General features: G+C 52.1%; 6 protein-coding genes and 1 long non-coding RNA gene across 15 annotated transcripts; 1 reads left to right on the forward strand and 6 right to left on the reverse strand.

The window, feature by feature from the left end:
• Positions 1 to 4,486: 4,486 nt before the first annotated feature.
• On the reverse strand, positions 4,487 to 11,440 carry LOC138121477 (uncharacterized). Its single transcript, XR_011156188.1, has 3 exons — positions 11,359 to 11,440; positions 10,431 to 10,536; positions 4,487 to 9,461 (listed from the first exon to the last, which is right to left on the reverse strand). It is a non-coding gene; the product is annotated as an uncharacterized lncRNA (long non-coding RNA).
• Positions 11,441 to 29,606: 18,166 nt separating this feature from the next.
• LOC138121466 (guanylin-like) lies at positions 29,607 to 34,927 on the reverse strand. The gene is made up of 3 exons (XM_069035011.1): positions 34,705 to 34,927; positions 31,376 to 31,565; positions 29,607 to 30,511 (listed from the first exon to the last, which is right to left on the reverse strand). Exons 1-3 carry the CDS (start codon positions 34,777 to 34,779, stop codon positions 30,447 to 30,449), a joined length of 330 nt encoding a protein of 109 aa, XP_068891112.1. The 5' UTR covers positions 34,780 to 34,927; the 3' UTR covers positions 29,607 to 30,446.
• Positions 34,928 to 39,127: 4,200 nt separating this feature from the next.
• Positions 39,128 to 44,520, reverse strand: LOC138121563 (coiled-coil domain-containing protein 81-like). The gene is made up of 14 exons (XM_069035210.1): positions 44,497 to 44,520; positions 44,300 to 44,406; positions 43,813 to 43,951; positions 43,575 to 43,636; positions 42,936 to 43,092; positions 42,280 to 42,536; positions 41,841 to 41,926; positions 41,208 to 41,311; positions 40,846 to 40,963; positions 40,503 to 40,611; positions 39,998 to 40,173; positions 39,596 to 39,714; positions 39,429 to 39,461; positions 39,128 to 39,264 (listed from the first exon to the last, which is right to left on the reverse strand). Exons 3-14 carry the CDS (start codon positions 43,922 to 43,924, stop codon positions 39,128 to 39,130), a joined length of 1,470 nt encoding a protein of 489 aa, XP_068891311.1. The 5' UTR covers positions 43,925 to 43,951; positions 44,300 to 44,406; positions 44,497 to 44,520.
• A 1,481-nt stretch (positions 44,521 to 46,001) lies between these two features.
• CCDC30 (coiled-coil domain containing 30) lies at positions 46,002 to 84,822 on the reverse strand. 3 transcript variants are annotated; one of them, XM_069034646.1, is made up of 24 exons: positions 84,807 to 84,822; positions 82,684 to 82,869; positions 81,736 to 81,856; positions 76,068 to 76,243; positions 72,475 to 72,628; positions 69,102 to 69,217; positions 67,153 to 67,245; positions 66,350 to 66,456; positions 65,377 to 65,569; positions 61,667 to 61,765; positions 60,879 to 61,019; positions 59,367 to 59,504; positions 58,411 to 58,568; positions 56,849 to 57,089; positions 55,279 to 55,452; positions 54,458 to 54,667; positions 53,749 to 53,906; positions 53,148 to 53,295; positions 52,524 to 52,645; positions 50,917 to 51,058; positions 49,949 to 50,085; positions 49,570 to 49,681; positions 48,752 to 48,819; positions 46,002 to 48,156 (listed from the first exon to the last, which is right to left on the reverse strand). In XM_069034646.1, exons 2-24 carry the CDS (start codon positions 82,690 to 82,692, stop codon positions 47,934 to 47,936), a joined length of 3,240 nt encoding a protein of 1,079 aa, XP_068890747.1. In that variant the 5' UTR covers positions 82,693 to 82,869; positions 84,807 to 84,822; the 3' UTR covers positions 46,002 to 47,933. The 3 variants fall into 3 exon arrangements, with proteins under 3 accessions (XP_068890747.1, XP_068890745.1, XP_068890746.1); XM_069034644.1 differs by lacking the exon at positions 84,807 to 84,822 and adding an exon at positions 83,077 to 83,119; XM_069034645.1 differs by lacking the exons at positions 72,475 to 72,628; positions 76,068 to 76,243; positions 81,736 to 81,856; positions 82,684 to 82,869; positions 84,807 to 84,822 and adding an exon at positions 69,482 to 69,840 and having other exon boundaries at positions 69,102 to 69,442.
• Positions 84,823 to 86,510: 1,688 nt separating this feature from the next.
• On the reverse strand, positions 86,511 to 89,837 carry PPCS (phosphopantothenoylcysteine synthetase). 5 transcript variants are annotated; one of them, XM_069034649.1, is made up of 3 exons: positions 89,275 to 89,837; positions 88,523 to 88,626; positions 86,511 to 87,021 (listed from the first exon to the last, which is right to left on the reverse strand). In XM_069034649.1, the coding sequence occupies exons 1-3, from the start codon at positions 89,795 to 89,797 to the stop codon at positions 86,698 to 86,700; spliced, it is 951 nt and encodes a 316-aa protein (XP_068890750.1). In that variant the 5' UTR covers positions 89,798 to 89,837; the 3' UTR covers positions 86,511 to 86,697. The 5 variants fall into 5 exon arrangements, with proteins under 5 accessions (XP_068890750.1, XP_068890751.1, XP_068890752.1 ...); XM_069034650.1 differs by having other exon boundaries at positions 88,523 to 88,599; positions 89,275 to 89,829; XM_069034651.1 differs by having other exon boundaries at positions 89,714 to 89,787.
• Positions 89,838 to 89,940: 103 nt separating this feature from the next.
• Positions 89,941 to 104,293, forward strand: ZMYND12 (zinc finger MYND-type containing 12). 2 transcript variants are annotated; one of them, XM_069034648.1, is made up of 8 exons: positions 89,941 to 90,056; positions 91,265 to 91,406; positions 96,392 to 96,563; positions 97,911 to 98,080; positions 100,038 to 100,160; positions 100,933 to 101,053; positions 102,542 to 102,687; positions 104,009 to 104,293. In XM_069034648.1, exons 1-8 carry the CDS (start codon positions 89,974 to 89,976, stop codon positions 104,126 to 104,128), a joined length of 1,077 nt encoding a protein of 358 aa, XP_068890749.1. In that variant the 5' UTR covers positions 89,941 to 89,973; the 3' UTR covers positions 104,129 to 104,293. The 2 variants fall into 2 exon arrangements, with proteins under 2 accessions (XP_068890749.1, XP_068890748.1); XM_069034647.1 differs by lacking the exon at positions 104,009 to 104,293 and adding an exon at positions 103,330 to 103,620 and having other exon boundaries at positions 89,959 to 90,056.
• A 2,091-nt stretch (positions 104,294 to 106,384) lies between these two features.
• SLC2A1 (solute carrier family 2 member 1) lies at positions 106,385 to 119,516 on the reverse strand. Of its 2 annotated transcripts, XM_069034724.1 has the most exons (11): positions 119,478 to 119,516; positions 114,555 to 114,647; positions 111,104 to 111,264; positions 110,719 to 110,959; positions 110,213 to 110,375; positions 109,946 to 110,133; positions 109,750 to 109,854; positions 109,549 to 109,650; positions 109,114 to 109,317; positions 107,912 to 108,103; positions 106,385 to 107,216 (listed from the first exon to the last, which is right to left on the reverse strand). In XM_069034724.1, exons 1-11 carry the CDS (start codon positions 119,493 to 119,495, stop codon positions 107,214 to 107,216), a joined length of 1,470 nt encoding a protein of 489 aa, XP_068890825.1. In that variant the 5' UTR covers positions 119,496 to 119,516; the 3' UTR covers positions 106,385 to 107,213. The 2 variants fall into 2 exon arrangements, with proteins under 2 accessions (XP_068890825.1, XP_068890824.1); XM_069034723.1 differs by having other exon boundaries at positions 106,385 to 108,103.
• Positions 119,517 to 123,475: the final 3,959 nt, after the last annotated feature.

Genomic DNA, 123,475 nt, shown 5'->3' on the forward strand with positions numbered 1-123,475 from the left:
TTCCCAAATAAAAGCCCCAAACCCCCTAAATCTCCTCAGGACCCCTGCAAAGCCACCCCTTAGCCCCGCCCCTTTCCCCTTTAGCCCCGCCCCCTCCCGGCCCTGCCGACCCAAATTCCCCCCCAAAAACCCCCCAAAACCCCCAAAATTCCAAAAAAAACCCCCCAGAGACCCCCAAAAATCCCCTTAAAGACCCAAAATTCCCAAATAAAAGCCCCAAACCCCCTAAATCTCCTCAGGACCCCTGCAAAGCCACCCCTTAGCCCCGCCCCTTTCCCCTTTAGCCCCGCCCCCTCCCGGCCCTGCCGACCCAAATTCCCCCCCAAAAACCCCCCAAAACCCCCAAAATTCCAAAAAAAACCCCCCAGAGACCCCCAAAAATCCCCTTAAAGACCCAAAATTCCCAAATAAAAGCCCCAAACCCCCTAAATCTCCTCAGGACCCCTGCAAAGCCACCCCTTAGCCCCGCCCATTTCCCCTCTAGCCCAGACCCCTCCCAGCCCTGCCGACCCAAATTCCCCCCCAAAAACCCCCCAAAACCCCCAAAATTCCAAAAAAACCCCCCCCAGAGACCCCCAAAAATCCCCTTAAAGACCCAAAATTCCCAAATAAAAGCCCCAAACCCCCTAAATCTCCTCAGGACCCCTGCAAAGCCACCCCTTAGCCCTGCCCATTTCCCCTTTAGCCCCGCCCCCTCCCGGCCCTGCCGACCCAAATTCCCCCCCAAAAACCCCCCCAAACCCCCAAAATTCAAAAAAAAAACCCCCCAGAGACCCCCAAAAATCCCCTTAAAGACCCAAAATTCCCAAATAAAAGCCCCAAACCCCCTAAATCTCCTCAGGACCCCTGCAAAGCCACCCCTTACCCCACCCACTCCCCCTCTAGCCCCACCCATTTCCCCTTTAGCCCCGCCCCCTCCCGGCCCTGCCGACCCAAATTCCCCCCCAAAACCCCCCCAAAACCCCCAAAATTCCAAAAAAAAACCCCCCAGAGACCCCCAAAAATCCCCTTAAAGACCCAAAATTCCCAAATAAAAGCCCCAAACCCCCTAAATCTCCTCAGGACCCCTGCAAAGCCACCCCTTAGCCCCGCCCATTTCCCCTTTAGCCCCGCCCCCTCCCGGCCCTGCCGACCCAAATTCCCCCCCAAAAACCCCCCAAAACCCCCAAAATTCCAAAAAAACCCCCCCCAGAGACCCCCAAAAATCCCCTTAAAGACCCAAAATTCCCAAATAAAAGCCCCAAACCCCCTAAATCTCCTCAGGACCCCTGCAAAGCCACCCCTTAGCCCTGCCCATTTCCCCTTTAGCCCCGCCCCCTCCCGGCCCTGCCGACCCAAATTCCCCCCCAAAAACCCCCCAAAACCCCCAAAATTCCAAAAAAAAACCCCCCAGAGACCCCCAAAAATCCCCTTAAAGACCCAAAATTCCCAAATAAAAGCCCCAAACCCCCTAAATCTCCTCAGGACCCCTGCAAAGCCACCTCTTAGCCCCGCCCACTCCCCCTCTAGCCCCGCCCATTTCCCCTTTAGCCCCGCCCCCTCCCGGCCCTGCCGACCCAAATTCCCCCCCAAAAACCCCCTAAAACCCCCAAAATTCCAAAAAAAACCCTCCCAGAGACCCCCAAAAATCCCCTTAAAGACCCAAAATTCCCAAATAAAAGCCCCAAACCCCCTAAATCTCCTCAGGACCCCTGCAAAGCCACCCCTTAGCCCCGCCCATTTCCCCTTTAGCCCCGCCCCCTCCCGGCCCTGCCGACCCAAATTCCCCCCCAAAAACCCCCCAAAACCCCCAAAATTCCAAAAAAAAACCCCCCAGAGACCCCCAAAAATCCCCTTAAAGACCCAAAATTCCCAAATAAAAGCCCCAAACCCCCTAAATCTCCTCAGGACCCCTGCAAAGCCACCCCTTAGCCCCGCCCACTCCCCCTCTAGCCCCGCCCACTCCCCCTCTAGCCCCGCCCCCTCCCGGCCCTGCCGACCCAAATTCCCCCCCAAAAACCTCCCAAAACCCCCAAAATTCCAAAAAAAACCCCCCCAGAGACCCCCAAAAATCCCCTTGAAGACCCAAAATTCCCAAATAAAAGCCCCAAACCCCCTAAATCTCCTCAGGACCCCGGCAACGCCACCCCTTAGCCCCACCCACTCCCCCTCTAGCCCCGCCCATTTCTCCTTTAGCCCCGCCCCCTCCCGGCCCTGCCGACCCAAATTCCCCCCCAAAAACCCCCCAAACCCCCCAAAATTCCAAAAAAAACCATCCCAGAGACCCCCAAAAATCCCCTTAAAGACCCAAAATTCCCAAATAAAAGCCCCAAACCCCCTAAATCTCCTCAGGACCCCTGCAAAGCCACCCCTTAGCCCCGCCCACTCCCCCTTTAGCCCTGCCCATTTCCCCTTTAGCCCCACGCCCTCCCGGCCCTGCCGACCCAAATTCCCCCCCAAAAACCCCCAAAACCCCCAAAATTCCAAAAAAAAACCCCCCAGAGACCCCCAAAAATCCCCTTAAAGACCCAAAATTCCCAAATAAAAGCCCCAAACCCCCTAAATCTCCTCAGGACCCCGGCAAAGCCACCCCTTAGCCCCGCCTATTTCCCCTTTAGCCCCGCCCCCTCCCGGCCCTGCCGACCCAAATTCCCCCCCAAAAACCCCCCAAAACCCCCAAAATTCCAAAAAAAACCCTCCCAGAGACCCCCAAAAATCCCCTTAAAGACCCAACATTCCCAAATAAAAGCCCCAAACCCCCTAAATCTCCTCAGGACCCCTGCAAAGCCACCCCTTAGCCCCGCCCACTCCCCCTCTAGCCCCGCCCATTTCCCCTTTAGCCCCGCCTCCTCCCGGCCCTGCCGACCCAAATTCCCCCCCAAAAACCCCCCAAAACCCCAAAATTCCAAAAAAAACCACCCCAGAGACCCCCAAAAATCCCCTTAAAGAAAAAAAATTCCCAAATAAAAGCCCCAAACCCCCTAAATCTCCTCAGGACCCCTGCAAAGCCACCCCTTAGCCCCGCCCACTCCCCCTCTAGCCCCGCCCATTTCCCCTTTAGCCCCGCCCCCTCCTGGCCCTGCCGACCCAAATTCCCCCCCAAAAACCCCCAAAACCCCCAAAATTCCAAAAAAAAAACCATCCCAGAGACCCCCAAAAATCCCCTTAAAGACCCAAAATTCCCAAATAAAAGCCCCAAACCCCCTAAATCTCCTCAGGACCCCTGCAAAGCCACCCCTTAGCCCCGCCCACTCCCCCTCTAGCCCCGCCCATTTCCCCTTTAGCCCCGCCCCATCCCGGCCCTGCCGACCCAAATTCCCCCCCAAAAACCCCCCAAAACCCCCAAAATTCCAAAAAAAAACCCCCCAGAGACCCCCAAAAATCCCCTTAAAGACCCAAAATTCCCAAATAAAAGCCCCAAACCCCCTAAACCTCTTTAGGACCCCTGCAAAGCCACCCCTTAGCCCCGCCCACTCCCCCTCTAGCCCCGCCCATTTCCCCTTTAGCCCCGCCTCCTCCCGGCCCTGCCGACCCAAATTCCCCCCCAAAAACCCCCCAAAACCCCAAAATTCCAAAAAAAACCACCCCAGAGACCCCCAAAAATCCCCTTAAAGAAAAAAAATTCCCAAATAAAAGCCCCAAACCCCCTAAATCTCCTCAGGACCCCTGCAAAGCCACCCCTTAGCCCCGCCCACTCCCCCTCTAGCCCCGCCCATTTCCCCTTTAGCCCCGCCCCCTCCTGGCCCTGCCGACCCAAATTCCCCCCCAAAAACCCCCAAAACCCCCAAAATTCCAAAAAAAAAACCATCCCAGAGACCCCCAAAAATCCCCTTAAAGACCCAAAATTCCCAAATAAAAGCCCCAAACCCCCTAAATCTCCTCAGGACCCCTGCAAAGCCACCCCTTAGCCCCGCCCACTCCCCCTCTAGCCCCGCCCATTTCCCCTTTAGCCCCGCCCCATCCCGGCCCTGCCGACCCAAATTCCCCCCCAAAAACCCCCCAAAACCCCCAAAATTCCAAAAAAAAACCCCCCAGAGACCCCCAAAAATCCCCTTAAAGACCCAAAATTCCCAAATAAAAGCCCCAAACCCCCTAAACCTCTTTAGGACCCCTGCAAAGCCACCCCTTAGCCCCGCCCACTCCCCCTCTAGCCCCGCCCATTTCCCCTTTAGCCCCGCCCCCTCCCGGCCCTGCCGACCCAAATTCCCCCCCAAAAACCCCCAAAACCCCCAAAATTCCAAAAAAAAAACCCCCAGAGACCCCCAAAAATTCCCTTAAAGACCCAAAATTCCCAAATAAAAGCCCCAAACCCCCTAAATCTCCTCAGGACCCGTGCAAAGCCACCCCTTAGCCCCACCCACTCCCCCTTTAGCCCCGCCCATTTCCCCTTTAGCCCCGCCCCCTCCCGGCCCTGCCAACCCAAATTCCCCCCCAAAAACCCCCAAAACCCCCAAAATTCCAAAAAAAAAACCCCCCCACAGTGTCGGGAAAGGCGCGGGAGACGAGCTCATGATTTCATGATCGGCAAGCCTCGATTTTATTGTCTTTTCATCTCTTATTTATACAACACTTAAACAGCTCATACATATTGCAAAACCTGAGCTCACGATTGGTCATCTTCTCTCGTGGGAACAACACACCCCGCGGTGATGGTTTCCTCATTCCAGTCTGCTCTGGCTTGTGTCCTGTTGGACACCTTGATGATAAGAAACCCCTTTTCCCACGACAGGCTAACTCCTACATCCTGCAAGGCTCTATCTTATCATGTCCTCTGCTGCGCAGCCATTCCTCAGATAAGCTCTCTACACTTCCCCCGTTTTCTTTATGTGCTATCATGCTCAGAGTTGTTGTTTTTAGCAGTACCCTCTTGATACAAGTTAGAGCGCAGCTGAACAGGATTAATCCTACCAAAACCATGATCAATAAGAGAAACAATGTTTTTACCATGCTTTTTACCCAACCACCCAATCCCAGTTCACTGACCAGCCCATCTAGGCCAAAGAAACCTGTATCTTCCTTAATTTTTTGAGAGTGATTTATAAGCTGTTGAATCTCTGCATGAATAGAGCGAGAATGATCATTTAGATCCATGCAGCATAGTCCCTCAAATTCTTCACACCCGTGTCCATGAGCTAACAACAGAAAATCAATAGCAGCTCTATTTTGTAATACAGCATGTTGGACTGTGCTTAAATGATCTGCAAGCGCGGACAGTACTCTACTTGTTCCATTTGCTTGCTTCACTACCCAGCAGCTTAATCTCTCTATATTGCGATGAGCTCAAGCTGCTTTCCTTGTCCTTTTTCCGGCGTCTGTGAATGCAGTAATGGCATTGTGGATAGGCTTATCTTCTCGCAAGGGTTTTGAAATCCAGTTCCATGCTCCTATCCAGTGTAATGCCTTGGGAAACAGGGGACCGGTCCGAATTTTAGCTCCTGAGGACAACAGGGCTTCCGTGAGTAATGAAGAATTTAGCAAGTACCAGTCGAAGGCAGGTTTTTCCATCGGGAGATTGATGCACTCAGGTTCTTGTCCTCCAATTTCCAAAATGCGCAAACGTCTTTTCTTAATTAAATTAGCCAAATTTTCAAGTTTTGTGGTAATAGTTTTTCGTTGCTGCAGCTGTGGTGATATCCATTCTAAAACCGCCAGCTCCCCCGTTTTCTTTAGCTGCGTAATTGCGCCGAGGAGGTGAGTTTCAGAATTCCAAATAGTAAGAGAGAGGGGGATGTCTGGATTAAGACGCGAAACAAAACCGTCTGTGATACAGGTGGTGATTTGTTGTAGAGCTTCTCGCTGCTGCGGCGTCAGGTGTACTGGTGTGCATGGATCTGATCCTTTTAGTAAGGGACGGAGCTGGTCTAAAAGAACATTAGGAATTCCTACTATTGGCTTTAACCACTGCAGATCACCTAACAGTTTTTGAGCGTCATTTAAAGTGGTGATTGAGGCTTGGATATGCAGTTTTTGAGGCTTCACTCTTTGATTGGTGATGACCCATCCTAAATACTTCCACGGGGAGGATATTTGAATTTTGTTAGCAGCTATTCCATTCTTGAAGAGAGGAGGTAATAAGCTGAATTTCTGTTTGGTCAAAAGGCTTCTTCTGCGCAAACAAAATATCATCCATATAATGATAAATGATGGTCTGAGGTAACTTTTGTCGCAGTGGCTGCAATGCTGCATCGACATACAATTGACATATGGTGGGAGAGTTGCGCATTCCCTGCGGCAATACGGTCCACTCAAAACGTTTGTCTGGTGCACCACGATTAAGAGCAGGCAATGAAAAGGCAAATCGCTTTGTATCATCTGGATGTAGTGGAATTGTGAAAAAGCAATCTTTTAAGTCAATAATAAGAAGAGGCCAATCTTGTGGCAACATTGCTGGATTAGGGAGTCCTGGCTGCAGCGCTCCCATAGGCTCCATACGAGCATTGACAGCTCGAAGGTCTTGTAGCAGACGAAACGTGCCATTTTTCTTTTGGATGACAAAAATTGGGGTGTTCCATGGGCTTGTCGACGGCTTGAGATGTCCTTGTTGAAGCTGCTCATTGACTAGAGCGTATGCTTGAAGCAGATTTTCCCGTTTTAAAGGCCATTGCTTAACCACTACAGGGTTATTGTCAGTCCATCTTAGTGGAAGCGGGAAATTCCAAGCAACGGCCCTTAGCAGAAATGGTGATCATCGGTAAGCACAAAACTCATTTGGGCCAATACATCTCTTCCAATGAGGCAGTCAACTGTGGGGGGTAGAGGGGCGATAGAAAAAGTTGCGGTAGTTTTCTTGCCCTCAATTTCTACAGTTATCAGCGGAGATTTGTGTGCTAGTTTCATTCCTCCGACACCAGTGATGGCTGTCATTGCTGGCAGAAGAGGCCAATGTGAGGGCCATGTGTTCACATCGACAATGCTGGAGTCTGCCCCTGTGTCTAGGAGGCTCTGTAACGTGATTGTTTCTCCTTTATAGGTTAGGGCACACGGCTTCCGTGGACGGCTATTAAGATCGATGGTGAGCAAGGTTAGTTCCCCAGTTGAGCCGTAGCCTGTATGAGCATTTGGTTGAGCCTGCAAGGGTTGCATGCCTTGTGTGGCTTGAGGCAAAGGTACAAATTGAGCTAGTCTTTGGCCTTTAGGAATCCTTACAGGTGGATGAACAGTATAAGCCAGTATGAAGATATCACCTTGTGAGTCAGCGTCCACCACGCCTGGTTGAACGAACAGTCCTAGGGCAGTGGCAGATGATCGGCCAAGAATCAAGCCTCCTACTGGTGTACCATTGAGGCAGATGGGTCCTGTTAGTCCTGTAGGGATGTTATGGATTTCAGACGTCAGGAGATCACAGTCTACTGAGGCTGCCAAGTCCAGGCTGATGCTGCCACTTGTTGCTGGCTGGAGGCAGGGCAAGGGTTTGCAGCTGCTACTTGTGTCCCTGCGCGGCTGCTGGACGCGCTGCTCCGGGAGTTTCCCCGCTTCTTGTTACGGCAGGCATTTGAGTTATGCGTGTTGGATTGGCATTTGTTGCACCAAACTCCGGATGCTGGGCACTCCCGACGAATGTGGCCCAACTGGCCACATCGATAGCATCTCATTCTGTTTCTCTCTGGAGGCAACCGGGGGCGCGTGGCTGCTGCTTGGAGGGGAGCAAGGGCGGCCATTACCTGCGTCTGAGCACTAGCTGCTTGTTCCTTCAATCCCTCCCCCAGCTTTTCTAACGCGTGGACTAAAAAGGCTTGAGCACCTGAGGGCAAGGTCGCAGCTTTATCTAGTAATGCCTGAGTGGTCCAATCACCAGGTATAGAGGTAATCAGAGATCTAGTGGCAGGATTGCTATTTTGCAAAATGCACTGTCTTAAAATAGCATCTTGCATATGGTCGGGTGTCCCTGCCCTAGAGATAGCATCCATAACCTTATCAACAAAGGAGCTTAACGATTCATCACGACCCTGCTTGATGCTCATATATAGGGGGGTCCCTCCCGATGTCCTGACTTTATCCATTGCCCTCTTAGCTACTGCCATGGCCTCCCTAAGTTTATGTGGCCCTAGTCCAGCTTGAGCTTCAACTCTGAGATACGGGCCCTGTCCCATAAGCTCGTCTACAGTAAGGCCTGTTAAGGGGTCCCCTTGGGGTCTGGGGAGATTAGCGCTACTTGCCGCTTCCTCTCTCCACCTTGCCTCAAAAAGCAATCTCTGAGAGGGGGTGTAAATGAGTTTCGTGATAGCCAGGATATCGGCAGGCAGAAGAATGTGGGCATTAAAAAGATAATCTAACATCTGCTTAGCTGGTTCACTAGACACCCCAAAGTTACTGACTGTTGCTCTCAGCTGGGACAGGAGTTTCCAGTCGAGATGCGCAAACTGCGCATTCTGGCCCCCTTGCGCATTAGTAGTGAAAACAACAGGGAAAGCCATCGCTTCTTGTGCCGCTGCTAGGAGCTCGGAATCTCCCCTTTCCATGCCGTCTCGGGCAAGCGCCTGCCACAACTCTCTCCTCCTTGCTGCCATAGCCTCCGCCGGGTCAGATTCTGCCCCAGGGACAGGCTTCGTGGCATTAGAGGGGTCGGGCGGCAGCGGCGGGCATGAGGGGGTTAATGCAGAAACGGCGATTGAAGCGGAAGGCGGGGGAGCAGGCAGGGGGGTAGGCAGCGCGGGGGATTGACTGTCAGCGGGGGGTGGCTCTGGAGGAATCTCAATAGTGGCAAAGGCGGGGGGGTTGGGGGCCGTAGGGAAAACCGAGGAGTCATTATCTTGGTTACGGGAATGCGCTGTCTTAAAACCTATGACTGCTCGCTTCTCTGCCTGCACTAACAGTAGCTCATTATGAACTGCTTTCCAAAGTTTGCTTATTTTCTTGGCTGACTTATCATCGTCTAAAACAAGGCTAAAGAGTTCATCCCCGTACCTCCGCCATTCTGCTAATTCGTGAATGCTGTGAGGGTCGTTAAAGAAACCATAGGAACGCGAGTGAGTTAGTAGGGAAGGGAGGTCTTTTTCTAAGTTAAAGGCTTTAAAGTAAAGCATAAGAAGAAAGACTTTAAATAAATCCTGTGCTGCTTGCCTATCCATACTTACGGTACCGTTGCTAGCCCTCCAGGCTTCGGCAGCACGTATCAGCGAACCCACCGGTGTGGTCGTTCGGGCACGGAGACGGAAACACGGTTGTTCTCCGCTCTTATTGCCGTCCCTCTAGCTGCAGGACCTGAACCCAACGCACCTTTCCTTGTGGAAGTGGGGGTAGGGGGGGGTACATGACGTGCCTTCTGTTCGGGCGTCAGATGTCGGGAAAGGCACGGGAGACGAGCTCATGATTTCATGATCGGCAAGCCTCGATTTTATTGTCTTTTCATCTCTTATTTATACAACACTTAAACAGCTCATACATATTGCAAAACCTGAACTCACGATTGGTCATCTTCTCTCGTGGGAACAACACACCCCGCGGTGATGGTTTCTTCATTCCAGTCTGCTCTGGCTTGTGTCCTGTTGGACACCTTGTTGATAAGAAACCCCTTTTCCTACGACAGGCTGACTCCTACATCCTGCAAGGCTCTATCTTATCATGTCCTCTGCTGCGCAGCCATTCCTCAGATAAGCTCTCTACAGTTTTCCACCACTGAATTCCTCCGTCCTGATTCCAAGGATTTCTTGAATACCACGGGGCTTTTCTCAAGATTTACCCCCACAACCTTCCCTACGTGCCCACTGCTCACCACCTCATTTTTCCCTCAATGTCTTCGTTCTCCACCCCAGAGAGTTTGTCAAGTGTTGCCTCCAAAATGTTCCCCCTCTGTCCACTACTGAGTTCCCCATTTTGCCTTCAAAATATTCATTCTGTCCCCTCCAGATTGCATCCACTTTTACCCCCAACATTTTACTTCCTCTACAATATTGATTAAACCTTTTCCACCCCAAAAATGTGCATTCTCTCCCCTAAACAGCACCTCAGCTTTTCCCTCAAAAATGCCCCAGAGAGAAACTCCGATTCAGCCCCCAAACTCCCATTTTCCTACACAAACAGTTCTTGTGGCCCCTCTCAATTCCCCCAGGCTTTCAGCTAAAGGAATAACTGGAAGCCTATTCCCTCATCTCTGCCCTCCTTTTGCTTTCCCGGAAAACCTTGCCATCCCACACTTTCTCCAAGAGATCTGCTGCCAGTACTGCAAGGTCTGCTCTGTCAGAGTGCCAGGGGGGTTTACAGCACTTGCTCCTCTGCATCTTCACCCTTTCATCAGCTTTCCCCTGGAACGGTGTTGTGGGAGAAGCTTGGAATTACCAGAAATGGATCAGGTTCACATTTTTTCCCCACCAGTTTTTATCTGGTTTGAAATTCCTGGAATTACCCTCAAATGTGCCCTAGAACAGTGCTGTGAAAGGATCAATCAGAAGAACAGCCTGAAAGCAGAAAACCACCTCCAGCAGCAGCCGGAATGATCCCATTTCTGTTCTTACCTGGTCCTGCCAGAGCTCCCAACGGCCCTTCCCATTCCAAAACAACAGCTATGCAAGACATTCCTGCTGTCCGTGAGGGTGAGGTGCCAGTTCTGGATGTTCTTTGCTGCGGAATCGGACAACAAACAGAGCGTAAATGATCTTGGTGCCTCTTCCAAGCCAAACCACCCCGTGATTCCATGCGTGGATCAGCACCTGTCCCAACTCCATTCCAGAAACCTCCTCCCACTAACCCAGAACTTTCCTTTTTCCGCTCAACATCAGGGATTTGCTGCCGAGTGCCCCGGGCAGGGGACGCCTCAGCATTCCCCGGGACGCCTCAGCCTTCCCTGGGACACCTCAGCATTCCCTGGGCTGCTGTTCCACGCCGATCCCGTGTCCAGCGCCGTTCCGGGCTGCAGTGCCGGGCTCTCCCCACAAGGCGGCAGCACCGGGAGCGAGCAGCCCCGGCCGGTCCCGTTGTCCCGGGGCAGCTGCGCCTTTAACCCGCACGGAGCCGGCGGGGCCGTGAACACAGCGGGCAAAAACCCCACCGATCCCCTTTATTTCACCTCCAGAGGCACAGGATCGCAGCATTCCCTGGGCTGGAAGGGACCCGCAGGGAGCATCGAGTCCACATCCTCGTCCTGCACCCCAAGAATCCCACCCTGTGCCCGAGAGCCTTGTCCAGACCCAAACTCTGCCCCCAGGATCCTGAAAACACAGCGGGGCTGGGAGAAGGGTAACAAGGGAGGATTTTTTACATAGTTCTCCTTGTACGGTCGTTATATAATCTTATTAGATAGTCCAGCAACCCACCCCTGTCCCGGGACACCCACCCCTGTCCCGGGACACCCATCCCTGTCCCGGGACACCCATCCCTGGGCCGGAATACCGATCCCCCGCGGCCCCCACCGTCCGCTCGGGACTGTCCCCGTTCCCCGCTCACCTCCGAGCCCGCAGCACCCGCCCCGGTGCCCCCGGCCCGGCCGCGCTGCTCCCCGGACTCCCCGCCATTGCCGCGTCGGGCGAAGAAGGGCGGAAATTACCGGTACCACACCAATGTGGCGATGCGACCTTCTCAAGATGGCGGCGGTGGAGGACCCCCCCCCCCCCCCTCCGGCTATTCGGCTGCCTGAATGCTCCCGCCTACCCCAGGCGCCGCTGACCCCACAGTCGGTGTCTGCATAGCGGGAAACGCCTCAGAAAATTGCGTGCAAGCGCTGGGCTGGCGTCGGTGTCGGCGTCGCGTTCAGGCAGCCGAATAGACGCAGCTAGAGGGGGCCTTCTCTGCCACCATCTTGAGAAGGTCAGAAAACAGCGTAAACGACCGCCATTTTTGGTGTGGCGATGATCTAACTTCCGGTTTTTGCCGCCATCTTGGGTGCTGGCAGAAGCCACTTCCGGTCGAGCTGCCATCTTTAGTGTGGTACGCACAAGGCCCCCGCCCCTCACAAGGGCTTCTGTCTATTCAGCTGCCTGAATCCGGCCAGGACTCCGACGGCGGCCCCGCGCTTTCCGCGCGATTTTCCGCGGTGGTCCCCGGTGCGAGGACACGGGTGGTGGGGTCACCGGCGCCGGAGGCGGGCGACGGCCCCGCGACCGTCGGCAGGCATCGGTGGGGACACCTCTCCCAGGGGCCTAGTGCGTCCACCATCTTGAGTGTGGCGGAAGTGTCACCCACCCTCTGCAAGGTCCTGGCAGGTTCGAATAAAAACGCCACTTACGCCGTCCCGAAAGCGCCGAACTGCGCCTTCCTTTCCGAGCCGCCCCCTTGAGAGCGGCACGCGGGCGGCTCTATTCCGACCGTGCTCGCCCGGTGCTCCCCGCCCCGGCTCGCGCTGCGACCGCGCCTCTGCTGCCCGGCAAAACCGGCCCCGCCGGGCCGCTCCCCGCGCTGTCATTCGTCGCGGTCACCGCCCCGCACGGCGCCCGCTCCTTTGCAGCGCTCTGGCCCCGCTCATGCACGCCCGTGTCCCTTGGCGCTCCGAACCGTCCTTCGCCCCTCCCCTCCGCTGCCAGACGCGGCCCCGCTCGCTCCTTGCCCTTGCCACGCCCGGCAGCCACCGAGGCCGCCGCCCTCTCGGCTCCCCCGGCCCCGGGCGGCAGCAGCGCCGGGGCGCCGTGCCGGGGCCGGCAGTGCCGCGCTCTCGCCACCAGGCGGCAGCAGCGCCGCCCAGCTCAGCCCGGGGCCGGGCCGCGCTGCGGGGCACGGACAGAGCAGAGGCAAAAGCCGGCTCAGGGCGCTCTGCAGCTCCTGCAGCCCGAGCCTCTCGGCTCCTGGCGCCAGGCACTCGCTTCTTCCCTTCCTACAGAAAAACGCCGCCTCGTTATTCTCAAAACTTGCTCATCTCTATTCCCAGCTTCTTATATTCCTATATGCAACAGAGTAGAGAGACAGGGCTGGCTTATTTCAAAATGAATCTACATTTAAATCAGTAGCATTTGTCTATAGATGTAAAAACAAAGAACTTGACAGGTTTGGGGATTCCACACTGTCATACACACATCCCTCCCGGTGGATTTTCTGGCAGTTTTGGGCCCCTCTGGGGGAGGGCACCCAGCAATGGCCCCCCTCATTCCCCACTCACCTGCTCCTCCACTGCATCGTGGCTCTCCCAGGGACATTGGGGTGCCCCAAGTGACATTCAGAGCCCCCGAGTCTCCACCCCCGCCCCCAGCCTTTTTTCCTCACCCCCAAAGAAGGCACAAAACTGGACAAACTTTCATAAAAAAGCAGAACGGCACTTTAATAAAGCCATTTCCATGCATACATCCCCCAAAAAGGGGCTTGGCTGGAAACACGGGGAAGGCGCAGCAGAGGGATGGGGAAAGAGAGGGATGGGCAGCAGGACAGGGGGCTCTCAAGAGAAGGGCACCATGAGGGAGAGGGACCGAGCAGCTGATGCAGACAGGGACAGGCAAAAGGACAGTGAGAGGGACAAAGAAATACAGTCACACTGCAGCACAAAGGAAAAAGGAGAGCAAGAACAAAGGAAAGAGAAAGATGCGGGCGGCGAGGGAGACAGAGACAGAACAGGGAGAGGGATTGAGCAGAATTTATTCAATAAAGGTCAGTATGGATTTCTTAAAAGAACACCAGGACATCCCTATCACGGAACTCTGCTGTCTGCTTCAACTTCACAGCTGTAAGGGAACATTTCTCCCCCCTCTCCTCTCTGCGGTGTTTATTAAATAAAGAGTGAGTATTTATTTCTTAAAAGAAAAACAAGAGAGAGGAGGCAGTGAAAGGCAATGGCATGGGGAGCACACAGGACAAGAAAGCAACACAAAAGACACACTGGACAGAGAGAAGAAAAGAGCTGGAAAGTTGGATGCAAGAGTGAAAGAAAATCAGGAACAAACGCCAGGACTTTCATTAGAGAGTGTGGCTGATGAACGTGCCAGTAAAGCACCGGCTCGAACAGAACCTGCTGCTGGCACGGCTCGGCCTGGCACTCACTAATTAACATCTGTCTCTCGGCAGGGCCATGAATCCCCTGCTGGAACAGGAGGGGAAAGCCGAGGGGATGATGCGCACCGGGGTTGGTGCCGCTCAGCCCTAATCCCAGCCCGTGGCGCCAGTGAACGCACCCCGATCTCCGAACCTTCTCTCAGGGAAATCTCATCTTTACCCCTTCTCTTCCCCTCCCGGTATCTCCGTGTGCCCGGAACAAACACGAGGAGAGGTTTCTCTGTTGCAGGTTCTTTGGAAATCCTACACTGACTTTGAGAATGAGCAAGAAGAGCAGAAGACAACCAGGAAACTTTGCTGCCAACCAACATCAAACCCCTCGCACCGGAGAAGAACGAACAGCTCGTTTTTACGCGTCCAAATCCCTTCAATTTTCAGCATTGTCTGTTTCCCGGCCGGCACTGTGGGAACTGCTGCGCACGGCACCACGAGTAAAACGCTCTCGTGTTCAGAAGGCACAATTGCAGAGAACAGACAGCAAAGCCGTCTCAAGGCAATTTGGGCACACAAAACCCCCCTTTTTGCACCCTGAGCTTTCTGTTAAGCCACACCTGAAATTCCAAGTTTCTCCGTACTCTGCCCCAGTGCTTCTCTCTTCCGTCAGCGCCATAGGCAGGACTGATTCCATACTCACAAACCCCCCTTGCCACGATCGGCGCTCTCTGCCCACCAAGGACACGGCACCAGGCAGGGACATTTCTCCCACTCCCCAGCAGAGACCTCCTCCCGCCACATCCAGGGAACTGCAGCCGCTCAGGGAACACCAACTTTCTCCTGAGCTGGGAAGAGGAACCTGCAGCAATTAAGGCTGCACAGTCCGCAGCAGCGAGAGCTCAGCACATGTCCAGAGAGCCAATTCCAGCACCTAAATTAAAAAAGAAGAAAAAGTTGATGACTTTTTTTTAAAGTTACTCTAAGTTCTTAAAACCAAACCAGCCTTTGCTCTTGATTTTGGCTCACTGATGCACACACACACACAAGAGGCCAACGGTCACACAGGGCCTGCTTGCAGAATTCCTGATCCAAACCCTCGCCTTTCCTGCCCAGCACTGAGGGAAATCTGACAGAGGATTCATAAAGAGCCCTCGCTGAGAGCAGTCATCGCCCCAGGCCTTCAGGCTTGGCAAGATTCTGTAGGGAACGGACCCAAATTCAATTCCCAAATCTCAATCTCTGACAAGTCCTGTTGGAAAGACAGCGGACAGTCCATCAGAACACGGAATTAAAAGGCTGCACAAGGAATAACAGAAGCTTTCCCAGGAATAGCCCAAGTTCCTTTTCTCCCTCACCGGTCCGGGGCCGTGAGACCGAACCTTGGGCCCCAGGAGACAGGAGAGGTGTTATCAACACTCGAACCTCCCAAGCGTTGTTATTGCTCAGAGAGCTGCGCCGGCACTGAGCTACTCCCATGCGCCTGCAGGGCTTTGGGGAGGGGCAAGACCACGTCCCACTCCTGCCTGGAGAAATTTCAACGCCCTAAAAAGTCATTTCCCTTCTCTCTCTCTGACCCAGGGCCAAAGCAGCTGTGCAGAACAACCCGGGGGATTTATGGGAGGGTGATTCTCTCAGGAAAGACCCCAGACCCTGAGGAAACAAAACCATCCCCAATTTCCAGCTGAAAACACGCTGCTTCCTGAACGGCAGCGCACAAAGCTCTCTATAGCCAGACAGGAGAGGACAGACTGGAAAAAGCCAAAAGATGTGCTCTGCCTGCATGCACTCTCTGACTGGTAATTCCAAAGGAAATTCCCCACAGATCGTAAGCAGTCACCTACAATTTGTCCTCTGCATTCATGACTGCCTTGGCTTTCTGTAGAAGTGTGTCAAACATCCATGCAGGCGTCAGGGCCTGGGCTGGCTCGTTTATGGCTCTTCCTGACAGGCCCAGGCCAAACCCAAGCACCCCCCTCACTGCTCCAGCCCCACTTTCAGGGAAATACTGACACGGCTTAGAAATACTCTCCTTCCCTGCAACTCACTCCCTCCCCGCGCATCCCCGGAGAGGATTTACTCCGTCCTTTGTTCCCGACAGCACCTCTCCAGCGCAAATCCCACTTCACACAGACACTGACTAAGCAGACCTAAGGCAGTGGTTCCAATCCCCAGCTGCAAGCCCCAACTCCCTGTCTCCTGCACAGCTCGTCCAAGCACTCCCAGCAATCTCACCTCAGCCCAGAGACTCTCTGTCCGCAGAGGGAAACACAACCCGATGGCACGCAGCTCTGGCACCACATTCCCTCTTCCCTTCTCCCTTTTTCCAGCACACCAGGCTGCTGGAAACGGCATTCCCTAGGCAGTTCATCCCAACACAGAGAAAAGGAGCCTGTGACTTACCCACACCATGGGCAGGACAAGGGGGGCCCTAGCTGGCTTTGGCTGCTCCAACACCAAAGCTCTTGGTCCCAAAGATGGGACGAGTTCAGTCCTGAAAGAGAGCAGAAAAGGGAAGTTAATCCCACTGTGGAATCCGAGACTCCTGCATTTCACATTTCCACTCTGGTTGCTCACCATGGAGTTGTAGCCGTGAAAAAAAAGGGACAATGACACCAAATCAAATAAAAAGTGCCTTTTTTCCACCATTTTTATACCAGGCATTAAAAGGATGCTCATTTCTCTTCCAGCATTGTTTCCCTCATTTTAGCAGAATCGTTTTCATCCCAGACCCCCCTCATCAGCTGTTCAATCCTCTGGCACTGGATTTGGACAAAGGAAGGGACGCACCTGGACTGCGGGAAATCACGGAGAGAAACCCCTCCAAAACCTGACAGAGAAAAACAACAGGAGATGCAGGAAGACACATCCCTCATTTGCACGTCTGGAATGCTTTTGTAAAGACTTCTCTGCATCTGGATGCACTTTGCACTTGGCTTTCTTTACAGGAATGCATTTGCTGCTAAACACATCTCAGGCCCTTGTTTGATCAGGATAAGGCGGGATGGAGATGAAGACTCACACAGGGAATAGCCAGGGAGATTCCCAGATCTCTGAGCTCCTTCACAAGGCAGGAGATCCATTTGGCCCAGGAACCGAGCCCTCCCGAGGAATTGTCTGATGCCATCTCCACATTTCACAGCTGATCCTTGTGCTCAAAGGATCCCCCTTTCTTCCCTCCAGCCAATTCCAAGCCTCGCTGCCCCCAGCCGGGAACAGTCCCCAGGCCGATCCCTGCAGTCTTCCCTGCCAGGATCCTGCTCAGGAATCCATGGGAATGTAAGAATTAATTCTTCCCACCCCTGCCCAGTTCTAATTCCAAAGGATTTGGTGGCTGCCTTACCCGGCTGGAGCCTGCTTCCAACTCTGCTCTTGCTGCTTCTGCTGCTTTCCATTTCCCAGGAATTCCACCAACGGAGCGACAGCGTTTTCCACCTCCTCCTCCAGGATTCCCTCTGTTGCGTTCGGGTGCTGGAAGGATATCAAAACCTGGGCCTCACTATCAGGAATTATATCCCCGGATTTGTTCCTTTCCAAATGTCACCTCTTCCCAACAAAGCACTGGCCATCCAAGGAATTCTAGAGAGCGATGTGCTGACCGCTGCTTACTCCTCTGGAATGTCAGAGCTTGGAAAAAAAGGGCAGTTGAGGCTTTTCCTGGTGCTGCCCATGAAGTGTATTTTACCTAAGTGCCCCTGCCCATGCCTTTGCCTGTATCCACCAAAAATCCACCCGTTCATTCCCCAGCTGCTGCCTCCCTCTTTTCCTGGATCCAATAGAATTTTAACAGGTGAATATTCCCCTCTGGAAGAGCACCTTTCATTCCAAACCTAAGAACAAACAAATGAATCACTTTCCTTCGACCTTCCTTATTAGGATTCCACTGAGAGCAGTGGATGGAAAATGATCCTCTCCTGGTCCCTGCTGGATTCCAGGAGCAGGGATCCTTTCCCTCTTTCCCCCCACCCCCCGCGGTGCCCTCCTCCCCCTCCCGCCCCACCCCGCACCCTTTTCAGCCTTTGTTCCACAGCTTTTGCCTCCGGACCTCAGATCCTTTTGGTCTCCAGGAGCTCCCAGCAGCTCCACAGCCTTTCCTCTCCCATCCTGATCCTTTCTCCAGGAATGGAGCTCTGCATTGCAATTCCCTTCTCTTTTCTCCGACAATTCCCACCAACCCAGACCTAAAGCTGACACAAGGAACGCTCGGTGCCCACAAATCCAAATCCAGACCCGGCCATCCCTAAACCAGCAACTCCCAGACAATTTGCGTTCATTCCAACCTAACACTGAGGAGTCACCCAATCCTTCAAAATTCCCAAGAAATATCCCGTTGCCTTCAGCTCCCCGGGGATTCTGCTTCGTGCTCACACGGATTTGGGACTTCCCTGAAAAACCCGTGCAGGGCACACTGGAATCCCCGATCCCATGAATCCGGGGAGTGTGCAAAGCTCGGTCCAGCCTGGGCCCCCAGAAATTTTTGCCAAATATCCCCCAAGTCCTCAGGATAACAGAACTCTCTGGTACTGCATTTTTGGCATTGTAAAGCCTGGAATTACTTTATTCCTAGTGCTGGGCTCTGGATGTGGCCGAGAAAATCCCGGCCTCCACACAGACCCAGATTCCAAACTTTTTGATACATTTGAGCAAACCGAGAAATTCCCCTTCCCTGCTTCTTCTTAAGGGCATCCTTCTCTTCCCTTACCCGGCCTGCTCTCTCCCACTGGGCTGGGTTTTTCCCTTCCCATGCTAATTAGTCCCCACTTCTAGGAGGTTTAGGTACCTTTCTTCCCCGGCAGGGATTTCTTAACACAGCTACCGAGGCTTTGGGAGTCTTCTTTATCTTCTACTTTCTGGAAACACACCCTCTGATCCATAAATGCCACAATCCAGATGCCCAACTTCAACAAGACATCCTTTTCACCTAAAAACACTCACTCTCAACTCTTAGATCTTTTAAAGTTTTACCCCCGCAAAATTCCCCTGGTTTTCCACCGCTGAATTCCTCAGTCCTGCTTCCAAGGATTTCTTGAATACCACGGGGCTTTTCTCAAGATTTACCCCCACAACCTTCCCTACGTGCCCACTGCTCGCCACCTCATTTTTCCCTCAATGTCTTCGTTCTCCACCCCAGAGAGTTTGTCAAGTGTTGCCTCCAAAATGTTCCCCCTCTGTCCACTACTGAGTTCCCCATTTTGCCTTCAAAATATTCATTCTGTCCCCTCCAGATTGCATCCACTTTTACCCCCAACATTTTACTTCCTCTACAATATTGATTAAACCTTTTCCACCCCAAAAATGTGCATTCCCTCCCTTAAACAGCACCTCAGCTTTTCCCTCAAAAATGCCCCAGAGAGAAACTCCGATTCAGCCCCCAAACTCCCATTTTCCTACACAAACAGTTCTTGTGGCCCCTCTCAATTCCCCCAGGCTTTCAGCTAAAGGAATAACTGGAAGCCTATTCCCTCATCTCTGCCCTTGTTTTGCTTTCCTGGAAAACCTTAGCCCCATAGAACCTTCTAGAACCCCACAGAAGCTTCAAAACCCCATAGGACTCCATAGAACCTTCTAGAGCCCCACAGCACCCCATAGAACCTTCTAGAGCCCCATAGAACCCAATGGGACCCCACAGAACCTTCTGGAGCCCCACAGCATCCCATAGAGCCCCACAGAACCCAATGGAACCCCACAGAACCTTGTAGAGCCCCATAGAACCCAATGGAACTCCACAGAACTTTCTGGAACCCCACAGAGCTCCACAGAACCCCATAGAACCTTCTGGAGCCCCATAGATCCCCATAGAGCCCATAGAGCCCCATAGAATCTTCCCGAGCTTCACAGAACTCAGTGGGACCCCATCGAACCATCTGGAGCCCCACAGCGCCCCACAGAACCCAATGGAACCCCATAAAACCTTCTGGAGCCCAACAGTGCCCCATAGATCCCCACAGAGCCCTACGGAATCTTCTGGAGCCCCATAGACCCCAATGGGACCTCACAGAACCTTATAGAGCCTCACAGCACCCCACAGAGTCCCATAGAAGCCCGCAGAACCTTCTAGAGCCCCACACAGCCTAATGGGACCCCACAGAACCCACAGACCCCCATAGAACCTTCTAGAACCCCACAAAACCTCCTGGCGCCCCATAGGACTCCATAGAGCTCCACAGAACATTCTAGATCCCCATAGAATCCCATAGAACCTTCTAGAGCCCCACAGCACCCCATAGAACTGCATAGAACCCAATGGGACCCCACAGAACCTTCTGGAGCCCCATAGAACCCCATAGAGCCCCCCAGAACCTTCTAGAGCACTACAGGACCCCACAGAGCCCCATAGACCCCTGTAGAACGCCAGAGAACCTTCTGGAGCCCTACAGCACCCCATAGAACCTTCTAGAACCCCATATGACCCAATGGGACCCCATAGACTCCCATAGAACCTTCTAGAGCTTCATAGGGCCGCACAGAACCCAATGGGACTCCACAGAACTTTCTAGAACCCCACAGAGCTCCATAGAACCCCATAGAACTTTCCAGAGCCTCACAGCGCCCCATAGATCCCCATAGATCCCCATAGAACCCCATAGAGCCCCATAGAATCTTCCAGAGCTCCATAGAACCCAATGGAGCCCCATAGAACCCAATGAGACCCCACAGAACCTTCTGGTGCCCTGCAGCCCCCCCATAGACCCCCACAGGACCCCACAGAACCTTCTAGAACCCCATAGAACCCAATGGGACCCCATAGACTCCCACAGAGCCCCACAGAACCTTCTAGAGCCCCATAGAGCCCCATAGAATCCAATGGGACCCCACAGAATCTTATAGAGCCCTGTAGAGCCCCACAGAACTTTCTGGAGCCCCATAGAACCTTCTAGCACACCATGGGACCCCACAGCACCCCATAGACCCTCACAGAACCCCATAGAACCTTCTGGAGCCCTACAGCGCCCCATAGAACCTTCTAGAACCCCACAGAACCCAATGGGACCCCACAGAGCTCCAGAGAATCCAATGGGACCCCATAGAACATTCTGGAGCCCCACAGAACCCAATGGGACCCCACAGAACGCCACAGAACCCCATAGAGCCCCACAGAGTCTTCTAGGACCCCATAGAGCCCCATAGAACTCCATAGAACCTCACAGAACCTTACAGAACCCCACAGAGCCCCCCAGAACCTTCTGGAGCCCCACAGCACCCCATAGAGCCCCATAGAATCTTCCAGAGCTCCATAGAACCCACTGGGAACCCACAGAACACCACAGACCCCCACAGAACCTTCCGGAGCCCCATAGAACCCAATGGGACCCCACAGAACTTTCTAGAACCCCACAGAGCCCCATAGAAGCCATAGAACCTTCTGGAGCCCCACAGCACCCCATAGAGCCCCACAGCACCCCATAGATCCTTCACTTTGCCTCAGGTGCTTCTGTCACCAGCCCAGGGATTTTCTCTCTCCCAAGGCTCCTTTCCTAGCTGGAGGCTTTTCTGATCCTCCCCTGACTTGTGACCCAGGTGTGGGACATCCCCTCCCAGAGCGGGGTTCCCAGAGGATCCCCAGCGGGAGGGATGGGGTCCATGGGGTGCTGACTGCTGTGACCCACCTGGGGACAGTGGGCACAGCCTCTGCAGGCACCCTCTGGAAGGCCCGGAGTTGATGTCACAGCCCTGTGCAGAGCTTTATCAGGCAATAAACATTAACATTCCTCAGCCCCAACTGCCAGAGCGTTGCTGGAATGGATTTGTTATTTTTACGAAGGAGAAGATCAAAGACTGGCGGGAGAGAAGGCCCCAATAACCTGGATGCCACCTGACTGAACACCTCCATCCTCCCAAAACACAGGAGTGTTTTATACCCAGCCCTTTGTTGGTTTTGAGTGATCCAGCCTCAGGAACCAGGATCTGCAATTGCCCCTATTTCACACAGAACAAACATTATTCCTGCCATAAACCCTTCGAGGCAGGGCTTGTGTTTTATTTGCATTCATTTGTCCAGCCTCTTTTCCAAGCCAGCTGTCTCCTGACATCATGTACTCACAAACCCCACAAGTGCCTCTCAGAGATGCCAGCCCCTGACTGATTTAACTGATGGCTCTTTTGATGCTGCTCCTCGTGGGGAGGTGCAGGATCTGGGACCCCAGCAGAGGCAAGGCTGCCACAGGCCCACCAGGCTCAGCAACGCTGTGTATCTCCAGTAGCTGCACATCAGCCCAGTAGCTGCTCCTGGATCTTCCCTGTTGGCCCCTCCAGACTCCAAGATCTTTCCATCAATTGGCCAGGCCCCTCTGAGCCTCTGGCAGTCAAATCCTCTGGTTTTCACGTCCTTGTGCACATGCAGACTCCTGGCTCCCAAGGCTCTTACCTGGCTGGATACTCCCTGGAAGTGCATTCCCACACTCCTACACAGCTCTGGCCCCTGGCACGCGAGCTGTATTGCCTACAGTTCCACTCTGGGGGGGGCTCTCAGACTTCCCTTCAGAGGGAATACAGTCCCTGACCCAGGAGAAGATTTAGGAGTGGAGGTTAATGAGAAGCCAGGTCACAGTGTGCTGATCAGGATCACGCTACCCAGTGAGCTCTTTACACAGCACTGGCTCTTGTCCCCTGGGCCTTATTTTTGTCCGGTGTTTCTTCCTCTCCAGATTCCATCAACCCCTCCATTTCCCCACCTTTGGTTCTTCCCCTAAGCTTCCTATAGTAAGTGTAATGGGATCCTGAACTTCCCTTCCCCTGCACTTCAGAATGTTTCCTATATACCCATGCAGGGAGAAAGGGAGAAGAGAGGTTGGTTGGAGGGACCTTAAAGGTCATCCAGTCCCACCCCTTTGCCATGGGCAGGGACACCTTCCACTATCCCAGGTTGCTCCATACCCCGTCCAACCTGGCCTTGGACACTTCCGAGGATGGGGCAGCCACAGCTTCTCTGGGCACCCTGTGCCAGGGCCTCACCACCCTCACAGCCAGTAATTCCTTCCCAGTATCCCATCTATCCCTGCCCTCTGGCACTGGGAAGCCATTCCCTGTGTCCTGTCCCTCCATGCCTTGTCCCCAGTCCCTCTCCAGCTCTCCTGGAGCCCCTTCAGGCCCTGCAAGGGGCTCTGAGCTCTCCCTGGAGCCTTCTCTTCTTCAGGTGAACACCCCCACCTCTCCCAGCCTGGCTCCAGAGGGGCTCCAGCCCTTGAAGCATCTCCATGTCCCTCAGAGGCCTTTGTTGACTGGCAATGACAAACTTTAGGTCGCATCTTCAATGTGCATGAGATGTCCAGAGTTACCTCGGGCTGCTCCCTAGACACAAGCTATTTTGCTCCTGGAATGCAATGGGAAGAGAATTCTTTGTGTGATGTTCTGTGAATTCCCCTCTCTCTGGTGATGAGTTATCTCAGCTGTTGACTTACCAGGGTTCAGACCTTCCTCCCTTCCCAAAAACAATCTGTTCAACAGTTGGATTTCCAGAGTGCATAACCCTTTGTTATTCCTGCAAGTCCCTGTTGTTCTCTGTGCCTTTGTGTGCTCACTCACCCACATCTACTGAGTTCATTCAGAGCCATCACAAGAGCTCTACTGAAGGCCCTGAAGTCTGAGTCAACAAGAGATCAAAGATAAGAAGCAGCTTTAGAGCACAAAAAGCCAAATGATATCGGACAAGGGGAATTTAGTGAAATGATCAGGCAGTGGGTTCAGAATAATCATTTCTTTTTCACCAACAAATATGCACCACACTCGGTACAAGCTTCCAAAGTAATAAAAAAACTCTTCCAGAGCTATTAAAACCCAATGTGGCTCATGAGCAAACTGAGACATGGATCCTTGGAAGTGCCATGGAAGTATCACTGGATGTGCCTTTCTGAAGGATCTGGAAATAAGAGACCCTCCCGTGATTAACCTGTTTATCACAATTTCCCCCTTCACTTTTTTCCTCTCCTCTTTCCCAGATTAAAGAAGTTCATCTCCCCCCACCTGATGCGCCACAGACCTTTCACCACCTCCGTCACCCTGCATTGGATTTTCCAGTTTTTTTCACAGCTATCTCCCAGGAGAGGGGTTGGACATCTACCAGAAGATATCAAAAAGTCAAAGTTGTCTGGGCTAAGTCACCTGACTGACACCAAAGTGTAGGGTATTTGCTATTTAAAGCAGATGAATGCTAACAGGGATATTGGGATTCACTGTGTCACCTTATCCACTGAAACGGCAAAGCAGACATTTAGTGATCTGGTCAAAAAGTGTCTCACCACGACAGGAATGAAAACAGCAAAAAAATACTTTTATCAGCAATTCTGATAAATATCAGTGCCTGATAGTGCAAATATCCCAGGCAGAGGAGAACATGGGATTTGTCTTTCAGATTCCTGGGAAAAAAGCCAAGTTAAGATCCTGGAAAGATGTAAAGATCAAAGAGTGTTTCTATTTTGCCCCTGATATTTTTTATCAGAACATGCAAAATATTTAATGCAAATTCTCCTTGGGTGTGCCACTGCTTTTATGGACTTTTTACTGCTTATAAACCAAATCACGTCATCGCTGGTACTTTCTCTGACCCTTTAGTTAAAATGTTACCCCAAGGACAATCATATCTTTGTGTGCTCAGTGTTTGCTGAGTACTTCAGGATCCTTGGATTTGCATGGGGTAGGAGCAGAGGCCCACCCAGGGATAAGACCAACCCCATCAACACTGCCTGCAATCGTTCTGCATTTTTTCCAGGAAAAGCTTCATTTGAAATTAGCAAAAACTTCTTCTATTTCCTAGGTGGGGGCAGGTCAGAAATTCACTGATATTAAACAAAAAGACAAAAAGAAGGGTGACTGAGCACTGGAATGGGCTGCTCAGAGAGGCTGTGGAGTCTCCATCCTTGGAGACATCCAAAAGTCATCTGGAAATGGTCCTGGGCACTCAGGCCCCAGGGAGGTGGGACTGGATGACCCCCAGCATCCCTTCCAACCTCAGCCACTCCAGGATTCTGTGAAGAAATGGGTTTCAGCCTTCATATTTTTGTACCTTTGAAAGGAAGAAAATTTTTTTGCTGCTAAAACAACTTCTTTTCCTGCTTGCCTCAAATGCTGTCTGGATTTATCCCTTTATGGAAAACTAAAAAAAAAAAGGGGGGGGGGGAGGAAAAAAACAAGTGTTAACAAACATTCTGAACTACAGGAAGAGTATGGGCAAACCAGGACAACCTCTGGGAAGACAGAGGTCAATGGGAATAGAAGCAGATAAACACAGCATTTCTGGATAGAAGGGGTACAGGAGTGGGACTAGAGGGTAATGTGGGTGGGAATTGGAAAGAAATGATGGGATTTGTATTTTAATAGGATCTAAAGCTGGTTGGTTGAGAACACTGGTGGCTAGAACTAGAGAAGAGATTAAAACTATGGGAAATATGTAGAAATTATATGTTTTAAACTAAGAAAAAATGATCAGTCCAGGGAATTCTGAGCTTCAGTGGAATACAGGGAGAAATGGGCAGGGAAATCCCATAAGGACCAAGGGAGTCATGGGGCAGGAATGAAAGGGGAGGAATAATGAAAGCTGGGGAAAGAGCCACATTGTAGAATCAAGGAGAAAAAAAACCAACCCAAACTCCAAAACTTAGAGATAAGAGACAGGGGATGGTGCCAGTAGGAAGGAGCAGAACTGGCAGCCAGTAGGTAGAATAAATGGATGTATCAGGCAAGGCTTGGATAATGTGGAAATGTGGAAGAGCCAGGCAAAGTGAGGAGAAGGGTAAGAGAAATTTGGGCAGAAATGGGAGGCAAATTTAAGGGAGAACAGGCACAAAAGTCTGTGCATCCAATAATAGTGAGAAAAGGGGAAATCCCACCTTCCTGATGACTGTGGACATCATAACACGGAATTACACAGCGATAAAGGGACGAGGGGAATCAGGGCAGTGCTGGACACAGGGAAGAGCTGCCAGTGTCTGGATTATCCAGTGCTTCAAGGAGCTCTCGGAATTACAGAATTGATGGAATTTGTCATCTCAGTGCTCAACAGCTGCAAAAAAACTCCCGTGTTGGGAGTTGGCAATAAAGGAGCTGTTAATATTGCTGAGGTTCAGGCCTGGGGGTGTCAGGGCAGTACAGACCACACTGCCCCTCCTATGGATGGAAAGGAAGAGGGAATGACTCAGAAAGAAGAATTCATTGATTCTAAAGCCTAAAAGACCCCTTTGCAGATGCCCAGTGTGAACTGGGATTTAACATGTGCTAGAGAAAGGTGTGCACGTGTTAGGGAGGAATTCTTGTGTGGTTAAAGGATGTGGATGTAAAGTCTGTGGTTAAGAAAGATAATACAGGCAATATTTAATTAGCAGATGCTCAATCTCCCTTGCAAGCTGCTCATTATTTAATCACACACCCTGAAAGGAAATGGTGTCTAAAACCATTTTGTTACACCCCTGACATAAAATCCCCCTTTTTATCAATCAGCTTTCCCTGTGTGCAAACCTCCCCCTGTGTCAGGGAGTTCTCTTGTCCTGGATAAAGTAACTTATGTAATACCCACTGCTGTACACGTTCCACAGGCAGGATCACCCGGCTTTGGGAAGAGCTGCCAGCTGTGGCTGCTGTCCTTGTGGACAGCCTTTTGTCCCTACCTCTGTTCAGTGCTTCTACTCCAGAATTTCTTCTGAAGATCTGATCTAAATCTCCCCTCCAAGGCCATTCTCCCTTACCCTATCACTGCCTGCTCTCGTAAAAAGTTCAAGCTCTTCATCAGAAGAGCAGAGGACTTTGTTCCAAAAAGGAGTGTTTGCCACCATGATCACTAAAGGCTTTGAAATCTTTATCCCATATTTTTCTTTGGAACTCAGCCCTAAACCTCCTTTCAACTTCCCCCCTCACCGTGCTGCAGAAATGGGGCAGTTTTAGTAGCCAGCAGCAGGAGAGTAGAAAGTTCCTTTTTCTCCCTTCCCAGCTGTACAATCTCCCTCCTGCAGCCCTGTGTTATCATCTCATATCAACAGAATTGGCTTGCACGTGTTCTCATGAGCAAAGAATACAGATAAATTTGTGCTGCTTAATAGGGGCACTGTTATGCTATGAGAAGTACCCTATAAACTGGAGCAAATTCTCCCAAGTAATTAAAAAAGACATCATAGAAAATTATCCATTTGTGTCCCTTGTGTTTTTTTCCCTTTTAAAACAATGTTAGTCCTTTAAAGGAGTGAAAATGTGCAGAATAGCGGATTTGGGCATAAACATGGGCAAGTCCTAAATTCCAAAATTGGACTAAAACTGTCTCAGATCAGCCCATAAAAGCCTGTATTCGCTTAAAACCTGATTATAGAACTGAGTATCTGGGCATTCCAGTATACTGGATGAGAACTCAGAACCAAGGCCAAGGACAGCTGCTGAGAAAACCCCGTTATATTGGGACACTTCCAAAAAACTGGGTGTACTCAAAGTTTTTTCCAGTGGCATGTTCCCTTACCCAGCTCCCAGAGACAAACTTCACTACCAGAGATGTGTCCATGTCTATCCCATCCATCATTTGCAGTTGAACTTGGAGACACAACTGCAGCCTTGCTGAGACATGAGAAACTCCCGATGTACAAAAACTGCTCAGTATTCCCTGGGATTAGGCTTCCAGGGGAATGTGCTGAAGATGATTGAGGAAACCCGGACATTTCTGTGCTATACCTTCCAGAGCAGTGCTGGTGGTGTCTGTCACTTGCCTGACCTCCCTATGGCATCACTGAGCCGTGAGAATGAATACTGAAGGAAGCGGATGTGTGCGACGAGGAATAAAGGACAAGGGATGCCTGTGATCAGCTCCAAGGGTTGAAATATGATTGCACCAATATTCAGGTTGTGTTACTCTCCTCAAAAAGCCCAGTCTGCACAAGACCAGGCATTTCTGCTGGTGAATATATTTACCTTTGAATTCCATTTCCCTCCTGAGAGGTGTTTCTTGGACACACTGCTCTGATTTAATGCTCTTGGTTTAGTGCTGTGCACAATAGGTGGGATTTAGAAGGAAATTTTGTGTCCTCCTGATTCACTTCCATCACAATGCTGATTAAACTCTGCCAACACTTCCCAAGTAGTTCTGGCAGACAGGGAGACATGCTGGATTTAGAGTTTAGCACTGTGGGAAGAGCCCCAGTGACCCAGCCTGGACTTTGGTTAGAGGTAGACTAGAATTACGGTATCGATCCTTTGCAGGATCTGTTCACCCACTCCTACAACTTTCCTTGCCTTATTCTGCCCTTTGCCCCCTTGTCACCAGTTTTGCATATTCCTTATGAACAGCAATACAGAAATATGATACAGAATTTTCTAACCAGAGCCAAGAGTTGATTGTAAATCTCATATGAGGAAAAGATAAAGACATCAGCACCAGGCTGACGTCTGTCCTCTCCTTAGTGATTAAACGTTAATAGCAAATCAGAGAATCGTATCAGAGAATCGTATCAGAGAATCCCAGGCTGGTCTGGGTTGGGAGGGACCTTGAAGCCCATCCCATCCCATCCCATCCCATCCCATCCCATCCCATCCCATCCCATCCCATCCCATCCCATCCCATCCCATCCCATCCCACCCCTGCCATGGGCAGGGACACTTTCCACTCTACCAGGTTGCTCCAAGCCCCGTCCAACCTGATCTTGGCTCCCCATCCCCACAAAGCACTGGGATTCAGAAGTCACTTATAGATCACAAGTGGAGAAAAGGAATATAATAAGCGGAACTGGGGAAATAATGGATTTGGAGGTAAGAAGGGTGCATGAGGTAACACAAGCCTGATGGTTTGGTGAAAAATAAGGGAATCAACATCATCTTTTCTCATAATACAAGTTACCCAGTTGAATTGCCAGTGAGACAATTCATTGTAGCTCACTCATTTTTCAGGGACTGAGATGTTGAGGAATCCTAGAATCACAAAATTGTTTGGTTTGAAAGGGACCCCAAAGATCATTTAGTTCCAGCCCCTGTCCTGGGCAGAGACACCTCCTACTCTCTACCTACTACGTCCTACCTCTTACTGGACCCCTCAGGAAGGGCTTTGCATTGTGACCTGATGCCCAGAGGTCAGGTCTGCCCAAAATCAGTTCTTTCTGATGTGGGATTTCGGTCAACTCAGCATTTGGGCTATAAACACAAACCTCATGAGATGCTGTCAGAGCACTGAGATCCATCTGCTCCCTGTGGGTTGGGGGCTGCATATATAAAAATGGAGATAATAGTTCAACAGTCAGGAGGGAAACATTTAAAATGTCTGATATGGACTTGCATTATGAGGATGAACCTGGGGGTACTCAGCCTAGAGAAAAGGAGGCTCAGGCAGGACCTCCTGGCTCTCCACAACTCCCTGACAGGAGAGGGCAGCCAGGGGGGTCAGGCTCTGCTCCCAGGGAACAAGGGACAATACAAGAGGGAACAGCCTCAAGTTCTGCCAGGGGAAGGTTGGGTTGGACATCAGGAGGAATTTCTTCGTGGAAAGGGTGGTCAGAAATAGGAAGGGGCTGCCCAGGGCAGTGGTGGAGTCCCCATCCTGGAGGTGCCCAAGGAAGGACTGGGTGTGGCACTCAGTGCTCTGGGCTGGGTGACAAGGTGGGGATGGGGCACAGGCTGCACTCAATGATCCTGGAGGGCTTTTTCAACCCAAATAGTTCTGTGATTCGGTGACTACAAATTGGTTTCAGTTCAGGACATTATTAAAAGCTACATTTTATTCAGGGAAGCCCCAGACATGAAGCCCCTTATATGGGGAAATAGCAAGTAGGCAAGAAGAGTATCCTAAAACAAAACCCACCCCCAAACCCAGCAATAACAAACAAAACAAAAGAAAATCCAAATTAATGCTAGTTTTTATTGCTTATACAGCATATAAACATGGGCAGATCGTTTCTTCACGATCTTGCCACCAATAAATAAAACAACAGGCAATGTTTTCATTTCAGTGTGATTCTAGCACTACACTTTGGAATTTCTTTCTCCCAAAGAGAGTTTAAAGAACCTTGATATCCAACCAGGGAAGAAGTGTTCCTGTGCTCCTCTACACCCATTCCCTAAATCAACAACAATCAGTACAAGGAACAGTCTGATTTCTGGCTGTCAAAGTGTTCCTAAACACCAGGAATTTGTCCCAAGTTATTTGTTGGCGTTCTGCTACAAAATCAAAGGTGTCACCTGCAGACAGGTGGAAGGGAAAGGGATCCAACACACTGGGAAGGAGGGACTGGGAAAGGGAATAACCCAGTGATGTTGTGTGTAGGGGAGGCCAAATCACAGGCAGATATTAATGATTAGATACTACTTATTGGACATTAAATATTAGCTATTAAAAAGGTCGCAGGGGATGCTGAGTTTCACCCAGCTTGTTCAAATCCAAAGGCAGAATAGTGGGAAATGGAACCCAGGGCTTTTCCATTCCAGTGTCACCCAACTCCTGCAGCACTTGCACCTCTCGGAGGAGTCACAGCCTCCTTGTTGGCAAAACTCCTCTGCTGGTGGCACCTGATTCAGGTGCTGCAAGACTGCAGGGATGTCCCCACGAGCTGGCAGCTCCAGTTTGGCTGGAGTGGGAGATGAAGCCCAGGAATATTGATTGGTGAAAGTACATGATCTCGCCACAGGAATGCACAAACTTCCCAGCTGGACACATCTTCTGTGGGGTTTTCCATCTTCACTCAGAAGCAGCCGGCGCAGGCAGCGTTGGCACAGATCTCACACAGGTCGTCCTCAGCAGCCAGGCCTGTCCGGGAGAAAGGAGGGATTCAGGCAGATGCCAGGAGGGCAGAGCCACTGTCAAAGCACTTGGAGACGCCTTTGCATTCCTGTTTTATCATTTTTAAGATCCTTGTAAGTAATACTGCTCTAAGTAAAATTGTCTCATGCTAAAGTATGGCTTAATGAATGAAATCATACCTAAATTCCTTGGGAAGCAATGGGAACATGTGGAAGCAAGAGGACAACGGGGCATGGCAGAATTTCATCCTAAAGTGTCCCTTGTACTGGGCAGTAGATAAATGAAATATAGTAACATAAAAAAGCAAACACTGCAGCAGCAGCAGCCCATGGCGGAGGGACTTTGGACAAGGGGGAATGGATTAAGCTGAAGAAGGGTAGATTTAGATGAGATACTGGGAGGAAATTCCTCCCTGTGAGGGTGGTGAGGCCCTGGCACAGGGTGCCCAGAGAAGCTGTGGCTGCCCCATCTCTGGAAGTGTCCCAGGCCAGGTTGGACGGGGTATGGAGCAACCTGGGATAGTGGAAGGTGTCCCTGCCCATGGTAAAGGGGTGGGATTGGATGAGCTTTAAGGTCCTTCCAACCCAACCATTCAGTGATTCCGTTATTCTACTTGGATGAACTTTTCCATGGTCACAGCAGTGGGATGTGCCCGGGGAACAGCTCAGCTCAGCACTGCAGGAATTTTCCTTAGGGGGTTCGTGGAGCCCAACCCTTGCAGGAGAAAGGGCAGCACAAAGGCAGCACAAACCCTCCCAGCTGCCCTAGAAGTGACACAGCAGTAATTCCATGGCTTTGCCTCCTGCTATTGGAATGTTAAAGGTTGAAGAGTGTGGTAAAAATGAAAACTACGAAATACAAACTACATACTCAGCCTCCTAAAAATCATGGGTGCATCCTCCCTCTTGCACACAGGCTGGAATTCCTCTGGGAGGTGTTTTTCTTGGCATGGGGAATAGCTGGCTATGGGAACCATCATGCGAGGGTTGATGTGTCTGTTCCCATCCATGAGCTCCTTCAGCTTCTTCACGGACTCCAGGGAGAATTTCAAGTCACCATCCTGTGCAGAAGAAAGAGGTGTCAGGAAGTCAGGCCTTTGGCAAATCCATTCCATGTCAACCAGGAGCTCTCCCAAAAAATATAACAGAGGGAAAAGACGGTGTTGAAAGAAAGCCCAGATAAAACCTGTGCTGAATGAGGGCAGTGGACAGAGGGAGAATTCGGGCCTGGCTCATCCCCATGAGAAGACCCATAAAATCTGGGATAGGAAGATCCAGGCTGGGAATCTTCAGCCTAGAAAAGAGATGGATTGTGTTGGAAGGGACCTTAAAGCTCTCCTCATTCCACCCCCTGTCACAGGCAGGGACACCTTCCACTAGACCAGGTTGCTCCAAGTGCCGTCCAGCACTTCCAGGGATATGTGGTAGAGATCTACAAAATCATGAGCTCAATGGGAGTAAATGGGAATTTATTTGGTTCACTCTTTCTCCTGACACAGCAGTGGAAGTGGCAAGTGTTGGCTGTGACCTGGCAGGGCGTGACCACACAAAAGGAGCTCTTCTTTCACACCACACATTGTTAAGGGCTTAAACCCTTCCCCCTGACACCTTGTGGAAAGTTTCCATTAATTTAGAATCACAGAATCTCTTGAGTTGGAAGGGACCCACAGGGATCTTTGACTCCAGCTCCTGGCCCTGCACAGAAAGCCCAACAATCCCCCCCTGTGCCAATTTAAAACTTGCCCACACAATTCATGAAAAACGAGGTTTTGGAAGCATAAATATTACACTTCTGACTCAAAGCTCACACTAGAAACCACCTAAGGAAGCTGGGACAGGACTCTGAGAAATATTACTCTATGTTTTCGTTGCTTGTCCCTGTGCATCAGTTAAGGGTCATTCCCTCAGTTTCAAGAGAATTCCCCTTTTTGAGGTCATAAATTTATGACCTCATGTTATATATTATGTTGCAGTTATTGCAGCTGTTTAGCCAAGTGCACAAAGTCTTTGCCCGTCTGCAGGTAATCAGAGTTTGGCCTAGAAGACAGAAGAAGCGTTTTCAAACTGATTTTTATCTGCTGTTTTAACGTGGTTTCATGGCCAACATGAAGTCAGTAAGGTGACGTGGAAGGTTCCAACCCCATGGCAGGGTTTGGAACGAGATGAACTTTAATATCCCTTCCAACCCAAACCATCCTGGGATTCTGGGATCAAGTAACAGCTCCTCATCCAAAGAAATAAAATTCAGTGACTCTGATACAGCACAAGACCAAATATTAGCATTTGTTTCACATCTCAGGAGTCCAGTGGGGAATGGTGTGATATAAGTGGGGAGGGGATTTGATTCTGACTGGGGTTTTGGGGGATTTTTTACAGAATCACATTAAGTTGGTGCTAAAGGTTTAAAAAACCCAATCGGATAGACTTTGGATGTGCCTTAACTAAGTAAAATTCCTTTCTCTTGCAATCAGTTTATGATCTTACTCAGGTTAATTTATCAGTTGAACTCAATGATCTTAGAGATCCTTTTGAACCTTCATGATCCTATAAAGGTTGATCAGGCACTAGCACCGGCTGCCCATGGCAGTGGTGGAGTCACCATCCCTGGAAGTGTTCGAAAAACATGTGGATATGGCACCCAGGGACATGGTGGATCTCTTGGTGCTGGAGGAACAGTTGGATTTAGTGATCTTAAAGGGCCTTTCCAACCTAAACAACTTTCTGATTCTGTGATCAGCCCTGGCTGCCTATGAAAAATTCACTTTTCCTGTATAAAGGCAGCTCTAGATTCAGCTGTTGGCCACACACCTGAGAAGCAAAACCCACAGAACTAAAAAAGAGTGGATTTCCACAGGCACAGCCTCAGAGAAAGCAGGACTTGGGAACAAACCCTGAGATCTGCAGGTCCAAGGGACAAAAAAGAACAAAGGAACAGCAAAATAGAAACAAACCCCTGCCACCTCAAGTAAGAAAGATGTATTAGAGAGAGCTAAATCTGATGTATTATGGGCCAGGGAAGGGAAATCTAGGAAACTATTTCAGGGAAGAAGAGTGGAAGCCGACTTTGTGTAGTGAAGAGTCAAAGAATCAGTCAGACCTAAAAGAACTGAGGTGAAAGGAGTACAACACACTCAGAGTTCACTGCAAGTACAGTGGAGAAAACACAGATTTAATGATTAATGAGAGAAGAATTCCGGCTCAAACTCCAGAGCTGCACTTCCTACTCTTTTACACAACCTAGAAGCAGCCATTCTCATCTATTAATTTTTTTTATGGCTACAAGTAGAAAACTGGGATGTTTTTCACTGGGTAGGAAGCTGTTTGCTCCTCTGGAGACCGTAAATGTTGAAGAATGGTTTGAGAGAAAGCAATAGCTTAAACCTGCTACCTCTGGATACCTCTGCCATCCAAAGGACAAAAAGAGGATAGTCCAGGACACAAACATACCTTGTCCCTGGAAACCTGCTGCAGACACACAGAGTCAATACCTGTTTAACAGGTATTAGTTTTCCTGGCTCCCCGAGGAAGTCGTTCATATTGCAATCAGACTGAAATCTCCCACACTGTTTCTCACGAGTGCAGAGAGATCCAAAGCTCTCCCAAGGACAGACCAGGGCCCTGAAGTACCTTCTTAACCCCTTCCACATTGCATGGAATATCGGCCGTAGGTGCTGTGTACTTGGAAAATTTTATTGAGTCTTCTCTAATCACTTTTCTGCCTATTAATATTTAATTGGATCCAACTAAGCTCTTCTTTGCCCTTTTTTAACAGGCTCCATCCCCTAAACTCACAGATCATTTCCATAAAGAACTTCCTGCCTAGAACCAGGTAACACAAGACAATTTCTCCTTTGTCACCCCTTGTTTGCATCACTCTCTAAAGTCAGCACTTTCACTGCACGTGGCTTTAGGTCCAGGAGAAAACTCCAGGTATGAAACGCCTCAGTCCCTGAGGGATTTCAGAGCAGAGATATGGCTGGAGAAGGTAAAAAACCAGCAGCAGCATTTAGTGATGCCTGAAGTGTTTCACAGAAGGAAAACCCAGAGCACAGGGAGCTGCAGGTGGAAATCAAGGCAGAGCAAAGCAAAAATTCAGGTCTATTAATTTAGTTCAAAATTCCTGTTTCAGCCAGAAGTTTAAAAAATATCAGCACTTTGTTGAACTCTTAATATCAACAAATGAAAGAGGAAAAGACTCACCTGAACGTAGACTGCCTGGGAGACGTGCACCAGGACAAGGACTGCCAGGACTGTCCAGGAAAGAAAGATTTTCATAGTGCCTGCAAAGCCAAGCCTCTCCTCACCTGGATAGATTTTATTTCCTCTGCCTTTGGCGTTTCTCCACCTTTTTTGTGTCTCTCTGACTTTCCCTCTTCTCCTGAGCTCTCAGAGTGCCCAGCAGTCTGAGCTTTATAAAGACTTCACACAGCATTAGGTTGGTAATCCATTAATCCAAACTTTTTATTGACATATCATAAAGCCTGAGGGGACTCTCCGTTATCTGCTCAGTAGCACAGCAGGTCAGTCACACCCAGGGCAGATCCTGGGATTTATGAGTTGCTCGCACTTTGAGACACTGGCCATGACGTGGGTGGGCAAAACATTCCAAACTGCCACAAATAAGTGGTGGAGATAGAGCTCAGGCAACACCTGGAAGTCCCCATAATTCTGGCCACTTTCTGCAGAGCTGGGAGTAAAAAAAGAAGTTTGGAAAACCACAGAAAAAAACCACAGAAAAAATCCAGTCAGTTGCCTGTTCTGGGAGTTCCAGGAACTAAGAGTGTAATCACAGAATCATGGAATTGCTAAAGTTGGAGAAGCCCTCTAAGATCATTGAGTCCAACCATCAACCCAGGACCTGGTGGTAGGTTGTTCACCATTAACCATGTCCCCAAATGCCACATCCACGTGTTTTTTGAACATTTCCAGGGATGGTGACTCCACCGCTGGCCTGGGCAGCCCCTTCCAGTGCCTGACCACCCTTTCCACAAAGAGAATTCCCGAACATCCAACCTAAAGCTCCCCTGGCACAACTTGAGGCCATTTCCCCAGGTCCTGTCCCTTGTCACCCCACTCCTGTTAGGGCTTTGGAGAGAGCCAAGTACCAAGGCAGAGAAGCCCAGGCTGTGCCTGCACATGCCCAGCTACAAAATGTCATCTTTGCTCTTTTCTGCCCCCAGTTAAGATGCATGTGTTAAAAGGCACGGGAGGTGTCATTAAGGACAAAGGCTGCCAGGAATCAAATCCATTTCTCTGTGACCTCCATGCTTATATAGAAACATGGGAGAGTCACACGGATGGAGAACACCAACGTGCCTCAGCTCGGTTCTGACATCAAGCTCAGATCCTTTAATCTGTAAATGATTTCTGGAATTTTGTGGGTTTGGATTAACACAGACACCCGGAGAACGATGTTCCTGATCCCAGCAGAACAGGAGAGGGCAACAGTCACCCACTGAGCACCTTCCTCAAATCTCAGCAGTGCTTTATGCCCCAAAGGCTCCAGTTCTTGCTGTAACCCAAATTATTTTTCAAGTTACAGTGAAAATCATCTTCCTGCTTGGAGTAAAATTCCAGAATCCAAAGCAGCCAAGTCCCCAGGAAGGGGGCTTGAAGGGAGGGAATGGGACTTTTCGGATTCATTATAACCCAAAAATTACTTGAAGAGTTGAAGCAGAGCTGACAATGCAGAGTGTGGGCTAACAGACTTTGCTTCTCTCCTCTCCTCCAGCCTCATCCATGAAATTTAAACCCCTGAAAGGATCTGTATTCCAACAAAACAAGCCCGTTTCCTCTGCTGTAATGATTTCTCTGTTTTCTGCTGCCCTGGCCAGCAGCCAACAGCATTTGCAACCCCACAGCAGCTCAGGCCTCTGCCCTTAATTACTTTAATGTGGGTTAAGGGTGGAACAGCATAGGGCAGAGTAAAAATCTCTGAGAACATTTCCACTGGTAATTTTTACAACCATTTTCTTCTCCAAAACCTGGTTTATCCTCAACCCTTTAAGCCCTGAGTACAGCTTGGTGGAAACTAAACAACAGATTAAAGAGGCATTGAGGGAACCAGAGAATTGTTAAGGTTGGAAAAAAACAACAAGATTATCAAGTCCAGCCTTGGAGAGAACCCAAGGAGAGGGACAGGCAATTTTGGAGAGCTGTCACAAGAGACAACACTGAACCAACAGATGCAGACAGAGCTGTAGTCAATGGTTCTATGTCCAGTGAGGGGTGGTGTACCTCAGGGTCCTGCCTTGGACCAGTGCTCTTTGATACCTTACCAAGGACACGGTGAGGTCGAGCACACCCTTAGCCTGTTGGCACGTGACAGGAAGCTGAGCAGGACAAGTGATGCACCCAAAGGATGGGGCCATCCTGGAGGACCTGGACAAGCTCAAGAAGTGGGTCCATGGGAATCTCATGAGGTCCTGCACATGAGTTGGGAAAACTCCCAGTCTCAATCCATGCTGGGAATGAAGGGCTTGATAGCAGGACTTGGAGTGGAAGAAGGACAAGTGAGGGACAAGCTCATTTCTGGACTGATACTGAAGTTGCCCCAACCCATGTTCAGGACCTTGTATTTGGCTGCCTTGATCCTCCTGAGGTTCCCATGGGCCCACTTCTGGAACTTGTCCCGGCCCCCTGAATTGCATCCTGTCTCCCAGGTGTGTCACCTGCACTGCTCAGCTCGGGGTCATCTGCCAGCGTGCTGAGGGTGCCCTTGGCCCCGCTGTCTTTGTCATTGATGGAGACATTAAAAAGCACTGGTCCCACTATGGACCCTGAGGGACACCCCTTTGTCACTGAGCTCCATCTGAGCCCTTCACCACTATCCTGTATGTAGTACATCCAACCAACTCCTTATCCCCTGAGCAGTCCATCCATGAAATTTGAATTATTCCAATTTAAAGAGAAGGATGTTTTGGCTTTGTTGTGCCCCTTTGCTCCTCAGGGTCACAGTGCAGGTCCGTGCAGGGCCATGACCCCACACCACACCCATGTCCCAGTTCCACTTCTCTCTGGGGTTGTGGAGCTCCAGCTGCTTCACCAAGCTTGGGGGGGACCAGGAACTGGTCAGTTGGATGTAAAGGGATGAGGGCAGAAACCTTCTGCTCACCAGGTCTGCTCCTGGAGATTCTGTGGCCTCTGAGACACCCCTGCCCTGCAGGTCCAGCCCTGCCAGCTCAAGACTTGGGAGAGGCCAGGCCCAACACCAGAGGAACACACCCGTGTTCCACCTGCCCCGTCCTGCTTGTGGCCATCCTGGGGCTGGAAGGTGGGTCTGGTTGTCCCAATCCCAGGCTCATTCCCTGCTGGGCAGAGCCAGTTCCCACCCCGAGGTGAGAGACCTCTGTATCTTTATTCCAGTTTGTGCACAGCAGGACCTGAGTGGTTCCCACAGACTTTGGCTCCCCCGTTCATTGGAGCTTTACGTTATTTTTACATTTTAGCAAACAAAGGCCTCAACATTCACTGGCTACATGTTACAGAGTTCTCTAATTAATATTCTATCTTCTATTGGTTAAATGATTGTCTCCCTTCTCACACTAATTAGTCCACAGGCTCAGTCTTGTCCATCTTTGGAGTCGGTGGGATTCTGGAGCTGGTGGCCGTCAGTCAGTTGTCATGTTCCCCCCCTGCCAAAATCACCTTTCATAGACTGAACAGCTTGGACTGGCCCTGTTTGTTCCTCCTTAGGCCCAGCCTCAAGGGCCCTGAGAGCTGTGCAGCCCTCAGAGGGACCTGAACAGGTTGGGGAGATGGGCAGGGAAGAATCTTCTGAAGTTCAACAAGGGAAATGCAGGTCCTGCACCTGTGGAGGAACAACCCCAGGCACCAGCACAGGCTGGGGGTGACCTGTGGGAGCAGCTCTGCAGGGAAGGACCTGGGGGTCCTGGAGACAATGAGCTGTCCCCGTGCCAGCAGAGGGTGTCAGGAAGAGCACTGCCAGAAGATGAGGGAGTGCTCCTACTCCTCTGGTCAGGGAGGAGGGGCAGGAAGCACATCTGGAGTGCACATCTGCAGTGCTGTGTCCACTTCTGGACTCCTCAGCACAGTAGGGACAGGGAGCTCCTGGAGCGGGGCCAGTGGAGGCTGAGGAGATGAGGAAGGGCCTGGAGCATCTCCCTGCCCAGGAAAGGCTGAGGGAGCTGGGGCTCAGGAGGAGACACAGCTGAGAAGGGCCCTCATCCCTGTCTGCCCCTGTCTGCAGGGAGGGCTTAGAGCAGGGACCAGGCTCTGCTCCAGGAGTCCTGGCAATGGGACAAGAGGAACAGGCAGGAACTGATGACCAGGAAATTCCAGCTGAACATAAGGCAGAACTTCTTTGCTGTACAGTGACCGAGCCCTGAACAGGTGGTCCAGAGAGGGTAATATCCTCGGTGGGGATATTTCAGACCCATCCAGACACAATCCTGTACCATGTGCTCTGGGATGGCCCTGCTAGAGCAGGGAGGTAGGACCAGACGAGCCACTGGGGTCCCTTCCAATCTCACCCATCCTGGGATTCTGTGACTGGAGGTGTCCAGGTCCACCAGTCCCATCTGGATCACCAGACACTGTTGTCCCGACCAGGGGCTCAGTCCCTGGTGTGGAGCAACAATTCACACACCGAGGTGATGGATTTCTAGGTCTTTATTTCTTTTTCCGTGGTGTCATGTGGTATTCCTTGTTCCGTGGTGTCATGTGGCTGCCCCCATGTCTCAGTTCCACTGTCCTCTGTTTGTGGAGCTCCAGCTGCTTCACCAAGCTCAGAATCAGGAGCTGTTCAGGATTCAGGGAGGAGGGCAGAGAACTTCTGCTCACCAGGTCTGCTCCTGGAGGTTCTGTAGTCTCCCAGACACCCCAGCCCTGCAGACCCAGCCCTGCCAGCCCAAGACCTGGGAGAGGCCAGGCTGGACAACAGAGGAACCCACCCACATCCCTACCTGCCCCATCCTGCCTGAGGCTGTCACCCGGGACTGGAAGGCACGTCTGGTTCAGCGACAGCTCCAGGACCCCCAGCAGCACAGACAGTGCTTCTCGGGGACTGCTGCCAGGCAAGGGAGGAATGTGCTGCCACAGGAAAACGCATCCAGTGCTTGGAAATACTTACCAAGGAAATTGTCATAGGACCATTTCCGTAACAAGTTGATCTGCAAGGCCTTCTTGCACTGCTCCCGGGCAACTTTGTATGGCTTCAGATTTAGCAGGACCTGTTTTGCTCGTGGGGTCCTGCAAAGCAGGGACAGATTCCGCTCTCACTCCCTGGCTAGAATCCTGCCTGGCCCAGTTCCCGCTGCTCCTGTGTCCACATTCCCTTTGGCCCCACCACCCCCTTCAGCATGGCTACATGGGACACCAGGATCAGGGGCTATCCCAGGGCATGCCCATGGCGGGGGATGTCCAAGGGACAATATCCAGCCCAGGGTTCAGGGCTCCACTTCCTCGATCCCAAAGGGGTCCCTCCCACCTGTCCAACCCTCCCTGGCCCTGCTAGGTGCTGCCACACTCTTACCTTGGCTGTGGTCTCCCCCCACGAGGGGATGGTGTCTTCTCCTCCTTTCTCTCTGGGGACAGAGCAGCAGCCACTCCTGCTACAGCAGCCACTCTCTCCTTCCTTAGCCTTTCAAATCCTCCAGGATAGGAGGCAGCAGCCTTCCTCAGACTCCTGTGCTCTGCCAGGGGTGGAAGCTGTTCCATGAATTAAAGGGAAGGCAGCTCAGACATTTTGGCAACAACAAGGGTCCCATCCCGCAGCCCATGACCCAAGGGACAGTTTGGATTCCTGCTCTCTCCCCCAGAGTTCTTGGCAGTGACCCTCTGCTTCCTGAAGAAGCCTGGACACCGTAGAGGTTCAGTTCAGAGAAAGATTCCTTGCAACACGGTACAGAATGATGAAATTGTTCCCACGACTGAATGGAGGACCCAAAAGACATCCCAGAACAAACACATCCAAAGGGATCCTTTCAACAGCCTCCCTGCAGTGATGCAGGACGCAATCCTACATCCATGTCACACACCTGGACACGTCTGCCCTGCCTGGTGGGAGCTGCCAGCCCAGCTTTGGGTGCTTCCATCCCCTCGGTGGCTCTGCCCTTCTTCCCAGAGTTCTCAATTGGAGGCAGCAAACTGCGAAGACACCACACAAGCATTTTGTCTGAGAAGAGTGGGAGCATCTTCTCCAGTGTGTTTTCCAGGCCTCTGCAAAACTCTGCTGCCTGCTTCCCATGCCACAGGAACCAAGGCCTTGGGCACGTGCCCATATCTGCTCTCCATAAGTACAAGCAGCATGGCCAAAGGTGACAGCTCCTCACACCTGTCCAGAAGCACAGGATTACCCAAAGCCAGCTCCCAAACTCTCACCTTCCTCTCTGCACTCCACCATCAGCCTTTTTCTTTTCTCTTCCCTTCACTTTCACGTCACATATCCGACTTGGAGAAAGACGCGGACGAAGGAGGAGGTGTTGGCTGGGAGGGTTCCCTGAAGAAGAAAAAGAGAAAGCTCCTCTCAGCTGCATCTCCAGAACATTTTGGACATGAGGGATCTCCCAGCCTTCCTGTCCCAGCCCAGTCCCCTTCCCTGAGGGCCGTGTTGCTCCATGGTCCTGTCCCACTGCCTCCTTGGGTCCCCATTCAGAAAAAGAGGGACCTGCTGGGACACTTTTCTGGCAGGAGACAGAATTCCCTTTGGCACAGAGGACGTCAGTTCCTAGGAGGGAACACACCTGGAGTTGTTCGGCGCTTGGTGTTGGTTTTGCTTGTGGTTCCAGTGCCTAGTAGGGAAGCGCTTACAGGATGTGGCTGGGACTTCCCATCTGCCTGCACAAAGCTGCAAAGAAGGTGGTGACACCAGTTTGAGTAAGGGCAGCAGAGTCCATGGCAGCCTCTGGGAAGAAGTTGTTCCCAGGCATCCAGTTTTCCAAAGGAGACATAACACTGGAGCACAGGCAGGAGAGCCTCCCTGCACAGCGCTCCTCTCAGCCAGGTCTGGGATCCCCCTTGTCAGAGACGCTTTCCAGGGAAAACAAACCCGCAGTGACTGAGGACATCTCAGGCTCTGGGGCATGTTGGTTCTCACTCTTTCTCAAGGGAAAAGGAAGGAGCTGGTGGAGCTTCCATGCCCCCCAAGTGTGCCTCCAGGGTCATTCCCACAGAGGTGGGAAGATAAAGAAGGCCCTCTTCCCAGGGAATCCACCTGAAACACTCCCCAAAGAAGCCAGAATGGCCACGGACCTTACACAATTTCAATTCCACCTCCAAAATTAAATACATCCAAGGATTCCTCCCACACGGGAGAAGCCTGGACAAAAAGGTGTCGCTGGTTATCACCTCCCATGTACAGAAACAATTGCACTCACTGCGGCAACACAAAGACACCTCCAGGAGGAATCTGGGAAATGTCCTCTTCTGTGTGGTCTATGAATAACGGCTTCAGATTTGGGGACTGCAACAGGGACAGAGACATAACAGGATCCACAGGGAATTTACCTGCTGTTCACAAGGCACAAAACCCCTCTGCCACTGCCAGCCCCAGCTGCCCCTCCTCAACCCCCAGCCCCAGCTGTTTCTCTGCCACCCCGTGCCCCTACATCATCCCAAATCCATGAGCATCTCCAGCGCCTTGGCTTTCTGGCATAACAAGGCCACACCAGCAGCATCTCCACAGGAGCCAAAGCCCAGGGCTAATTCCCTGGGAGCAGGAGGGCAGGCTCAGCTACCAGGACCATGGAAAGCTACCCAAGGCCACAGCTGTGTCCCCAGGAGTTTGAGGGCACACGAAATACATGCAAGACTCACCTGGAGCAAACCCTCGGCCAGGTGCTCCGACTGAGCCACCTCTCGGATCAAGCCTTCAAAGAACCTCATGGCCACGTGGCTTCCCCGGCAGACCAGGACGCCAATGTCCTTGAACACAAAGTCGAAGTTCTGGCCGCTGGCCAAGGCCCACGCACAGATCTTTAAGGTGGCCTCAATGCACATCACGATGGTGGCCTTGGGCTTGTGCAGGCGCAAGGACACCTCGGCGCAGACCAACTCATTGGCTTTGGAGAGCCCTGTGGAGAAACCACCCAACACAAAGTCACTCACTCAGCCCTTCTGTGTGGCCCCTCAAGAGTTCACCAACCCCCTCCCACCACAGTGACTCTTCACCCAGCAGCAAATGTCCTGCTTTTGTGCCATGAGCCCCTGTCCCTGCACCGCCAGCTCAACCACCATGCTCCAGCCCCACAGAACCTCCCAGGTGGCTGCAGGAGCCAGCAGGAATTCTGGTTCCTGCCTTCCCAAGGTCGTGGGGATCATCAGCCTCACTGGTGCCAGGAGATTCTCAGGAACACCTCCAGGAGCTCTCCGGCAGCAGCCAGCACACCCCGGCACCCAGAGAGCCCTGGAGAGGCTGCTGAAGGGACCCGTTAATGTCCAGGGGGAGCACGGGGCTGAAGGGCTCATCTTACCAGGCACGGGGCTGTTCCCACAGAGGAGCTTCTTCCCCACCAGCAACGGCTTGTTCAGATCAAACTCCAGACTGTCCACCATGAAGCCTTGCCTTTCTCCATGCCAGATGGGTCTTTTCATAGTGTGTATGGTACCCAGGCCCATCAGCCCAACTCTCTGGAAACAAAAGCAGGCAGTCACAGGGCAGACAGGAGGGAAAGCTAAGGGTGATCTGTGGCCTTTCCAGCCCTGCAGCTCCAAGGCCTGAGATGGAGGCTGGTTCTCAGGAGAGCCAGGAAGGCTTTGGAGAAGAGCCTTTCACTCCAGATGGTTCCTCACTCCCTCATCTCCAGGACCTGCAGGGTGCAAGACATGTGGGAGAAACTCCTGGAGCCTGGGAAAGCAAAGGAGTGCAGGAGCACTGCCTGGGCATCCCTCCTTTCCAGCCATCCTGGGGAAGACTCCAAAGAGGAAACCCAATGTTCTCCGACTCAAGCGCCACTTGACTTCTTGCCTGTGCTCACAGTGGGTCTCTGACCAAAATTCAGGGTCTGCCTGGGACACTTCTGCCCTCTAGGCTGGGTGAGGGCCAGGCAGGATGGGGAAGGATTGGGAAACCCCCATGGTCTGAGGGAGGACCACGAGGAAACCAGCCCCACCTTCTTCAGCAGCAGGTCTTGGCGATAGCATTCAGACACACAATCCCAAACTTTAGTGATTTCTGTCGGAAGACAAGAAAGGGCCACGTTGAAGTTATGAAGTTCATCATCCCCCCCTCACATTCCTAATGGCAGATCCCCTTCTCCAAAGGGACCTTCTCCCTGGGCAAAGCCACTAACACATTCCCACCCCAGGGAAAGGAGGATGCTGGGACCTCAGAGGATCTCAAGGCCTTACCATCTTTGTGGAAGTACACAAGGTCCGGAGACAGCGCGAGGAGGAAGCTAGGGTAAACCTCTGTCGTGGCTGCGGCTCCTCCTGCCCGACTTCTTCCTCTCCTCCTGTCCATCCCACCACGGCCCCAGGACGGGGGGACCTGTTGGTACAGCGGGGCACCACAGCTGGACTGGTCTCTGGCTCTCAGGGAAGTGGGTGTTACGGTTCCATGGAAGCAGAACGCCCCATTGTGACCTCACATGCGTCACCGAGGGGCTGCAGAGCCACACACAGACACGCCCCTGCCCCCAGGCTTCACCCTACAGTGCTAGGAGGCTGTACTTATCATTTTGAGGGGCTGGCCCACCCAGCCACTGCCTTTCCCCACGAGTCTCCCACAACCACTGGTGAAGCACACGGGAAAATCGGATGGAAATCAATTCAGAATGATTTACACGGACACTGGGAATTGCTGTGTTACAAGTTAGAAATTTGGCAGAAAACAAACCTAGTGTCCCAGCTGGTCCTGAGGGATCAGAGGGGCTGCAGGCAGCAGGGCTGAATTCCTGATAGGAGCCAGTTCCACCTGGCAGGTCTGGTCACATCCAGTGGGAACTTTCACAAACACAGATTCACCAACAGTGCAGTTTACTGGAGCAGCGGGTTACAGACTCTTGTTAGACTGAGAGTGATAAATGCACTGACCTGCAAAAGCTGCACAAGACAAATGTTCCCAGGAATTCCTTGATGCAGCTGGAGACACAAATCTTTGATAAGGGGTGTCCCCGCTTTGGGGAGGAAGGAGGAGCAGCCAATTTATCTGTAAATGAGGGATATCAAGAGTGATAACGAGAGAGATTACAAAGGCTCTGGGTCTTGGCAAGGGCAGAACAGAACGTGACACCTGAGCATCACTCCCTCTTCCACCTGGCAGATTCCAAGGATAGGCCTCTGCCTGATAACCCATCACCCCCTCAGCAGGCGATCACACCCAGGTACTCCCATCACCACATATCCCATGGAAATCCCTTAGGTTGTGGCCCTCATTCCTACACAGGCACGGAGCTGCAGCACAGGAGACCTCCAAGGCACTGGTGTTTGCAGGGTCAGGAGATGACTGGCTTCAGTCATCAGTAAGTTTCCATCATGGCCAGAATCCAAGTTACCTGAAACATCTGGAAATTGTTTTCAAAACTCCAGCACCAATGGTGCCGTTCCACTCAGGCTCTGACTCATGTAGGGACTGTTCCAAGGCTGTCAGGGAATGCCTGATTATCCTTTGTTCCCCACCTTGGACAGGCAGCTGCTGTTCCTGTTGCACTCAGGAGTTCCTGGTAGGGTCAGGGGATACTTCACCTTATCAGGTGCTTATCAGGAGCTCCCATAGAGCAGGGGGAGGAGGATGTACCACAATAGGTTATTGCAAAAACAGCCACAGGGCTGATGTTGGATGCACAAGTAGTCCATGAAGTGTAGTTCTGGTGGGGTTCACCCAGAGCAGGGTTCACTGAATGTGACACACAGGGTAACTGATCCCAGTTAACTGGATAAGTGATTACCAGTTATGGGGATCCCAGTTACCCTGTACCAGATCTATTCCTATGCTGGGCATAAAGAAAACAAACCTGCAGCACAGTCCCAGAGAGCTCCAACAATGCCATCACAATCACAGATTCATTTCCTGTGTCAAAACACTTGACGTGGCTTTACCCAGGAATTTACCCAGGGGCATTCCTTCTGGAAAGGGGACTACCCAAGGACATCCCTTCTGGGCAGGATGAAGGGGACAACCCCATCAAATTGTCCCTCCAAATTCCAGGTTGAACTCTCATCCCCTAGGTAGGTACAAAATTGGGGTACATTTCATACCTTATTAACCACGACCGTGCTAAGTGCTGTGGGTGGGATCGTGGTCAAACCTCCTGTTCTCTGTGGTCCCAGAGTATGGAATATTCCTTGGTAGGGGTTGTTGGGTATCAAGCAGAAAAACGAGACCATGCCCTGCTCCACGTTTCTCTCACTGCCACAGCAACACAAAGCGCAGGGCTTCACTCGCGTTCTGTATCTGCACCACGGGCCCTGTCACAGTCGGAGCTTTGCATTTTCTTCCCTGTTTTATGCTTCCAGCACTGGGGAGGCCCTACCTCGAGTACTGTGGTTGTTTTGGGCCCCTCGCTACAAGACAAACCTCGAGGCAATGGAAGGTTGTGGAAAATTGCCCATCCTGTTGTGTGGGCACGGAGCTGCTGTGAGGTGGGGGAGAACTGATGGAGCTGTTCCGAGCCATCTCTGAGGTGGGATAACCCAGGTTCTTGGGGCACCCTTGGAATGGATGAGAGTGAAAGGACGTTGAATGATTGGTGTTTATATACATACATGCATACATATTTATACATATGTCACATTTATTTTAACACTTGGGTTGCAATGGAACTCACCTATGTGGCCATTTTGGTTATTTCCTTTAGAGATATACCAATATAAAAGTATAAAAATAACACTTTAGAAAATACATAAGGAAAAGAAAGAAAAAAAAGAAAGGATAAAAGTAGAGAGTGGAGAGGAAAGGTCTCACCACCCATGAGTGCAGTGACAAGACTTGGTTGTTGCAATTTCGGTGTCCATGGTCAAAGTGATGGTCACAGTCTGGATCCATCAGGGGTGGGGGAAGCTCCAAAAACACAAAGTTCAGTAGGTTAATACAGGCTCAGGCTCGGTGGGAATACCCAGGTACCTTCCCTGGGGTCAGGAGTTTTACACTGTCTCATGTAACACTGGGGTCACACCCTGTCCTCTGGCGGAAGGCCCAGAAATGAGTCTGTGGGCCCTTCAGGGTCTCTGATGGTTTGTGCCCCTTCTAAGACCTGACTCTGCCTCTCCCTGAGTGTGGCTGAGCCAGTTCTGCCCCATCAGAAGGGATGAAACCCTTCAGCCCTCCAGGGGAGTGTTCCTGATACCTACCCCGGGGTCTGGGGTAGTCCAGGGCACAGCCAGAGGGCTGAGGATGCACTACAGCCCACCCTGTAAAGGCCAGGCAGAGCTCACGCACTCCGGGGTGTGCAGAGGAGCCCAAAGGCACACCCAGGGCTCTGTGACACAGAAAATCCCATGGAGAGGCTCTGTGCACCCCAAAAGGCTCCTTGAGGGCTGTGGGGAGCCCAAACAGGCACAGCCAGGGGCCACAGGCACCCAAAGGCAGCGCTGGGGCCTGGGCATGGCACAAAAAAACCAAGAGGTGGGGTTACCCCAAAATGGACACCAGGGCTTGGGATACCCTCTAAGGGACAGCCAGGGTGCAGAGGGAGCACACCGAGGGGTCCAGGGCTCCCCAAAACACACAGGGAGAGCCCAGGAAGCACAGAAAGGCCCAGAGAGGTGCGCAGCCACACTCTGTTCCCACCTGACCTGCAGTTCTGATCCCACTGCTTCCCTCTTGGCATCCTCAGAGCCCCTCCACTCCCTGCTTTGCATGGCCTGATCCTTCCCACTCCCACTCAAGCATCCTCAGAGATCATCTGTTCCAGATGCATTTCCTTTCCTTTCCTGGATGCTCAGATCCCTCCTCTCTTCTGCCCCTATTCCATTTCCCTTTGCCCTTCCATCTCCCTTTACCTCATTTCTGATCCCTCTGCCCATCACATCCTGCCCCCAGAGCTTCTCTTCCCCATCCCATGTTCCTTCCCTACACATTCCCATCCTCTCCCCAGTGCTCAGCTGTCCCGTTCACCTCTGCACAAAGCAAAGGGAATGCTGAGAGCACGGACAAAGGGGAATGACACTGTGTGGGCATGGATTGTGGGCACAGGGTGAAAGGGAACTTCTCCAAGTTATATTTATAAAAGGTATAGATTTGGACTGGACTGGACAGGGAATTAGGGTTGAGGGAAGATACTCTTCACCCCACCCCTCTTCCATTGTACTGAGTTTATCTGCAAATTCCAGCCTCCAGTGGATCTGGGATCACACACACACTTACAGGTGGGCAAGTGAAAAAAAACAACCTGTGGAATCATTTAGTTGGAATATATCCCAGAAATCATGGGGTCAGTCCATTTGGCAATTCTCTTTGCAGGCTCTGTCATCCCGTTGCCCCAGGAGCCCAAATCCTGCAGTCCAGGTAAGGCTGCACCAACATTCCCAGCTCAGAAGTTCTCGGAGCCGAGGCTCTGGCTCTCGTCCTGCAGCGGTGAGGCTGTGGGGGCTGGGGTATCCCCAGGAGAGGCCACATTCAGGTACCCGATCTCCGAAGGCTGTGAGGGGGACAGGCAGAAGGAGGAGTCCTGGCTTTCAGCCTCTCCCTCAGGCTTTGTGTTCTGCGGGGCCTTCAGGGCGCCAAGGAGCTCTGGGAGATCTCGGGGTGGGAAGCTGGAAATAAATTTCCATTTCCTGTCATTCCATGGAGTCTGGGAGACCCTTACCCAACACCTCTGAGCAGCACATGGCGATGTTGATGCTTTTCTCTTGGATCAAGACTCCACATTCCTCCTCCAGCCAAGGAAGGGACACCCTCAGCCAGCCCAGAACCTGCTCGGGCCATCCTTCACCCCAACGGCCGCTGGGGCTGTTACCAAACCCCCTGAGCTGCAGGGTCCCTCTGCCTTCCCTTCACATCTGGTTTGGCATGGATTGGAATGGAGGAGCACATCCCAGTGTGATGTGGCACACAGCTCTGGCAGCACTAGGGCTCCAAGTCTCACCACCTCTTGTATAGACTCTTCCAAAGCCCCTGAGCACCAAGACTCCTAAATCCCACAGTGTTCCCCAAAATATTCTGAAAATTTGACTTCTCCATCCCATCAATTGACTGGTTTTAATACCATTTTAATGCCATTTTAATACCATTTTCCCTAAAATTTGACCAAAAACAAACAAAAAAGGCTTCTGGGAGGTGAATGCACAGTGTGGAGCAGCCAAAATGCCCAAGTGGCCACTCCCTGGCTCCTCCTCCCCCCCACGGTACCTGGCACGAGGAGGTGGCAACACCTTACTCTGTGGTTGGCGTTCAGAGCCAGGAATGATCTTCGAGCCCTGGAAGGAGGAACAGAGACTTTGAAAGGAGGAGGTGCAGGTCAGACCCTGAATTCCAAAAGTTCCTGGTCTTCCAAGCTCTCCCCCAGCTTCACTGAGAGTCCTGTCCACCAACTGCAGCCCCACAGGGGTGCTAATCAGGGATTTGTCCTTTGGGTGTGAATTTAAACTAAAAAATCCAAACCAAGCCCCACCAAGGCCAGGTGAGCCCCAAACAGCCCTTTCCCCCTTAACAGCTCATTTCCAACCTACCTGGGTTCTATCCAAATTAAAAGTCCCAATAAACTCCTAAATCTACCTGGTTGATTTGAAAACTCTTTGATTTCCTGGATTGTCTCCACCTCTCCTGCCAAAGTTCTTCATTAACATGGCCAATACCTTCACTTGGCTCAGGAATTATCACTCAGCTTGGCCTGAGGGAGGAACATTCCTCCTGGCAAGAGGAACATTCCCAACCTTGCACTTGGGGTTGGTTCTCCTTTCCTAGAGCCAACTTTACAACTGAGGCCTTTGAAAAGCTCTAAATGTGCCAAGTGAGATTCCTGTCCCTGTGGAAGGGGATCCCATGGGCAGCAGCTCAGGGATGAGCAGGGGCTGAGTGTAGGGAGCCTTCAGCTTCTCACAAAGCCCATCCTCACCATAGCTGTTGGTGAGCCCTTTCCATCCCAAGGGTTGGATCCAGCTCTTCCCAAGCCCCTCAGACATCAGGTTCTGTGATTCCTGCTGATCCCAGCCCTCCCAGGGTCTCACCTCTGTGTTGGGAGCAGGGCTGCTCCTGGGAAGGTGCTGGGAGGTGGCCACATGGCTGGAGAGCTGGAGCTTGTCATGCAGCCGAACATTCTCCTCCTCCAGGATCTTCCCTCTGGGCATGGCACAAGGCACAAGTTACTTTCCTTCCAGCCATGCTCCGTTTTCAAACAGGAATTTTCTTGTCCAGCCTCAGAGCTGTTGCTCTCCACAGCCTCCAGCTCAATGGCGAGGTCTTGGATGGGAAAACGGGCTAATTACAGCCATGAAAGCCACTGCACCAATGGCTGGGGCACAACCCAAACATTCCTCTGGAACTCTTAAGAGGCACAAAACCAGGCAAAGGGAGAATCCTAGGGGATGGAAATCAGCAGGGGCCTACCTGCTCTGCAGGGAAGGAATCCCAGACCGGAGGCTCAAAGGGGACTCCTCCTGGTCTGATATTCTTTGTAGGAGCCGTCGCCTCTCCTGGAGTAATTTCTCATTCTCAGCAGTGATCTGGGCAATCAGCACCTTCCCCTGAGGGTGGTGGAGAAGGAAAGAACAACCACCAGTTACTCTTGACTCTTCTCTGTCCTCTGCAAACCTCGGGGCTTTCCCAAGGGATCACCATCAAGGACGCCAGCTCCTAAAAGCTCGGAGTCACCACCCCTGCAAGTGCTCAAGAACTGTGTGGACGTGGCCCTTGGGGACATGCTGTAGTGCTGGTGGATGGATGGTTGGACTTGATGAAGATCCACATCTTAAAGGTCTTCTCCAGCCTCAACGACTCTGCAATTCCATAGTCTGTTCGATGTAAAATACCCCAAAAAGAGGCTCTGGGGTCACTTCCCAGCAGGAATTGCTGAGGCAAAGGAACATGGAGTTCAGCCAGTGTCAGACTGGGATTTGAGGATGTGGCTTCCCCCAAGGTCAATCCTGAGCCAGGAATTTCCTTTTGGCTTTTTGTTACTATAGATTGGTGCCCCTGGTCCCTTCCTGCAAGGAGGGACTTTAGACAAGAGCCTGGAATGCAGGACAAGGGGGAATGGCTCCCACTGCCAGAGGGCAGGGTTAGGTGGGATATTGGGAAGGAATTGTTCCCTGGGAGGGTGGGCAGGCCCTGGCACAGGGTGCCCAGAGCAGCTGTGGCTGCCCCTGGATCCCTGGTAGTGCCCAAGGCCAGGCTGGATGGTGCTTGGAGCAGCCTGGGACAGTGGAAGGTGTCCCTGCCCATGGCAGGGGCTGGGATGAGATGAGCTTTAATGTCCCTTCCAACCCACACCATTCCCTGAATCCATGATTATTTTGGAAGCAGCGGTGCCCCTGCAGCCTCCCTTTGCAGGAGAAGCCCTCGATGTGTCCTCTCACCTTTTCCACTTGGAGCTTCGACTCACTGAGCTCATTTTCCAGCTGTTTGATCCTGCTGTCCCTCTGTTTCACCTCGTGGATGAAGGTCTCCTTGGCCCTGCGGATCTTGTCCTTGTGCCGGAGCTGCATCTCGTTGTATTTCCTGGGAAAGCAGGGACAACCATCAGGCTGTGAAAGGCTCTTTTGCTCAGGGTCACCACCCAGGCAGGAGTGTCCTGGGTTATTCAGGCTCCTCAAAGTCCAAACTCAGAGTCTCAGCCATTCCCCAGCTCCTCCTGCCTGCCCAGAATGAGCACATGGACTGTCTGGACTCTTTCAGTGATCAGTTTGGGGGTGTTTTTGTTGGAAATTTTAATTTTTAAGTGTCAATCAAATGGAAATTGGTAAGGACCCAAAGCATTTCCAAAAGTGACTCCCAGCTTTACAAACCCTTGTGCTCACCCCTCCCAGCTCTTTATAACAAATACGGTTATAAGGGCACCAAAACTGGAAGTTCCAGGGAAAGGGTAAGTTGGTTTTGTTGGTGGGGATGTGGATGGTTAAGGAAATGACTTTTGAATAGGAAGAAAATTTAGGAAAACCCTCTAAGATCATCAAGTCCAACCATTCTCCAGTACTGCCAGGGCCACGCCCTAACCATGTCCCCACGTGCCACATCCACACATTGGCTGGAAAACTAAGAATTCTAAACAGCAATGGACAGGCCAAGAGGAGCAAGAAGAGCCACTTCAGTGGGAGCTTCTTTGAGCTGGGACACTGGGGACAAATACTTTTCCCTCCTGACACTTCTGATTTTTGCTCTTCCCCTCTAGTCCATTTGGGCAAAGTTCTTGTTTATTTTTATCCGGTTGGGATAGAAGGGAAAATAACACCAAAAAAGAAGAGAAATTTCTACCATATAAGGGACATTTGCCCATGTTTGCTCAAAATTCATGATAAAAAAACTGCTTCAAATTAACCAAAAGGGCTCTGAGGAGAAAGGAGCAGCTCCAGGGAGTGTCTTTGCTGACACCAGACCCCAACCAACACCCTCCTGTGCTGCCTTCAGCTGCCAAGGAGAGCAGGACGGCTGGGAGAACTGGGGGTGCTCACCTGGAGAAGAGAAGGCTCCAGGGAGACCTCAGAGCTCCTTCCAGGGCCTAAAGGGGCTCCAGGAGAGCTGGAGAGGGACTTTGGACAAGGGATGGAGTACCAGAACAAGGGGAAATGGCTTCCCACTGCCAGAGGGAAGGGATAGATGGGATACTGGGAGGACCTACTGGCTGTGAGGGTGGTGAGGCCCTGGCACAGGAGGCCCAGAGAAGCTGTGGCTGCCCCACCCCTGGAAATGTTCCAGGCACGGTTGGACAGGGCTTGGAGCAACCTGGGATAGTGGAAGGTGTCCCTGTCCCTGGCAGGTGAGTGGAACAGCATGGGCTTTAAGGTCCCTTCCCCCCCAAACCAGTCTGGAGTTCCCTGACAGCAGACAAGGAGGGTGAGCTCACTGCACACAGGACTAGTGGATTTATTGCTAAAAGCCTGAACACTGGACAGGAAAATCCACACCACAGCCAAATCCAGCAGCAGGCCCAGAAGGGGCCATTCTTCGGCAGGTTTTTGGGCATTACCTGACATAGAGATCCTTCTGGTTCAGGAGCCGGACACCTTCCTCATACAGGGCTTTGTTCTCCTCCTTCAGGAGTGCCAGCTGCTCCAAGAGCTTCTGGTTCTCCTTCTGGCACTGCACATGCTGGAAAAGGGTTATTTTTAACTCGTGTGTGTGGCCCCAACTGGAGGGGCCCCTCTGCCTCCCATCTGCCTGGTCTCCAAAGCTTCTCTCTCATCAATCCCAGTGGTTCCCACTACAGCCAATATCCAGCCAGCCAGCCAGCCCCCCAGACCACTCCCTCCTCCCCCTAACAAGGAGCAGTGGGATTTTGTTGCAGAGAGAGGCAATGAACCCTCCCAGACAACAGACTCTGCTGAAATTTCCAAGCAAAAACTCTAAGCTCTGCAAGAAAAAGGGAAGGAAGAAACCACCCAGCCTTCCTGTGCCCTCAGAGCGGCATCCTGAGAAACCAACTGGCAATGGGATGCTGCTTTTCCTCCAGCTCCTATTGAAATCAGTGGGATCTGCAAGGGCTCAGCCCCGATCAGATGCTCCCAATTCCAGCAGCTCCCAGGAGCAGATTCCAGCTCGTGATGGTCCTGTTCCCCCTTGCATGACGAAGAACCCCATCACTGTCACTCACCTCATCAGCATCCAGCTTCTTCTCATCCTCCAGGACGTGCAGGGTCTTGGCCTGGAGCTCCACGTGCATCTTGGCCAGCGATGCCTCCGTCTCCCGGGAATGCCGGAGCTGCTGCCGCAGCTCCTCCACCTGCTGCTCCAGCAGCCTCCTGCAAACACAACGGGCTGACAGTGAGAGCTGGAGGGGGATGTGCAACCTGCCCCCAAGGCGTCTGTCTGTCACCCAAACACGCCCTGCTCTCCTCCTGCCCCAGCTGCCATGGAGGGGACAAAGGAACCAGCACATCCCAGTTGTCCCCATGTCCCAGTGACACAGAAAGGGGGGATGATATACTGGGATCATTCCCAGCTGCACAGGGAAGGAGGCTGTTGGCATCACTGGGCTGACAGTGACACCACGGCCCTTCCAAGGCAGATGAAGCCTCCAAAAATCTTTTATATCTCAGGCGGGGGGAATCCCTGGAGAACTCCAGGGACAAGGCAGGCCCAAAGGGAAGACAGGAGGTCAAAGCAGTGGTTTGTGTATCCCTGAACCCTCCCAGGGCAGCCAGGAGCTGCCAGAGGCTCCCGGGGCTGGCACAGCCCCTGTACAGCACAGAGACCTTTTCAGCTGCTCCTCGTGAAGTTCCTGCTGCACTCGAGCTTCATTTTCCCGAGCTTCCTTCAGCTCCTCCTCCAGAAGCTTCTTATCAGAAACACGGGCCTCTGCCAGCAGCAGCTGGTGCTGGGAATCCTTCAGCTTTTGCTGGAGTTTTGCGATCTTGGATTAAAATGGACATGGATTAAACTTTCTGAATGTACAGGCCAGCATCTGAATCAGACCCCTCTGATCCCCCAGTGTCTGACGCATGGGAAGGAAAGATTTCCTTGTTTTGACTCAGTCCATTAAAAGCAAAACCTCTGGAGATTTTGGACCAAATACTATGTCAAATTCTCAGCAATCCTTTTTTGACCCAATTTGATCCTGCACATTTCAAAAGATAATCCAATGATTTCTGAGGAGCATGGCAGAATCAGTGCCATGGAAAACACAAGGTTTTGGAATTTTCCAGCCAGTAAACAGTATGAAATCTCCTCAGTAAAAACAGAATCGGGGTTCCCTGTGCCTGCCAGCCCCACTATCAGTATTTCAGAGACATTGGGTTATCAGATATGGCTTCCATTGCCTTGATTGTGCTCCCACTAATTACAGGCTTTTTTCCTAGAATATTAAGCCAAGGGATCACAAAAAGGAATTTGGGGAAGCAAGCCTGCTTGTTTTCTGCACTAGAGCTGCACAGAACTGTCAAACACACGCCAGCTTACACTCACCTTCTTTTGTGCTTCTCCTGCTCTGGATTTCTCCTGGGCCAGCCTCTCCTGGAGGCTGCTCTGGAGCTTGTCAGCCTGGGAGCACTTGGAGAGCTCCAGTTCCAGCTCCTTGACCTTCTGCTGGCTCCTCTCCCACTGTGCTGAGAGGGAGGAACATGTTTCTGTGGTGTCTGAGAGTTTGGCCCGGGCCTGCTTCAGCTCGGCTTTGACCTGAGATCCCAGAGAAAAAATCGGGTTTATACTTCAGCATAAATCAGCTGGAATGGCTTGGCTAGGAAAGGGGGACAGGATTCCAGAATGAGCAGAAGAGGAACCATAGAGGAAGTAAAGCATGTTTTATTTGGAGGCAGTGAAATTCATCACAGAATCCCAGAGCGGTTTGGGTAGGAAGGATCAGCTGGTTCCACCCCCTGCCATGGGCAGGGACACCTTCCACTATCCCAGGTTGCTCCAAGCCCTGTCCACCTGGAACATTTCCAGGGATGGAGCAGCCACAGCTTCTCTGGGGATCCTGTGCCAGGGCCTCAGCACCCTCACAGCCAAGAATTCCTTCCCAATATCCCATCTATCCCTGCCCTCTGGCAGTGGGAAGCCATTTCCCCTTGTTTTGGTACTCCATCCCTTGTCCAAAGTCCCTCTCCAGCTCTCCTGGAGCCCCTTCAGGCCCCTGAAGGGGCTCTGAGGTCTCCCTGGAGCCTTCTCTTCTCCAGGTGAACACCCCCAGCTCTCCCAGTCTGGCTCCAGAGGGGCTCCAGCCCTCGTGGCCATAATTCCCATGGAGCTGAGGCAGAGCACACTGGGCAGCCTGGCTCTGTCCCTACCTTGGTGCATTCCTGCTGGAGCAGCAGATTTTGCCTCTGGAGGTCAGCATTCTTCTCCCTCTCATACCTGAGCTCCCTCTCGGCGGAGCTGCACAAGTTCTGCACCCGCCGCAGATCTTGGCGCAGCTGCTGCAGCTTCTCCTCCTGCTGCTGGAACCTCTCCTCGCACAGACCCTGCGAGAACGGCAGAAGCGACATTAAGGCAGGATAAAGGTGATTAATGATAGCAGAAGCCAGTGGGATTTAAGGGCATTTGGGCAGGGAGATGGGTAAAGCCCGGTGTTTCTCTGTCCCTACACCATGTCCTGCTCCCTTCCCTGTTCCTGCAGGGTTTTAAGAGCCATGTGGATGTGGCACTTGGGGACACGGTTTATGGTGAATATGCAGTGCTGGGTTAATAGTTGATCTTAGAAGCCTTTTCCAAGTTCAGTGATTCAATGATTCTCTCCATCCCCTCAGAGAAGCCAATACAACTCCTGAGGCCAAAGGTGAAGAGGTGATAGCCTGGATGAGGAAAAGTTTAAAAAAAAAATCCCCTATTAGAACAAACCTGTCCAATCAAAGCAAAACTACTAGGCCACTTTGGACTCTTGCACCAGAGTCTCACTCAGGCATCCAAGCAGGAGTGATGCAGCCAGGCCAGCTCGCAGAGGGATCAGGAACAGGAGAAAGGTGAGTCCTGGCAGCAGGACAGGAACACAGCAGGACAGAGCCTGGACACTGGGAGGTGTCACCGATGGTCTGCAATGGCTCTTGGGAGATAATTGAGCTCCTTGGTTCACCCACCTTCCTGACACACATGCCAAAATCTCTGCTTGGGTTATACCAAAGCCTTTCTTTCCAGCATCACTGTCAGCCACCTCCGGATCTGCATTCCCACTTTGCGCCTTCACCCTCTGCTCTTGGGACCGGATGGAATTCCCTGAAGACCAAATCTGCCTTCTCACGTAATCCCCAGACAACTTCCCAAGCTGGGAAAAGTCTTGATCCAGCACTGTGGGATCTGGCAGTGTAAGTTATCCTGGAGGTCCATTGGCTCCATTGGTTTTGGGGGGTTTTCCACATTTGTTTCTATCAGGATCCCTTCCCACATCCACTGCACTCCTTGTGTCTTGCTCTGCTCCACCTGGATGGATTTGCTGCTTCTTGTACACAACTGGACTCCTATCCTCTACTTCCCACTCCCACCCTGGCCTTACGGACCGCCCTGACCTCTCTTCTCCCCCAAATCCTTGCACAGAAGCTGAGCTCCTCCTCAGTCTCCCCATCCTGAGTTCTTCCATAATTTCCTTCCCGTTAGGCAGGGACACCTGCACCTCCCTTTCTCTTTCAGCTCACAAGGTGAGAAAGATGAACAAATTCCATTTAAATCACTTATTTCTGCCATCTGCAATCAGTTCAGTTTATCCAAGTTCCCACCACATCCAAAAGCACAACACAAGGAAATTAACACATCCCTAATTTCCAACCATCGCTCACACCACAGGACTGGCTTCCAGCCCACTTTAATTAAGTTTTGCCACTCAATTAGTGACAAAAAGCAGGATGCAGATGACAAAGCTGCCCATACCTGTTTAAGGCTCCCCTCTAAACTGCCTGCCGAGTTCTGCCATGGGAGAAACCTGCTTTCCCTCTGCTCCAAGCCTGGGATCATCCTCCTCATGTCTCCGCTGGGGCCCTGCTCCTGGGCACTCCGGATGTCACATTTGAGCTGGGCAATTTCTTCCAGCAACATCCGTTTCTCTTCATTGCTCTCCTTGAGCTGCTTTTCCAGTTCCTCCTTCTTCTTGTTGCTCTCTAGTAATTCAGAGCTTGAAGGAAAAATAGTAAAGGAGAGAGATAACTACACACATCCAGGGAAAACACCGTTAAAGGGGAAAAACTTGGGAGATGAGAGTCCAGTGAAACACTCAGGCGCCTCGGGAGGCTCCAAAGGGGATTCAATCCTGGTGCAGCAATTCTGGGCAAGGGTCAGTCTCCCTGGGACACTTCCCACAAAACCACGTGCATCCAAAGGCTCAGCTCTCCCTGGGAGGAGGTAACGGGCTGGCTAAGGAACCCTCACAAAGGCATGGGAGCTGCTCTGGACTCAAAGCCACAGGAAAGCACTGGAATAGGGGCTTGGGTGTCCCAGTCCCACTGCCTGACTTAATCTTCACCCAAACTCCATCTCCATTTTCTCCATCCAAGCCCAAAGCTGTGGCTGCCCCATCCCTGGAAGTGTCCAAGGCCCAGTCGGATGGGCTTGGAGCAACCAGGGATAGAGAAAGGTGACTCTGCCCATGGCAGGGGATGGAACAGGATGAGCTTTAAGATCCCCTCCTCCCCAGAACAGTCTGGGATTCTGTGATTCTATGTGCTGGATGTCCAGGCACTGGCACAGGCTGTCCAGGCTGGAATCACCGTCTGTGGAAGCGTTCAAAAAACCTGTGGCTGTGGCACTTGGGGACATGGGTTAGGGGTGAACATGGCAGTGTTGGGAAATGGCTGGACTCGATGATCTTGGAGGGCTTTTCCAGCCTGAATTCCATGATTCCTTAGCAGCTCCCTACCTGCCTTCTGCTGGTTGTACTTTATCCCAGTACCAGTAACCCAGGTCACTGTAACCATACTGGACTTAATCCAAGCTTTTATTTACTAAGGAGAGCCTGAGTCCAGATGCTCCAGCTCCAAATTTGTCCTGATCTACTCAAAAAGGGGAGTCAGACAAACACCTGCTGACACCTCCCCTCCAAGGATACCCAGATTCCAAGGACTCCCCAAATCTCCAGTGGGACTAGGACCACCAACTTCTGCCAGCAGTGAGCCCTGAGGAGCCTGAACCCACAACAGGAGAGTTTTGGGACCCCGTTAGTCCAACTTCAAGGGAAGAATCTTCCTCCCTAAGGACAGCTCCCATTTAGGCTGCTCACAATCTGGAAGAGCTGCAGAAAAAAACCTTTAATTCTGGCCGATCCTGATGGCACTGAGGGAATTCACCAAAATCAGAGATGCTGACCCGAGGACAACACAAAGATGCCAGGCCCATTTTTGCCAGGAACAGCCCCATGGGGATTTGAAAAAAAAAAGACTCAAAAATTTAGTCAGCAAAGACAAGGAGCAGAAAATACCACAGGCTTTGTTAAGGTTTACCAGAGCAGTTCTTGTTCTTCCCTCAGGTTTTTGATCTGTTCTTCCAAAAACACTACTTTAGCCATCTGTTCCTCATAGGTCTTTGCATCTGCACAGGGATCTTCTTGTTTCTGCTCCACTTTGGGACTCTGTTCTCTGTCTTGCAGGATTTCAGAGGCCTATAAGGTCAGAAAACACCACAACTTGGATTTCCTTTGCTCTGATGGAAATCTTTTGAGCAGCACAGGGCAATCTGGGGACTCCAGCAAGACATGGCTTGTGATTCTGTGGCTAAATTATTGCAGTTCTTCCCCCTCGGAGACACGTGCGAGTCCTTTTTCCTGCATGGAAAGTAGCTGTGTCTAACTACTACCAAGCCATGGTTCTTTATTTGATTTCATCCTACTGTGGCCCATCTGCAGCTCCCAGGGATTTACAGCACGTGCCAAAGCTCTTTACACAAGCAGCAGCTCTTGGCAAACCAGGAGGAGCACAAGGTGTGGATTCAGATGGCTCTCACAGAGGTGCTCCAACTCTACCCAAAACACCTCTCTAGGGACGGCTTCTCCACTCCCAGCGTCACCTAACCCTGTAACACCAGGTAACAGCACACCCTGAACCTGAGACTTGAGGAGAAGATGCCAAGAAAAAAAAGGGGCAGGAAAGGAGGAATGCATCAGGACAGAATCACAACTGGAGTCCACCCAGTGTCAGATCTGCTGCTCAGCACTGACGGACCCAAATCTTTCAGACACAAACACTATTACCCTCACTAAACACCAACAGCAACTTTGATTCCTAAAGCTTTTTAATCAACAGCTCTTCCTGAGCTTTCAATCCCAGGTATTTCCTGGTATTTCAATTCCAAGGCGTCTTATCTACACCAGGACAAATTTGCTCATATCTGAGCAACTCACCCCAGCAGCTCCTGCCTGCATCAGACACCACAACAACTGGGAATTCTTTCCATGTCTCACCTCTGGATCTAACAAAGCACTGTCTTTGTGTAGCTTCTCATGGGATACATCCACAAGATCCCTGCTGGCTGATGTTCTCTGGAGACTCGGGAAGGTGTTTCTGTGGCTTGAGAGCTCAGAGTGGGAGTCAGGCAACCCCTGGAGAGGAAACAACAGAGTCAGTGGATGAAACACACCCCGAATGAGAAGCTCAGAAAAAGATTTCTCCTCTCAACTGTCCAAAAATCTCTTAAAAACAAGAAGAGATTTCCAGGTGACAGAACCCAACGATTTCATGCCAAGCTTGTTTCCAGCACTGTTGGGAAATGATTCATTGCAGCTGCTCCATTCAAAGGGAATGAGCCCATGTGGGAAGCCAGGAATCCACCAAACACATGCAGAAGTCTCTATGCTAAAGGCTGTTCCAGTCTAACACAGAGCTCTGTATTCCATCTCCTCCTGAGCCTTTTGATGGGAAAACAGCCCCTCCTTCAGGGAGAGCAGTGGCCAGTGGGTGACTGAATTCCAGTCAGACTTTCAGGGGTGGATGATTTGGATTCAAAGGTCCCTGGATCATGAGTAGGTTGAACTACTGGGAGGCAAGGGTTAAAAAAGGACTCTTCCCATTTTCCCCAACATCCCCCAGATCAGACAATTCCTTTCCATGTGTGTACTGACAGACTGACCCAGCCTTTTCCTCCCAGCCAGGCTGCTTTCATCCCGAGCTTTGATCCCGAGTTTCAGTGTGGATTTGTTGCAGCCCGACCAACCCCTGGCCTCTAGATGCCACTGTTCCTCCAGCAGCGCCTGTCTGTGCCAACAGCTCAGGACTTCCACGGATTTTTACTTGGATTCAAGGAAGTGACAGGACTCACAAACTGATCTAAGGCCTCTCAAAGTGCTAAAAAATGGGTTTTGTCATGGCTGTGACCACCATTGCCAGTCTCCCATTGCCAGGTCCCTTTGTCCAGGTCACGGATCTGCCAATCTCCTAAATTTTTACCCTCATTTTCAGCCCTTGTCCTGACAGCCCTTGGACAATTTTGCTGGCACCACTCACTGTCTCTCCTCTGTGGCCCAGCTGGAATACAAGAGTTCCATCAAAATTCCCAGCAGGGAAATCCCCAGGAGTTGATTTAGCACCTAAATTGGTTCAAGCCAAGTGTGCTGAGGTCCTTGGGGAAATCCCAGCAGGATGTTCATTTGGCTCTGGGTGTTCTATTCCTGCAATCAGTACCTGAGCCTGAAAACTCCCTCTCTGCTCTCCAGAGAATCAGGGTTTTGGCTACGAAGTTGGAATTACTGATTTGGTATTAGATTCACTGAAAGGAAAAGTAAATTCTGGAGTTAGAGATGGTGCCATGAGAGCAGCTGGATTGAAAACCCTTTGCCAAAGGTTTGAAAGTGGCTGGGCTAGAGAAATGCATCAAGAGATGCCAAGCAATGAGCTTAGGGGGCACCTGGGGATGTTTCAAGGAGCACCCAAAGGCAGCTGGCTCCTGCAGGGAGTCCCACCACAGGGGCTGGACATACCTGGCTGCCCAGAACCACCTTCTCAGCCTTCAGATCTTCCCGCAGCAACTCCAGCTCAGATGCCAGTTGCTTTCTCCATTCTCTCCTCTCTCCCAGCTGACTTCCCAATTTGTCTATGGTTTCCTGACAGCTTTCCAACATCTGGAACAAGAAATGTTAAGAGTCACTGCCACAACATTGTTTTTTCTACGCAGAGAGAAGCAGATTGCAGGAAATCTAGGAAAAAAGAGGGGAAAAAAAGGGTTCTCAAATGTTGCCAGTGGAATTCCTACATGGCTTATCCAGGGCTGGCAGAACCTCTACTGACCCAAAACACCTTGGGAAGCTCCTCCCCCATCTCTGCCTGGCTGACACACCAGGCAGATCCAGTTGTTGGGCTGGCAAGGAACAAATGGACAGGAAAGTTAACCCAGAACCTGATGGGAATCAGCTTTAAATGTACCTACACATCCCTTGGTTTCACTAAACCTTAAATGAGAACTGAGCACCTTCACACAGGTAAAAACTTCACTCTTGTGGGGAGACAACAAACTCCTCAGCTGACAGAGCTGAAGGCAAGACAAATTCCTACGGGGACAGTCTTCATGGAGATCATGGTGTCTGCTTTCCTCCAAAAATCCACCCATCTGCATGAGCTGAGGGGCTACAAATCCTCAGCAGATGGTGACAAAGAGCATCCCCAGGAGAGGGTCACTTCAGATGCTCCTTTAAAACATTCACCTCATTTAAGATGCTCATTTAAAACATTTCTAAACAGAACAGTTCATTTCCCAAGGAAAACCTCTCACCTCCTGCATCTCCTGAGCTCCAGACACCACCTGCTCGTTCCCCTTCATCTCACTTTTGTTCTTCTGCACCTCAAGCAACTCTGTCTCCAAACTGGTGATCTAAACATGGACAAATTCCAAGTTAAAACCAAACCAGGACTCACAACTAAATGCACAACTACTCCTAGAGTGCTCCTTGTGCTGCTGTTACGGGATAAGCCCCATGTTGGAAGGAAGGAACAGGAGGGGGTTGCATGGCCAGCTCCAGCTCATCCCTCATCCTGCTGCTTCCAAGGAGGAAGGAGCCATCTGGACTCAACCCAGAAAAAGACGGAATTCTGCTGCAGGCACATGGTGAAAACTCAAAGCTTCCACACACTGTGGTGCTCCCCCAACATGGAGGACCCCGAGACACCCCAGTTTAGGTGCTGGGTCATCCTTGTTCCCTGTGCTGGGAGTGCTGATCTCATCCAAGCAGATGTTCAACCTGGTCCATCAGGACTCATCCTGGTCCCTTCCCTGCTCATAGGAAGTTGTCAGTCCCTACAGAAGGGCTCCAAGGACTCGGGATTTGGGACAGCAAAGTGCTGACCTCTGTAACCACTGACTTCTGCTCCTCCTGGCACCTCCTGGCAGGTGGGAGCTTGGACAAGGTCTCACTCTGCATTTGGATCACCCCCCAAGGACATCTGCTCTTGGGGGGAAAAGTTTTTTGGTCCTGAAGTTAAAAAAGGCTCAAAGGAGCTTGGAGCAGCCCAGCTAAGGATCATCCCAGGGGAGCAGCTCAGCTTCTCCTCCCCATTAGGGATGCCACAGACCCTTTTCCAAAATCCAAGTCTTGGCACTGGCAGCCCCCCTGCTCTGCTGCCAGCAGGAGCCTGGGCAGCTTCCCTTTCACTCCTTAGGCTCGAAATCCTGTTTGGGCTTATTTCTAAACCCCCAGGATGAACTGTCCAACTGCCTGAGCTTGGCTCTCCTGGAATGAGCTGGGACACTGGAGGGAGATAAAATCCAGCTCCATGGAACCCCAGACTGGTTTTGGTTGGAAGGCACCTTAAAGCCCATCCAGTCCCACCCCCTGCCGTCGGCAGGGACACCTTCCACTATCCCAGGTTGCTCCAAGCCCCATCCAACCTGGCCTTGGACACTTTCGGGGATGGGGCAGCCACAGCTTTGGGGGATCTCAAATGCAAAACACACCTCCCCTCCTCACCCCCAGCCAGCCTTTGGTCAGAAGTTGTATCCAGCAATGCATTTCTTTATTCTCCCGCCAAGCCATTAACTTTTAAGCACTTAATTTGTGCTCCCAGTCCCATGCCAGCAGCAGAACAATCCTCACTCTGTATCCCGCTGTCCTGGTCCTGAGTCACAGCCTGACCAGCCAAGGCTTCTGCAGCTGTGCCAGGACCAAAAACCCTCCCAAGTCCTTCCCAGCCGGGGCAGGGCTGGCAAACACCCAGCCACACTGCCTTCCCCAGGCTCCAGCTCCTTCCCTCCTCATCTCCAGGGCTCTTAAGGCCCGTTGGGAATGCAGGACACAGCTCAGCAACCTCCAGCTATCCAGATGGATCTATCCAAGGGTTAAAACCCACCTCCTCATCCATCCCGTCTCTGCTCCATGGCCCTGCATCCCTCAAAATGGTTCTTTTCCAGCTGCAGCAGCTGCCAAGCCTCTGCAGCCAAAATGTCTCACATCTCCTTGGCTCCCAAGCATGGCATTCCCAGGGATCTGTGTGACAACCCACAGATCAAAGCAGTGATTTGTCCAAACTGAAAACACATCATGTTTGATTTGTGGAGGCCTGTGTTTACTCTGCTCCAAGGGGGAAGACTTTGGCGTGAGCTGAACAAACCCCAAGTTAAACCAAAGCACTGCCATGGTGGACAGACCCTTTTCCATCCCATCCCAGAGCTGGCCCATGGATCCTCTGAGACAGGAGACAAACAAGGTGCCACTGGCACCCTCATTGAGGCATTTGAACTTGCCTTCAGCCTGTGTTTAGAGGCTTTTCCAGAGGCTACTGACAGGGGATTCCTCATCTCTTCCTTTGAACAATCCAGCTTGGAGATGTGTATCCACGTGGGATACACCAGCACCATCTCCTACACCATGTTTTAACCCAACACCAGGTGTTAGGACACATCATTCCTGACTGAAAACCTGGGGGGGGTCTAAAACCTCACCTCAGAAATCCCCTAGGGGCACTCTGGACTGGTGCAGCTGCCAGTCAGGAAGGATGGATCAATCCAGGCCCACTGCAGAGAGGGTTTCCAGCACAGATAGAGGGCAGAGGGCAAGAGCCCCAGCAAGGAAGAGCTCCTGGCCAGGCAGCAGAGCCTCAGCCCACAGGAAGGACCTTCTCAGCCAGCCTTTGGGGGGAGAACCCCACCTACTCACCTGGCCAGACCAAACTCTGTTTTCCTCTGTTCTCTCTGGCTGTAAATTCCCCAGCTGCTCCCCCTGTAAGGGATCGGGTGCCCTGGCAGTGATGCTCCACATGGAATTTTCCCTGGGGAAGCAGTGCCAACCCAGCCTGTAGTGCCAGTACTCCTCACAGAGCTACTCCAGAGGGATGGAGAGTCCCTCCAGAAAACTGAGGCTAAAAACCACCCTGACAAAGGCAGCAGCAGCCTGACAGGCTTCAGCCACAACTCAGTCCTTGCTCAGAGGATGGAGGTGGCCTTGCAGGTGCTCAACGAGGCCCCCAGTGTTGCCATGGTTCTGGAAAACCAGATGTTCAATGAAGTGCTTCACATCCATGATTTCCCAAAGGTTCCCATTTGTCACATGCAAATAATATAGAGCTTCTATCCACCTCCAGAAGTCAAAGCATGATTTGAGTGCACTTGTCCTATGAACAGAAATAGATCCAGGTTGCCCTGGGATGAGGGTCCCCAAAATCAAGTAGGATCCAGGTTAGGAAGAGGTTGCTGAGGTCACATCTTGATCGAGCAGAGCTTCTCAAGATGGATCTCAGAGCTCTTCCGAGACGTGACCAGCCCCCCTCACAGCAGCTGCTGCACCACGAGATAGGAAAAATTCCCTATCCCTCGATTTGTGTGTTCAGAGGGATGTTCCAGGCACTGCAGATCCTGGTCCTTCACACCCAGCACTGTTTGACACATCTCCAAGATCCTGTCCCTGGGGAAAAGCCAAAGTGGAATGTTCTGCCACCAGGACACTTAACTGCTGATATTTCCTGGGACCAAGGAGCACCACTGCCCCAGACAGTAGGGTCAGATGGGATACTGGGAAGGAATTCTTCCCTGGCAGGGTGGGCAGGCCCTGGCACAGGGTGCCCAGAGAAGCTGTGGCTGCCCCTGGATCCCTGGAAGTGCCCAAGGCCAGGTTGGACAGGGCTTGGAGCATCCTGGGATAGTGGAAGGTGTCCCTGCCCATGGCAGGGGGTGGGACTGAATGGGCTTGAAGGTCCTTTTCCAGTGAAACCAGTCTGGGATTCTGTGAGGGGGAACAGGAGATGGAAAAGACAATTTTGCCATAACACTGGGGAATCTGCACTTCCAACCAAGAGTCATTTACTCCCTGCTGGGATTTTTTCCTTCCTTCCCCCTCTCTCCCAAACTGGCAGGTTTTTCTGGCTGTATTTCTTGTCAAACTAAACACAGCAGAGTGCAGGGCCAGGTCAAACATCATTTTATTCTTCTGATCAGAGAGCAAAGCAGCTGGAATGAAAGAAACCCAAACCTTGTCTCTCCTACTCCTTACTCACTTTCTGGTGCAGTCCCTCCACCTCGCTCTCCAGCTGTTCCTTCTCTTGCTTGGTTTGGATCTGTGTCTCTCCCAGAATTGATTCCAGCTCCTCATTGCGCTCAACCAAACCCTCGCATTCCTGCTCCAGTTTTTGCAGCTTGTGAAGGAGCTGGGAATTCCTGCCCTCGATGTTTTCCACGGCTTCCCGGCACCTGCACATCAAAACCCAGCATGACCAGGACTGGAACTGCACCCCAACTGCTCCCCACCAGCAAGGAAAAGCTGAGGTTTTCCTCACTCTCTCCTGCTGATTTCCAGTCTCACATCCACCATGGTCTGTGCCTGTCCTTATTTAGAAGGGAATTAGGGGTGATGGGATCTACATGAGGAATTATGAAGGTCTCAGCAGGAAACAGGTCAGGCACAAGGCTGCCAACAGCAGAGAGACAACAGCAAATGCTCTTTGAGCTGCTTGAGGTGGAGAACAGGCTTGGGAATCTGAAGGGAAAAATCCAGAGGGATGGGATCAGCCCCCCTCTCCTCCCTGAATCTGCCAAAAGAGGTGTGGCAGCTCCTGACCAGGTATTGGGAGAACAAAGCTTTGAATTCCCTTAGAAATTCCTGTTTACATATTTATGGTTGAAAGCCAGGTGTTTTGGTGCACTCCTGGAGAGCATCCAAATCCAGAGAAGACTTCCCAGCACCAAAACAGGTTTAAAGACAACACTTTTGTCTGCAGAGAGCCCCAAAAGCCCAACTCCCTTCTTTTAGGAAAGCAACAAACTGGAGGAAGTGTCAGCATTTAACTGGAGGAAGTGATTCCTCAGGACTGCATCACCTCCGAATTTTCCCATCTGGAAGCAGAAGAACAAAGTCCTAAAGTGTATTTAAAACAATTTAGTAACCAAATAATCCTGCAAGACAGAGCACCAGAGGCACAGCACCAGGAACCAGTGGAAGTACAAGGGGTGAAGAATTTCTACACCTCTCACCTTTTGTGGAGAATTTCACCACCCTGATCTCCGTGTTCCTGATACGGGGCAGCTCTGCTGGCACCAGCGTCTCCATCGGCTCCTGCTTCTTCCCGTGTGCCCTGTGCCTGAGAGAGAAAATCAACATTAGCACAGAACTAGGATTGAGATCCCAGAATCCCAGGATGGATTGGGTTGGAGGGACCTTAAAGCCCATCCTGTTCCATGGGACAGGGACACCTTCCACTATCCCAGGTTGCTCCCAGCCCTGTCCAACCGGGCCTTGGACACTTCCAGGGATCCAGGGGCAGCCACAGCTGCTCTGGGCACCCTGTACCAGGGCCTCCCAGGGAAGAATTCCTTCCCAATATCCCATCTAACCCTGCCCTCTGGCAGTGGAAAGCCATTCCCCCTTGTCCTGACACTTCAGAGCCTTGTCCAAAGTCCTTCTCCAGCTCTCCTGGAGCCCCTTTAGGCCCTGGAAGGGGTCTAAGGTCTCCCTGGAGCCTCCTTTTCTCCAGATGAACCCCCCCAGCTCTCCCAGCTTGGCTTTAGAGCAGAGGGGCTCCAGCCCTCGGAGCATCTTCCTGGCCTTCTCACTCAGCTCCAACAGCTCCACATCTTTCCCATGCGAGCACAGAGTGATTGCAAGGCCACCTGCGTCTCTCAGAAATAAAACACGAGTCACATCAGCTTCATCTCTAGGCCCTAGGAGCAAAACCCTCCAACCACAGAACATCCAGGTTCTCACAGAGAGCTAGGGTCAGGGATGCAGAGGGGACCCTGTTTTTCTGGAATGACAAAGAGCGAGCCCTTGGAAACACCTGCAGTGAGGCTGCTCCGACTCCCTCGGCCCGTGGAGGCTCCGGCCTCTCGCTCCGCTGGTACTCACAGATCTCCTCCTTGAGCTGCTCCACCTGCAACACAAAACACCTGCTTTGAGTGTTGGTGAACATTCCATTTTCATATTTATTATTAATTTATTGCTATTCCTTATCCTGAGGGATTGCTGAGATCCTGTGGCTGGCTCCAGCTGCCGAATGGCCTCAGACAAGGAACAGCGAAAGTGGGAATGTGCAATCCATTAAAGGGTGATTTTCCTGAATTTATTTTGCTTCCTGACCACACCCACATTGTGTCAGCTTCCAACTGCTATTTCTGAGGACACCTTTCAGTGTCTTCCATCCATGAGATCAATGGAATTCCATTACCGGCAGCAGCTCTTCACCCCACAGTCAGAGCTCATCCCAGACCAACTGCCCACCCTGCTCCTCCCCTGCTCTTCATAACCCACAGGCAAGAAAACACCTTTCAGGACACAGAGCTGATGTAGTTGGTAATAAATTATGTTTTCTATAAATTAAAAATTGAGGGGTTCTCAACTTCTGTGCCAACAGTTAAACCCCATTCCTAAGGAATAAAGGCAATTTGCTTTTAGCTTAACCTGTGACTGGAACTGATCTCAGTCTGGCTACATTTTTTCCTGTTTGGTGACCACAATATGTTACATGTATCTATATGGTTTTTGTCTATATAGACATATATAGACAAATAAATAGATTTTAATATTATATTTCTATTTTATTATAATCTATACATACACATGTGCATCCATAATGACTGAAAGGAGCAATGTCCTACAGAACGGAAAACATTATTGGGAATAAAAAAAGGAGTAAACAGAGGAATTTGAACTAAGCTATGTTTTTTTGCAGCTCCAGAAAGAGACCGTGCTGTAAACACAAGGTTTGTGGTGGCAGACATGGAAGAACCAGCAAGTTTTTTAAATGCAAGGAACAAAACTATAAAAAATTCTGTACTATAAAAAACTCTGTAAAATTCTGAACCCCTAAAATGGGAATAAATCCTATTCAAGATATTATCTGATATATTATTATTTGACAAGCTATATTCTCAGAGATACTTGTATTAATTTAACGATACTCATTTGATGTGAGAGAACTGCAAGACAGCCAAGAACTCTCAGTGCTGGGATGGCAGAGGCAATTCCAGGCTCTCAAAGGCTGATCTAAGGAAATCAGGAAATAAGAACAGCAGCAGATTTTGTGTACAATGACACATTTTAATAGGAAGGAGACTCCTATATCCCTTCCCTGTTGGCAACCTCAGTAAGGAATTATCTGGCTGATAGTTCCTTAATTCTAGGTGGCATTTAGAGAATCCTGGCTGTATGACACTGAGCATTTACCTGATAATAATGTAATAGTAATGTAATAGTGAGTCATTCCATTAAGAGAGCCCACAGAAAATAAGCAAATTAATCAATGTGGCCAAGTTAAAAACTAAAGGGGCTGAGAGGGATCAAAAATGAGCATAAATTTCAAATGGATTTCAAACCAGCTCCTGAGGGGTTTAAAGATAAACTTAGGTAAACTGAACTCTTTAATCCAGTCCAGGGAAAGGCACATGTGTTCCTTACTCTGTTTACACACCTGAGTTGGGGTAAACACCAACCAGGAGCAGGGAGCTGATCCCTCTCCACAGGCACAGGAAAATGTGTCCCAAAATCCTCAAGCCCCCACTCAGTTAGAATCCCTCCAACTCTTCCTGCATGGAAGGAAGCTCCCAGAGCTGCATTCTGCCTGCTTCCCAAATTTTACTGCTCCATGAACCACAACACAGCCAAACTGCAGCTCTGGAAAGACTGGGCATAGAACAGGGAGGGGAAAGGGGAAGGCAGGGCAGGTTTGGGAGCAGGGATGACTTCCAGGAGCCAGCCCACGATTGTTGGCTTGGCTTGGTGGATCCTCACCAGCTCCAGGAACGCTTTCCTCTCCAGGTCGAGCGTCTGGACCCGCGCCCGCAGCGCCAGGATCTCCTTGTCCAGCCGGCTGTTGTGCTCCATGGCCCTCTGCAGCTCAGCCCTGTCTGGAGACAGCAGCACCAGGAAAGTGGTCACTGGCCTGGCCCTGCCCACACCGATCCCACACATGGGAAAGGTGGGAGGCAGCATGGACATGTCCTCATGGGAACACATCCCACATCCACTGGAAACACGTCCCACATGGGAACACATCCCACACCCGTGTGGGAACACATCCCACACCCATGTGGGAATACATCCCATATCCACTGAGAATACATCCCACATCACTGGGAATGCATCCCACATCCACTGGAAACACATCCCACATGGGAACACATCCCACATCCACACGGGAATACATCCCACACCCATGTGAGAATACATCCCATATCCACTGGGAACACACCCCACATCCACGTGGGAACACACCCCACATCCACATGGGAACACACCCCACATCCACGTGGGAACACACCCCACATCCACGCCCTCTCCCTCCCACAGCAAAGGATGTCCCTGGAGATCCAGATTCAACAGCAGTCTCTCCATCATTATTCCAGGGATTCGGTTCACCTCTGGATCATGGAGGTAAACCTCATTTAAATCACTCACCTCATTTCATATGGGTTTCACAAACTCTTTAGAAAACCCAAACAGCCGCATTTTGAATTTTCACCATAAAATCCATCATTGCCACAAGCAGGAACACAATCCCAGCCAACGTATCCATGTTGTCCAGGCATTAAAATTTAATGGAATGGCTACAACTGGAAAAATTGCACACCAAGCCTTCAAGCCTGGATCAATGAATAAATTAATACCAAAACCAATTAATGCAGATTCCCAATATTTCCAGGGCAGAAACAGGAAAAGGTGTTTGTACTAAGAGCACATGTTGAGGACACACTGATATCCTCCCAAAAAACAGGGAGACAAATTTCCTTAGAGAAAAGGGAAGAAATATTTTTCCCTTTTAAGCTTAACACTGGGCACAGGAAATTTTAGTTTAAATTTGATGTCTATTCAGGAAAAAATAATAAACAAATCTCCTTCTTTGGTTCCAGTTCGGAAAAAGCAACAAATTCCTTTTTCAAACAAGGATTCTGATGTCAGATTTTCAGTTGTGTCATTTAAAATAAAAAGCAAAGAACATCTTCACAGAATCATAGAATGGGTTGGATTGGAAGGGGACCTTGAAGATCATCTCCTTCCAACCCCATCTTCCACCAGAACAGAAATTTTACTCAAAAGCCTGTAAATCACTACACAGATTGATGATAAAATTTTGCTAAAATGATGATTAAAAGGATGATAAAAGGATAATAAAATTCCAGCTCTTTTCCTCTTGTAAAAATCCTGACCACCCCCTATTTTCCCATTCCTTCTCCTGTTTTTCCCCCTCAGCTTCCTTCAGGGTCGACCACAGGGGTGATTCCACAAGGAGAACAGTGTTTGGATGTGGCAGCCTAGTTCTGCTTTGGAAAAACCCCGCAGCATTCCTTATGCACTTTGTTAAATACCATTTAAAGCCCTTCCTCGCCAAAATCCCACTAACTGGGCTCAAACTGGTCAGGAATTCTTCCCTCTAATGCACACAAGTTATCACTGAACCAAAATATGCTGTTTGAGGGGGTTGTACTAAAGATCAGTGATCCCAGTTTAGGTTTTTAGTAGCAAATCAATTGATTCCCAGAGCAGCTGTCTCGGAGCTCGCCAGGAGGAGAAGCCATGCGGAGACAGAGAACCAGGGAAGCCCCTGGGGCTCTGCCACCCTCATTTTGCACACACAGCACAACAAATCCCAGAGACAAAACAAGCATTAAACCCTTACTCACCGTTTGCAAAGCCTTGTATTCATCTGACACCTCAGAAAGCACAGATTTCCCTGAGCAGGCTACAACCTGTGAGAGTCCCAGGCTGGAGCCCGTCCGTGCTCCAGAGAGCCAGCACTGGAGCTGCCACACCACTCACCCCATCCCTGGGGACTATGGATCGATCCCCACCCAGTACAGGGATGAAAAGGCAGCAAATGATGGGGCTGGAGGCTGGAGAGGAGCTTCTGGGGCTGGAAATGAGCTGCTAGGGCTGGAGAGGAGCTGCTGGGGCTGGAGAGGAGCTGCTGGGGCTGGAAATGAGCTGCTGGGGCTGGAGAGGAGCTGCTGGGGCTGGAGAGGAGCTGCTGGGGCTGGAAATGAGCTGCTAGGGCTGGAGAGGAGCTGCTGGGGCTGGAAAGGAGCTGCTGGGGCTGGAGAGGAGCTGCTGGGGCTGGAAATGAGCTGCTGGGGCTGGAGAGGAGCTGCTGGGGCTGGAGAGGAGCTGCTGGGGCTGGAAATGAGCTGCTGGGGCTGGAAATGAGCTGCTGGGGCTGGAGAGGAGCTGCTAGGGCTGGAGAGGAGCTGCTGGGGCTGGAGAGGAGCTGCTGGGGCTGGAGAGGAGCTGCTGGGGCTGGAAAGGAGCTGCTGGGGCTGGAGAGGAGCTCTCAGGTCCTGGTACTGTGTGTGTGAGCTCCAAGGGGAGCCCCAGGACCTGCAATTGTGCCCTAAACCTGCCCGAGGTAGCGCCAGGGAAGGGAGCTGGTCCCTGGAAAGGCACATGGGGCTGGGATGAGTCACCTCATCCCAACTGCTGTTCTCCAATGAAATTCTGCATCACAGATTTGGGGACAATGCAAGGAACCCCACAAAAGAGCATCTAGACACCTGTGTATCGCTAAGGACGTTTTCCATGGACATTTCACTCCAAGAGCAGCTTTACCACCAGAAAACTGTTTATTTCTACAGTCAGAATTTATAAAAAATCCTACTAATAAATAACACTTCAGGGCTGGTCAACAGTTATTTCAAGAAGGAGGTGAAGGGAATATTCTCAGCAAGGACAATGTACCCAGTCACTTCCCCACTGCTGCACTTGCTAAGGATCCTATGGAGGCAACATCCCAAACTGCACCTGGAGAACCCTGGGATGAGGGGTCCAGCTCTGCTAACTAACCCTGTGCACATGGTAATTCAGCTACTCTGCTTCCAGACCAAGCCATCATTCCCTCTCCATCCCCTCCTAGGGCAGAAATTTCTCCCTGGAGAGGAGCCAGGGGTAGGAAATTAGTCCAGACTGTGCAGATGCATCACAGAGCAGAGAAGCCCAGTCTCAGAATTAATGGATTTGTGACTGTTAACGACTGCATTCCCACCTCCTAGCGAGCAGGCTGACTCCTGGCACTGATTTTCCCACATTCCAAACAGAGAGGACACAGGACAGGCTGCACCCCACCCCCGCCCCGGGCTAAGAGCAGGCCAGGAGTGGCCACCAGAGCAGCGCTTACCTGCTCCACTCTGCTCCTTGCCTGGTGCTTCCAGCTCCTCTGTCACCCTCTGGATATCTTCCTGGGCCACCACCAGCCTCTGTGGGGCCTCATCCAGATCTCCCACAACTCCTGCAGGCAATGCTGGTTCCCCCTCCAGCTCTTCCCTGCAGAACTGAAGCACAAGGGTTAACGTGCCAATGGAAATGAGAAACCCTGTGGTGATGTTGATGCCTTAGGTGGGGGTCAGGCTCTGCTCCCAGGGAACAAGGGATGGGACAAGAGGGAACAGCCTCAAGCTGTGCCAAGGGAGGTTTAGCTTGAATAGTAGGGAAAATTTCTTCATGGAAAGGGTGGTCAGATGTTGGAATGGGCTGCCCAGGGCAGTGGTGGAGTCACCATCCCTTGGAAGTATTCAAAAACCCTGTGGATGTGGCACCCAGGGACTTGAGTTAGTGGTGGCCCTAGCAGTGCTGGGGGAATGGTTGAACTCAACGACCTTGGAGGGCATTTCCAACCTTGCTGATTCTACGAAATCTCAACTATGAGCCAGGTCACCAGCAGGAAAATGTGTATTTCCTTATTTCTGTCTCCCCAGGAAGCTGTATGCATTCCTGCTGCTCTGGGAATTCAGCTCCCAATGCCTGACAGGTGTGAGCAGAGCCAGCCTTGCACAGAGAGATGTTCCTGAAGAGCAGCACCACCAGCACAGGGCCACGTGTCCCTTGGCACTGACACGTGTCCCTCAGGACCACTGAGGGGGATTTTCAGTTCCAACCTATCTTGACTAGAAGGGGTTTTATTATCATGCCTTATACTTGGTGGGAATGTTTCAACCAGAGTTATCCCAAACCCTTGTGAAAATCCCTCAGTTTTCCCAGCTACTCTGGGGGGTTCTGTGGGTTCACTACTTTTTTAAGACCTCTGATCTCCTGGGCCTGCCCATGAGAGCAGGAGGGCTCAGTTTTGCCCCAAGTGTTGGCACTGAGTGTGATTGGCTCACTTTGTCAGAGTAACACTGGGAGACCTGGAATCATGGGATCATAGAAAGGCTTGGAGTGGAAGAGATGTTAAAGACCTTCCAGTTCCACCCCCTGCCATGGGCAGGGACACCTTCCACTATCCCAGGTTGCTCCAAACCCTGCCCAGCCTGGCCTTGGACACTTCCAGGGATGGGGCAGCCACAGCTTCTCTGAGCACCCTGTGCCAGGGCCTCACCTCCCCCACAGCCAAGAATTCCTCCTCCATTCCCCCTTGTCCTGGCACTCCAGACCCTTGTCCAAAGCCCCTCTCCAGCTCTCCTGGCACACCTTTAAGCACTGGAAGGGGCCTTAAGATCTCTCCAGAGCTTTCTCCAGATGGACATCCCCAGCTCTCCCAGCCTGGCTCCTGAGAGGCTCCAGCCCTCAGAGCATCTCCATGGCCTTGCTCCAACAGGTCCTTCCTATGCTGGGGTCCTGGAGCTGGAGCAGCACTGCTGGGTGGTCTCTCTGTAGTGGGAACAGAGTCACAATGCTGTTTGGCCTTTGGGGTGCAAACACACACTCCTGGCTCATGTCCAGCTTTCTGTAAGAACTCCCAAATCCATCCTGCAGGGCTGCTCTCCATTAATTCCTCCCCCAGCCTGTGCTCATTTTGCTCAGATTGCCTCAACCCAGGCACAGGGACTTGAATTCCATGAGGTTCCCTGGACCACTGCTCCATGTTCCTCTTTTTTATGGAGTTACACACTCCTGTTCCACTGCATCTGCACTGAGGGTTCCACTGCATCCTAAGGCTCAGCACGTTGGTTGCCATCAATATGCAGCACTTCGGAGGGTGAGTGAGCTGGCACACGCCACAAATCCAGAAGGCATTTCCCTATGGATTTCCCGGAGCTGACCACACAGAGAGGCAGGTTTGTATCCCGCCTTCCTGCTTTCCTGGGGATGCAATAAAACAATCAATTCTGCTTGAGCAGTCTGGCTAAAAGCTGAATTCATCCCTGTACCAGACAGGAACGTGTCCGGCCCTTCGTTCCGGAGTGGAACCGGCCAGCTGGGAACAAGCAAGGCCACGCATTCCAGTAAACAGAGTAAGAGGAGCAATTAACACATGAACCTGTTACACTGCAGCAACTCTAATGGTTCTGCAAAACAAGTGGGATGCTCTGGGGAACAATGGAGTGTTTAATCAACAGTTTCTGCTCCACAGGCACAGATAGCAATGACATCACTGGGGAGAGTAATCAGTCCTGTCAGGGAGACAGTTTGCCAAGAAAACACATCTCCAATGTGTCCATATCTGGTTAAAACCACAGAAAGAGTGCCCAGTGTAAGAACTGTGGAGAAGCTGTGGTTGGTTGGAAACAGTGAATATTAAATTTGTAACAATTCCCTGGAAGTGTTCAAGGCCAGGTTGGAGCAATCTGGTCTAGTGGAAGGTGTCCCTGGTCCCTTCCAATCCAAACTGCTGTGTCATTCCATTCCTGTCAGCAGGAACAAACAGAAAGGAACAAGAGCAGGAGCCCTGACCCCTATTTGAGGTCTTGCACCCTCCTCACTGTTTGGGAGCTCAGGGACAAAGAGCAGCTCCCAGAATCCCAGAGCACTCCTGGACTCCAGCTCCATGGAGACATGGCCATAAGTCAAGAGTAGGTGGAAATTGGTGACCTTGGAACCATAGAACCACAGAATCTCCTGAGCTGGAAGGGACCCACAAGGATCAGAGTCCAGCTCCTGGCCCTGCACAGACACCCCAACAGCCCCACCCTGGACACCCCTGGCAGCGCTGGCCAAACACTCCTGGAGCTCTGGCAGCCTCGGGGCCGGGACCATTCCCTGGGGAGCCTGGGCAGTGCCCAGCACCCTCTGGGGGAAGAACCTTTCCTGATATCCAACCTAAACCCTCCCCTGACACAGCTCCAGCTGCTCCCTCAGATCCTGCGCTCCTGCTCACAGAGAGCAGAGATCAGGAGCAGCTGCAGCCGCCAGTGAGCTCTGCCCTCAGCCTCCTCTGCTCCCCCTGAACCCAGAGAAAGTCATTCTTACCCAGTGAAGATCCTCACCCCAACCACATCACAAACTCCTCAATATAGTATTACAATTAATCCATTTCACTGTCCCTGTGCAGATGTGGGAGTAAATCAAGTGCAAAGTGTGAGAATTAAGAAAGGCACCGACTTAGAATCCTGGAATCCCAGACTGGTTTGGGGTTGGGAGGGATCTTAAAGCTCATCCCATTCCACCCCCTGCCATGGGCAGGGACACCTTCCACTATCCCAGGTTGCTCCAAGCCCTGTCCAACGTGGCCTTGGACACTTCCAGGGATCCAGGGGCAGCCACAGCTTCTCTGAGCAGCCTGTAGCAGGGCCTCACCACCCTGCCAGGGAAGAATTCCTTCCCAATATCCCACCTAAACCTATTCTGTCCATTTGAAGCCATTCCCCCGTGTCCTGGCATTCCAGGCTCTTGTAAATACTCTCCCTCCATCTTTCTTGCAGCTCCTTCAAGTATTTCAGCCCCAAGACTCCACAGTGGCCTCAAAGACAGGAGAAGTTTTCATAACAGCAATATCCAGAAGATACTCCCTTCCCAGAAGCTCTCAGGCAGCCAGAGCCAGAGAGCAGGAGGTACCTGGAGTCCATCCACGATGCTGTGGGATTCCAGCTGCTGGGCTGCCACTTCGAGCTTTCCTAGCAGCGCCGCCCGCTCCACCAGGAAATACGCGACCTGTTCGCTGGCAGCGCTGCAGGAGATCTGGGATAAACCCTCCTGCTCCAGCATCTCCTGCACCTCCTTCAGCTGTATTTCTGCAAGGCAAGGCAAGGCTTGGTGTCAGAAGAGGAACAAACACAGGGCAGGGTTTCCTCGAGATCTATCCCAGCTCCTCTAAACATTCCTCACTGCAACAGCCCCATTTCTCCTGGAGCCCAACAGCTCCTCAAGTCTTTCCTGCTTCCCAACTCCCTCACTGCCTCCCATTCCCTGCTATCCGTTATCTCAGCCCTATTCCCTCTCTCTCAAGGTTTCTCTTCACATACCCTTCCCTGCCTGCCAAGCATGTGATAGGACCTGCTCCCCCCAGTCAGAGTTCTGCCAACCTGGTTTATCCTCAGCCCCTTCAACCCTAAGTACAGCTTGGTGGAAACTAAACACCAGTAAACAGATACTGAGAGAACCAGAGAACCATTAAGGTTGAAAAGACCTCCAAGATCATCAGTTCCAACCCTGAGATCATCAAGTCCAGTCTTGGAGAGAAAGCAAATAGACAGACACAGAGTCACAGACATGTTTTCTTTGGCAGGAGACACTCAAAAAACTAGATCACTCCTGGAGAGCATCACTATTTTCCCAAGGAATGTCTGGAAAGGAGGCAGATCTGAATATCTTTAAGAATTAAACTGCCAGTGCTTCACCATTTATCTAAAATTTATAGCCTGGAAGACTCTGTACTGGGAAAAACTTCCAGATTCAAGGGTCTCTAAGGCAAAAACGTGACAACAAGACTTGCAGAAGTCAGTTTATGGCTGGGCACCATTGTGTTTGTGCAGTTGTTAAAAAGACCCCCTTGTTGGTGTGGATGGAATTTACCTGCCAGGAGAAAATGAGGAACCTTTGGTGTCTGGCATGGTGAGGGCAGCAACTCCTGCATTGGATCCAGCAGCTTGTGGAGCCAGGGGAGGGCTTTTCAAACCCTCCCTGTGTAATTCATATTAAAACCAAAAGCAATAGACCAAATATCTAGCCCAAACCAGATTACAAAGGCTTCCAAGTGTGGTAAGATGAGAAGTGCAGGGAGCTGTATAGAGGTAGGAGGGACATTCCCACTCTTTCCCTGCTCAAGGATCTACAGTTGGACAGCAGAGGTTCAGCAGAGCAAAGATTCCTCGGACACAGGACATACACAGCCCTGGACAAGCCTGTCCCTCACTCCCATGCACTGATTTAACACAGGAGCCAGCACAATCACATCCCGAGGCTCCGATCGATCCCATGTTTCCACTCCGCGCTTCGCAGCCGGCTCCATCCAGCCCTGTGGATGGAAAACACCCTGCGGTTTCCTGGGCATCTTCCCCAGGGACACAAAGCACAGCCTGGTCAATACAGGGTCAAGCAGGGCTCCCCAGCAGCTTCCTGCTGCAGCAGAGCAAACAAGGCAGTTTGCAGGACCAAAACTGCTCTGTGTGCCTCAGGAAGGGCCCATGGATCACACTAAACTGAGCCCCACCCAACCTGCCTGGCACTTTCCTCCCACGGTTTTGCCAAATTCCAGCTAAAATGAACAGAAACTGCTCTGGTTTATGGCCAGGATGGGACCCCCTGTGCCCTGAACCACCTTCACCTGCCAGTGCTTCCCTTGTTCCCAGCCTGCAATGCAGGATGAAGTGGTATCATATTAGATCCCAGACATATTCCAAAGGCTGGAGAGAAAAAAAGGATTTGTGAGGATGAGGGGGGTCTGCCCACACAGCACAGGTTACCTATGTGTAAACCCCACTGATTCCTTACAAGCCCTTTCCCTCCCCCATCCAATGTCTGGGAAGAGCCAATCCCCGCCCCAGGCACTGTCACACCACAGCTCCACTGGCATCTCCCACCTCCGTCCGCAACTTTTACATTAATATTTCTATTTTCCTACCCCAAGAATACTCTCAGAAACAGCAGCCACCTCACCCCACCACAGCCCTGCATCCTCCAGACCTGCTGGGTGTGTTTAACCAGCCCAGCTGTTACAACAAGCTCAGACCATGACTGCTTATTCTTTATATTCCACTTTTTAAACAAATCCAGGCAGCTCCCCCAGCGCTGTGTTTTGCTGCCATTCCAGTTGTTTTTCAGGAAGGCTTTTGGGAGCACCATCGATCTGCCCTCCAACAACACCCAGCGCGTTCAGCGAGAGCATCAGAAACGGATCAGGAACTGCCTGGAGGGAAGGAAAAATGTCACCCTGGGCAGAGGTATCAGATGAGGTGACACTCAGCTCAATAGCCCAGCATCAACCAGCCTTGGCTGCTCCCTGTAGGAACCTGTGAGCCCAGGATGGGTACAGAGCAAACGTGTGAGCAGAGATTGACTTTTTATCTCCAGAAACTGCTCAGTTTCAGTCACCAGCACTAATTATCCTCAGGGTCTAAAGGAGGGCTGGAGAGAGACTTTGGTCAAGGGCCTGGAGTGACAGGACAAGGGGGAATGGCTTCCCACTGCCAGAGGGTAGGGTAAATGGGATATTGGGAAGGAATTCTTCCCTGTGATGGTGGTGAGGCCCTGGCACAGGGTGCCCAGAGAAGCTGTGGCTGCCCCTGGATCCCTGGCAGTGTCCAAGGCCAGGTTGGACAGGGCTTGGAGCAGCCTGGGACAGTGGGAGGTGTCCCTGCCCATGGCAGGGGGTGGGATGGGATGAGCTTTAAGGTGCCTTCCAACCCAACCCATTCCATAATGCCATGATTTTATGAAACAACTTTTAGCAGATCAAGTTGCTCTGAGTGATGCCAGACCAAGCAGAGTTTCTGATCCGTTTGCCTGCTGTTGGAAGAGGGAGTGTGCTCAGACCTGAGAGCCCACTCGGAGGTCTCCAGGCTCCCTTCCCCAGCTCTCAGCTCAGATGTCTCAGGACAGATCCTGTCCCTTGCCCTGCATCATTCACAGCTCAAGCCCCTCCTTCGTACCACTGGCTTGAACCAGCCCCAGCTGCCCCTTCCCACTCTCCTTTCAACACTTCCAAAAGCTACCAACCACCATCCTGTCCTCTTGCCTTGCCCACATTTTTAACAATCCCAGCAGACCAGGGTCTGTCTTTCCACAAAGCCCCTTCTCCAGGCCGATCCCCTGGATCATCCTATGCCTGATGAGACATCCGGGTGTTTTGCAAAAATAACAGGGGGAGCAAGACTTGGAGCACAAATCCTATGGGGAGCAGCTGAGAGCTGGGGGGCTCAGCCTGGAGCAAAGGAGGCTCAGGGGGGACCTTGTGGCTCTGCACAAGTCCCTGACAGGAGGGGGCAGCCGGGGGGGTCGGGCTCTGCTCCCAGGGAACAGGGACAGGAGGAGAGGGAACGGCCTCAGGCTGAGCCAGGGGAGGCTCAGGGTGGATATTCATGGAAAGGCTGGTCAGGCACTGGCACAGCTGCCCAGAGAAGCAGAGTCACCATTACTGGAACTGTTCATAAAACATGTGGATGTGGCACTTCGGGTGAACCTGACACTGCTGGGGGAATGGTTGGATTTGACAAGATGATGATTCCAAGAACTCTGACGAAAAGCAGAGGCCTGGGGAACAGACACAGGGATGCAGCATAGAACCCTGCAGCAGGGATGCATCAGAGACCTGGAGCAGCCCAACAGAAGCCTTTGGGATTGTGCAGCATCTCCAGCACAAGCACGTCCATGCACTCCGTAATGGAGATGGCCGGGGGGATTTTTTAAAGAAGAGGATGACCTAGAACCATGGAACCACAGAATATCCTGAGCTGGAAGGGACCCACAAGGGTTATCCAGTCTGACCCCTGGCCCAGCGCAGACCCCCCAACAGCCCCACCCTGGACACCCCTGGCAGCGCTGTCCAAACGCTCCTGGAGCTCTGGCAGCCTCGGGGCCAGGACCATTCCCTGGGGAGCCTGGGCAGTGCCCAGCACCCTCTGGGGGAAGAACCTTTCCCAATGTCCAACCTAATCCTCCTTGGCACAGCTCCAGCCTTTCCCTCGTGTCCTTTTCTTGGTCCCAGAGAGCAGAGATAAAATCCTCCTCCAGAGGAGCTGCAGCCTCAGCTCACCCTCAGCCTCCTCTGCTCCAGCTGAACAAACCTGGATGAAAGGACCAGTCACTCAATAAAGTGCTCCACAAGGACCCAAAACATCCCGGGGTTGGCACCTCTCCCTGCAGGTGACAGCCCAGAGGGAGCAGGGTTTCCAGATTCTTAAATTATCCACACTCATCCCAGCATGGCAGCCAATGCCAGCAGTGAGTCAACAAGTCCTGAACCTCAAAATCAGAGTGATAGCCCCAAAAAAGTCCCTCCAGAAACACTCTGCAGTACCAAAGCCACCCCCCACCCAAGGACAATACACTGGGAACAACTGGATGGCAACCAGTAATCCCCCCCGGATACACCGAGATCCATGGACAACGATCTCAGCTTCCATTCCAGAGGTACTCATTGCTCAGCAGCCTCAGGAATCCCCAAGAAACGGAGAAAGTCCAGAGGAGCAGAGCCGCCAGCAGGAAATGACCGCATCCCAGCTTTGGGGATATTCTGTCTTTCTACTGACACCTTGTGGGAACGGAGAGAACCAGGAACAGTTTTCTGCCACAGCGAGGCTCCCAAGAGCTCATTATTCATTTTAACCTTTGTAAGCAGCCTTTTCACCACAAACCACGGCTCTAAGCGCCCAGAAAAATCAAATTTTTAGATAAATCCCTCTTTGGAAAGTTACGCCACCAGATGTGCTCCCTTGAAAACACAACCAATGCTCAAAATTTTCCCCAAACTCCTGTATTTGCTGCCCCCAAAAAAGCCTGAATCACAAAGAAAATCTTTAAGTTGTGCCATCACTGCCAGTTTTATCTTAGGGCCCAGGATGATACAGGTCACGAAGGGAGTTAATGGTGACATGGGCTATGAGCACCAGAAGACTGAAAAAAAATCAAGAATTAAACCCAGCAAAAGGGGCCCTAGAGTTTGAAAACAAATTATTCGAAGTTAAGTAAGTGAAATAATTTGTTTAAACAAAATTACTGAAGCTCTGAGGGGCCCTGACCAACTTGGTCTAGTGGGAGGCATCCTGCCCATGGCCAGGGGTGGAACTGGATGAGCTTTAAGGTCTCTTCCAACCCAAACCATCCCGGGATTCCATGACAATGAGCACACCCAAGTTTTGAATCGCCAGAACAAACAATTCCTGTCCCCTCACATTGTTTTAAAAAATGTGGAGTTTGTGTAAACCAAAACCAAGAGCAAATTCACTGACTTGGTGGGAGCAGGTAATTCAGAGCTGGAAACCAAAGAGCACCATCAATTCTGGTCTTCAAACAGCCTCTAGAAGATGCTTTGTGCAACAACAGAGCTACGTGCAGAACCTGCCAAATTCCCTGAATAAAGGCAGCAAAAGCAGGCAAGAACCTCTAAATCAATTACAAATCTGTTTGAACAGCTCAGTAACACTTTTAGCAACTTCTTGAACAACAAACCACTGAGAACTCCCTTAGAACTCCCCAAAAAACGCTTCTCAGCTCTCCAAGAAGCTCTCCAGACCCAAACACCTGCCAGGGCATTCCTGGGGCCCACGCTCTGGAGGGAAGGGAGTACCCTGCTGCAGCTGTAGCTGTGCCAGCTCCAACCTGAGCTGCTCATTCTCCTTCTCATATTCAGAGGCAATGGCATCCCACTCCTCTGTCAGGGTACGGACATGGCCCACGTAGCTTTCCACCTGAAATACAGAAAATCCAGCTACTTCCATGTCTGCCAGCACCTCCAGTGAGTCAGCAGCACAAAAAGTTCTCCACCCCATCATGTTTACAGGATAACCTCAAATATTTGCAGGACAATATGTCTTACGCCTTTGGAACACCTGGGGATGGTAAAACCTTGACTGGGAGGCCAGCAGGTCGTGCAGCTATGAGGGTCCTGGCATGTGTGGAGCTTTTGACCATGGCTCTGTGGGAGCTGCTGGGCTCACCAGGTGCTTTGTGATGCCCAACATGAGGAATGGGGACATAAATCCTGAGCTCCCGAGGGCAGCAGTGTGGCAGTGACACCGCTGAACCTGCTGCTGCATAGAGGGGGATCAGGTGGGTTAACTCGGGGGGGTATCCCACAACCACTGAGGTTGGAAAAGACTCCCAAGAGTCCAACCTGTGATGAAAGTCCACCTCGTCACCAGACCAGAGCACTGAGTGCCACATCCTGTCGTTCTTTGAACACCTCCAGGGATGGGAACCCCATCACTCCCCTGTGCAGCCCCTGCCAAGGCCTGACCACTTTCTCAGTGAAGAAATTTCTCATGTCCAGCCTGAATGTCCCCGGACGCAGCTTGAGGCCGTTCCCTCTCCTCCTGTCCCTGTTCCCTGCGAGCAGAGCCCGATCCCCCCCGGCTGCCCCCTCCTGTCAGGGACTTGTGCAGAGCCACAAGGTCCCCCTGAGCCTCCTCTTCTCCCTTTCCCAACTCCCTCAGCCGCTTCTGGTGCTCCAGCCCCTTCCCCAGCTCCGTTCCCTCCCCAGGACAGGCCCCAGCCGGGCCCGCTCTCCGGCCCTTACGTCTCTCATCTCCTGGGCCCGCCGCCGCTCCAGCTCGCCCAGCCGGGTCTCCGCTCGCCGCAGAAGCCGCCAGGCTAGGCCCAGCTGCTCCTCGGCGGGGGCGGCGGGGTCGGCGCCCACCGCCCGCAGCCAGCGCCGGATGGTGTCCGCCGGCACCGGGGGTTCCGCCGGCACCGGGGGCTCCGCCTGCGGGGCAGCGAGAGGAGCCGTGAGCGACCGGGGGAGCGCGAGTACCCCCACAGCCTCGGGCCGATCCTGGGGGTACAACCGACCCCCCGGAATCCCCCCCCCAGGCCGGGCCGGGGGTACAACCAACGCCCCGAACCCTCTCCTGGGCTGCTCCCGGGGGTACAACTGGCCCCCGACGCCCCCGGGCCGGTGCCGGACACCCACCGGGGCGGCGGCGGCCGCGTCCATGCGGCGGGACCGAGCCCGCCCGGCGCCATGGCAACAGGCCACGCCCCGGCCACGGCCACGCCCCGGCCCCGGCCACGCCCCGGCCACGGCCACGCCCCGGCCACGGCCACGCCCCCGGCCACGCCCACGCCCCCGGCCACGCCCCCTGGTCCGGCCGCGCCCCCCTGGTCCGGCCGCGCCCCCCTGGTCCGGCCGCGCCCCCCTGGTACGGCCCCGCCCCCCTGGTACGGCCCCGCCCCCCTGGTACGGCCAAGCCCCTCTGGTCCGGCCAAGCCCCCCTGGTACGGCCACGCCCCCCTGGTACGGCCAGCCCCCCTGGTCCGGCCAAGCCCCCCTGGTCCGGCCAAGCCCCCCTGGTACGGCCAAGCCCCCCTGGTCCGGCCACGCCCCCCTGGTACGGCCAAGCCCCCCTGGTCCGGCCAAGCCCCCCTGGTACGGCCAAGCCCCCCTGGTCCGGCCGCGCCCCCCTGGTCCGGCCAAGCCCCCCTGGTCCGGCCGCGCCCCCCTGGTACGGCCGCGCCCAATCCGCACTGCCGCGAATGGGCTGCGAGGCCACGCCCCCATGTGACGTCACGCGTAGTTTGGGGGTCCCCGCCACGCCCCCTCCTCGCTCCGTGACGCCCCCTGGCGGCCGGCAGCGCGGGTCAGCCCTGGGTCACCAAAACGGGCCAAAAACACGAACAAAAGGAGCCCAAAGTTTTCCCGATTTTCTTCTAAACCCCAAGTGAATCTGCTGGAGCTGAAGGGGAAGCGGGCGAGTACATGGAGCTGAGCCTAGATAAGAGAAGGCTTTAGGGAGACCTTAGAGACCATGCCAGTTCCTACTCCAAGAGAGCTGGAGATAGACTTGGGACAAGGACATGGAGTGACAAGAGAAGAGGGGATGGTTTCCCACTGCCAGAGGGCAGGGTCAGATGGGATATTGGGAAGAAATCCTTCCCTTTGAGGGGGGAGGCCCTGGCACGGGTTGCCCAGAGAAGCTGTGGCTGCCCCATCCCTGGAAGTGTTCCAGGCCAGGTTGGACAGGGCTGGGAGCAACCTGGGCTAGTGGAAGGTGGAATGAGATGAGCTTTAAAGCCCCTTGAAACCCAAAGATGATTCCATGAGATTGAGGAACTGCAGAGCAAAGCAGGTCCACCCTGCAGAACTGACTCACTGGCTGAAGAAACTGCACAAAGGGATGGCAGAGAAAGGAGAAGGCCAAGACATGGAGAAGAGGGACATGGCAGAGTCCAGTGAGGACCTTCCACTGGGCCCTGTGGGATCCTCAGAAAGCAACAGACAGGCCCCGGACTTGCAGGAGCCACCTCCAGCTTAGGTACCACAAGCGGCATTCCCGGAGCGCTGGTGCCCAAACACTGCCAGGGTAGGAGCACTCATGGGCTTGGTTTAACCTCCCACACGGAAGAGGTGCATCCCTGACATGGGATTGGGATGGCTGGGGCTCAGACCGAGCTTAAAGAACCTCCCCAGCCTGCACTTCACAAGTAGGGGCAGACACAATGCTGGAAGCCCAAAAAATGTTCCCAAGCCCAATGAAACCCCAAGATTCCCAGGGCCCACTGCCCCAGTTGGCTCCTCAAAAAGCTCAGATTATTCCTCCCCTTTCCAACCACTTCAGAGAAATCCCAGGACACTCTGAAGACAGTGTTGGCATTTCTCCCATCCCTTGTCCCAAAACTCCTGCAAGGGCATGTTCAACTTACACAAATTTTTACATTCTCATCCCTGCTGACACATCCATGCTGTCCATAGAGGCTCTAAGACAAGGGAAATCCCAGACTCGACATTCCCATCAATTACATACTGGGAGATGAAGACAGGCAGTTCTCGGAGCTTATTCACCTTCTGTATCAGTCCTGGTCACAGAGAAGTTGTGAGTTCCTTCTCCTGACTCAGTTAACCAGCTGGATCTCTCCTCTCCTGACCAACCTGGACCTCTCCCATCACTGACAGGATCCACTGATCCCATCCTTGTGCTCTTTTCTTGCTCTTCTGGCTTTATTTTCCTTGTTTTTTGAGCATCCCTCACTTTCAGGGAATTGGTGTTATTACAAAATCACTGCTGCCTCCTATTCCATGGTTTCACCCAGAGCACAGTCTTGCCTCTGGAAATGCTTCCAGCATTCCCGTGTGCTGTTGTCCTTCTTTCCAGGATCCCAGTGAATTTATTTTGATGATAGCCTGTGAGCAGACACACAGTGGACAGCAGGGGAGCTGCAGTTAAGTTTCCTGCAGGCGTGAGGAACACACACTTTGAAGTTGGTAATCGTTGGAAGAGGGTTTAGACAAAACCAGGAACATTCCAGTTCTAACTCCACACAGCCAAAAAGGAAGCGTCCCCTTCCAGGGTCAATCACTGCCACCCCTTCTGCTGTCAGAGAATCATGGAATAACTAAGCCTGGAAAAGCCCTCCAAGATCTTTAAATAAAACCATTCCCCCAGCACTGCCATGTTTACCCTAAACCATGTCCCCAGGTGCCACATCCACAGTTTTTCTGCACACTTCAAGGGATGGTGACTCCACCACTGCCCTGCGCAGCCTGTGCCAATACCTGAACACCTTTGCATGAACACTTTTCCCAATATCCGCCCTTGAACCTCCCCTGGCACAGCTTGAGGCTGTTTCCTCATCCTCTCCCTTGTTCTCTGGGAGCAGAGCCCGACCCCCCCGGCTGCCTCCTCCTGTCAGGGACTTGTGCAGAGCCACAAGGTCCCCCCTGAGCCTCCTTTGCTCCAGGCTGAGCCCCTTTCCCAGCTCCCTCAGCTGCTCCTGGTGCTCCAGTCCCTTCCCTGGACACCACCCCCCTCAGTGCCCACTTCACTTCTCCAACCTTGGCCTCAAGCTTGGATCCATCCTCTGTGCTCTGAGCCAGATGTGGCCTTGCCTTTGTTTACAGAGCTCTGCAGTGACACTTGAGCCTTGTTTGGTGAGAGCTGACCAAACACTGCTTTGGAAAACTTCCTGGTGTAAATGGAATACGAAGCAAAGCAACCTACAAATACCTGGGATAGAAGGAAAACCTTTGAAACAGCTGCTTTAGGGATGCTGCTGAAGCACCTGAACTGTAGGAACATGGGATCTCTCCCAGGATCTTTCCTGGCCCAAGACCTGCTCCCCCAAAGTCGCTGTCACCTCATTCTCCTTTTTGCCACCCTCTTTCCTTTCATCATCCACTCTCAACACCAGATGATTCCCCACTCCAGCCATAAAACCAGCACATCTTTCCTGCAAAGCCCCATTCCTTCCTACAGCCATTCCAAAAGAAACTTCAAAGAGGGAGATTCAATAAATTCTTTATATACAGAGACCTTCATCATTTCTCATCTTCCCAGTTCTCCCAGCCCACGGGACTTCTAGAAACGAGCTCCTTTTCTCCTGTAAACACCAGGACAAATATCCTTGGAATGGTTTCTCTTCCATGTATTTCTCTTTTACAAAGCCGCAGTAGCCGTGGCCAAGCTGTAGAAAGTGACACAGTGTTGGACAGCTCTCCTCAGTGTTCTGTGGGGATTGGTTTATCTACCTGGACAGGGAATCACTCCGGTCCCACTCCCTCTCCAGCACAATTCCCTCGTTTCCTCCGAGCTGCTCCTCAGCCATTTCTCTCTATGAAGGCCGTGTGCTGGCCCTGGAGGTAACTCACAATCTTCTCCTCTATTTCCATGCCTTGTGCTATTTCCTCCTCAGACAGGGATAAGGGAGTCTGCGAGTCCCTGGTGACGATGATGACGGAGGTTCTCCGGGATTCCAGGACATTGGCCACCACCACCTGGTGCCGGTATTTCTCCAGAGCCTGCTGAGATTTATCCAGGAGGATCTGGGGATCTGTCTCCAGTTTGAAGGAAATCACAAAGGCCTCCGGGGCCCAGTCTCTGACCAGGGGTGACAGCATTTTTGGCACCATCTTCATTGTGATCTGCAGTGGGGAAAGATAAAAAGAAAAAATCAGTAGAAACATTACAGGGAGTTCTAACAGGAGATGGGATGGGAAAGAGGGAAATTCCAGCTTTGTTTCATATTCCATTTACACCGGGAAGTTTTCCGAGGCAGTGTTTGGGCAGCTCGCACCAAACAAGGTTCAAACGACACTGTAAATTTAAGTTAAATGACCCATGTGGTGCTCACAATCAGGGGGTTCTGAGGCTGGGCCACAGGAACTCTGCATTCCCAGAGCTAACCCCACGGGGGGAGTATAAACATGAGGAGAGAAGATTAAAAAAAAAAGCATTACAACTGCATGAATCTGAGTTTTCAGCTCTCCAGAATCCAGGCAGTTTATCCCACCTTCACCTTTCCTTCTACCAACTCCTTAACATACATGAGGCATCACAGTGCCAAAGCATGGGGGAAAAACAGTAGGAGACTTTGTTCTCCAGCCTCCCAACCTCAAGATCCGTCACTGGCAATCAGGCCAGGTCTCATCTTTCCAACGCTAACAATAAAGAACGAAGCCCAGCAACTTCTTAGAAGGTAATTAATAAAATAAATTTTTATATATTTGTTATACAAAGAATTCCAGAGCCACCTGCTCCCATTGCTGAGAGGGACCTCGGTGCTGCAGTGCTGGACTGTCATTTGTACAAGCAGGATGGATCCCGAGGTCATGGAATGATTTGGGGTTGGGAGGGACCTTAAATCCCGTCCCATTCCACCTTCCTCTACGCCAGGTTGCTCCAAGCCCCACCCAGCCTGGTCTTGGACACTTCCAGGGATCCAGGGGCAGCCACAGCTTCTCTGGGCACCCTGTGGCAGGGCCTCCTCACCTTCACAGGGAAGAATTTCTTCCCAATATCCCATCTAAATCTATTCTGTCAGTTTGAAGCCATTCCCCCTCACCCTGCCACTCCAGGCCCTTGTCCAAAGCCTCTCTCCAGACAACAGGCAGCAACTCAAGTACTCCAGGAGCTATTCTTGGAGCACTTCAGCTCTCTGAGACCCATCCTCTCCTCATCTCCATGGAAGCACAGGCAGCTTTAAAGGACAAAGCCAGAAGAGCAGGAGGCACCGCAGGGGCCCCTCTTCATGTGCCACACCACAACTGCAGACATGTTGAAGCTGCTCTGTATCAGACAGAGCGGCACTGACCTCCCTGCAGATAACCCATGGCACCACTCATCCCTTCATTCCTCCCTAAAAATAAACCTGGATCAAAGCAGAGCAGGGCTGACCCTGCCCTGCCCTCTTATCTGGGCCCCTCGGTGCCAGATAAGAATAAAACAACGCAACTCCAGGATTTCCACAGGGTTCCGTTCCTGGGGGATCTCACCCTCCCGTTCCCTCTGACAACACACACGAGCTTCTGCTTTGCAGCTTTCCCAGGTTTTATCCACAGCCAGTTCTCAGGAGAAGGACCCTGGGAACAAGGAGGGGACAGGTGAGGGGGGTGGCAGAGAGAGCCGTGCCCAGGGGGGCCTCACCTGCAGGGGCCCCTCCGAGGACTGGATCTTGTGCTCCGGCATCTCGGAGGCCGGGATGTAGAAATCCGACACGGCGGCTGCCAGGTAGAACATGACACTGGAGCCTGTGGGAACACGACTGCTGTCCCCCACTGCCATGGCCTGTCCCTGTCACCCCCGAGCCAGCCGGGCTGCCACCCACACACAATAAACAGGGGAGACCAGGGCCTCCCCCAGGGACCCCCCACCCCCAGCACTGGCAGCACTGACCCCACCCTGGGGTCCCCTAAGACACACTGTTCTCCACTGGGGTCTGTCTTGTCCGCTCCTCCCAAACCCCAACAGCCCCCAGGGACAGCCCAGACTCTCATGCTGGGGTGCAGGAGCCCTCCAAGCAAGGGCCCCCCACCTTGTCCGCTCATGCCAGAGCCTGACAGGCCCCGGGGTCACCTCATACCCGGGCCCTGGGGCTACCGCGAGGGGGTTTTATCACCTACCCCATGCCGGTAGACCTCTGCCCCCACAACCACCATATCCCCTCGTTCTTGGTCCTCCTGTCCCCTCACAGTGGAGATCCCCATGAGAGCCTCATCCTTTCTCATCCTGGACCTTCTCACAGGACCACCCTGTTCCCTCATTCCTGGGCTCCCTCGCACTGGAGACCCACATGGGGGCTTCATCCTCTCTCGCCTTGTGCCCTACGAACACGGTGCCCATCCCGTCCCTCATTCCTGGGTCCCCCCCGTGCCCTCACGCCCAGGCTCTCCCCGTACCGAGCGGCGCCAGGGCTCGGGCGGCCGCGCGCAGCAGCGCCAGGTACTCAGCGAGCCCGGTGAACTCGATGGCGAGCAGCGCGCCCGCCTCGGTGGCGCGCTGGTACTCGCGGAGCGCGGGCAGCAGCGCGGGCAGCGCGGCGGGGGCGGCGGCCACGCCGGGCGGCGGCCCCGGGGTGAGGCGGAGCGCGTCGAGCAGCGCGGGGCCGTGCGGCGGCAGGGCGCGGGCCCAGGGGAAGGCGGAGCGGGCGCGGTGCAAGAAGCACACGCCGTACCCCGCCCGCACGAGCCGCTCGGCCGAGGCGGCCCCGCGCCGGCCGCTGCTGAAGTTCTCCAGGAAGCGCACGGCGCGCGCCTCCAGCGGCACCTGCGTCCCGCCCGACGTCACCAGCGCCACGCGCCGCCCGCGCGCCGCCTGCGCCGCCGCCCAAGCCCGCACCCGGCCCTCGGTCGCCGCCGCATCCACGTCGTTGTCCACGTCGTTGTCCTCGTCCTTCTCCTTCTCCTCCTTCGCCGCCGCCATGACCGGCCCGCCCGCCCCCGCCGGAAATCACGTGATCGCCCTCCCCGTACCGGAAGCGTTGCCTTCGCAACGGCAAGCCCGCGCTGTCGTTCGTGGTTGCCGGAAGTGATGTGTTTTCGCCTCGCCGGAAGCGTCGCCCCGGTAACCAGGGACGCGTCGGGGGTTCAGGGCCGGCCATGGCGGGGCTCCCGCGTTGCGAACTGTGCGGGGCCCGAACGGCCCCGCTGCGCTGCCCCGGCTGCCGCCTCACCTACTACTGGTGAGAGACCCCGGGGGGAGGCCCAGGGAGCAGGATGATGTCTGGGGCACAGGGACAGGGCAGAGGCCAGGGATTAGCTCCAGGGTGAGGCTCGAGGCACAGGCAGAAAGCTTGGGATAAGGCTTGGGATTCAGGATGAGGCCCAGGAAGGAGGAGGCAGGAACAGACTTGGGACAGGACGAGAGGCAGGACACAACAAGGCTCAGGACACGAGGCCCAGGATGTGGCACAAAAGGCAGGAACAGGCTCAGGACGCAGGAGAAAGGGCCGGGAGGCAGGGACCGGCCGAGGGCAAGGGCTGAGAGACAGGATTAAAGCTTGGGATGTGTTCTGGGACACAGGAACAGGGCAGGAGGCAGACATTAGCCCCAGGATGAGGCGTAGGGCACTGGAAGAAGGCCCAGGGTGAGGCCCAGGAAGCAGGAACCAGCCACAGAATGAGGCTCAGGACACGTGGAGAAGGCCCAGGATGAAACGTAGGAGGCAGGTACAGAACAAGGACAGAGAGACAGGGACAAAGCCTGGGATGTGGTCTGGGACATAGGCAACAGGCAGGGATTATCCCTGGGATGAGGCTCAGTACAGGGACAACCTCCACAAAGCCCAGGACTCAGGGTGAGATCTGAGACAAAGCTCAGCCGGCAGGGATGGGCTCAGGAGGCAGGGACCAGACTCAGAATGGAGCCTGGGAGCCTGGAGAGGGCCCAGGGTGGAGCTCAGCCAGCAGGGCAGCAGCAACTGGAGCAGACACACTCACCTGGGATGTTCCTGCTCCCTTCCAGTGGCTCCTGCATCAGGCAGGCAGCAGAGCCGGGAGCTCTGGAGTGTCACACAAACACGCCTCAGATGCCCTCAGAGCAGTCACTGAATTCCAGAACATTCCCTGTTCCCACAGTGACCCGGGGTGGGTTGGTTTGTGGTTTTTGTTTTTCCAGTGTTGGAACTCAGGGACTTGCTCAAACCTAGCTGTATCAGAAGTTCAGGGAGTGATTTAAATAAGGATTTTTAACACAGAGAACTGTGGAGATGTGGCAGGACAGCGCTGTGGAATGGAAACATTTGGAAATATCATGTACTGGGTGCCCTGTAAACAGCCCAGGGGCTGTGGGTAATTGTTGTGGAGAAAGTCCTGAAATACAGTAGGGAATAATCTTTCCTTACATCATATCCCAGCAAATATCAGTATCCTTCTCCCCTTGTTTTGCCAGCGATGTCTCCCACCAGAGAACCGACTGGATCAGCATCCATGGCCATATCTGCCAGCTGCTCCTCCCAGTCCTCGGGCCCCAGCCCTGTTTCCATTCCGAAAAAGACAGAAAACTTGGCAAGGAGCAGCTGCTGAGGAGGCAGGTGGGTGCAGGAGGAACAAGCACAACTTTGAAGTGCTGCCAGGGAAGGAATTCCAGCTCCTCTCCCTACCCTGGCTGTACATGGTGGGACACACCGGGGGCAGACTGCGCTCACCTGGAATTTTCAGCCACACAGGAGTCTCCAAAGCAGCTTGGGCTGTCACTGCCTAGTTCCTATAAAACTGAAAGGAATTTCTTGCCCAAAACCAAGCAGGGCTTTTGCCTTCACAGGATCCACCCCTTTAGAATTCCTCCATCTGGATGCTCCCAAAGAAGAGGATGGCACCTCCTGGGTTGATTTGGGACTTGATTGCGGAGGTTTGGGGGTTGTTTTTTTAAAACAGAACCTCAAAAGTAAGGGGAGTGGGATTATCCTCTCTGTCAGTCCTGAGCCTCCAGCCTTTTCCACCAAGTGTTTACTTGGTGTCCTGAACTTCCTGGGGCAGCAGCAGTCCTGGATTTCCCACCCTGCCAGGGAGCTGGTCCATCACCCTGGTTAGTCTGGGATCCAGCTGAGCTTTGCTTCTTCCAGGCTGTTTGATGGGAGGGTATCCCCTTTCCCAGAGCAGAGAGGCAAAGAAACCAAGTCCCCTCCCTTTGTTTTCCTGACCAACTTGGAACACCCTTTCCCACTAAGTGCAGCCTTTTATCTCCATCAGGCCTCAGGGATGTGCAGATGTGCAGCTCCTTTCCAGCCCCAGTGGTTTGCAACTCCTTCTTTTTCTGTTTATGGAGTGGCAGGAGCTGCCGTTCCACATTGTTGCTAAAATAACCCACCCAGGTGCATCTGCTCCTGAAAATCCTCCCTATGGAAATAATTTTCCCTCTATAACAACTCCCAGACACAGAATAATGGGGCAGCATTGGAACAATCCAATGGTGCACCGAGGAGAACATCCCTAATCTTGAATTTTATAGGAATTATTATTTTTAAGGTGTTTCTGGCCCAGCTGTGGGGCTTTGGGGACCAGCTCATTTCTGTCACCTGTCTTGGGAGCTTCCAGAAAGACAAAGTCCAAAGGCAAAAGTCCTGCTTGGTGAGAGTTCATGACAGGCTTTAGGCAGCAGATTCCTTTTGGTTTTATAGGAATTGGGCAATGATATCACAGGCTGATTTGGGAACTTCTGTCTGGCTGAAGATCCCAGGTGAGACTGTTGAGCAAAGTCCACGGAAGGTGTGTCAGGCCAGTGTGTCCCAAAGGGAAAATGAAAAACTTCCTTAGTTCCAGGTTCTGTTTAAGTTGTTCTTTGTAAAGCCTGCAAGGAAGGTTAAAATGGGTGTCACGGGGCTGTGGCAGGATTTTGCATCCAGAAGTGCTTGAAGCTGTTCCAAGAAGCTCCCCTGCTATTGAACACTGATGTCGACACTGATTACATCACCAACTTTACAGCAACTAAAATTATCTCCATACATTCCAACAGGCCACGTGGCTGCCAGCTGAGGGAAGTGCTCCTTCATTAGCTGGAAGTTAATCTGCTGGTTTAATTAGGTGAAAGGAAAGACAGCAGGAAGATAGGGCTGGTGGAGAGAAAGTCACTTGATTGGGGTTCACACTGGGTCAGCAAACAGCAGCCTGGAGCAGGAGCCTGGGCTGGGAATGGCTCCATGGGCAAGGTGGGGAGAGCAGACTCCGGGGCTTTTCTGAAGTGGAGATTTTTATAGGCTCCTTAACAACATCTGCTCTTTGACCTTTGTCTCCAGCCTATTTAAATAAAATAGATTGTGAGAAGGTCTGTGCAGGGACACTTGGCTTTCCTTCTCTCCAAAGAAAGGAGGGAGACAGGAAATCCCTCGGTTATCTGCTGGCTTTCCCAGCAAGAGGGGAAGTTCCTTTTTGTCTGGCAGGGTTTGGAACAGCCAAGTTGGGCCTGGGCTGGCTCAGAGATATTGGGAGAGGGGGAGATTATTCAGTGCCTTGTCTCACTGGCTGCATCACATTCCTATTGCAGATTCAACAAAAGTGCTTTAAAAAGTTCTTCCCTGTGAGGGTGGTGAGGCCCTGGCACAGGGTGCCAAGAGAAGCTGTGGCTGCCCCTTGATCCCTGGGAGTGTCCAAGGCCACGTTGGACAGGGCTTGGAGCAACCTGGGATAGAGGAAGGTGTCCCTGCCCATGGCAAGGGGTGGGATGAGATGAGCCTTAGGGTTCCTTCAACCCAAACCAGTCTAGGATTCTATGCAAAAAAGGCCCTTGGAGTTGAGGGAAAAGCTCTTCAGTCTCATGGTAACCAGAGAAAAAGCCTTCTGCCTGAAGCCTGCCTGTGGGTTTGCTGCTTTTTGAATATTTCTGCTGTACTTCACCCACTCCTGCCCCATGTTTGTTTAGAAAACACAGAGCTCCAGCCTCAGTCAGGACACAGGGAACCTGGGCACATCCAAATGCCCTGTGGCTCAAGGAGCAGGGAGCTGGGAGCCAGGAGGCTTTATGAGTTTCATTCCTCGTCTGTGCTCCAAAGCTTTGTTGATAGAAATCTGCTTCTGTCAACATAGCCGGGGGGGAGCCTGCAGACAGCGCCTCCAAACTGACAGAACTCCAAGTTTCTGTTTGGAGAAGAGCCTCACCTGCCTGCGTGATGTCAGCTCCCCACAGCTCCTGGGCATGGGAAAAGGTCCAGCCCAGCCAGCCACGGCACTGCTCTGGCTGTAGGTTCAGCTCCAGCTCACTGGAGCCTTCCCTCTTCCTGAAATCCTCATTTCTTCAGACACACCATCAGTTTTGGTGCCTCCGTGTGAATAATGGAAGTGGCACTGAGCCCTGAGTGTGTTCCCAAGCCCCGGCTCCCACCTGGAGCAGAGCTGGGGTCCTCAGCCCCCTCAAGCCCCAAAAGCTGTGTGGCGGCGCCTTCAGAGAAACCTCAAATTGCAACACATGGAAAGAGCCCAAAGTGACAGGGCCAGGGGCAAGGGGGAAACCAGGGCAGGGCCAAAAAGAACTATTCCCCCAGGGCTCCTCAGGGCCAAAGGAAACCATCCTCCAAGGCTTGGAACTGTGGTCGGAAATATTCACCGCTCCAGGGCTCCTCTTGCCTCCCGCCCTTCCTTCTCCTCCTGGAAGCTGTGCCAGAGTCCAATTCCCAGCTTGTCCTCACTGCAGATGTTTCAGGCCATGGGAAGCAGCGATGGTACCATTGACAATAGAGTAAAAAAAGAATGATCCCGATCTCCAGCACCTCCCAGATGCCAATCTGGGCGATGCCCACGCACCAGGGTCTGCGCTGGTTGCACCAGACTGGCACAGAGAGCCTGAGAAATACCAGCTTTTCCTGCTGCTGCCCCAAGCCTATGCTGGTTTTCTCCTGGACACCACCTGCTCCCTGGACATAGTTCGTGTTTCACAGAATCCCAAACTGGTTTGGGGTGGAAAAGACCTTAAAGTCCATCTCATTCCACCTCTTGCCAAGGGCAGGGACACCTTCTACTATCCCAGGTTGCTCTAAGCCCTGTCCAATCTGGCCTTGAACATTTCCAGGGATGCCACAGCTTCTCTGGAAAACCTGCCTTTCCCCTCTCCATATTCTGGTAGCTCAGGAATGGGTGCTGTGTTTTCTGGCTCCTGGCTCTCCTCACTGGAGATGGGGCTGTTGCTCTGGGCTGTGTTCTTCCACAATTGCATTTATCCAAGCAGGTGTCTCTTTACCTTAGCCAGGATCTCCAGGAAACACTCGCAGGCTGTCCCAGAGTTGCTTCTTCACCCATGGCACAGCTCTGCCTCACTCCAAGCAGGTCAAGCTCAGCCAAATGCCAAAGCCTGGCCTCCAGGAGCTCTGAGATTGGTGTCTCTGCCCATCTCAGCCCCAGCTGGAGGCAGAGGGTGATAAAGGGGTGAACTGGTGTTTTCTCAGGGTCCCACTGCTCTCCAGCAGCACCACTGCTTCTCAGGCACCTTTCCTGCTGCACCACTGCTGGGAAAAGCTGATGAAGAAGTGTTAGTAGCTGGCTGGATGGGGCTCTGAGCAACCTGGTCTAGTGGAATATGTCCCTTCCCATGACGGGGGGGTGGAAAAGACGAGCTTTAAGGCCCCTCCCAACACAAACCTTTCTGGGATTCTGGGATTCTGCAAGGATCCTGGTGCTTTTTCCTTGGCATCCCTGTAAGGGCACAGCATGCACAGCTCCTGGCAGGGAGCAGGCATTGGGATGAAGATCTGTTTGTGGAGCTGGCAATTACATCAGCTGCTGCTAACAGTGGAGAGGCCAAATGGTGTGGACTGGTAGGAGCAGCAAAAGGCAGGGAGCAGCTATACCTGGATAAGTACAGGATAAGTTACGGATTCTGACAAACTCTGACAAAGGCTGCAGAAGCTGCTGCACCACCAACTCCGACTGGGGATGGATTTGCTGAGTGTAACACATTCGGATTTTGACCAGTTTTCAGACTCTGCACACAAAATCTCAGCCCAGGACCAGCCAGGAGAGGGTGGGATGAAGCTGCAGTTCCCTGTGAGGCGCTCTCTCCTCACTCGCTGGCCATGTCTCCAGCAGTTGGAGATGTGCCGTGCTGGCACCACAGGGCCTGGCTGGCTCTGAGTCACGCTGGAGCCCCTGGCTCTAATCTCCTTTCTGGTCTTGTGATGATCGTTTTCTGTGCTTCACAGCTTTTATTGCTGCAGCCTTATGAGACCTTGTCAGGAGGTGTAAAGGATTCTTCGTCCCAGAAGACACCACATGACCTGTGAGGATATCCAAAGCTGTTCCTGCTCGGAGCAGGAACGCAGCCAGACTCTAATATGCTCTAATATGACAGCTTTAATGTCTGTCTATTAATTACAGCCACAAACTACATTACAATTGATGCTTTATAACTTGAAAACTCGATTTTAAAAAGATCCTGTGCGTCTGTAACCACCTGGTCTAGTGGAAGGTGTCCCACGGGAGGGGATGGGTTGAGATGGGCTCTAAGGTCCCTCCAACCCAAACCATTGTGGGATTCTGTGATTTCCTTTCTCCCTGTCTTTTCTCCCTCTGCCCCTGCTCTGTTTCCCTGCAGGAATCCCTCATTGCTGTGGCATTGAGCACAGCCCAGGGTTTTTTGTGGGCAAGGAAGCCCCTGGAAGCAATTCCTGCAGCACTGCAGGCACTGCGCTTCAGCTCCAGAGTGTTTGGCTCCGGCTCCATGCAGCTTGTGCCCATTTATCTGCTCCTGGCTGAGGCCTCCACGGGTGAGCATTGTCTACATGGGAATGCTGGCAAGGGCAAGGCCTCCCGGGTCAGGTTTCTGGTTTCCATTTGCCATTTATCTGGGAAGGAGCAGCTCTGGGCCCTGCTCTGCCTCAAGGGCATTGCAGAGATTTGAGCCGTCCCAAACACACACCCCCCTCACACCCCTTTTCTGTGGCTCTGGGGAAAAGAATCTCTCAGCACTCAGGAGATCAATGAAAGCAAATGAAATGTTTTCTCCCTCTCCACCAATTCCCACAAGAGAAGCCTTATGAAAGTCTATTCTTTACCTCCGTGGCCTCGGGTGACTCTCCAAAGCATTAAATTCCCGAAGGTGGTTGGTTGTGCTCTTATCTCAGGGAACCAGCAAACATTTCAGAGGCCATTGCGCCCGAAGAACTCCCCGGTTCATTCACAAATCTTTCTCTGCCTGAGCAGAGCCTTTTCTCATTGTGTGCTTTGGAAAACATGGCAAATGAGGGCATGGGAGCTGCTCTCCCAGCAAGAGAGATCCCTGTAAATCACTGCCATTCCAGGAGCACACACAGGGCTCTGCTGGCACAACGGAGCTGGCTCAGAGGTTGTCGTAAATGGTGTGGTGAGAGCAGGGAGAAAAAATCCTGTGAGTAATTCCAGTGTGACAAGGTGCGAGTCATCAGTGCCTGCCCAGAGTGGACTGGTCTAGGCCACGTATTCCAGAGAGATTGAGACCGTCTGCTCTGGAGCCAGGCTGGGAGAGCTGGGGTGTTCACCTGGAGAAGAGAAGGCTCCAGGGAGAGCTCAGAGCCCCTTCCAGGGCCTAAAGGGGCTCCAAGAGAGCTGGAGAGGGACTTTGGACGAGGGTCTGGAGTGCCAGGACAAGGGGGAAATGGCTTCCCACTGCCAGAGGGCAGGGATGGATGGGGTGTTGGGAAGGAATTCTTAGCTGTGAGGGTGGTGAGGCCCTGGCACAGGGTGCCAAGAGAAGCTGTGGCTGCCCCTGGATCTCTGGGAGTGTCCAAGGCCATGTTGGACAGGGCTGGGAGCACCCTGGGATAGAGGAAGGTGTCCCTGCCTGTGGCAGGGGGTGGAACTGGATGAGCTTGAAGGTCCCCTCCAATCCAAATCAGTCTGGAATTCTGTGGCTTCTGGCTCCTTTTGGAGTTCTCTACATATTCACCTGTCTGTAAATGAGACTTTAGACACCTGGGCAACTCAGAAGCACTTGTGAAAGAAGTGGGGAATCCCCAAATTGCAGCTCCATATCAAGCTACCCCAAAGGGACAGCCAGCAGTGTTCTCTGACTTTCCAGTTTAAAAAATGCTCCTTATCCTCCTTATTTCCCTGATTATTCCTACATGTCATTCCAGGCACTGGCCGTCTCCGACAGGCAGCCAAGTATCTCTCCCAAGCCCGGTGGATCATCCTCCAAACCCCAGACTGCAGTGCTGCTCTTCAGTCTAAGTTACACCGTGGGCTGGGGCTTTTCTCTGTTGCTGAAGGAAACCTGGACCAGGCTTTGTATCACCTGGCCAATGATGTAAGTCCCTTGGAGTACAGGAGCAAGCAACACTTCCATTTTAATTCTTTCTCTCCTCCCACATCGATATGGAAATGCCAGCAGGCAGAATTGGGATCTTGAGAGGGTTCACATTACATTACCTGAAGTGGATAGATCTGAGACACCTGTGGATCCATGTGTGAGCTAAAGATGTGTTTTGCCAGTTACCCCTATTCCCGTGAAAAAAATCATGGAATCACTATGGTTGGAAAAGCCCTCCAAGATGATCAAGTCCAACCATTCCCCCAGCACTGCCAGGTCCACCACTAACCCAGGTCTCCCAAGTGCCACGTCCGCACATTTTTTTGAACACCTCCAGGGATGGTGATTCCACCACTGCCCTGTGCAGCCTGTTCCAATACTTGAACACCCTTTCCATGAAGAATTTTTCCCGATATCCTTACTTGAACCTCACCTGGCACAACTTGAGGCCCTTTCCTCTCCTCCTGTTCCCTGGGAGCAGAGCCTGACCCCCCGCCGTGGCTGCACCCTCCTGTCAGGGAGTTGTGGAGAACCAGAAGGTCCCCCCTGAGCCTCCTCTGCTCCAGGCTGAGCCTCCCTCAGCCATTCCTCATATGTTTCTTGCATTCCTTGTCTTTACTGCTTCTCCCTATAAATTTCTCCATCAGCTTCATTACAGTGCTGAGATGCCCAGACATTCCTGCCCCAAACTGATGGAGTTGCCTTTTATTCCACAGATAATTTATATTCTGGCTGTTATTTCCCTCAATACTTTCCCAGGTCTGTCACCCATTATTTAATTAATGCATTATTTCCCTACTTCAGTATCTGGTTCGATGACATTTTCTCCAATTTTACCTCTTTAACCATGAAAACAGTTTGTTACACTGGAAGTGGTCATTGCCAGCTGTGTTCCTGAGGATGCTTTGCCTGTCATTTGATCCTCCAAAGCCAGATGAACTTCTCCACATCCTATTTCTGTCCCATGTAGACTAAATTTATCCAGTGCAGAGTGATGTATCCCCACTCCTGTGGAATTTGATAGTGGCTTTGTGTGGGTATAAATGATGACATAAAGGGAGAAGAATTAGACCCTTTCTATTATAACACACAAACCTGTCTCTGCTTAGTCTAGAAACCCTCTGGGAATTTGAGAATCCTGCACAGGAGTCTCCCAAAAGGCTTGGGAGATTCCCAAAATCCTTTTTTTTTTTTTTTTAAGATTCCCTAAATGTGGTGCCTGAAAGGGCACCAGGTAAGAATTTTTTTGCTCTTAGCAAGTTCAGGACCTGCCTGGACCTTAGCTGCGTGTCTGGGATCTGCTGAGAGTCACACGCCAGCTCAGAATAGCTGGAATGCTCCACTGCCTTCCCACTGATCCTCCAGGGCTCCTGGGGAAGAACCAGCTTGGCTGGGGGCTGGGAAAGCAGCAGGATGGGCTTTGGGAGAGATGGCACAGCAAGAGGGGGAGAGGGGGGGAATCCTGCCCTGGGCTTTAGACAATGAACCAAGCAGGTGCCTCTGCCCCAGACAGAGGGGATTTAGGGTGTTGCATTCCCATGGATCAATCCCAAAATACAGCTTTTTAGTATGTTCCTATGGATGAACTCTGTGAGCTAAGTATATTCCTATGGATCCTATGGATAAACCCCAAAATACGGTTCTCAGGGACCTCATTCCCATGGACAACCCCAAAATACAGAGTTTTTATACCTTATTCCTATGGATAACCCCCTGCAAAATACAGCTTGTTAGTACCTCATTCCTATGGATAACCCCCAAGTAGAGTTTTTAGTACTTCATTCCTTTATATAACCCCCCAAAACCAGCTTTTAAGTACCACATTTTCCAATCACTGACAGCTATAATCTACCCTGAACATTTGCAATATTATTAATCCACACTGAAAAACTTCCCAGGTTTGACATGAACATGAACCTGCTGGGATTTCTTTTTTGTTTAATATTGATTTCAGGTTTACCTAGCTACTGCTGAGTTTGGACTTAATTCTGTTGAGGTCTCTGGAGGGTACTTCCACATGGCCAACATTTTCTTCCGCCAGAATAAAATGGATGCAGCAAACTCGCTCTATACTGAGGTTGGTAGGACCAAAAATCATCCTCTGAGTTTTTCTCAGCTTTTTTTTTGGTGCTCTTTCCAATGGTTTTTCCATTTCCCTTTAAAGAGATGATGACTATATCAAGTGTCAGTGTTACCTTTAAGGATCAATCCCAGAAACCCTTTTCATACTTAAATAATTCTCTGAGTTAAAACCAGGAGACATTAATCCTGTAATCAGTCCAAAATTCTTAATAAACTGTCTTCAGCCAAACCTTGTCAAAAACCAGCTTTGCTACCAAATTCCCTGTCCCAGAGGGTCTCTGAGGAGCTCCTAAAGCCAGGGAAGAGTAGGATACAAACAAGCCACCTAAAATTTACACTGGGAATCAGTGAAAAGTCACACTGATAAAAGATTTTCAGAATGGATTGATCAAGCAAGGAAAGTAATAATTATCTACTTGATTTAATAACTGAAAAAAACCGAGCTTTTATTTGTTTAAATCAATTTTGGTGGAAATAAGGTGCTGGGAGCTGCAAAATCCACCACCATTCCTGTCCCAAACTTCAACTCAACTAGCTTTTGGTTAGATTTGTTCAAGTTAGGTGAAAATCCCTAATCAACTGGAGAAGTGAGGGATTGCAGCTGGGGCTGTGTGGGAGAGGAGCGGTGCGATCCCTCCGGGAACATCCAGCCTAGCTCAGTGACCCGCAGGCACTCAGAGGGGATGGGCCCTGCAGGGACATTGTTTGGAGAACAACTGAATACCAGGGATTCACAGGAGTGAAATAATTCCCATGCTTCCTGCCAGGTGAGTAGCCTCTGGCATGACTGGCTGCTGAGCACCCTTCACAGGCACCAGCGAGCGCTCCAGGCCCACGTGGGAGCATCGCCCTTCTCTGAGGATGAGGAAGGCATCGAGGATGGGATGAGTAAGAGCTGCTCTTGCTCCAAAACCTTCGGGAAGTGGGGGGGTTAAAGAGTCCCTGCACCCTACAGGTCATGTTGGCAGTGTTGGGGTTGGCATGGTGTTTCCAGAGGCTGAATTTAATGGGAATGCCAGGTGTTCTTGATGTTGGTGCTTGGCAGATTGCCACAGGCCACTTGAGGAGTGAGAGTGTGCCGTGGAAACCCAGCTTTGCCCTTTCTGTTTGCATTCTCCGTTTCACAGCTCCCTTGGCACTGACTGGAGCAAAGCAAGATTTGATCCATGGAATCATAGAATCATTTGGGTTAGAAAGGACCTTTAAAATCATCAAGTCCAACCATTCCTCCAGCACTGTCCTGTTCACCACTAACCCACTTCCCAAATGCCATATCCACACGTTTTCTGGACACTTCCAGGCATGGTGACTCCACCATCTCCCTGGGCAGCCTGTTCCAATGCTTTGCATGCCTTCTAATATTCAAAGTAAACCTCTCCTGGTGCAATCTGATACTTGAACGTTCTCATTTCTCTGCAGTTCCTCCGTCTTCCTTTAATAATGGATGTGACATTTCACCTCACTTGGGAGCAGTAGGACATGGTGGAATAGCCTGTACAGATAATTGGATGTATTAATCAGGAAAGTACTCTTGAGGGAAAGGCTGGGGAGTTTCTCACTGGCACGTAAAGGTGCAGAAAGCATCAGTGTGCCCCTGGTACTACCTCAGGCTCCACTGAAGCCAGACCAGACTCTGGTTCTTGGCTCCTTTCTACCATCTGTGCTAATAAGGACATTGTCAGGAACGGAAATAACAATTTCTCTCCCTGGAATGTTCAAGGTCAGGTTGGACAGGGCTTGGAGCAACCTGATCTGGAAGTGGAAGGTGTCCCTGCCCATGGCAGGGGGTTGGAATGAGATGGTCTTTAAGGTGCCTTCCAACCCAAAGCAGTCTGGGATTCTGTGATTATAAGAGAAACATTTCTGTAAATCCCATTTCCTGGCACTACCTCCATCAGGAGTTCCCAGAGTAGGAAGAGCACCAAGGCAGGGCTACAGGAGACCATCTTTGGTGTGACAGGAGTAGAAAAGTAGTTCTTTTCCTGCAGCTGTTGTGACTCCACATCCTCTCTAAAGGCTGATCAACAAAAACAGTGACTGGATGAAAGGAGTCCTGTTCAAGGGCATGGAATTTGCATGAAGCTGGGATCATAGAATCCCAGCTGGTTTGGGTGGAAAGGACCTTGAAGTTCACCTAATTCTACCCCTTCCTCTGTCCCAGGTTGCTCCAAGCCCCATCCAACGTGGCCTTGGACACTTCCAGGGATGGGGCAGCCACAGCTGCTCTGAGCACCCTGTGCCAGGGCCTCCCCACCCTCAGACCATGTTGATGTTTGTAGTAGAAATACTTTGCTGTCCAGAAGAGCCAGTTGGGCAGTTTTGAATGTATTCTATTGCCCAAATCCATCCATCAGGATCATTTCTTTCTCCATGCAGCCAAAGCCCAGCGTGAGGAAGGAACACGGGTGCTGTGGGCGGTGCTGAAGGTCCGGGAAGAGGGACCACTGCATCATCCCAGGGAAACAGCCCGAGTCCTGCATGCCCTGGCCATGATCCACTACCTGGGCCTGGATTTAGCCAAGGTAGGTTGTGTCTGAAAAGGTTCAGGAGAATTGGCCAACTGCCCTGGGGGTCATCCTATCTCCTGGACCTCTTGTTCCCCAGCACCTCTCCTGAGCCCACAGTGCTGGTGACTGAGGACAAAGTGCCTCGTAGCTCTCAAACCAACAGTTTGGGTGGGATATTGAGAGGAAATCCTTCCCTGTGAGGGTGGGCAGGCCCTGGCACAGGGTGCCCAGAGCAGCTGTGGCTGCCTCTGGATACCTGGAAGTGTCCAAGGCCCAATTGAATGGGGCTTGGAGCAACCTGGGACAGCGGAAGATGTCCCTGCCATGGGACATGAGATCAGCTTTAAAGTCCCTTGCAAGCCAAACTATTCCATGGTTCTGTGATCTGCACTCTGTCAAGGCTGACAGTCCTGGCGGATGTGTTTTGGTCTCTGCCAGGCCAGTGGATTCTGGACTTATTCATCCTTTATCTGGGCTATCCTGGCATTGTAGCTGCCTTTAGACCTGAGCTCAGGGGTTACACAGAGAGCCACACCTGGGGCTCACAGACCTGTCCTTTAGCCAAATTCCCCTGAGTTCAAAGTTCAGTCTATTGGAGTCTGTAATTCGAGTTTGGAACCTGCATTCCTGAATCTTTCTGGCTAAAAAAATTCACAGGTGACTGGTAACTTCTGTGCTTTACCAAGAATTGATTTTGAGGAAGTGCTGAGCAGAAACCATCTGGAAATCAGGCCCGTCTGTTTGGGATCAGAGCTCAAAACCCTGGGTTTCTTCAGCCTGGGTTTCTTCAGCCTGGGTTATGAGGAGTGAAAATACAGATGGTGAAAAATACTGTGTTGAAATACTAATGGTGTCTCCATTGTATTATAGAAAGCCACAACTATGGGAGTATTTGGGAAACACAAACAAATTCAAATTAGAAAAAAGACAAAGCTATATAACTGTGAGAGTGTCTGATCCCTGGAAGAGCTACCAAGGGAATTGATTCAGTTCCTTATCAAGAGAAATGAAGGATTTCGTTCAGAGTCAGTGCAGCTGGTTTTTTTCCCCTGACATAGCTTCGGGATTGTTCAGAGGAGCTGTATCAGACAGGAGGTGATGTCCAGCACGGGGGGCTGGGGTCAGTAATCTCCTGCCTGCACCACTGGATCCTAAATATGGGATCTGCTGGCAGCTTTAGGCTCTCCTGTAAAGCAGCTTGTACAGGTCACCTCGAAAAGGGAGCCTGGATCTGCTCCAGGCTGCTACTGCACTGAGCCTCAGCAGGTATTTAACTACCCTGTGACAAAAGCCAGATTCCTGACAATTCCTGGGTGTCTCTTCTGTCCCATTCCAGGCCCAGGAGGTGGGGATGAAAGCCTTTGACTTGGCCAAGCAGCTGCCCCAGCAAGACTCTCTAGAAACCATTGGTCACCTGCTGGAGTTGATTAATGCCCAGTTTTCCCACACCACATAAAAACTGGCTCTGCCAGACCCAGGTGTTTGGCCAGGTTCTCTCTTACCTGGTTTCCTGAACACCACGAGTGTCACAAGCCCTTGGTCCTTCCTGCTGCTGCCTCTTTCCAGCTGCATCCCTGGCTGTCCCAAACTGTTTGGAAAATAAACATTTTGGTCTGAGTTACTCTTCATGTGCTGCTCCACCCCTGTAACCTCTCAGGGAGTAACAGCACCAGGATGAGAAACAAAAGCACCATGAACACACTGAATAAATCATTTATTGACCAGGTTGGGAATAAGCAAACAGCCTCTCACAGTGTCGTGGTGGTTGTCCAGGAGCCAAGGCGAGCTCAGGTGTGTTTCTTACTGGTTTCCTGGCTTTGCTTGCCAGTTTGGTGAGGGAGATCCCATGGAGGGATAGGAGAGGAACACAGGGAAGGGCTGGGGTGGTGGACATCTGCTCCCAGGGACCTGGTTGGCCTTGACAAGGCATTGCAGCTCCCTGCAGAGCCCCTCCATCTCCAAACCAATTTCCAGAGAATCCCAGACTGGTTTGGGATGGGAGGGACCTTAAAGCTCATCCCGCTTCACCCTCTGCCAAGAGCAGAGACACCTTCCACCAGAGCAGGTGCTCAGAATTTTCTCTTTCTGCAGAGCTTCTCATAGCTCTGGGCACTGAGAGACTCCTTTGTTCCACTTCCGTGGGTAGAAGTTCCAAGGAAGTATTTCCATCCAGGAGGGACCATGGGAGGCATGAGGGACTGTAAGCAGTGTTGAGGGAAAGAGAGAAAAGGCTCCCACTGGGCATTCTAACCTAAAGGAGATGTAGTTTCCTTCTGGCAGAGAGCTGACATCCCCTTGGATCTGCCACCAGCCTCTGGTGCTGGTGCCACCCCAAGGCCCATTCCCAGCTGGCTCCTGCCCCAGGGAACAGCGAGACCCCTCAGGACAGAGGTGACCCTGCTGGGGAGGGACAAGGACACCGGAGCAGGGCCAGCCACCAGAAGGCTCCAGAGGCCATGGGGAGTATGGGAAGCACGGTGCAGCCACCAGAGCTCCTGATCCCTCACAGCTGGGAAAGGGGAGAAGGGAATCTTGGCCTGTGCCAGGCTGAGCCCTGAGCTCCGATTAAGGCTCATTTACTTCAGGAGGATTTATGAGAATATTTAATTGCCTCGCCGAGTTGGGCTGGAGTCAAGTGCGCTTTGTAAATGCTTCGTCAAGCTGGGGCCTGAGCAATTAGCAGGGATTGCTGCTGCTGGAAAAGCGCAGGTTCAGCCACGTTCCATTCCAGGGGGTGGGATAAGGCTGCTTGGGGTGCACGGCCCAGGCCTGGGGAAGGGCTAGGAGACCTCCCAACACTTCTGTGGGAGATGCTGGTGGTTTCTCCACCTCATCAGGTGTGGAATAACCACCTCCATGGGGTGGGGGATATTGGAAGGGCTGGAATGGTCATCTCCATGGGGTGGGAGTGCTGGAAGGGGCTGGAACGACCACCTCTGTGGGGCGGGGGATGTTAGGGGACTGTGCCTGCTGGCACAGTGCCCCAGGGCACAGGGATTTGGGTCACCAGGGATTTGGAGCTCGGTCATGGCTGTAATCCTTCCAGTGCTCCCAGGCTGAGCCTGTGGGACCGTGTGGCTGCTCTGGATGTTCAACAAAACAAACCCAGCCTGGAAATGAAGGTTGTGCAGGGCTGAGCATCCCCTGGAGCCAGGAATGAAACAGCAGAGTGAGGAGAGGAGCTCTGGGCACAGAAAGAACATTCTGGGGAGCTGTAAAAGACACTTCAACAGCCATGCCCAGTGTGCGCCCTGCAGGGCAAAGAGCTGCTTCAATAAATAGAAAAAAGCCTGAAGTGACCAAGATCAGCATTTCTTTGCCCGAAAGTGTTTGGGCTTGCAGTTCTTGGCACTTTCTCAGCTGAAGGTGAAAAAACCAAATCCACAGAGCAGCAGCAACCTCCTCCCTCCCTTCCCTTGCTCAGGTGCTCGTGGCATGACTAAAGCTCTGTCCCAGGCCAGGGGAGCAGGTTTGGGATCCACAGGGCAGGACAGCTCCAGCCAGGGCACCCCCGTGATCCCAGCCCAGGCTGCTCCAGGCAATTAAAACCAGGTCGTACACCCAGAGCAGGTATTTTGCAACCAGGTGAGTCGTTCCCGTGGTGGAAAAAGCTTTGCAGGGACACGCACTCCCAGAACCCCCCCCCCCCCCCCACCCCTGGCAGGGCAGGGAAAGTCTGGCTCCAAGAAATAAAGGCACAGGACACCGGGGCTGGGTGGCTGCTCACATTCTCCTTTATTGTTCACACCACACACCTTCCCCTTAGCACTTCACTGCAGGGATTTGCTTAAAAAAAAACCACACACACCCCCACAGCTTGGCACAGCTGTGCCACAACCAGCTGAGCACGGGCATTTTTAAAGAGATTTATTTTACTCCCCCCGCCCCCAACCTTTATTTTTCTTTCACGTGTGGTCAAGTGTCATCACTTCCAAACCAGACAAATAAATTAAAAAAAAGATACTATTAAAAAAAAAAAAACAACAACAACAAAAAAACCCCCCACCCAACACAAACAAAAAAAACAACCCTCCCTGTGGCTTTGGGAATGTGCCAGGAGCTCCCACACCAGCTGCACTCAGGGAAATGCTTTTTTTTTTTGTGTGTGTTTTCAGTTTTGTTTGAAAAGGACAATATTTCTCATGTGTATTTTTTTTCTTTAATATACTACAGCCTGAAATTCAGTGCAATAGATACAACTACAGTGCAGAACTATACAAAAGTCATCCTAATCATGTACAAGCTTTTTTTTCTTAGTTGCTATAGAAACTATAACCTTTTTCTGTACCTTTTGTATACATTATACAGTGTGAATATACTCCGAGAATATTTACAGTACTTGGCTTGTCAAATCAGAAATGCTATAACTTAAATGTCTACTATTAACAACCATTGAACAAAAATATATATAATATAAATATCTTCCAGTCTATACACAGAGCAGGAAACGGCTGTATCCATGCAGTGCTGGATTTTGGTGACTCCCAGGATGGGGGTGGTGATGGAGGGGGATGTTGTCGTGTGCGGCTGCCGCTGGCGCTTCACTGTCGGGCAAATATTGCCGAGATTAATCCCAAAATTCAACAAGAACACATCCCCCTCCCATTTTCCCCTCCCAGCTGGAATTCAGGCGAAAGGAGAGGAGCCTGCGGCAAGGGATTGACCTTTCCAACCAATCCATGCGGACGGCTCCGTCCTCCACGCTGCCCCGGGCGGGAGGTCCCCATCCACGAACCCACTGCGGGGCTTGAAATCAAGGAGACTTTAAAAAATGACTCATTTTCTTGGTAGTTTCTTTTTTAAAAAAATATTAGATTTAGTCAATTTATGCGATTTTTTTTTTTTCCTCTATGATTAGAATGTTAAAAATAAGTTTCCAGCTTTTAAAAAACTTCCTCTATGTGATTTTCTGTTAAATAACTATTGCGTCGTTAATAAAAAAACAGGGAATTGCCCTCCTGCTGGTGGAGGCTGCATGGCTGGGTTTATAAAACACCTATCGGCTTTGAAATCTTGGACGCAAAACCAGCTAAAAAACAAAATAAAAATCATTTCTAGCAGAAAAAAAAAAATGATAATAAAATAGGTCAGTCTGTCCCCAATAAACCACTGGGGGAGGCAGGAGAAGGGGCATCGGAGACGGACCCCCCCCACTCCCTCCTGCCTGGGGTCTGTACAAAGTGTTTTAAAAAGTCCCCCCAGATTCAGGGGGCGGCGGTGCCGGGGGTCCCGGTTACACCTGCGAGTCAGCGCCCAGGCTGTGGAACTCGTCCGGGGTCTTGTCGCTCTGGCCGCCCCCACCCTGCCGGAAGCCCGAGGCAATCTCGTCGAAGGTCCGGCCTTTGGTCTCCGGCACCTTGAAGTAGGTGAAGATGAAGAAGAGCACGAGCAGCACCGTGAAGATGATGAAGACGTAGGAGCCGCAGAGTTGCTGGGATTGAAGGGAAAGGGGGATGTGAGTGCATGGATGGAGGTCACAGAATCAAGGAGCCTGCCAAGATCGAGTCCAACCACCAGCCCAGCACTGCCAGATCCACCCCTAACCCATGTCCCCAAGTGCCACATCCACATGTTTTTGAGCACTTCCAGGGATTGTGACTCCACCACCTCCCTGACCACCCTTTTCATGAAGAAATTTTCTCAATATCCAATCTAAACCTCCCCTGGCACAGCTTGGGGCCCTTTCCTCTCCTCCTGTCCCTTGTTTCCTGGGAGCAGAGCCTGACTCCTGGCAGGTGCACCCTCCTGTCAGGGAGTTGTGGAGAACCAGAAGGTCCCCCCTGAGCCTCCTTTTCTCCAGGTGGAGCCCCGCCAGTTCCCTCAGCTGCTCCTGGTGCTCCAGACCCTTCCCCAGCCCTGTTCCCCTCTCTGGACTCAGAGCGATGGGCCATGGCTGAAGGATCAGCTGGTAGCACCCTGCCCACACCTGCCATGGCCATCCAAGAGCCGGGTCCTCCTTTCAAGGAACATCTCAAGTTCCATAAGGAACACTGAGTCCAGTTCCAGCTCAAGTCCTCCTTCCCAAGGGACCTTAACCCACCCAAACCACCTCAGCCCAGGTTTTAGGACTCAAGGATGTGGCCCTGGAATTCAACACTGGGATCCAGCAGCAGGATTTGGCACCAAGATCTGACACCAGAACACCACACCAAGATCTGGCAACGTGATCCAGCACCAGGAACCAGCAACCAGACCCAGGATTTGGATTTGGCAGCAGGGTCCAGCAATGGGATCCTGCACTGAACTCTGGCGTGGGGATCCAGCTGGACACTCTTTCCATCTCTGATCCAGAACTGGGATCTGGATCCACCCTGAACCAACACAGCCTCAAAGGGTGGGACTGAGACTCCCCTGGAGGATTCCTGGGATCCCCTGGGACTCCCAGATTCCTGTATCCCCAGTCACACCCCCCCCCTCCCCCAGTATTCCAGCCGTGATTACCGCAATGTACTGGAAGCCCATTCCCACGATGAAGTTGGAGGTCCAGTTGGAGAGCCCAGCCACGGCGAAAGCGGCGGGACGGGGGCCTTGGCTGAACAGCTCTGCCACGATGAACCATGGGATGGGGCCTGGGCCGATCTCAAAGAAGGCCACAAACCCAAAGATGGCCACAATGCTGAGGTAGGACATCCAGGGCATTTGATCCTAGGCCAAGGGAAAGGGAGAAGGTCAGTGCCGTGAAGGGAACACATCACCTGGACACCTCAGCTGGTGCTGGCAGAGGAGCCATGAGCTGGAAACTGGAATTCTGGGAGCTCAGGAGAGATGTGACAATGGGGACTGAGTGCTCAGCCATCACCTCAAGGAGGAATAAGTCATTCCTCCACTCCAACCATCCCTCTTCAACCTCCTCCTCCCAGCCTCCCCAGCACTCACCAGCAGTGTGAGGGCGATGGTCATGAGAATGGCACATCCAGCCATCCCCGCCAGCCCGATGAGGTGAAGGGTCCTGCGCCCGGCTCGCTCCACCACGAACAGCTGTGGGATGGACATGGCCCGTCAGCACCTCTCCAGCTTGCAGGAAAGGCCCCTTCTCCCACCTTCCCTGGAGAGACCCTGGGAGGCCCCAAAACTCACTGAGACCACGGTGAAGGCTGTGTTCACCACACCAGAGCCAATGGTGGCGTAGACAGGCTGCTCCACCCCCGACTTCTCAAAGATGCTGGTGGAGTAGTAGAAGACCTACAAAGGGCAGGAAGGTGCCACAAGTCAGGTCCTGGAGCTCTGGGTGAACCAAGCCAACCCCTGGCATTCAGATCCCACCCAGACTCACCGCATTGATCCCTGAAAGCTGCTGGGAGAGCTGCAGGACAATGGCGATGAGGATGGGCTGGCGGTACATGGGTGAGCGGAACAGCTCCATGATGGTGACCTTCTTCTCCCTCATCATCTGCCGGCTCTCCTCCTTCATCTCCTGCAGGTCGCTGCTCACATCCGTTGTGCCCCGCAGCTTCTTGAGGACTGAGAAGGAGAGGTGGGGTCAGGAGATGCCGAGGACCCTCCAGAGTGCCGGGATGGGCCCTGCGGAGGAGTCACTCACCACTCTTGGCTTTGTTCTCCTCGTTGCGGTTGATGAGCAGGAACCGGGGGCTCTCGGGGGCAAAGGGCAGGATGATGCACTGCAGCAGGGCAGGAACGAAGATGAAGCCCAGCAGCAGTGGCCAGAGAGAGTCATTTCCCATGATCAAGTCCAAGCCAAACACCTGAGGAGGAGAAGAGGGATTGAGCCACCCAACCCAGCTGGAAAAGTCCTGGTTGGACACAACTCTGCAATTTATGGTGCACTCCAAGCTGGGACATCCATTGGAGGGACTCCTCTGCTGCTTCCAGGTGGCCAACAGATGTCAACATCCTGATGCTGCCCATCCCAAACCTTCAGATCCCACAGCAACCCTGCTCCTGCTGAGCTCCAGTTCCACCCCTCCCACCCCAGCTCCACCTGAAAGGCAGTGCAGATCCACAGCATCTCATCCCTGCAGGCCCTGATGAGTGTCAGGATCAATAAAAAGGGGAACCCCTCCCCCCAAAACATTCTCCAGTGCTCACCTGTGCGATGAGGATGCCCAGGACAATGCCAAGCTGGTGGAAGGTCCCCAAGGCCCCCCGCAAGGCAGTGGGGGACACCTCACCCACGTACATGGGCACGAAACCCGTGGTGAGGCCAGAGTAGAGGCCGATGATGAAGCGGCCAAGGATGAGCATCTCAAAGGAAAAAGCCATCTTGGAGAAGCCCATGAGGACAGCTGACACAAAGGCTAGGATGTTGGACATCAGCATGGAATTGCGTCTGGAGAGGGATGGAGGAGAGATGAGGAACACCAGGAGAACCCCAAAATCAGCCCTTGGCAGTCCTGGAACGCCAGGGTGGGGTGAGGCAGCACAACCTCCCCACTGAGTGATCCACCAGGGATCCAGCAGGCTCAGAGCTCACCTTCCAAAGCGATTGACAAAGAGACCCACAGAGAAGGAGCCAATCATGCCCCCGACAGAGAAGATGGCAACAGAGAGGGACCAGAGCGTGGTAAGGGTGGCAGGGCTGATGGGCTCCTGGTATCGGTACAGCCACGTGCGGTTGTAGAAATCCTCAATCACCTGGAAAACAAGGAGAGGAACCAAACCACGCATCAAACCCGCCCCCGCTTCGGCCGCGCCGCCAGAGGGACGAGTCCCCGCGGCCACCGCGGCTCACAAGACAACGCGTCACCATCGCCGGGGCCGCCGGTCGAGGCTCGGCTCCAGCCCAAGGGAGGGAACCTGCTGGGATACGTGGGGGAAATGCAGCCGGACGGGTTCTGGACTCACCCTGCCCGGAGAGGGAGAGACTGCGCTGCCAAAACTCGCCGGGCGGGCACGGGGAGGTCACGCTGCTCCCCAGGGCAGGGCAGGAGCCAGAGATGTGCCAGCCCCGCAGAGGAAGGGAAGGAACACAGGGCAGTTCCCATCCCCTTGGACACTCCCGGAGTTGGATTTCCAGGGTTTTTTCCCCCAAGAATTCCATAACACACAATCTCTGCCACGGTTCTGCAGGACTGTGATGCCAACACCCAACACAGGCCTTGGTTTGAAACACTAAGAACAGCCTGGTTTGTGAATTTTAGGGGGTTTTATATAAATTTTTGATCTTTTTATATAAGTTTGGTATATTTTTATACACAAAAAGTATACACATATACAAAATATATACATTTATATACATTTTGTACACTTTTAATGTATTTTTAAAGCCAGCCCATCACTGGTAGCTTCACCAACTTCCCGTCCCTGCCCATGGCTGGGAAATGGCCTAAATGACCCTTTAAAGGTCCCTTCCAACCCAAATCCTTCATAATACCATGATTTAAGGGTCAGTCATCCCCAAACCACCAAAGCAAAGGGCTCCATAACACCCCACCAACCCAAGTTGGAAGGAGCAGAAATTGCAGAGATTCCCTGCTCTGCTGGGCCTCAGGTGGCTCCAAGATTCTGCTGTTCTGAAGGGTTTCACTCCCAATTCACTGTTTACACCATCGTGCTTCACTTTCCACTTTTCCCATCCCTCCAAGCCCAAACAGGAGCCCTGGCAGAGACAGCACAAGAAATTCACACTGCACTGGATACAAGTCCCAGTACTATTATTTTTCTGAGTTGTTCCTTTTCCAAAGGAAAAAAAACCAACCCATTAGAGTTGACATATTTAAGTGATTTTGTTCCCTTCTGTTTCACCTGGAGGTTTGGATGCTTTTCCCAACATCCCCAAAATAAATAATTGATTGGATTATTGGAGAAGTTTGGGCTGGCTCAGGCTCTCAGTAGAGCCAGGGGGTCTCTGAAAATAACACCTCCTCCTAGCCCACTTCCTCCTGAAAAAAGGGATGCTTTGAAGAGTCCAATATTTTTTGGGGCAGAGGAGGGGATGAAAAACGGGTTTAAAGGGAGAAGGGTGAAAAAAAAAATTGTTTTCCCTAAAACTGGGGCTTTTCCCCCCCTTTTCAGCTGAGCATTGTGATGCATCCCCATCCTGCAGTTCCATGAATCCCAATACCAGTGCATCCCAATCCTGTGCTTGGATGCATCTCAATGCATCCCCATGGCAACTCTGCATCCCTGTGCATCCTCATCCCAACCTTTCACTCCAGTTTATCCCAGTGCATCCCCATCCTGTGCCCCAGTGCATCCTGAGGCATTCCTGTCCCAGTCCTGCACCTCCATGCATCCCCATCCTGTGCCCCAGTTTATCCCAATGCACCCCCATTCCAATTCCAATGCATTCCAGTCCTGCACAGTAACGTGTCCCTATCTAAAACCCACACCCAGTGTGTCCCCATTCTTAAAGCTGGGATGAGGCCCCGTGTCCAGCACATCCTGCTGCCCAGGACGACCCTCATCCCATCTGCCTTCATGCTCCCACATGGAGCATCCCAAATCCTTCCACCCAACACAGGTGACTTGTCCTGCACCACGTGACTCCTCCTGGCCTGAGCCCCAGGGATTCATACCCAAAATCATGAGGAAAACTGTGGCAACACCCATCAGGAGGGTCTGGATTTGCTGGGGGCTGCGGGCACAGGAGCTCAGTCCCATGGGAAGCTCACAGCTGATCCCTGCCCATGTCACCCGGAGCAGCCAGCTGTGAGAGGATGAAGAGAAATCCTTCAGTCCAGGGAAACAAAGGTCCTCCTGGGATGGGCTCCGACCAGGGTGGTGATCACAGCATTCCTGCTTCCCACGGTGCCAGAGCTTGGGAAAATGAGGGCAGATGCCAGGGAGAAGCTCCTCAGTGCAATCCCAGGGATTTCCCAGCTCCAACGGTTCAAACACTGCTCCATTGCCTGTCTCCCAGGCAGGGTGCTTAGGGCCACCCAAGAACAAGCATGCCCAACATCAGACCAGTCCATGTGAAAGCAAGGAGGCATCGGGATATTTTAGGAGGTTGATGCCTTCAGCAGCGCCCTGCAGGTTCTGGGTGGGAGCTGCAGCCTCCAGCCACAGAAATTGAATTGCAGGATTCAATACCAGATAATGCAACACCTCGAACAAATTCCTGTTTTTTTTCCTCTTGCCACACTGATGGGGCCTGGGGAATTTTTCCACGGGGTCTTCTCTCCCATGAGGAGTTTTCCCAACGTTTGAGGTGACATTCCAGAGCCATCCACTGGGATGGGATTAAACTCTGGCTGCTGGATCCTGCCCTGGTGGGTTGAATTCTTTGGGGTGGTGACACTTGGGGCTCCCGCCAGAGCCCAGGCTGTCCCTCCACACCTTATCCCAGCACAAGAGCTGTGCCCAGGGAACACCGCAAGTACCACTCGGAAATTCTGAGATAATTTTCCAAGTCTTTAACACCTCAAACAGACACCAAATTTGGGAAAAGTCATGTGGCCATTTTCCATGGCCTACGGGTATCTACCAGCAGCTGGAGGGTCCTGGCATTACTTCAGGGGAGGAGCCAACACCTCCTTCGCTCCATTCCCCTTACAGCACTTCCCAGCCAACCCCCTCTCCTCCCGGGATGCAAAACTCCGAGGTAGGGCTCTCTGTCCGGAGCAGCCACTTGGGATGACTCAAACCTTAATTAGTTACCAAACCTTCACTAAGAGCCAAGGTTAAAAGTTCCACCGGCCACACCCAGAGAGCATCCTGCAGGCACTGCTGGGATTTTTCCCAACAAAAACGCCAAGCAAGGAGGAAACAAATTCTCCCGGGAAGGCTGGAGCTAAATAACTCCCTCTCAAATCCCATTACAGCCCTAAGCTGCCTAGCGGGATGTACTATTTTAGCCAGGCTGGCAGCGGAGGCTGGTTTGTTTTCGGACACGGGGCCGGGGGGGGGGGGGGTGGGGAAGGTGTGGAATTTTGCGACAGAGGGGCTGGAATTTCCCTCCGGAGGGCTCTGGGAGCGCTCACCTTCTGCGGGGCGTTGATGACGCCGGTGTTGTATCCGAACTGGAGGGAGCCCAGCACCGCTCCTCCCACAGCCAGCATCAGGCGAGCCGTCATCTGCCGGGAAAACACGGAGAAGGGGTTAAATCTGGGATCCCCGCAGCCCTGTCTCCCCCACCGCAGCGATCCCAGGGCGCTGCACGAGATGCTGGGAAGGCGGCGAGTACGAATATTCAGGGTAAAAGAGAGAACTCACTTTTTTTTTGGCGATGAGGGGGGAAAAATAATTATAAAAATGTCATTTTGGGAGTTAAAAAAACCCCAGGGTTTGGGGGATTCCAGGAATTCGGCCCTGGAGTGGGGCGGAGGTGTTATCGGGGCTCCAAGGGTCCCCTCGGAGGCTCCCCGTGACCACCGGGCTCCGGGCCAGCGCCGGCCGCTCCCGGGACACGGCGGAGCCTCCGTGCGCTCCCGGCCGAGGATGCTCCGGGAAGCTGTCACTAACAAAGGTTTTCCATCGGAGTCTAATTAAGAGTCGCTGAGCAAAATCCTGGTTAGTTGGCAAAGCCTTCCCAGGCCTCCTCTTCCTCCCGCCTGAGCCGGAGCAACAATCAGAGCCTTGTTCGGGAGCAGGGTCAGGGCAGGCCAGCGCTTGGGCCACCTTCGTTAGAGGCCCAATTATCCCAAGCAGGAGATTTTCCCGGCACTAGAACCAGGATCCGACATTCCCACTTAATCAGCTTTGGGATGAGCCACGTGAAATTTATAAACCCCTTAATTTGAGGGGGGGGAGGAGGGGGGGGGGTGAGAGGGGGTGGTCCTCCCTAAGTACCAACATGTCACCCCCAAGGATGCTTCCATGGGGTCTTGGATTAATATTCCCAAGGGATCGATGTCTCAGATCCCATCTAAATGAGGAGGGGTGACTCCAATTTCCCCACCAAAAGGATATTTTTTTATATTTAAGAACCATTTTCCTCTTTCTTTTAATAATGGAATTAATGCTGCTCCCTGACCTTGCCACTCCGGCCACCACCTCCCTCCGCGTGAAAGTTCCCAGGGAAAAAGCAGAGGGAATGAAGCCAGGCCCCTTAATGAAGCTCATTAATTAGGCTTGGCCCCAACACAACTAATCAGAGAGGTTTTGGCACTTGGATTTGGTCGGTGCTTCAGAATAAATCCACCCCGAGGAGAAAACGCTGCATTTGGGAGGGCACAAACAGGCTGGGAAGTTGGTGGTATCCCAAAAAAACACACAAAAAGCCCCAAAACCACCACAATTCTAACTGTGACCTTATCCATCCCCCAAAAACCTAGGATGGGAATGCTGAAAGCACCTGTTGCTCGGGGAAACCTTATTAAAAAATGAGGGATTTCGGAGATTTGAGTGGGCTGGGGGGGGGAATTGGGAGGTTTTGGGGTGGGGTGATTCTCCTTTGCTTTTCAGGGTTCACCCTGATGTGTTTGGGTCCTGATTTTGCCTTTTCCTGGCTAAAGGGCACCCCGGGAGCTGCCAGGCGCTCCCCTAGGTAGGGCGAGCACAGGTGAGTCACGGCTGCAAGGATGAGGATGCAGCAGCCGGATGAACTTTGCTCCAGGAAGGTGAGAGGTAACAACACGTTGATGCTCCTACACCAGCCACTACCCAAAAAAAAGAAAAAAAAAAAAAATTAAATGCGTTTTTCCATTTTAACATTTAGGAAAAGAGAACTTTTCATGGCTACTAAAAAAGAAAAAAAAAAAAAAAAAAAAAAAGAAAAAAGATTTTTGGATTAAATTCCAGAACAAAACCCTTGTATTCTGATTAAATTCCAGAAGTTTGAAGAGATAAAAGGGTCAAACTGTCAGGAAAATGGCTTTTTGGAGGCTATTCCCGAGTAGGGTCAGGGTGAGTCAGCTCCTGCCGCTCCCTTCCCTGTTCCAAACACGCTGCCCGGCTCCGATCCGGGAGCCTTTCGGCTTGAACGTCGCCATTAAAGGCAAGTTTGGGGGGAAAAAAAATAATTAAATAAATGAAAAAGTAGATTCTTAAGGGCAGCTTAGCCCAGGCAGTTCCTGCCAAACCCCACGTGGGGCTGTGGGGAGATTTTTTTAACTCCTTGCAGGAAAAACAGCTTTATCAGGAATTTTGGGACAAATTCCCTCTTATTTCCAAAAAATAAACTTACTTAAGCCCAACTAGACCCCAAACTCCGGGCTTTATACCTAATAATTCCTCTATGTTATAGGAAAGCCAGAATTTTAATGAATTTATAGTATTTGTTTTCTTCTTAGCTGCTTCCTGCTTCCTCCCCAGCTCCAACACGGAAGCGAGGAGAGTCCAAGGAGGATTGGGGTGGGGGTGACAGGGCCCCCCCAGACCTGCTGCCTTGGGCTTTACAACTCTATTTTTAACCCTTTTTTTTTTTAATCCTCCAGCCTGGAAAGACTTTGGGATACAGCCCACCTCATGGATCAAGGGAATGAATAATCCCTTTAAAAGCAAAATAATAATAATATTGAAATATTAATACAAAGATATTAAAAGAGTGGCCCAGCAGGGAATTCCAACTTTTTTCACTCCAGCACGGAGGATTTTGGGATGCTGCTGCTTCATGGAAAAAGGGAATTCATAATTCCTTCAAAGTAGTACTAAAAAAAAAAGTGTCCCAGAAGGGAATTTGAACTTTTTTTACTCCGGTGCAGAAGAATTTGGGCAATTTTGGGATGCTGATTGTTTCACGGATCAAGTGAATTAATAATTTCTTTAAAAGCAAATGAGCAATAACATGAAAAAAAAAAGGTCCCAGGAGGATATCCCATTTTTTTTTACTCCACCATGGAGGGTTTGGGGATGCTGCTGCCTCATGAAACACAGAAATTACTTATTCCTTTAAAACAGTATTTTTTTTAAAAAGAGTCTTAGGAGGGAATTCAAATTCTTTTTTCATTCTGTCATGGAGGATTTTGGGATGCTATCTGTCCTATGGAGCAAGAAAAAATAAAAATTCCTTAAAAATCAAAATAATAGTTAAAAAAGGGGGTCCCACAAGGGAATTTTGGGAAAATCCACATGACAAAGACACCATTAAAATGATCCATGAGGATTTAAGCAGCAGCCCAGAGGCTGCTCCCGAGTGCTCCCAACCGGGGGTGGAAGAGGGGATGTGGGGAGTGGGTGCAGCCCCTTGCACACTCATTTGCATATTCCTGGGAGCGAGGGCACATGGACAACACGGCTGCAGCTGCCTCCCAGCACGGGAAAAGCTCGCACCCCCACCGAAAAGCGGAAAAAATCCACTCCGAACCCACAGGAGGGGACTTAAACCCAGAGAATTTGGGGGTGGCACTGGCACTGTGGGGACGGGGTGGGATTTGGGCTGTGGGAGAGAACCGGGGGGATGGGAAGAAGCATCGGAGTGGCGGAATGTGATTTTTTTATTTATTTTTCTTCCCCACTTAAAGGTCATCCAGGGACGGCGACACGATCCCGGCGAGTTTTGCAACTGCGACAAGCATGGGAGACGTTTTTGCATGGAATGAGCTGGAAAATACACACGGAATGTGCAACAAAAAAAAAAAAAAAAAAAAACCACCCCATCCTGGGTTAATAATATTAATTATTAAATTTAAAGGGGATTGGGAGTTAGTCCCCCACCTCCGAACCGCCAGCTGCTTCCATGAAAAATCCGGTTTTTTTCCATGCAAAACACACTCTGGATGGAAGCGTCGCCCATCAGCGCTCGGCAAATCAGCCCTGCGATTAATTACCTTTACAAAAATTAATCATTTCTAACCCAAATCCATCCAAGGCGGGGAGTTACAGAGCTGGAAAAGCAGCGGGAACGCGACTCCGACTCCATTCGGGAAGCCGGGAGTTAAAGCGCCTCGGATTTGGGTACGAGACCAAATTTGCGTTTAATTCCTGCCCCCATCACCGCGCTGCCGGCCGGCACGTTCCCGGCTCCCACCCCCGATCCCACCACTCATCCTGGAAAACAGGCGCTGTTCCGAGCCGGCTCGGAACAAAATCATTTAAAAATAGGAGCTACATATACAGATACATATAGAGCCATTAAATTTAAGAAAATTGTGTAGCTCATGTTTAATGGGGGGGGGGGGGGAAGGGGGGGTTGAAATACCAAGGGGGATCGTTCCCGTCACATCTTTAATCAGGATAAAATCACGATTTGGGGGTTATTACACTTCGTGCCGCCACGCAGTCCAATTTCTAAACACATCCCCCCGATCCCTCACCCCCCAAAAACCCACTTGGATTTATCCCCACCGTTCCCAGATGGGAATGCTTGGGAGGACGGGAATGTTTTGGTGGTTGGGATGAAGCAAATGGGGGTTGATAACAGTGACCTGCTGGAATTAACCACCAGGATCGTTTTGGGCTTTTACCCCCCCCAAATTAATTATAAATCAATTAATTTGGGATGGGGAGGGTGTTGGGGGATCCCGGCCGCTGCCGAGCGACCGGGCGAGCTCAGAGCATTTAATAACTCACAGTTTGGGATAAATTAATAGCAATTGGGTCAGGAGCTCCAGGCGGGATGTGCCCAGCTGAACACCAACACTGAGGGGATCCGGAGGGTCCCGGCGGCGTCATCCCAACCTCGCACCCCCCAAAAGCCACCTCGGCCCTTGCCGGGCTCTGGGGCCACCTCCGCCCCCCCCTCCCGAAATAGGGTCAAAAGGGACAGTTTTGGGTCGCTCCCTCGCGGTTCCGCGTTTCGGGGGGGGGGGAGCCCAAAAGTGGCTGCCGAGCGCGCTACGAGACGCCGAGCCGGCATCAGCCGCTCTTTGGAGAGGGCTCCACTCAGGTTTAGGGTAAAAAACAACGCCAAAAGGTGTTCGCGGCGGGCGGCGGGGGCCGCGCGCGTGCGGGGGCGGCCCGGGGGCCGCGCGCGTGCGGGGGCGGCCCCGGGGTTGTGTAACGCAGGGCGGGGGGCGCGGGCTCACCTTGCTGCCGGTGTCCATGGCGGGGCCGTGCGGGCGGCGGGGCCGGGGCGCTGCGCGGGGCGCGGGGCGCGGAGCGGAGCGGGGCGGAGGCGCGGCCGCCGCCCGGGCATTGGAGCCGCTTAAGAGCGCGGGCGGGGGCGGCGCGAGGCGGCGGCGCCCATTGGGCGGTGTCGGGGAGGGGGCGGGGCCGGCGCCGAGGGGGCGGTGCCCATTGGGCGGTGTTGGGGAGGGGGCGGGGCCGGCGCCGAGGGGGCGGCGCCCATTGGGCGGTGTCGGGGAGGGGGCGGGGCCGGGGCCGAGGGGGCGGCGCCCATTGGGCGGTGTCGGGGAGGGGGCGGGGCCGGGGCCGAGGGGGCGGCGGGCGGGGGGCGTGGGAGGGGGCGCGCGGGGGGCGGCGGCGCGTGCGGGGCTGCACGTGGGCGGGGGGGAGGGGCGGGAGCGGGAGCGGGGAGGGAGCGTGGGAGAGTGGGGCTGTGTGTCTGTGTATGTCTGTCTGTGTGTGTGTGTCTGTGTGTCTGTGTGTGTGTCTGTGTGTCTGTGTGTGTGTGTGTGTGTCTGTCTGTCTGTCTGTGTCTGTGTGTGTGTGTGTCTGTGTGTGTGTCTGTCCGTGTGTCTGTCTGTGTGTCTGTGTGTCTGTGTGTGTGTGTCTGTGTGTCTGTCTGTGTGTGTGTCTGTGTATGTCTGTCTGTGTGTCTGTCTGTCTGTGTATGTCTCTGTGTGTGTGTCTGTCTGTGTGTCTGTGTGTGTGTCTGTGTATGTCTGTCTGTGTGTCTGTGTATGTCTGTCTGTGTGTGTGTGTGTCTGTGTGTGTGTGTCTGTCTGTGTGTCTGTCTGTGTGTGTGTCTGTGTGTCTGTCTGTGTGTCTGTGTATGTCTGTCTGTCTGTGTGTGTGTCTGTGTATGTCTGTCTGTGTGTGTGTGTGTCTGTGTGTCTGTCTGTGTGTGTGTGTCTGTGTGTCTGTCTGTGTCTGTGTCTGTGTGTGTGTCTGTGTGTCTGTCTGTGTGTGTGTGTCTGTGTGTCTGTCTGTGTCTGTGTCTGTGTGTGTGTGTCTGTCTGTGTGTGTGTGTCTGTGTGTGTGCGCGCGTGTGTGTGTCTGTCTGTCTGTGTCTGTGTGTGTGTCACTGCGTACAGATGTGTATGTGTGTAAATACACACGCGGGAGCGTGCACATGTGGGGGGTGGTGGGTGTCACTGTGTTTACGTGTGTGTGAGTGTGTGTGTGCAGAGTGCACGTGTGTGTGAGAGAGAGAGAGAGAGCGTGCAGGCGTGTGTGCCACTGTGTGCATGTGTGTGGGACTGAGTGTGTGTGTGTTAGTGCGGGGGAGGAGTGTGTGAGTGTGAGTTTGTGTGTGCACGTGTGCAGCTCTGTGTGTCTGTGTGTGTGTGTGAGTGTGAGTTTGTGTGTGCACGTGTGCAGCTCTGTGTGTGTGTCTGTGTGTGTGTGAGTGTGAGTTTGTGTGTGCACGTGTGCAGCTCTGTGTGTGTGTCTGTGTGTGAGTGTGAGTTTGTGTGTGCACGTGTGCAGCTCTGTGTGTCTGTGTGTGTGTGAGTGTGAGTTTGTGTGTGCACGTGTGCAGCTCTGTGTGTGTGTCTGTGTGTGTGAGTGTGAGTTTGTGTGTGCACGTGTGCAGCTCTGTGTGTCTGTGTGTGTGTGTGTGAGTGTGAGTTTGTGTGTGCACGTGTGCAGCTCTGTGTGTGTGTCTGTGTGTGTGAGTGTGAGTTTGTGTGTGCACGTGTGCAGCTCTGTGTGTGTGTCTGTGTGTGTGAGTGTGAGTTTGTGTGTGCACGTGTGCAGCTCTGTGTGTGTCTGTGTGTGTGTGAGTGTGAGTTTGTGTGTGCACGTGTGCAGCTCTGTGTGTGTGTCTGTCTGTGTGTGAGTGTGAGTTTGTGTGTGCACGTGTGCAGCTCTGTGTGTGTGTCTGTCTGTGTGTGAGTGTGAGTTTGTGTGTGCACGTGTGCAGCTCTGCGTGTCGCTGCACACGTGTGAGTGTGTGTGAGTGCGTGTGTGCAAACACACGCCCGTGATTGCATGGGGCTGCAGGTGTGGCGGGTGTGGGCAGGTGAGTGTCCCGCTGTGTGTGTGTGTGTGTGAGTGCAGGTGTGAGTGCAGGTGTGAGTGCAGGTGTGAGTGCAGGTGTGAGTGCAGGCTGTGTCCTGTGTGTGCTGCACGTGCGGGAGCGCGTGTGCACACGTCTGTGCATGCGAACCGCACTTGTGTCAGGGTTCCTGTGTGCGACTGTGTGTGTGCACGAGCGTGAGCATGAGTGGGATGTGTGTCCACGTGCTTGTTTGTGCCCATGTGAGTGCGCAAGGGCGTGGGCGCATGAGTGTGCAAGGGTGTGCGCTGCTGTACATGTGTGTGAGTGTGCAAGGGGCTGTGTGGCTCTCTGTGTGCTGCAAGGGTTTGCACACCTGCACGCGTGCGAGCGTGCTCTGTGTGTGTGCACACGAGTGTGCAAGGGGTACGTGGCTGTACGTGTGTGCACAAGTGAGTGCACACCTCTGTGTGCCTGGCTCTGCCACCCCCACCCCAAAACTCCCCTTTCCTCCCCCAAAATTTGTATTAAAAAATCATTAGAAATCACTAAAATCCTGAAAAGAGGATGAAAAATGCAATTCCCCTTGTTGTTTAAAAAAAAAAGTCCCCAAAATAAAAAAATGCACAAAAAACGCACAAATATTGAAAAAAACCCACCCCAAAAGCACAGGAAATTATTGTGCAATAATTGCACCACAAAAAGGTAAAAAGAGAGGGGAAATGGCAAAAAAAATGAAAAAAAGTTGACTAAAAGTTGCACAGAAATTGAAGAAAAAGGGAAAAAAAACAGGAAAGGAAAAATAAAGAACAGAGATGTACAAACATTTTAAAAGCCTGACAAAAGAAAGAAAAATCAAATATTGCACCAAAAAAAAATCTTAGGAAAAAACCCACAAAAAATAAAAGCTAGAAAAAATTTTGCACCAAAACACACAAAAATTTAAAGACCGAAACAGGGGGTGAAATGCAAAGAAAAGACACCAAACGAGCAAGTCCCAAAAGCACTAAAAAGACAAAAGCAGAAATTGCACCAAAACCCAGAAAAACTAATACGAATATTAATTTTCTTTCCTAAATCTGCCCGATTTTGCCCCAGATTTGGCCATTCCACGCAATTCCTCATCTGTAAATTCCACTAAGTAACCACTGGCTCCATCGCAGACCCTTTTCCCCCTTTTTGCCCATCCCAAGGGATCCGGGTTGGGGTTTTGCCGACTCGGCGTTCCCGGCGGGACCCCTCCCCGGCGCCGCGGGAATGCTGATGGAGGAAAACGGCCGGAGCGGGATAATCCCGGCGGGGCCGAGGGGCTGGAGGGGATTTAGGGGGATTTGCTCCGGGGAAAAGGGTTAAAATAACACCGGGGGGAGGGCGAGGGGGAGGCCGGAGGCCACCGGGATGGGCTCAGCCATTCCAAGGGATCCGGTTTTGCCGAGGATCGGGGCCACAAGGGTGGGCTCAGGGAGGCGAGCTCTGTCCAGGACAGGTCCCAGGGTGGGATCAGCCTCTCCATGGGACTGGAGTTCTGGGGGAGAGCCGAGGCTACAGGGGTGGGCTCAGGGGGTCCAGTGGTGCTAGAGGACAGGAACAAAGGGATGGGATCAGCCTCTCCGTGGATCCGGCTTGTGTGGGGGACCGGGACAAAGGGATGGGCTCAGCTTCCTCATCCTCATTCCCTTCCCCACCACAGACTTCAGCTTTGACGCCCCCAGCACAGCCCCCCACCCCCACCCCAGGGATGTCTCCTGCAAACTCTCGTTCCCAGCAGACAAGGAAATCCGGGTTCGCGATCTCTTCGGTGCCTTCCTCACGCTGCATCACTCATGACAAGCTCGTTATCTCACTGCCTCTCCCATCCCGACCCAGACTCACCCTCCGGAGCACCAGGGACACGCAAGTCCTGGTGGCACATGGGATTTGGGGAGGGCATTTGGACGCGGCTCCCATTTTTTCAGGTGAAGT

Source organism: Aphelocoma coerulescens, chromosome 21, assembly GCF_041296385.1.
Source record: "Aphelocoma coerulescens isolate FSJ_1873_10779 chromosome 21, UR_Acoe_1.0, whole genome shotgun sequence".
Classification (NCBI taxonomy): Eukaryota; Metazoa; Chordata; class Aves; order Passeriformes; family Corvidae; genus Aphelocoma; species Aphelocoma coerulescens.

Bases quoted from the DNA above. Each gene is read 5' to 3' on its own strand.
- ZMYND12 (XM_069034647.1), top strand. From the start codon at position 89,974: ATGGCGGGGCTCCCGCGTTGCGAACTGTGCGGGGCCCGAACGGCCCCG. The intron at 90,057-91,264 runs GTGAGAGACCCC...TTGTTTTGCCAG, and splicing joins TGCCGCCTCACCTACTACTG to CGATGTCTCCCACCAGAGAA. The intron at 102,688-103,329 runs GTAGGTTGTGTC...AAAAATTCACAG, and splicing joins TGGGCCTGGATTTAGCCAAG to GTGACTGGTAACTTCTGTGC.
- SLC2A1 (XM_069034723.1), bottom strand. The intron at 110,960-111,103 runs GTGAGCTCTGAG...ATCCCTCTCCAG, and splicing joins TTTGTCAATCGCTTTGGAAG to ACGCAATTCCATGCTGATGT. The intron at 108,104-109,113 runs GTAATCACGGCT...CTTCAATCCCAG, and splicing joins TGGGCTTCCAGTACATTGCG to CAACTCTGCGGCTCCTACGT.
- CCDC30 (XM_069034644.1), bottom strand. From the start codon at position 83,100: ATGGACGCGGCCGCCGCCGCCCCG. The intron at 51,059-52,523 runs GTAATGCCCAAA...CTGCTTTCCCAG, and splicing joins CAGAAGGATCTCTATGTCAG to GAAATACAACGAGATGCAGC. The intron at 48,820-49,569 runs GTGAGACCCTGG...TCCTCCTTCCAG, and splicing joins GCCCTGCTCCCAACACAGAG to GGCTCGAAGATCATTCCTGG.
- LOC138121466 (XM_069035011.1), bottom strand. From the start codon at position 34,779: ATGAAAATCTTTCTTTCCTGGACAGTCCTGGCAGTCCTTGTCCTGGTG. The intron at 31,566-34,704 runs GTGAGTCTTTTC...TCTTCTGCACAG, and splicing joins CCCAGGCAGTCTACGTTCAG to GATGGTGACTTGAAATTCTC. The intron at 30,512-31,375 runs GTATGTAGTTTG...TCTCCCGGACAG, and splicing joins CATGATTTTTAGGAGGCTGA to GCCTGGCTGCTGAGGACGAC.
- LOC138121563 (XM_069035210.1), bottom strand. From the start codon at position 43,924: ATGGACAGGAGGAGAGGAAGAAGTCGGGCAGGAGGAGCCGCAGCCACG. The intron at 39,715-39,997 runs GTAAGAGTGTGG...CCTGCTTTGCAG, and splicing joins GGGGGGAGACCACAGCCAAG to GACCCCACGAGCAAAACAGG. The intron at 39,462-39,595 runs GTAAGTATTTCC...CGTGCCTTCCAG, and splicing joins GTCCTATGACAATTTCCTTG to TCCCGGGTGACAGCCTCAGG.
- PPCS (XM_069034649.1), bottom strand. From the start codon at position 89,797: ATGGCGGCGGCGAAGGAGGAGAAGGAGAAGGACGAGGACAACGACGTG. The intron at 88,627-89,274 runs GTACGGGGAGAG...GTGTTCCCACAG, and splicing joins CCGAGCCCTGGCGCCGCTCG to GCTCCAGTGTCATGTTCTAC. The intron at 87,022-88,522 runs GTGAGGCCCCCC...TCCCCACTGCAG, and splicing joins CCTCGGAGGGGCCCCTGCAG to ATCACAATGAAGATGGTGCC.